Here is a 133,247-nt window from a genome sequence, read left to right on the forward strand (position 1 = left end):
ATATGCAATGCACATAGGCCTTTTGAGCTGAAAAGACTAGCAGTTCCTCTAGGGTAATGCCACTTGTCGCGTGAGCCACAATCCCGATGAGACAGGTTTTCGGTACAAGGGTTTCTATGAATACCTCTAAAAATTATTTGCATATAATCTTATATATATACAAATGGTTTTGAATTCAAATGCGATTATTTAAAAACAATATTTACTATAGTTTTAACAATGATAGATCGAGTTGATAGCTTCCAAAGAGGCCTTAATATGCCTTCGGTAAATAAGACTAAATTAATAAAGAAACGATATTAACACTCCCATATTTGATGATTGTCCTCTTCTCTTCAAACAAGCCTCACAAAGCCCAATACTCTGAAGACCATGGGAGAATTAGATTTTCGCCCATTTGTTTGAAGGTTGGTAGAGTCGCTTTGGGCGATTCTGATTCTTCCGTTTCTGCTCTTTTTTTCCCTCTAGAATTAGAATAGATTATCAAGCTATTGACATTCATCCAAAAAAGTGTTTTACAGAATGAGAAACGCAATCATAAATGAAATATTGGAAAAAAAGATAAATTGAGGATAAAAAGATAAATTGAACCAACCATATTAATTTTTTATTTAGAGGGACCTTCAATTTATGATAATCATGGCATTTTTAAAACCCGGAATGGTGTGGCTCTTTGGCGTAAAGTCATGGGTTTGCTCCCCAGTGATGAGCGTTCGAATCCCCCTTGCTCACCCGATGCGCATGGTTTCCGGGTGATTGCGCGCATCCGTAGGGAAATAGTCTTACCCCCGAAGGGGGTGGGGACACCCTTTGTTACCCAAAAATAAATAAAAAATCATGGCATTTCCCTCTAAATTGTGGACAGAAAAAATTCTCTCAAGAAAAATTTTCAATCAAAAATATTTTTCTTGCAATCCAAACAAGGCCTTAAGAAATCTTATTTGCAAATAAGAACAAATTTTGGTGGTATCTAAGAGGCCCTTAGACTTTTTCTAACAATCATGGCCCTTAAAATGTGCAAGGTGAACTCGTGGGACAGTGACAGCTGTCAATCAGAGGTGATATGATCTGATGGGAAGTGATTTGGCTCAACCAAAACTTTGTCCATCCATGGAAGAAAAAGGAGGAAGAAATGGACGATGCTAAGAGAAAGATGAGCCCTTTTTGCCATGAGCAAACTCGCCATCATCAATATCTTTCTAACTCTTAGCGGCAATAATAGATGGCACAATCTACTATTCCTGTGTATAAAAATCAGTCCCAATAGGGATCTTCAAATAAAGCATCCAAGCAGAGATTACATAGAAATGATTCATTTTACTTGGGATCAGAGTGGAATGATCCGACCTTGCACTAAACATAATGTTAGCGAACCCCTCCACTACACTGGATAAAGTGAAGTCACTAGTGCTATGTTTGGATGCTGGTAGATGTTGGGGGGATTTAGAGAAGAAGTCAAAGGCAAATCAAAAGCAAATCAAAAGGAAATCAGTCAACGGGGAGATTGTGAGCAAATCTCCCCGGTGTTGTTTGGTTAGGGGTAAGAGATGTGCAGGAGTTTTTTTACCGTATTTATTAAGATTTTTTTGGAGAATGTTATCAGCACTACTGTTTTTTTATGAGGGCACTCCTCAGTTTATAAAAAGTACGGTATGGCCCGCACCATAGGATTATCCAAACCGTCCATTAGATGGGCCAAAGCCTAAATAGGTTATGCCCCAAAATTATTTCCATTGGTTGATTCTAACCCTCCGATCTATAGAGGGTTAGGATCAGCTCTCTAACATTCATATTGGAGGGTTAGGATCATCCTATGGAAATGATTTTTGGAGCATAACCTATTTAGGCTATGGCCCATCTAATGGACCTTTTGGATCATCATATGGTGTGGGCTATACCGTACTTTTAATAAAGTGAGAGTGCCCTCATAAGAAAACAGTAGTGTTGATAACATTTCCTTTTTTTTTATAGGAATTTGCTAGCAAACTTCTCCTATGCCACTTCTCGGCAACATGTGACCATCCTTGTGCAAAGATGCGCACATAGGCAAAGGTTGTTAGCAAAAGCAAAAATAAGCAAAAAAACGTAATCATTACAAAAAAAAAGAAGTAAAATAGCATAAGTTATAAAGTTTTAACTGAAAAATTACTTGCAAATGGTTATAAAGTTTGAAAATTACGAAAAAAATACCAACAAATGTAATAAGATATGACAATTACGGAAAAAGCTACAAGCAAAAGTAGAAAGTTATGACAATTACGGTGAAAAAGAATTTCCCTGAGAAATTCTTCCATTTTCCCTTCGATTTGGAGAAATTCGTCTGGCGAATTTTGAGGGTTCCACATCACCCGACAAGCGCCTGACATAACCGGCGGTCAAAATTCCAATTTATGCTAAATCCCTACCAAACACCCCTCGGGTAATTAGGAGAATTACATTCCTTGCTATTTTACTCAAAAAAACGTAACCAAACAGAGCATAGGTGAACTCTTGGGTATGCGACATCAGTACTACACTGGATAAAGTGACAAATGCCTATGTTGGAACTTATTATAATGTCCATATGTTTTTTTGTTAATAAATATGGGCAGACAAAAGTTACATGTAATCAAAGGTTTCAATGACAAAAAAATACACATTATTGGATATTGGCCTTGTTTGGATTGTTGGAATTTTCTGAAAATGTCCAGAAAGGAATTTTTTTTCTGAATTTCTTGTTTTTAATATTGTTTGATTCCGCATTAAAACAACTAATATGAATCAGTGCGGTTCAGGTTTTAATTAGAGGGATCTTTAATTTACGATGATATATACCACTTTAAATAAGTCATAATAAGCATATCATTTACCTCTAAATCGTGGAAAGGAAAATTTTCCTAGAAAAAACTTTTCCACCAGAACTATTTTTCTTGCAATCCAAACAGGGCCTTAGTATTGCACCATTTGTGAGATTTTTGGCTGGTAGGAGATCTCAAAGCAAGCCCTATCAAATGCAAGATTCCAATCAACCACAATTCTTCACGTATCCCCCAACTTGGGCAAAATAATTAGCTCTACTTACTGCAATTTTTAAGATGATTGAAGAAGATATTACTAGCCATTCTGCACTTTCTCTATTTGTCCTATTTGATTTACTTTTACTTATTTACATATAAGACAAACTAACACGGGCGCCGTACGAATTTCAAGGGTGTATAAATACCCCCCTTTGGATTTACATGATATTGCATCATATGACCTTTGATGTGAACTATATAGAATTTAATAGGTGCATTCTACCCCCACCCCATTTTCTGTTTAAGGCTAAGCCTTTTTTTTCCTTTCCCTTTGTTCTTTTTTCTTTCTCTCAAATGATGGTTAAAGATGGCACTAATAGAGAATTAAAAGACTTTATAAAGTACTTTTCTTGATCATACTAACATCTCTACATGCAAGATATTGCTTAATAAGGAAAAAGTCTATCCAAAAATTATCCTTGGATGAATTTGGTGTTGTGGGTCCAGCCCATGTGTAGGCCCCACACCCACTACAGTCAGGAGTCCTATTGATATAGGAAATAAGAACTTTTCTATGATGAAAAGGAAATAGGAAAAAGAGTGCCGTGAGTTGTTGTGTCAGTGTGTGACGGTGGGTGTGTGAAAAAAAAAACATTAAAAAAACACAAAAAAAGGAAAGGCATGCCGTGAGTGGGGTTGTTGCCGTTTTTTGAGTGAGGAGAGAATAGAAAGAAAAAGAAAAAAGAAAGAGAGAGAGAGAAGAAGAAGAAGAAGAAGAAGAAGAAGAAGAAGAGCAAGTGTTTTTTCTTAGTGGCTCTATTGAGGTTTTGTATGGGATCAAAACCAAGGTTTTGGAGCACTCTTCTTGGAGATTTTTCACCGTGCCGTTGGATCCTCTCGTTGCACGGAGACCTCGCGAGGATTTGGATTTCTTTGACTTGAAGATCAAAGTGGGTAATTTTCGGTGAGAAAGTGGATTTTGTTGTTCGTAACGAGGTAACCCTTTATCTCTCTTGTTTCTTGTATTGACTCAAGTTTCGGGTGAAAACTTGAGAGAAAGACGTTGTATTACTTATTTGATTAGTGGATATTTCATCGGTTTCGCCCCGTAATTTTCCCTCTTTGTTAGAGGGTTTTCCACGTAAATCTTTGTGTTCTTTTGTGTGATTGCTCTCTTGTTGATTTAGTTTCTTTAATCCACATATTTATTTGCTTCGTAATTAAAGTGGGTTTTCTTTGGCGAAAAACCCAACATTGGGAACGCTTCTTCCTACAGAGATTTCGTAATACAGTTGTTGAAGAAGAAGAAGAGGACGATCATTGAAAGATCACACATAGGAAAGGGAGGAAAAGTTACTGGGCTATATATGTGGATTCCCCCTCTCCCTATGTAGACATGTTTTCCGCGGGAAAAATAAAACCGGGGAGGGCTGCGGCCCAGAACAGGACAATATCTACACGGTATGGGGCCGGGGCGTGACATAATGGTATCAGAGCCGTACCTCTTCTAGTACGATGTGCCAGCGAGGACGCTGGGCCCTTTAAGGGGGGGGTGGATTGACAGATCCCACATCAGAAAGGGACGAAAAGTTACTGGGCTATATATGTGGATTCCCCCTCTCCCTATGTAGACCCGTTTTCCGCGGGAAAACCAGAACCGGGGAGGGTTGCGTCCTAGAACCGGACAATATCTATACGGTGTGGGGCTAGGGCGTGACAATCATGATAGTGAAATTTAATTGAAGCCTTTTGACAATGTGTGGTGAGATCTAGGCCTACTTGTATGTTTTTGATTGCGTGTCATGGTGCGACACACTAGCGTGTAGTGCAAACAATGAAGGCCATATGGCTAACTGCGCCTATGGAAGATACTTAACTGGGGTAAGCCGGAGAGAATGGTTACAATTTGTGAGTTTTGGGTTAATTTAAGATTTTATATGGTGTAAGCCGGTATATTAAAAAAGTATGGTACAGCCCTCACTATAGGATCATAAAACCCGTCCATTTGATGGGCCACAATGTAAATAGGTTGTGCCCAAAAAATCATTTCAATAAGATGATCCTAGCCCTCCAATCTATAGAGGGAATATGTATTATGGAAACCTCACTAGATTGAAGAGGGGGATCATCCTATGAAAATGATTTTTTGGGCACAACCTATTTATGGTGTAGCCCATCAAATGGACGGTTTGGATCATCCTATGGCGTGGGCCGTACAGTAGTCTTTGAAAAATACTAGACTAGAAGGGCTTACACCATATAAAATCTCAATCCATACATGGTTCTTTCCTTTCTAATTCATTTTTTTTCCGTGGAAAGTTTTTATTGAATTTTTTTTTTCAAAAAATAATTTTACTGAATTTTTTATGGTGATTTCTTTTACCATTCATGCATAGAAGGCAATATAAAAAGGGAAATGTTATCAGCACAACCATATTTTTCGGGTGATTTCTTGAATTCTTCAATCGGCTTGTGAGAGCTTTTTGGGAAATGTAAATATGTAATAACCTTTAGACGGCTCTTTAAAAACTAAAAGACAAAATAGGTTAGTGAAAATATCAAATATCAAAATATGGTTGTGCTGATATCGTTTCCCTATAATAAAAACTCCAAGTCTTATTAGAATGTTAAGATGTGACGGTTCTCTACGTCATCGTACTCTGATGCCTTATGTGGGCTTTCATGTCATGCCAACTAATTCATACTTTAGTTTTAATGGGTTTTACTTGTCAAATAGGCAGCCATTAAATGAGTCTGAGGTGACTTGATGAGTGAAGATACAGAAGGCTATGAGTTTGTTTTAGCAATGACATCAAATCACGGAGTAAGGCTATTGATTCCTTCCTTCCCCCTTATTCACGTAAGAACAAAGTGTTTTGTCAACCCCTGAAAAGCACTCTCCATCTACCAGTGAGTGGGAGATGGCTACTGCAACTGTGCTATACATAGCTCGCTGGCAAGACATTGCTACACCTCAGCTTGCTTACTAAGAAACGAATCTTTCTCGTTAACCGAAGCGTACGTTGAACTCGAACCGTTGATAAAACAATAATTTATAAAATCTAATAAAAATTTCATTCCCACAACAACAAATCAGAATGCCATCTCCTGAGGTCCGAAACAGATTCAAACATTTTCCCTCTTTGATTCTGCCCCGGTGTCATTACTCATTAGGCCCCCTAATTTTGTTCATTTTTTGAATCAGATACCATAATCGGCTGAAAATTGGAATCAGATGCCAACCCCAGTGCTGATTCCGGCAATTGGAACACACCCTTAATGTGATCCTGGATAATTGATCACAAGATCACATTAAGGTTAGTAATTCATCCAGAGATGATATTAGAACTTGGCGTCTGAGGTTTGAAGATAATGGCTCGAATCCAAATCATCTGAGACATCGGGGGGAGCCAATATTTTTAGATTTCTTTAACACATATTCCCAACTTTTAGTAGTAATCTGGACCACACAAGTGACTGAGAACTCATCCAATCTAATTCGATGTACAAACGCAGCTAATGAATTAGAAAGTGACATGTGGATTGCACTAATGACGTGACATTTGGACTTAGACATTGCACACGGGACCCACTTAGGCCTAGCCGCATTTCCTTTTTTGTTAGGGCATTATTTCCTTGTGAAAATAATACAGTAACCCAAAGTCAAAAGGACCCGGCCCTTTTTGTTGAACAACATAAAATGCATTTCTCTAGCATGGCGGGGAAAATAAGTGATTTGCTAGGCAATTTCTCTAGCATAGCATTAACATAAGTGATTTGCTAGGCAATTTCGCAGAAAGCCATTTAGCGGCTCACTTTTGCAGGAGAGACGGGCCAACTTTTTAGTAAATTTTGTCTTATTCATTTAATTCATATGAGGTGGTTGTTCTCTCCTGCAAAAGTGAGACACGGAATGATTTTCCGTGAAATTGCCAAACAAATCCCTTCAAATAATGTAAAGAAGTGGCACACTTTTGTGTGTGCAACAACCCACTAATCTTAGTCTTGGCCTATTTTTTGACAAGAAAGGGTGTTAAAAAGCGCGCATTTGGTCGGCTGTATGATGGAGGCAGTAGGGGAAGCTAATCCCACGTACTCTAATTTTTCCAAGCTTTGCTTTTCAATGTGGAAGGTGATGATTGCACTTGGTGGACTTTCAAACCCTAATTTTGTCACCAAAATTCCGATGCAGCGGAAATGTTTTCATTTATAAGAAAAAGTTTCAGTTTCCATCTTGTTATCTGTTTCGATAGTGACAGAAATAGAAATATGTTAATTTTGGATAAGTATCTCAATAGAAATCCTATAAAATCATAAAACCTAAAATTATATGCAAATAATTAATATTTAAGATGAAACTTCAAGAAGTCCTAAACTATATGTACAAATACAAACTAAGGGCACGTTTGGCTACCATGATTTTTTTCCAGATAAATCGGTGTCTCCAAGTGGAGATGAGGGTAAAGTGGCTAAACAACAGGATATAAAAAATAGGAAACAAGTGTCTCTGGCGATGAGAAGTGGTAAAAAGTCAGGAAACAAAAAACTCTACTCAAAATTGAATTGACATTTTCTTGATTTTTAGCGACTTCTCATTCCCTGAGACGCTAGTTTCCTATTTTTTGTTTTCTGATTTTTAGCAACTTCACCCTCATCTCCACTTGGACACACCGATTAATCATGAAAAAAAAAATTATGGTAGCCAAACGTGCCCTAAAAATCATCAAATAAGTAAAAAATCTACCCAGTGATGTGGTGTCACGTATGTCTGATAATTTAGTACATATCATATTTCATCTGTATAGGTTCGACTTGTGTTTAGTTGGACCGAGCCTCTGTTGAAAAATGAATAGGAATCAACCCGAACCCAATGGGATTTTAACATATAACCTTAATCCAATTTTCCAAAAAATTGACCCCTCTTGCACTCCTATTCGTTTATAATTCATATAAATATTTATAAATAAAACATACAACATATAGGCTATTGATATTGGAACTACTATGCTTTGATAATTGCATAAACTCATCTTGTCCTACATTATTTAAACAATTGTTAAAAGGTATTGCATTACTGAAACAGCTCTCGGACTCCAATTAAAAAATTAAGAAGAGTTGAGTTTGTGCAATTAGTAAAATGTGGTAGCACCAATATCATATATATAACACACCGGTATATATAGTACATTACTAATATAGTTAATATATTTATGATGGTTACATACAGTATATAGCACATTACAAATATAGTTACGGTTTTGATTTCAACATACATTTGCATTCTGGTAGGCATTTCAGTGTGGCTGGAAATTAACAAAAATATTTGGATTGTGTTTCCTGTCAATTTTCGATAAAAATTTTAAACCATGTATATAAAATGTATATAAAGTAAATGCGCCCCCCCGGGGGGGCATCTTTTGTGATTTACGCAAGTAATTCAATCAATGGAAAGCTATGAACCTAGCTACCAAAAATTTTAAAGGCATATATTCATGTCTATCCGTACTTAGGGTATTTATATCCTTTGGAATTGCTAGCGTCCATCGCAAAAGGCATTTCAGGCTGGTCTGTCACATGTCAATGTCAGACTAGCCACCTCATGAATGAAGATAGATTGTCTTCATTCACGCGAGGTGGCTGGTCTCACATGCGAGAGACCCAACGCGAAATGCCTTTTGGACCTAGCAAACCCCCTTTCAAAATATGTACGCTATTTTTGGTCTTTATATACATGTATGTATGCATGCATTGGTGGACCGGCTTTTCTGCTTCCCACACCTCCTAAAAATAGAAACTTGTGATGGATTTTCGCAGAACAGCCACACACTCACTCACTCTCTCTCTCTCTCTCGGGAGAGTATTATAAATAAGACCATCAACTTGCATGAAATTCATCAAAGGATTCTAGGGAGGAGAGCTTAGTTCTCTAGTTTGTTTTGTGTGAGTATTTCTAAAGAGATACTTTCTCTAGGGAAGGGAGAGAAGAGGGGGGGAAAACAGAATTTGAAAGAAGAATCCATGTCTAATGAGGTGTCAGTTGATTGGCGTGGCAGACCTTGCAAGCACAACAAGCATGGAGGGATGAAGGCTGCAACCTTTGTATTGGGTCTCTCTCTCTCTCTCTCTCTCTCTCTCTCTCTCTCTCTCTCTGTGTTATGTTGGATGCTCTGTTTTTGAACTTCTGTTTGAAGTGCTATACTGATTTGAATAATTTCTAGAAAACTTATTCGTAGTAAATTACTGTAATTTGTGGCTTTCTTGGTGTTAATTGATGTTCCATGGATAACATTCTGGCTACTATGAATGTCTTTGGCATGCCAAAATGCATATTTTCAGAGTAATTTTCTTGTTGTTCAATTGTTTTGGCTATCATATACTTTTAGTTGCTCTTTTGTTGGCCTTCTTTTCTGGTGGTTTGAGAGGGAGAATTTCTTTAACCCTTTTAATTTGTAAATTCATTTCTACAAGGACCCAATTAAATTTTATACTGATTTTTCATCTTTCTTGGAAAGAGTAATACATTGAAATTTGGATTTTGTTTTCAGTTTGAGTGAGGATGTGATATGGGTTTTGATTATTTCTCCTTTGTATGTGTGTTTCAGGCATCCAAGCATTTGAAATCATGTCAATTGGGGCAGTTGGGAATAACCTCATAACATATGTATTCAATGAGATGCACTTTTCTCTGTCAAAATCTGCAAACATAGTGACCAACTTTATAGGGACTATCTTCCTCTTGTCTCTGTTTGGTGGGTTCCTCTCAGATTCTTATCTTGGGAGCTTTTGGACTATGTTAATATTTGGGTTTGTTGAGCTCTCAGTAAGTCTCTGATTCTGTTTTCTCTATACTACTTGTCATCACATTCCAATTAGTATAGATTATTTGAATTCTGAGGTCTAGATTGATGTCATTCTTAAAATCTTTAGAAAATCATAGAAAGAAATATAAACATAAGAGATTACCCAACAAGTTGACAGATTTTCTTCTTGAGAGAGAGAGAGAGAGAGAGAGAGAGAGAGAGAGAGAGAGAGAGAGAGAGAGAGAGAGAGAGAGAACAAATTAAAAAGACCATGTAAAGGTTTTGTGGCTTTTTTCAATTCATAAAATGAGGGTATCAGAATTTCAATCAAAACAAAACAATGGAAAAGGTTTGAAATTAACAAAGTGTATCTCTATCTAATACTTTTGTCAATTCCTAAAATGAGTGTATCAGAACTCCAACCCAAACAAAACAATGAAAAAAGTTTGAAATTAACAGTGTATCCCACATGATGCTCTATCTGATGCTTTGGTCAATTCATAAAATGAGGTATCAGGATTCCAACCCAAACAAAACAACGAAAAAAGTATGAAATTAACAAAGATTATCTCTCACATGGTGCTCAATCTTATTGTTCAGGGCTTCATACTACTCTCAGTTCAAGCCCATCTCCATCAACTAAGGCCACCAAAGTGCAACATGGCAAATGAAGGGTGGAAATGTATAGAGGCCAAGGGCTTCAAGGCCTCAATATTCTTCATAGCTCTCTACTTGGTGGCTTTGGGGAGTGGTTGTCTAAAGCCAAACATGATCTCTCATGGAGGTGACCAATTCCAAAAGGATGACCCCAAACAATCAAAGAAGCTCTCCACCTACTTCAACACTGCATACTTAAGCTTTTGCATTGGACAGCTCTTTGCCGTCACTGTTATCATTTGGGTCCAGACCAGAGTGGGAATGGATGTTGGGTTCGGACTCTCTGCAGCAACCATGGCAATGGGATTAATAAGCTTAATTTCTGGCACACTTTTATACAGGAATAAGCCTCCCCAGGGCAGCATCTTCACCCCAATTGTACAAGTAAGAGAGGCACTTCTCTTTCTCCTTACAAGTTTGATTACTTTCTTTCATTTATTTGTATGACAGAGTAGTCTTTTGGAACATTTTAAATGATGATTAAGAGTAGCTTTTGGGAACTGTTACGGACTTATTTTATTCTGATTAGAAATAGTTGTTTGGTTACTTGTATGAAAGTTATGAGAATTGTCCTTTTATATTTTATTTTATTTTAGTTTAATTTTGAAAAGTAAAATCTCAAATATTTCAATTTCTTATGTACTGTAATCATTTTCTGGGTTATAGTTATGTTGATTAGTAGTTTTGATTGGGTGTGTAAAGTGCTGATTAAGGTCAGCTTTTGTGTTTCTTGTTTGCTGATTAAAATTATATTTTTGGCAATTTTATGAAGATTGAAAAGTTCTTTTTGGCTATATTTACGCTGGTGGGCATGGTTCTTTTATCATTCTTATGAAATTAGAAAAAAGAAAAAGTGCTGATGAAGAGTAGTCCTTTCTTTGGTCAGTTGTTATGTTAATTGAGAAAGGATTATTCTATGCTGATTAGAAACAGTTTTTTGGTCTTTTTTTATAGAAATTAGGAATAATTTTCAATTATTCTGTGCTTACTTTCTCTAAGGCTCTGTTTCTTTCGACGTAAAATGGGAGTAAAATAAATTTTATGCCCATTTTTCCACATTAATATGGGCGTAAAATTTGGTTTACGACCATGTTACATTAAAAGAAGCAGAGCCTAAGCTTTTTTCCTAAATTAATTTTTATCTTGTGGTGGTTGGTGCTTTTCTGTTTTGGATATGTTTATGTTGATTTATATGCATGCATGCATACATACATACATACATACATGTATGTATTCTTTATATATATATGTATGTATTCTTTAATTATATGAGGTCTTCAGTGGCTACTGATTCATGGGCTTACAAAATGTTGATTTCTGATATATCATTGCCTTTCTTGCCCCCTTTATCTCTCCTAAAGTATAAAAGCTTTCAAATGTTTACATCACTCTTAAATTAAGCTAATGTAATGTCTAATTGGATTCAAATGTTTGCATCACTCTTAAATTCAGCTAATGTAATGTCTAACTGGATTGGATCTTTCTTTTCCTTTGGAAGGTTTTTGTAGCTGCCATTGCAAAGAGAAAGCAAGTTTGTGCATCTAATTCAGAGATGCTCCATGGAAGCCAAAACGATGTATCCAGCCACATTGTGTATCATACCGAAAAGTTTAGGTGAGTGTGCATTCCCCATGGAGAGATCATGAACACGATTTACAATTGAAAGACTGGTGGTTCTTCTCGAATTTCTCATATTTTTTTTTATGATTTCACAAACTAATTAGCCAAGGAAAATTGTGTGTACTTACCCAAGTTCTGTAAATTCGTAACCTTAACAAAATTCCAATGATTTTTGAAGATATATCAACAAAGGAAACCATGGCTTCCAAGTAAAAGTTCACTTCAAATCCAACTTATAAATGCTTTATGCACAGACCCCACACTAAAACAGATTGTGGGTTCTAATTAAAATCATTAAAACTGCCAACTAGAAAATTTAATGGATTTGGAGCTGTGTGGCCCATGTCAGAAAGGATCTTTTAAGTACCTTTTGCACATACATTTATATTAAATTTGTTATTATATCTACAGAATTTTTTTCAATATGGGTGTTTTGACATTGCCAAATCTGACTACGAAGATGTTAGTTCTTTCTACCACTTAACCTCTCTATATAATTAAATTTTAATGATATTGAGAAAATTTTCAGATTCTTGGACAAGGCCTGCATAAAAATTCAAGACGGAGGTAACATGAAGGAGTGCCCATGGAGACTATGCACTGTGGCCCAAGTTGAACAAGTGAAGATAATAATCTCTGTCATTCCGATATTCGCTTGTACCATAATCTTCAACACCATCCTAGCTCAGCTCCAAACATTCTCAGTTCAACAAGGAGATGTCATGAACAACCAACTAACTAAAAGCTTCCAAATCCCACCAGCCTCACTTCAGTCCATACCTTACTTTCTCCTCGTCTTCCTGGTCCCCCTCTACGAGGCTGTCTTCGTCCCACTCGCACGGAAGTTCACTGGAAATGAGTCAGGTAAGGGAGCTTGGGAGATACACGGCACATTTATGTTTTGGTGGAGCTCTACAAGGCCAAAGGGTTCGTGTGAGCTCCATCAAAACATAAATGTAAAGCCAAAATAAAAAGAACTTTATATATCAAAACACACAAGAAATCTCTACATTTGTTCTCCCTTGAAGCTTCTCTCTAAGCTTTCCCTTTAAGTTCTTTAAGCTTACAGTTTCTACAGCAATGACTCCATACTTATAGACTCAAGACATACCTAAATTAGCAAATACATTCAACAGATAGTTGTAGTTTCTATGAGTCCTCTAGGTATCCTAAGCAACAACGTAGGATCTCGCCATTTGACTCTTTGATAAGCTAGCTAGACATTAAGAACTCTAGAAAACACAAAAGACTCTTTACATTTTCCACACACAATAACTACCTAGAAGACCAAAATGACTTTTCAGGAAACCATACACATTAATTTTGATTTACAATTTCCAACAGGTATTTCTCCCCTCCAACGCATTGGTGTCGGCCTCTTCTTCGCGACCTTCTCAATGGTCTCAGCAGCACTAGTAGAGAACAAGAGAAGGAATTTATCCATAGACTTAAAAGAAAAAATATCGATTTTTTGGATTGCACCACAATTTCTCATATTTGGGCTCTCAGAGATGTTCACAGCTGTTGGTCTCATTGAGTTCTTCTACAAACAGTCATTAGCAGGGATGCAATCCTTCCTAACAGCCATGACGTATTGCTCATACTCATTTGGGTTTTTCTTGAGCTCTCTCCTTGTATCTCTAGTCAACAAAATCACCTCAAATTCATCCATTGGTGGGTGGCTCAGTGACAATGACCTCAACAAAGATAGACTAGACCTTTTCTATTGGATGCTTGCTGCCCTTAGCCTGGTCAATTTTTTCAACTATCTCTTTTGGTCTAAATGGTATTCTTACAAACCATCAATTTCTTATGGGGAAGACAACTCCAACTTCAGCTCTTCAAAACATATTGGAGCTGACAATATACCTTAAGAAAGATTATGTATTTAATGATGTTTCACCTTTATCTTGACTTGCATATGAATAACAAAAATAGAATGAAAATGCCCTGTCGGTGGACCCACTTTGGTGCAATGCTAAGTTGATAACCTTTATATCCTCCTTTTCTATCTGCCCCTTTCTTTAATAATTGACTGTCACAGAAGAGAGGAATTTAAGGGCCTCAAACTCTTTGATTTGATTCCTAGGACCTTACTTTATATTTTAAAAAGTCTGAAAGAATGTTAGGTCTAATCCCATCTACAATGATTCAATGCATTTGGCTAGGGTCTTGTTCTTTATAGTTTATACATTTTTTCCATGCCATGCCACTCTGTTATGTGTGAGGGTCTCATCAAACGACATTTAATGAGAGAACGGTGGATGTGGTGCATGGGTTGATAAACCTTCCATAGTTACTTAAAAGAGAAGCCTCTAAAAGCAAATCCATGTATAGTGTGATACTGTGATGTGATATATGGGAGAGATGAATTGAATGAGCCCATTTCTGAAAATTAAGAAAATAAATGGGTCCTGGTTTCCAGGCCTTCTAGGGTATATATTCCACTGTTTTCTTTCCTTTCCTCATTTCTCTTTTGGAAAAGAAAACCTTCATCATACATGTTTCATGTTGAAACTAGGCCCTCCCTTGCAAGATCCCTCACCACTGTTATCTCCCTAACACCTCTTCACTGGCAGTGTGTTTGCCATTATGAAGAAAAATGGACCCATGAGCAATATGCTTGTATGTGACATGGTGGAGTCATCTGTACTTAGACAGTTTAGTGCAGTGTTTAAAAAGTAGGGATCGGGCAAGAACCCAGACAAGGTAAAAAGGAATCCACTCAGGCAAGTCAGTGATTAATCGGGGTCAATTTTCCATTATCTCAGGCGAGTCAAAGGAGTTTTTTATTTACTTGATAGGACAAAACTCAGGCTCAGACAATAAGTCAGACTCGGACGAGAACTCGGCCAAGAGAAAACAGAATTGGTGAGAGGGAGTAATTGACCTGGAGAGTCTTAAATAGTAGTTGAGCTGAATGGTACTCAATTTTGCAACATTTGTGGTCAATGGTTTGAACCCAATTCAACTTTTTGACAAAAGTAAAAAATAAAAAAGGTTCAAACTGTTTTCTAATGCTTTTGTGGGTCTACCTTTCGTCCAAGTGAGATCTAACTCAGACTTGTTTCCTTTCTTATGTCCAATGGAATTCATCACAGCTCCGCTGTCGTTCTAACACAACTTGGAAGTTGAAAATCATGTCATTCTTCCGATGTTCTAAGTTGCATTACAGTTCCATTTGAGGGGGGTTCTGAAATAAGTAGAAAGAAAAAAAAATGAGGAATCACAAAGAGGAATCAACATAGATAGTGTTGTCAAAATTTGGAATGAAGAAACTGATTTTGAATGTTTGCAGTAATGAGAAATAAAAAGAAAGAAGAGAAAGTAGGCAAGGCAAGCAAAGGAGGGAAGACTTTTTCTAGCTTCTTCCACCACCTCCAATTTTTGTCCCGACCAATGTGGGACTAAACAAATAGAGGTTTGCTTTGTTTGCTTTTTGTAGTTTTTGTCTTCACATGTTTTTGTCTCATTAAAAAACTACTTTTTGACTTTTCTTTTTACTTTTTGTTAAAAATACACCAACAGATAGTGTCCAAAACTTGTTTCTTCAAAGGAAAACTATTTGCTTTTATGACTTGAGTTTTTATGAGCTAATCCAAAATTCAGGAAAAGATGTGATTGAATTCGGATTCTTAATGCATCTAATGTTGGTTTCTAATAAAGCTAGATTTACTCTGACTAACACCGGCCCAAATCAGCCCACTCATATTTGTGGTAGACGATTGCCTTAGTGTCTAATGGGCTTTATAAAGGATAATAAGCTTTTTATAAAGGATAATCCCAAGCTAAGTCCATGAAGCTTACTTCTGCCAATGTGAAAATAAATAAAATAAGCTTTTTATTTCAGGAAAATGCCATCCGGGAAATCATTGTTTAGATTTGATCCTAAAATCATCACTGCCACAGAAAATCGGTTGGTTTTTCCTAATAGGCGTGTACCACGATGCCATAGAGAGCCATGCTAGGCCCAAGGATGGGAGCATCGGGTAGGGTAGTTGGCCAATTGTAAGGACATTGACACCGCTTATGGGGGGCCTGAATTTGACTCCAATAATCAGTTATGGCTTCACAATCAGTTTTAAAATTCCAAAGGCCCTGTTCAATTTACATTATCACAACCGATTGTCAATCCAAACCTATTATTCTCCAGGTTTTGGACTGACAATTGGTTGTCATAATCATGGTTTTAAATTTCGGCCGAAATCCGAAATGGGACCGAAACCTTTACCAAATTTCGGTCATTTCGGTCTGAATTTCAAGAAAATGTCTTTTTTTTGTTACAAAATTTCGGTCCAAAATTTCTGTCCGAAATTTCGGAAATTTGGTTTGCAATTTCGAACTAAAGTACCAAATTTCGGCCCGAAATTTCGGATTTCGGTGGGGTCCGAAATTGATACCGAAACCGAAAATTAAAACCTTGGTCATAATCTAAAACGAACATGGCCAAAACAAATAGTGCCTTAGTTATCTGATCATGACCTACAAATGGGTAATCATCGAAATCCAATGGGCTCACATCGTATTCCTGTGGTGACCGACTGTTTGAACCCTCAAAATAAAAAATTTGAAAGATGGAGCACATGTTAATTGCAAAAGGCTCAAATTCAAATTTGAACACATGGTGATTGCAAAAGTGAGAGCAGTTAAAAAATTGTAAATTAACTACTAAGACCAAAGTTTATAAAATTGTTAATTGGTCCAAAAGCCATTTGTCGTTTGATTGTAGTTCGCACAATACTCAAATTCGAGATACATCTTTGTTAATTGCATTCGAAAACCTTCAATCGAAGGACACTATGTCTCATATATAAGTAGTGTGTAGGATTTTAGCCCCAACACCAACTAGATCAATTTTCCTAATCACCATATACTAATTAATGATGTTTAGGGTTGAGAGTGGAGTGAATTAAAAAAAAAAACTTGCATAGATAATTCGTCATCTCTCACTTGAAATGGCTTATACCTTGTAAGAACTATAAGATAATTTCTCCAGGTAGAGTGTCCATACAAGAGAGAATGACTTCCAAAGATACACATTCTCAAACCCTAGTTAGGTTTTATGGTTTTTCACCAAAAACCAGCTTTTATCTCCTTTATATCTTTTTAAAACCCATGAAAGGGCATGCAATTTTGTTCCCCTAGTAAACCATGTATTATCTATTTCATATTTTCCAATTCCCCATTGCATCTAAAGAACAACATTCCAAATAGCTCCATCCCCTTCACCACATGTGTTGTGAATGTCCTTCATCCTCTCCACAGACTTGCATACCCCACTGCACGACCAATCAAACGACGCTGCACAGACATTTCCCGCCTGCGCTCTCCATTCACAATCTACAAAAAAAAGAAAAAGAAAAAAAAAAAGAGTTGCTAGCCAAACAGGAATCCATTTTGTTAAAAAAGAAAACCGATCCAAAATCTACTTAGATCTTAACATTAATTTTTCGGAGGTGGACCATATTTCGCCCTCTGGACTCCCCTTGGGCGCAGTATTTGGCACGGCAGAGAATGTTTAAGTATAAAAGATTAAATAACTGACACTCTAAGAGCTTAAGCTTTTGGAGTAATTGGCTATTTAAGATGGTATCAAAGCAAAGGTCCCTTGATATTAAAAAACCACATGTAATGGCCAACCCAAAAGAGGGGCCACATGTGCCAACTGTATGCTGAGCCAAAAAGGCACGTGACGGGGAGTGTTAAGCATAAAAGATTAAATAGCACCATCTTCAATGGCTTAGCTTTTGGAGTAATTGGTTGTTTCACATAGAGCTTCTTGCACACATTTGTCACATATTAAGGCTGGTATCGACATTAGTATTGAATGGCATTTGTGCGAAAATTTGACCCTTTGATAAGTTTTTTTTTTTTTAACTTTCATATTCTCACTAAAATATTATCCTTTCTTCTAAGTGTTTTCCTATAAAAAATAAAAATAAAAAGGGATTGATGCATAAATTTGATCATAGGACTCAAGCTCCCATGACTAGCATGAAGATTGCCATGTTTGGAGGGCAAGAAAAACATTTCTGAAGGATTTTTTTTCAAGAAAATCTTATCTTTCCACGGTTTAGAGGAAAATGATACGATTATTGTTAATTTTGAGAGGGGTTTGCTAGGGACCATCGTAGAAGGCATTTTGGGTTGTTGCATGAATAAGACAAAATCTGAGCCAGTGCGGCTGCTCTCACATGCAACAGCCCAGGCATGAAATGCCTTCTATGATGGTCCCTAGCAAATCCCTTTTGAGAGATATCATAGTAAATTGAAGGTCCTCTAAATAAGAAATGAATAGGGTCGGTTGAAGTTATCTTTTGCCATGTGTTAAAAAAGTAAGAAATTTTAAAAATAATTTTACTTTTCGAAACATTTCCAAAAAAATTCCTACAATCCAAACAAGGCCATAAAGGTACACGTGTAGTTCGAGGGCATTACCTGGAGGGGTCCCACAACACATGGAACGATCATCTACATGTTCAACGTCCAAACCAATCAACCAGGCCCCTAGCGAAACATCCTCGTTGGCATATCGGTGTAATATGGGTCTGTAAAATAAAATAAAATAAAATAAAATTTTGATAACAATTATATACAACAACAAAAATAAATTTTTTGATGGCATTTCATTATATCTAGAAGAGGTTTGTGCTCAACTCAACTCAACTCAACTAAGTCTTTGTCCTAAACTAGTTGGGGTCGGGTAATGAATCCTTAAGAATTTTTTTATGAAGAAGGCGAAAGAATCCACCCGGCTCAAATTGACTAAGAGGTTTTTAATAATTCCAATAGTTTCTTAAGGTCCGTTCACTTGTTTTCTCGCTGCAGGAAAAGAGAATAAAGGAAAGGAATCTGACGTAAAAAATGGAAAAGAAACGGTGACAGGAAACCTGTTTTCTCGCTGTTCACTTGCTCATAAACTGAGGGAAAAGAAACTGTGACGAGAAACTTGTTTTCTCGCGACGTTAGAAAATGATTTTCCTACCTATTTGGGAGGAAAGGAATGGAAAGCATTTGCGAGAAAAGACAATTTCCACGTATTTTTTTTCTTTTCCACGTCATTAACAATACTTTCTGGGGGAACAAAGAGAACGGTGGAATTTCAGGTTTCCCGAGAAAATTTGGGGCATTTTCCTTTCTTTTCATTTCCTGAGAACGCAAGTAAACACAACTTCAGGGGATTTGCTAGAGAATTTCAGGGAAATGCATTTCATTTTATTAAATAAGAAAATAAATGTGGATGCAATACACATGTGCGTAGGAACTCACGCATTTATAGAGATGTAGGCAGCGAGGTCCTTAGAAATGGCATAGATTTGTCCAGTGGCATGCCTGAAATATTTATTTCCTTCTTCTCCGAATTTCCAAAATTCAGGCTCGTGATATTTCACTCCCCTGTAAATGAGAGCAAGCGAGATGGGTCACTCAGCACCCCGCCTTGAAAATTAATAAAATATCTGAATAAAACTATACAGGGAATGCTAAACTGAGGGACGCCCTTGCAAAAATCAGATGAAAGGGCGCCCATCAATTTAGCATTCCCCGTATAGAGGAATGCTAGACTGACCGGCGCCCTTGCAAATAAAAGGGAGAAAGGGTGCCCCTATTGGTCAGAACCCATTAACAATGGCACTGAAAATTACCATCATAATGTTGTAAATGAGTTTTGACCAATCAGGGTGCCCTTTTCCCACTTTTTTATGCAAGGGCACCTGTCAGTCTAGCATTCCTCCACATACATATAAGGGGCTGATATCTCCACCACTATACTTTGATAGTAGCATAATCACTTTTTGGTTAACACTTTTTAAACTGGCTGCCGAGAAGTTTTTGGGAATTTTATGAGGCTTTGATAGCTGGTTAAAAAGTGTAGAATAATAAGGTATTGCCACAGTAAAAACAGGCTACTGATATTACCATTGCATTGTTTTAATAATTGCGCAAATTATTCTTGTCTTTCATTATTTAAACAACTGTCAAAGTTCCCAAAAAACTCAAGCCAATTAAAAAAAAGACAAGATGAGCTTGTGGAATTATTAAAACCACGCAGTGCCAATATCATTACCCTAAAAATATGTAGTGCTAATATCAGTCCCATACGTATGAAACACCTTCTAGCTTTTATATCTGGGACTGATATCTGCACTACAATATTCTTATTAAATACCTTACATATTTATGGGAATGATATCAGCACAACAATGTTTCGGTAAATATGCACTAACTCACTCTGTCCTATGTGCTTTAACCATATATTACAATTCCCAAAAAGCTGTCAGCACTCAGCAGCATTTGACAGATGGCTAACGCATATAGGACGAGTTGATTATGTGCCTATTATCAAAACATGGTTATGCCTATATCAAAACATGGTTATAGCTTTAGTGAAGTGATATTTCCACCCCTTCTGGTTGTGTAAAATAACTCACTTGTCAGAGAGGACGGGCCCAGACTTCATGCAACCGATGTACATTCTGGGTCTCGATCGATATCGGGCAAGCGTAGTCACAAGCATACCTAAAACAAAGCCCGTCCAAATTAGATCCAACGGTGGAGAGATAGAGATATCTTGATTGTTTGTAAACAAGGTAATCGATCAAACTATTAGAGCATCCAATGGCTGTAAAATTTTGATGCGGGCCCATAGACACTGGAGCCCATCAGATTAGCAATGATGCTTAATTTACCAAATTACCCATGTCTAGTTTATATTAATTTGTCAACTGAACCTCGCCCTTCTTTCCTATGCAAATTATTTAGGCATTGTTCGGTGACTCGGAGAGGAAATAGAAATGACGTGGCAAATAGAAAGGAAATGGAAAGGAAAACCGGTGAGATTGGAGTTCTATGGAAAAGTTGTCGAGCAAAATTTACTAAAAACCCCTTGCATGATTGTCGACAATAAAAAAAATTCTTAATTTTTCCATGGAAAACAATCTTCCCAAGGGATCCTAACTGCTTTTTTGCGTAGGACTTATTTCGGGGTAAAACTTTTTTTAGGGAGGAATTATTTCAGGTAAAATTTCTAAAGTTTTATGCTGGTAATGTTTAAATGAAACAATTTTTCTCTAAAAATGCATGAATAAACTTGGAAATTTTGTTTTTAAGGGCGAACATTTTCTTAGGAAAAAATATATTTCATGCTTCGCAAACATGTCCATACCTTCAAATTTCATTTTACATAGAAAATTTTAAGTGCAGTTTCATTGTTTTAACATTATTCCTTCTTTTTTCTTCTCCTTTGATGTTAATGCTTCTACTATTGTACATATAGTGCACATGTACATGATGTAGACCGTTTATCCTATGACTCATCCATGATGGGGCCTTTAGAATCAATGGCTCAGATCAAATGCATATAAGATACATGTGTGATGTTACACCTTTAGGATTTAGAAATTTCTTCAGGTAAAATCTTTCCTAGGAAATCAATTCCAAACTCAAACAAAGCTTACCTTAAACATTTTTTCGAGAAAGAAAATTTTCAGCGGAGACAAATTAACCATTAGCCCTGTTTGGATTGTATGAATTATCTGGAAAAAGTTTGAAGAGGAAAAATATTTCTAAAATTTTAACTTTTTTGTCACAAAAAGAAAAAAGATGACATGAACCAATCCTATTCAATTTTCACTTAGGGAGGCCTTCAAATTAAGTAATATTCCTCTACATTAACCGTAAACATATTATTTCGCTCTAAATCACGGAAACAAAAAATTTCCGTCAGAAATGTTTTTCTTAGAATCCAAAGAGGGCCTTGGAAAAACATTTTTTTACATCCAAACAACAAGGGTCCTAGTCTTCTTATAGCTATGGATGATATTCTCAATTGAATGAGCAATCAGTAATCAGATAAAAATGAAAAAAAATGGGAAAATTGTGAAAGTAAGGAGAAGGGAAATCTTACCAAGATTTACATGGACATCATCATCTACCTTGACATAGAAATCAGCATCCCAAATGGAGGCAGCTGTGGAAAAGTAAGTCCTGGTCTTGGTAGAGAGCTGATGGTATCCTTCCACATGTTCAAGCCTAAGGAAGTCCTTGTGCTTCGCATCTTCTGAGTCTATGGCGCGGTCGAGTACACCCCCAGGTGTGGCACTGTGGCCGATCACAAATCGTAGAACAATTCCTTTTTCTTTTTCTAGCTTCTTCAGTTTGGATCCTGCATGTTTGGTGGAATCTAAGTCACAAATATCACTCTTGGGAATTTCTCGGCCAAGGAAAATCTCGAGATATATTATTTTTATTTTTCAGGTATATATCAGGAATAAAACGGTAAAAGGAAAATCTCGAGATATCTGCCCCATTTTTGTCCTCCACAAATGGAGGGGTTAGGATGATCCTATGGAGCTGATTTTTGGTACACCCCCTATCTATGATAAGGCCTTGCAAATGAATGGTTTGGATCACTCCCCAAAATGTGGGACCCATGTGATTGGGCAAGCTAGCTCACCATAAGTTTGGTTAAGCTCACCAACAGTTTCCTCACATATATATATATATATATATATATATATATATATATATATATATATATATATATATATCTGTGTGTGTGTGTGTATTTTAAAAACAAATAAAAAAAATATCATGATATTATCGCGATATTATTACAACAAATGAAAATATCGCTATATTTTTAAATTCTAGGGATTATTTCGGGATTTTATCATTTTATCAAAATGTCATGATAAAATTGCTATATTTTGAAAATATTGGAGATATTTGAGGTGGAAGGTAGGCTTGCTAACGGCACGGTCAGAGTCAATGAGATTTTATTCCTTGATTTTCTGTTTCTGTTTCTTAAAATAGGCATAGAACAAATTTTATGCCATTTTTTAAAATGGGCGTAAAACAAATTTTTATGCCCCACTTTTTAAAGTAGGGGTAAATTTTGTTTTACCCCCATTTTACGTAGAAAGAAATAGAGCCTGAAAAACAATTCTGCTACAGTTGGATAATTAATGCTTTTTTTCTAGGTAAATAGTGTTTCATGTAAAATTCTTCCAGCAAAAAAACCCTTTTTTTGGTATAAAAAAGCAGTTAGCAAACCTTGGGAAAATAATTTTCCAAGAAAAAACTTTCATGGTTGGTAAACAAGTATTTATCTATAATTAAGGGAATGAGTGCATGTTGATATGGTTGTTTCTCATGAATTTAGTCAAAATAAGTATAATATCAATTTCACGTTAATGAGTGAAATCAATTTCACATGAATGGTAAAAGTTTCCAATTTATCTGTTACTAAGAAAAACAAAAGTTAATTGAAAATAAGGTGATCTCGGTCTCTATTGTTCTTAAACAAGTGTACCACCTTTAGGCATCCAAGTCTGGCGGAGGGAATCACGTCGCTTTTTGCTGCTAAAGGCGGTATTGATTCCGATCACAACAAACGCCTTTTGTAGGGTATGGTTATTAGAGCCTTTGATAGAAGACAGACGATTGATTCCGCTCGTTCGGGCCACCGCTAGTTCCATTTCTACCATTGAAATTGTCTTATCAAGTGACCTATATAAAATAAATTTATAGAATAAAAACACTATAAAAACAGGCTTTTATCTTTTATCAAACAAAAATAGAAAATGGCCTTACTGAATGGCTTCATGAGTTTTTGTCACTTCTCCCATTATATCTCCTGAATTTCCTTCAACCAATTTCTAACATAGAAAATCTCACATTAGGAATAGATACAATGGATATTCTTCAAAAAACTATTAGTAAAAAAATAAATAAAAACAACACACGCACACACACAGATGGAGACATTAATTTCACGCCATTTCCCAGTATATCCACCCCGTTTTGTTTGTCTTTTTCTTGAAATGTAGGCATTTTAAGAAGAAAAAACAAACAAAAAGGTGTGCAGATACTGGAAAGGGGTGGAAACATCATTCCCGAGCCATCCCACCTCACACAGACAGACATACACATACAGGTGTGTGTTTAAGAGGGGAAAGATCATTTTTAGTTTAGGTGGATAGGAGAAACTCAATGTCATTGACTTATACTTTGAGTTCACCATCAAAATCAGAAAATGATATCCACACACCAATATTTGATAATGGCATACCTTCCTTCAATTTACACTCCCTAATCGGCTGTTAATGGCTCTTACAAAATTACCATAAGAGCTAACAGAGACCAAACAGAAAACACTTAACAAAATGAGGATTGCCATCATCAAAATATGTGAGTTCGAATATCATTTCCCCGCAAAATCCACTTGTTTTATCAAACTTGTAAGTTTGTGAACATGCACTTACAAGTTACAAGCATAGTTAGCAACGCCAAAAAAAAAAAAAAAAAATCTAATTTAATACCGTTTTGGTTAAAAAAAGGGAAATATAAAAAAATGAGTTTAAAATTTTTAAACGGGGTATTAAATGGCAAACCAATAAAACTATTTTTTTTAAATACCGTTTAAAATAGCATTTTGCTAACTAAACGTACAACATGACAACTAAGTATAAAAAATCACCCGCTTATGGTCGCATTTCCCGGAGATAAAATTCTCCTCGTGGCTCAAAATGACCGGAATTCGTTCGCCGCGATTTTCCTCCGGTGGCCCGGTCCATGTGCGGCCGTTAAAGAGAGAGCCAATAAAGAGGCAAGCCATGCAAAGTACGATCACGGCTTTCGCCGGCAATGGCCGCCCACGCATCTTCCTCGGCTCGTGTTCGAGCTGCCACAACCCTCACTTCACAATGCCTGAATCTGGCCGCACTCTTCTTCTCCAGCAGCGGTGCCACTGGGCTTTAGCTAACCACCTGAATGAAGGCACCCATCTAGAAAATTGCAAAGATGGGGTCAACAGGGAATGCAAGGATATGTATACATAAGGGTTGTGAAATGGGCATAAGAGGAAGGTTCTACTTATAACATTTGTTTTTAGTGTTGATAATGGCATTCTACTAATCGTAATTGTGAAGGGGACATTAAAGCCAGTTTCAATCGTTTACAAAATCCATTTTAATGATTATCGTAACTTCAAAATAAGGGATTTGCTGGGGACCATGCCAGAAAGGCATTTTGCGGCTGGCTGTTGCTTCCACATGCAACAGTCAGCCACGAAATGTGTTTCTGGCAATGGTCCCTAGTAAATCCCTCAAAATAATGTGCATATATAATTAGGAGAATTTATATCCTGCGAGGGCATGAAGTCCAATATTTTTTCAAAAAGTATAGTGGGGCGAACTTGGTAGGATGATCCTAACCCTCCTCTCTATAGAGGTCTCTATATGCTTGAGTCCCACCACAGAGTAGAGGTTTAGGATCATCCTAGGGAGATGTTTTACTGGGTACAACCTATTTACCAAATGAACGGTTTGGATCATTGTATGAAGTGGCCCCCACGGTACTTTGTGAAAAATACTGGATGCACACCGTATAAAAATCTTGAAAGTATCCCAAGCCTTTTAAGACACTACACATAAGTGTTGGAGGTACAAAAAATAGGGAGTGCCAATATCATTCCAAGCACCAAGAAATAGGAAATGGTCAGTTAAGGTTAGCTTTCAGGCAGCCATTAAAATTAGATATGAGCACGTGAATTCAAGCATGCCACATGATATGATATGGAATTCTCTAGTCTATGTATGTGAAAATGATTGGAATTTACTGATATAGGGTTAGAGTAGTCAGTTGCTCTTCACCTGCCAAAAATAACAGGCTTTCCTGGTAGGAATGTTCCATTGAAAACCAGGTGTGTAAAATAAGAGACCGATCACATGACCCTTCTAGGCAATAAAATGACTGTTTTACCTCTAACATCTCTTTAAAAAGCATCAATGCAATGGGTGAACGTTAACCATCCTTCACCTTCCTGGCGCATGTTAGCAGAATAACAGTCACCATAATTCATCGAATGAGATGGTAAAAAACGCCATTCTTTTAATCAACAGTAATTTCGTATAATTTTATCATTCAAAAGTGGAAAATAAAATATACGAATAGGAATTTCATATTATTTTATCGTTCAAAAAAGGAAAATAAGATTCATGAAAGGGAGTGAATTTTAATCAAAAGTAATTTTATATGATCTTATTGTTAAGAAATGGAAAATAAAATCCGTGAAAGCGAGATAGGATTTTCCAAATTTTGTTCTGAAAAGGAGATGTATACTTTTATTCATTGTTTTAAATTCTAAAGATAGGTATGAGTTTTAAAACTGCAAAGCTACCTCCTTAAGAATCATCATCTTATGGGAAAAATGGGTGAATTAGTCAACAAAATGGACTTGTGATGCTACGTACCTTCTTCCAGTAGACGGAAAGCAAACGGAGATGAGATTATTCCGATCGGAAATGATAGTAGATCTCGAACCAATAATTCTCTCTCTCTCTCTCTCTCTCTCTCTCTCTCTCTCTCTCTCTTAAAGGACAACTGCTGCTTGTTGCTTATGGGAGTTAACTCATGCAAACACTATGACTTAACAACGTTAATTATAAACGTAAATGACATTGCTCTCTCTCTCTCTCTCTCTCTCTCTCTCTCTCTCTCAACACTTGTAAGGCCATCCAAACCGTTGATCTAGTGAGCCACATGAAGTGGATGATATTCTCTATCTCTCTCTACACATGCAAGGCAATCCAAACAATTGTTCTAGTGACCCACCATGAAGATGGATGATGGATGATATATCATGTACCTAGGCATTTAGTTAGTCGTTGATGTGACATGACAATGGCATGACCTAACTAAAAATAATTGTCCAAACAAGCCGCGTGTTTTGGTTAATTAAGTTGGTTTTAGGGCAAGGGCTTTTTTGCAAGAAAATTTTAGCCATGAAAAAGTCTTGGACTAAGGAAAATGATCGATATGGGAACAGAGCGTACGACCGGCTCTACTTGTCCGTCAATCAATGCGTGCCACGTGTATAAAAATTACCTATTTTGTGATCGAGTTTCTCGTTTAAGTTAAGCCATGGGCGGTTTCCCGTCCGACCATAAATCACCTACCATAACTCTTTCATTAAATATGGCATTTACTCCGTAGATTAGGTGTAAAACATATTCAAGGAGAGCTGAACTCAGGGGCGCCCTTGCAAATATCAGCTAAAAGGGCGCCCCCATTTGTGCAACGTCACCAAGTGTATGCATTTATAATGGTTACAAGTCAAAAGATAATTAAATGTACATAGGTGGCTTTGCACCAATGAGGGCGCAAATTCCAGCTGATTTATACGAGGACGCCCTTGAGTTTAGCATACCTCAATATATTTTTTTGTTTTACGCCCAATTTATGTCAAACGAGTGATTTTATATGGCGAAAACCCTTATAAAAAATATATTTTTTCAAAAAGTCCTGTACGGAAAAGCCATAGGATGATCCAAACCGTCCATGTGATGGAACACAACGTAAAAGGTTGTGCTCCCCAAAAAATCATTGTACCTTTTGAAGAGAAATTGATGTAATTTCGGCTAAGTGAGTCGCTTAGAAATCAGTCTTTCACCTTTCTGCAAGGGGCTGAGATTAAAAACCATGTTTTAAGTGAGATTAATCTCAGCCTTTCTCGCCAAAAGCAAAAGGTGTTGAGGAATTAGGTCAAACAAGAGGTTGTTTGAAGCATTACACCCAAGGTATCTAGTTTGGAATATCAAGATTGTTGCCTCCAACCCTTTTATATAGAGATACACTAGGGTTTTAATAGGTTAATAGGCTCTAGCCTAAATAGGCCCACTACACCGGTCCATTATCTTATTGGGTTTATATTAGAACATAATATGGTTATATTATATACCCAACAATCTCCTCATATGTTCTACATATAGCACAATCCAATAGATAGTTAATGTGATGTCCAAACAAAATTATTGAATCATCCATATCACCATATCAATAAAGATCTGTAATCCAACTGAAAATAAGAATACTTTAAAGAATAACCAAGAGTTTTAGAAATAATCTAAACTCAAACATAAGCAGTTTCACATGTAAGTGAACTATTTAATCAAATAAAAAGAAAAAAATAGTTCTCACTGCTCTATAAGGATTCACTCATCAAGTAAATCATCCTCATCAAGATCCAAATTGAGTCAATCTCCTCCATTTTCGCTAATTCTTGTAAATTACCAAATATGAATTTCATTAAAAAATGAATCCAATCATTTGTGTAATTTACTAAAAGTATCTAGTTCTACCAGAAAAACTTAGTACAATTGATGTAGGTTAAGACATGTCTACATAGTCTTTAACCCCATTTCCCCCACAGTTTTGAATATTCGATCTTTGCTCAGTCCATTCGTAAGATCATCGGTCATATTATCCTTCGATCTCACATCAACCAAAGTGATAATACCTTGTTCTATAAGATAATATAGCGTGTCAAGTTTCAGCCTAACATGTCTCCTCTTACCATTAAAGAGTGAGTTTTTTCACAACCGTAATTGTAACTTGATTATCACATAACAAACTTAAAGAGTTAATCTTTAAATGGGTCAATGGAATGTCCAGAATCAGATCTCTTATCCACTCTGCTTCAAAAGGTTGATTTCTCAGCAACCCGCCTAGTGGCTCAAAAGTTGGGATTGATCCTCTAGCTCAATTGGTTAATGCTTTGCTCTTCAACTTGAGAGAGACCCGAACGTCATTGTTAATTTGTGACCAGATCTTGTGATCTGACCGGCTGTTAGGTTCTTTCCTAAAAGGGGTTTCTTGGGCTTGTTTTGCCATGTGAATGTAATTGGAACTCTGTAATCCTACCTACATCCAACAAGTCTGTCCAAATTTCGTTGTGAAAAATTTGATCGGGGATTACAAGCACTTCATTTATCAATTAAGTCTCGTCTATGGTTCCACCATGTGCTTTGTCAATTCGGCTACACATACTCTAACATTGAAGGCGATCCTTAAGGTGTGAGATTGATGACAACCAAGAGATATGGATAATCATATTGTGGAGGGAGACACCCTGAATGTTATCAGATAGCTGGATGAGAGATCACCCCACCATTGGAGATTCTCAGACTTTATTGATGAGATTTGGGATCGTGTGGAGGGCCATTTTGTCCAATTCCATCTTGTCAGGAGATCAACGAATGGAGAAGCTGGCGGTCTAGTTTGAGATGGACTGTCTAGATCGGCGTTAGAGAATTTTTTATTTCTTAGGCGCCCCTTCAGTATTCATTTCATTGTAGCATTTTTCTCTCTTCTTGTACTCTTTCTCCCCATGGCCACCTTGGTCATGGCTCTGCATCTTTAATAAAATCTCACAATTTCAAAAAAAGAAAAAAAAAATGACATCCGAATTTTCTGGTGGGAGAGTAAAATATTCGCCCATTTTTCTTCGTTGGGCAACCCGCAAGCTTGTAGCCTAAAAGGTGGTCAATAATACACTAGAGGGGGCTGGCCAGGAAAAAAAGGGGTGGACATATATATATATATATATATATATATATATATATATATCAATTCTTTTTGTGTTAAATACTTGGGAGAATCACTAACTTAAAAAAGTGAAGGCTAGCTTGGCCTTCTTCTCCACTTGAAACTCATTTTTTGGGCAATTTACCTCCATCGCTTTTCCTTGGCTTCTATCTAAATATATAAATATATATAGTTTGATTCTTTAAATGTAAAACAATTGTTAAATAAAATGGATTTACTAGGAACCATACTGCAATAGGCATTTCGCGGATGGGCGGTTGCATGAGAGAGCAGCCACATAGGCTCAGATTTTTTTCATATTCATTTAATTCATCTTTGTTATCTCATGCTACAGCCCAAGAAATGCCTTCTGCGATGGTCCCTAGCAAATCCAGTGAAAAAACTATAAAGATTGATATATGGTCACGTGTTAGTAAAAGTGATATAGATTTGGCTAATAGTGAACAGTCTCATAATTTTATAAGATTGGACTCTATGAATTACTACAATTCTTGGCGCATGCTATGCATTGGTGTAAAATAATGGGCCCTCCGTCAAAATTTGAAGTGTAAAATGGCGGGCCTCACCCTATTCATGGGTCCACGGGATGGGTAGAGATCATGGGCCTATCAAAATGGGACCCGATGAATGAGAGTGGATGCGGCCCACCCTTTCAAAACACGGTTTAAAATAGTGGCCCCACCCTATGCATGGATTTGGGTGGAAAGGGTGGCCCCACTGATCTGTGCAGATTGGTAGGCCCCACCATATGCAGGTTTGGATAGAGATGGTGGGGTCCTACCGTATCAAAACATGATGGGCAAAATGGTGGGGCCTACCCATGCCATGTATATATGGGTGTAAACTGATGGGCCGCACTTATCAAAACTTGTATTGTAAATTTGGGGTTCCACCTATATATGCTATGCATGATGTGTAAGATAAAATCTATTACACAGAGAATTCAAGTAAAAATTTATATATAAATTTTTCAATAAAAAATTTCCATGGAAAGGAAAGAAACACCCCAAAATTGGGCATGAAACCCCCACCACCAACTCTTAGCTGGTAATCCATCACAGTCCACAGAAACGTAATAAAAAGATCTTTCCTAAAAATAAAAAACATAATAATAAAGGTTTTCTCCTTCTGCACTGTATAAAAATATCAATGGAGAATATCCAGCAAGTGAGATCTCATTGGAACTCATGTGGGCTGAAAGAATGATGGGATGATCGGAATCATTCAATTAGTATGGATTTTAAACCATTAGAGATGTAAGTTAAGGCCCATTTTGAACCATTGGAAATCTCATATTTTTTCAATTGCATTGTGATCACCTTCCAAAAAGAAAATTTAAAACTTTCATTTATATCAATCTCTTTCACATATATATAACTTTTGTTGACAATCACAAATCACACACATACTAACAACATACATGCCGGAATATGACCCACCTGAAAGATACCTTTCAAACTTCTTTGGATGCGATCTTTGACTTTCACCGGAATCTGACACACCCTAACGGATCTAAATTTAAAATTACCTCACTATAATCAGTCACACAAAATAGTTCAGAGGACTATTTTGGTAATCCCACCACACTGTATCAAAATTACTGAAATACCCTTGTTCACAAGGCATCATGCCTTCAGATTTTGGGGATATTTGAGTAACTTCTGACCCGAGGTGATGCAAACTGAGACTTATTAAAACTCCGCATATCTGTAAATGTATGCTCTGAAATCCCTAAAATGCCCCTAGATAATCCAAACCTAAAATCCTTGGCTATCACATAGGAGCAGCCCCATTGTGGTCACTTAACACGGACATTTTAGTGGTTTACAGTAACTAGGTATGAAATTACAGAGATACTGTTTATACGCCTCTGGCCCTACAAGATGCAGCTCCATAGCGTCCCGCTCTGGCAACTGCCATCAATCCCGTAGACATTAAAGGAATTATCGCTATTTGAAAGGGTGTTTTGGTAATCTCCAAAGTCACACAAAAACCCATCATCTATTCTAAGAGGGCTATGTAACGGGGCATCTTTGACGTCCTCAAAGAAAGTGAGAAGCTCTTCGTCTAATTCCCAAAATGACCCCGGACCCGAATCCAAACCCGGTCCCGGCAGGCCACGATCCGGCCCAGAATCCGCCAACCCGGCAGCCTTGGCCGCGGCGGTCTGTATGTCTCTACGAGAGGCCGAGTCGGGCCGGGGCAGCGAATTTGCTGAGTCAGGGAAGTTGAGAGTGGCCGAGTTGCCGCGTAGGAAGAATGCGGCAGCATCATAGGCACGTGCGGCCTTCTCGGCGGATAGGAAGGATCCGAGCCAGATCCGAGTCTTCTTACCCGGTAACCGTATCTCCGACACGTACCGGCCCCAACTACGTCTGCGCACGCCCCGGTACGTGAAGTCCGGGCGCTTTTTTGAGTCGCTTATCGGGAATGTAACGGGCTCGTGCCGGTGCGTATTGGAGGGAGAAGAAGAATCCATGAGAGAGAGAGAGAGAGAGAGAGAGAGAGAGAGAGAGAGAGAGTGAGTGAGAGAGAGTAGAGAAGTTGGAAGATTTTAATCGAGTATGGCGATTCCCAGGCCTTTTCTTTTGTAGGAGAGTTTAGTACTTTTTCCGAAACGAAAGGGTAAGGACAGCTGGGAGATGGGTCCCACTATCTTTCTTACAAAGGACAAGTGTACTGTACGGGAGATCTCATTGTAGTCCTAAAATTACTGAAATAACCCTATTTTTTTATTTTCTTATTTTGTATTAAAGGAGTTTTTATACCGTGTATACTCTAGTATATTTTCCAAAAAAAAGTACTGTATGCCCCAACCATAGATGATCCAAAACATCCATTTGAATCTTGATGGACGTAAACTGGTTATGCCCAAAAAAATATTTTCATAGAATGCTCTAGCCCTCTTATCTATAGAGGAACTACATATTATGGAAATCTTTATCAATCGGAGGGTTGGGTTCATCCTATAGAAATGATTTATTGCACACAACCTATTTATGTTGTGGCGCATCAAATGGACGGTTTGGATCATCCGATGGTGTGGGCAATTTATAGAGGAAGTGCATATTATGGAAATCTTTATAGGGTTTCGATCATCCTATTGAAATGATTTTTTTGGGCACAATCTATTTATGATGTGGCCCATCAATTGGACGGTTTGGATCATCCTATGGTGTGATCCATACAGTAGTTTTTGAAAAGTTCTGGGCCAAAGGGGCTTACACCTTTAACGTTATTCGTTAAGGCAAAGAAAAATGTTCAAGGGGGGTGAATTTATCCTCAAGCAGTGAACCATTCTCACAGAAACCGTTGGAGGAGGAGGGGAGGCAAGGGGGGTATCATTTCCCATTGGTACTAGAGAGGGGCATAGGGCTGTGTACTTGTAATGGAGACGGAGACCGTTTCCCATTGTTCATATTTAACCCCACATTGTAATTTCCTGTGTGTTTGAATTCAGGTAAAAGAAAATTATGGAGAAAATTCCAAGGTCAAGTAGGTTTGCATTTTTCCTTGAAAATTGGGAAAAATTTTAATTCTGAGAAAAAAATCCATGAAAATGAGTTCACCAAATGCTTGAAAAATCATTGTGCATAGAAAAGATTCCATGGAAATAATATTAATATCTGATTTATTAAAATAATTAGGTTAAGGGTATTTATGAAATTTCTCCTCTTCCCTTTGTCTTGGCCTAGGAATGGATGGGGTCATGGAACGCGTTTTAGCCAGCTGTGTTGCAGAGGTGTGAGGAGGACTCAGGGAGTTTAAGGTTGAGAAAGAGGGTCAGATTCATGGATCGTGACTTACTCATTGAGGTCTATTTACTCAAAGCTGTCTTTCCTCAACAACCATATCCATATCTTGGCGGTACACACAAAAAAGAGAGAGCCTCTTTCTCTGAAGCTTCCTTCTTCTGGACCTCGTGTTAGGATAGGCCTTGTTTGGATTGTAAGAATTTTCTAGAAAAGTTTAGAAAGGAAATTTATTTCTAAAACTTCCTATTTTGTTACACAATAGAAAGTAGGGGTGCAACTGAGGTCGGGTTCAACCCAAAAAAGTCGAGTCGGGTTGGGTTGAGTTCGGGTTGAGGGGTTGGGCAACCCGACCCAAGTTCAACCCGACATTTTTTATCATATTTTTTTAGTAAGCTTAAAAGGTAGGGTTGGGTTGGGTTGAACACGGGTCGGGTCGGGTTCGAGTTGAGTGAATGGTTCGGGTTCAGGTTGGCCTTAACCCGACCCAAGTTGCACCCCTAAATAAAAAGGATAACTCCAACCAATCCCATTTAATATTTATTTAGAGAGACCCTGTATTTGTTATAATGTCCCTTTAAATTAGTCATAATAATAATATTTCCCCTGAATTGTGGAAAGAAAAAAAATTTCTCGATAAAACGTTTTCCGTCAGAAATATTTTTCTTCAATCCAAATAGAGCAAGAAAAGCAAATTATGGAAAATAAAATAGCAAAGGGTCTACCAGGGTGTGTTTGGCAAGGCTTCTCATTCTCGCGTGAGTGAGAAGAAATGATTAATGAGAATCTTCAAAAGTGACTCCGAGTTACTCTGAAGAATCCCATTGTTTAGTCTCACAAGAAAGAGAAGAGAGGGAAATGGGGTTTGCGGGTCAGGGTTGCAAGGATTTTTTGGGATTTTTTTTATTTTTCACATTCTCTGAAACTAAAAATTCCGAGAAAAATTTAGTTTGGGAAAAATTCATGGAAAAGAAACTCACCAAACGCTGGAATACTCAATCAAGAAATATATTTTCCTAAATCCAAACAGAGTAAAGGGCGATAAAAGAAGTAGCAGGGACCACAATGATCTTAGAATCATTCAATTGTTGGTCCCCACCGAAGAAGAGAGGCTAATCGGACGGCAAGAAAAAGTTGAAAGATGTGTGTACATGAAAAGGACCTTGTAAATCTCCTTTGACTAGGACTACAACTTTACTTTCTTGATCTTCTCAATTTCAATTAATTCTCTCCCACGTTTTTCACTCCCACAGTACACTTTCATTATTTGGTTTGTTATTTTCTGGACTGGACCTCTCTTTTTCTCTAGCATTTTTCAAAAATACAATGGGCCCCACTTCATAGAATGATTCAAGCTGTTCATTTGTTGGACCACAACCTAAATAAACTTTACCACATACCTCATCTCTCTATGATGATCTTAACCATCCGATCTGATCTGTTGAGAGAGTGCACAATATAGAGACGTCTATCGATCGGAGGGTTACGATCATCCTATGTAGATGTTCTATGATGTACGAATTATTTACGTTGTGGCCTAATAAATGAATGGTTTGGATCATCCTATGAAGTGGGCTCATTGTGCGTTTTGAAAAAAATATTGGATCATATAAAATCTCACCCTTTCTCTACCCCTCTCGTTTCCTAGGCTACCATGATCTTTGTTGGCCTCCTTGATACAATTGCATGATGAAGAGTTTTATATATATGCTTTTTGTTCAATCGGTTCTAAAATATTGAACGGTTTGAAGAATGCTATTCTACTAATTTTTTTCATTTTCAGCCAAGAAAAAGCGCAGAAGCATCCTAAGGGACTAAAGAATACACCATTAGGCCCTCTTCGATTTGCAAGAAATAGTATGAATATGATTAATTTAGAGGAATATCATCATGAGAAATTATATGATGCCCGACCGTCAAAATGTAAAGGGCGGAAGGAGACAAAACCTGCTTCCTTAGTTTTTGAAACAAGGAAAAGTAAAAAACGGTGCTTGCCCTGGATTAAAAATCAAGGGGGAGGGGTTTTGTCTCTCTCCGCCCTTTATTTTGACGGTCAGGCATCATATAATTTCTCTATCATCATATAGTGAAGGTCCCTCTAAATAAAAATTAAACTGGGTTGGTTCAAGTTATCTTTTCTCGTGTGTAGTAAAAATAAGAAATTCTAGAAATATTTATCCTTTCAAAACTTTTCCAGAAAATTCTAGCAATCCAAACAGGGCCTTAGTGTTTTTAATATTTACGGACTATATTAACTCTCATTAGGATAAAAAAAAAAATCAACAGTTTTTTCCCCTTTTAGAGAGAGTTACTTAAAGGGCACTCTTGTCAAACAAATTTTAGCATCTTATAATAAGTAATATTTAGAGACTTAATTTAAATATTTTTTAAAAAGTTAAATTTTTTTGGATAAGTCATTATTCTCAATGAATAGTTGGAATATATTTTGGGGAAACGTTTTCTGCGCAATACCTCAAATAAGTTATCTGGGCAAGAGCTCAAAAAAACATATGGCCCCACATTGTTTTGATGATCCAAAGCATTCATTTGGATAATCCAAAGATAGATAGAGTGTGCACAAAAAATCTGCTCCACAGAATTATCCTAACCCTTCGATTTGTGGAGGTTAAAGTGGATGGGAATAAACCTCCACAAATCTGTCCATTTTTAACCTCCAAAAATCGAAGGGTTAGGATGATCCTATGAAACTGATTTTTTGGGCACACCCTATCTATGTAAGGGCCTATCAAATGAATGCTTTGGATCATCCAAACAATGTGGGCCCACATGATTTTTTGAGCTCTTGCTCAGATAACTTATATGAGGTATCGCGCAGAAAACGTTTCCCCATATATTTTATAGATTATGAATTTATTGGTAAAATTCCTATCCTAATAAAATCTTTTACTCTTCATTTACAAGCCCTTGATCTGAAGGTTAAGATTGTCCAATCATAATGCTTCATGAGACACATGCAATCTAAGGTGGAGCCCACTGGTAGACAACCTAGACTGTACACCCGGCAAAAAGTGACCCGGACCCGCGGGTCTACTCGGCCCGTCCGGGTATTGTGGGTCCGGGTCACAAATTATCACCCGTTTTCTATTTTTTCCGGCCCGTACGGGTCGTGAAATTGTAGACCTGTAGCAGGTTGACCCATGGGCCATGGGTACCGCGGGTACCCATAAAACTTAAAACCTAAATGGGCAGTAAATACTACATATCGTGTGAGAGTGGGACAGACTCCTCATTTTCTCTCCTCAATAGAAACAGAAGTTAGAGAACATCAGAACAAATAGGCTTCAAGTTGAAACCCTAATCCACTTCTCTCCGGCCATGATTCCTGCCGTCTCCGACAGTCCGGTCCATTGCCGGTGTCCGATGGCCTTCTACAGTTCTACCTTCATCCATCTCTCTCTCTCTCTCTCTCTCTCTCTCTCTCTCTCTCTCTCTCTCATTTGTTTTAATTTTATTTTGATTTTAACAGGGTTAGGCTTAGGGGGTATGATCCTAACCCTAACTCTATGTCTCTATCACTAGATTTTTGGGGTAGGGTTTGAACTTTGGGGTTTCGATTTTTTGTTGTTTTTGTGTTTTTCCTATTTCTTTTGAGGCATGGGTTACTCATCCTTATTCCAAAATTTCTTGTATTAATGCAGTAGGGAATGAGATATATTTAACCCTTGAAGCTTAATTTGTGCTTCTTGCATCGAATGATGTTAATTTGTTTATATGACCAGTTCATCTTCATGTTTTTCTTTTCTTTTTTGTTTTTTGGTTTTCTAGATGATACAGGAATTAGCTATAAGGGGCAAACAATGATTTTTATATAAAAATAAGTACATTTTTATTTATGAGATTTTTATATTGTGTTTAAAAAAAAAATTGGTTGGCGGGTTACCCGCGGGTATACCGGGCAAGGTCCCGGTACGCCAAACAGTTACCCGTAAAATCACAGGTAATTTTTATCCGTACCTGTATCTGTGCGGGTTACCCGTTTGCCGGGTCTACTGGTCAAATGTGGATTTCACCTCCTTCGCCACAAAAACTGAAATAAAAAAGGAAAGTATCTCAACGAAAAAGGAAATATTAGACTTGTTTTTTAATGGCGAAAGGAAACATTAGATTTAGAAATGGAGGGTGATGGTAGTAATGATGGGAACAGGCCAAGATTTCTATGTGAGGGTGTGATTTTCGAGATTTTAACTCGGGTTTCATCAGAATCTCTTTGGCCATGCAGATGGGTGTGCAAAGAATGGAGAAAACTTACCTACGAATCCAATTTCAACCACCATCATTGTGAGAGAACTCAAACCCTTTCTGGGTTTTTCATTCAGGAAAGTTTCAAGTGTAATTATAGTTCGAGTTTCATATCGATTGATCACTCACCCACAATTCCCAAGCCGTCTCTCAATTTCCTACCGGAAAAAGTAAAGATTGAAGCTTCATCATCAAAGGGATTATTATGTTGTGTTAATCAGGAAGTAATACGACACCGATGTTATTATGTGTGCAAGCCTACAACACAACAATGGAGAAAAATTCCAAACCCGAAGAATCGATATTTCGCTGTGAGAATGGCAATGTTTGTTCAATCTTCCAATCCTTTGCGCTATAAGATAGTTCGATTCTCACAACCCGTAAAGATGATAAAAAATTATTTGCGTTGCGAGATCTTCGATTCATCAAACTGGGCATGGAAGCGATCGGGAGACATAGGATTGCCTCCATTGGTGGGTTTACCTCCTGGCCCAGGTGTTTTGATCAATGGTATATTTCATTGGCTTACTAGCGAAAATTTAATTTTCGCTTTTGATATCAATTATGAGACAAATAGGATGATTAGATTGCAACAAGAAGAGCCTGATTTGAACAATGATTTTCGCGTACACAAAATACTTGCGGATTGCAAAGGGCGTCTTTCAGTAATTTACATCACAGATCATCGGATGGAGCAGTGGGTGATGACCAAATACTCCAAGGAATTATGGAAGAAGAAACATAGTGTGAACTTAGAAGCCTTAAAAAGTGAGGAATGCAGTTCTGTGATGGAGGCTCTATACACTGCTGAGGTTGCACTAATGACAAGCATCAACAAGGTTATATGGTATGATATGAATCATGGCTTCCTTTGGAACTTTTTCTTAATTTTTATTTTCTGTATTTTGCTATTTTAATTTGGTCTCTTATGTTTTGATTTTTCCTTTTCTTTTTCAGGTATAACTTTCAGAAGAATAAGGCAGTGGTGGATAGGGTGAAGCATTTTTTAGCAAGTGAAAAAGCTTTCAGCTTCCAATCTGATTTAGTTCCATGCAACATGAGGACCGAATGATTATTCGTTTTTCTTTTCTTGTCATATTTATAGGTTACTATTCAATTTTGTATACATTGATTCATTTGAAAAACATCAGTGTTGAGGAATTGATAAAGTGGGTTTGATGTAATGAAAACATAACTTGGTGACATTATCTTTTATAAGTTTAATTTTTGTTGCCACCTTATTAGTTTTATGCACATGATGAATTTTTGTTAAGAGCCAGAATGTAAATGAATGGTAATTCTTTGGACCTTTTTTACGTTTCTTTGTTCATGTTGATGAGAGTACTAATAGTGTAACGCATTGGTTGATCGTAGGATCGAAACCTTGAATCTTTTTCCTTTCAAAACTATTACTTTTCAAAGTAAATAGCCTAAGATCAAGGTTAATGTGGATGCTATACAAGGAATGATAAACTGAAAGAGCCCTTGCAAAAATCAATCTACTATTGGTCCTTCTCAACAAAGTGCATTTATTGTTTCCTTTAATTTTATATTTGTCTGCACCGTTTTCATATTTTTCTATACCCATATAAATGTACTTTGTTGAGATAGACCAAAGGGTTGATCTCTTCTAGCTGGATTTTGCAAGGGCATCCTTCATTTTATCATTCTTCCCTCTCTTTTCAGTCGCCTGGATGATTGTGAGCATACCACATGATTGTCCAGTGTATAGCTTATACACCAAATTTCAGTGTATATGCTGTCACCCATCTGATTACAGAGGTAGTAGCAACACCGGCACAGCTGTTGAAGGTAGCAAATGGCTCTCCCTATGGTTGATTGTGCAGGATAGCACATAGTCCAGTGTATCGCTTCTACACCAAATTGTTTTGTTCAATAGGAATATGTGATCCCACTAAGGCTTCAAACTCACGAAAATTGATACATGGAATATTGTATGAGGGAGATTGCACATAGATTCACCACGAAAAATGTGGTACAGTAACAATATGAAAGTTATTTAAGATGTGCAGATTCTTGCTTCCCATCAGGGAAAAATTACACATACAAAAAAGAAGTTTCTTCATGCTTGAATTCAGATCATTCTGGGTTTTAATCCTGACGGCCCATCCTTCATAACCCGGGTTTTTCTGCTCTTGTCGAAGAGTGGAGAGCAAGAATGAGTAGGATCTATTCTTCAGTTTCAGAGCCTGCCCCCTTGAGATGGAGATGTTTTTCCCTCCTCTGGAATTCTGTCAATCCCTTCCCGCTGCCTGTGACGCCAACCTTCCCCCTCGGGTCATCGGGAGACTTAAAGATGCTCTCCCGCTTTCGCCCCGAGAAGAACCCAATCTGTAAAAGCATGACAGAGAGTAGTAATGAACAAAAAATCTACATAGGATAAAGCTTCCAAAAGCTGTTAAATGATACTAAATGCATATTTAGTTGTACCTATGAGTGTATAATGAAGAAACATAAATACAGGGATTTGCTAGGGATCATCGCATAAGGCATTTCGCGGACGGGCTGTTGCATGAGAAAGCAGCCACCTCATATGAATTAAATGGATGAAGGGACCATCGCATAAGGCATTTCACGGACGGGCCTGTTGCATGACAGAACAGCCACCTCATATGAACTAAATGGACAAGACAAAACTGAGCCTGTGTGGCTGCTCTCTCGTGCAACAGCCCGTCCGCAAAATGCCTTGTGCGATGGTCCCTAGCAACTCCCATAAATGCATGGGTAAAGAAGCTATAAAACTTGCAAATGGAAAAGCATACCACAGGAAACCCGACAAGGCAATACTTCACATAAACAAAACGAACAATATGCCATTAGTAGATAAATACTAAACCGAAGATTATTGAGATTAATATCCATATGTATATTATGCAGTATGTACAAAACAACAATAAATAAAGGCAAATCAAGGTTTTCTGGTATATAAAAATTGCCTGTGACTAGGTTACACCAAGAGCCAAATATTCAATGACTTGAACTGAGAGTCAAAAATTGGTCTTCAATTCCTAGGTTGACACTCAGATGAGCCAATAAAAAAACCCGCTGATCAACTCACCAGTGTTCCAAGTTAAACAGTTCTAAAATTGCCAAGGCATTAAAATTACTAGCAGATGTAAAAAATAAGGTGGCTGCAGGTGCATGCATTCGAACCAAGTGCTGGAGGGGCTCAAAGGCCATACATACACATAGCTCATATATTGATGGACCCACCGTGGATAAGCAATTGGTCCACAAATCTCATTCAACACTCTATTTCTTAAGTACATGTGAAAGCATAGTGTGCCAGAAATCACCTTCTTAGAACTGCCTTTGGTCGTTTGAAATTGCTGCCAAGCATTCTGCCGCTTATTTTGTGTTACTTCAAGTTGCTCGAACCTAACCTTTGACTTGAAAGCATGTATCTTCTTACGTTTAGCAGCTTTCTGCAAATGCAATGGTTATTAGTCAACACCTAAATTTTCCAAAGTTTCCAAAAATAAATAAGCAAGACAAGAGTCAACAATAAGAACAACATATAGATCCAACAATAAGATATTCTAAATGTAATTGCAATTTTAGAACAAAAATAATTAGTCATGCACCCCTTCATCATCTATTCCATCCAACTTGCTTTTTTAGATGAATCCAACTCTTCTTCCTCTCAGTGTTAATTGCATTGCCTTCCACCATGACTTGAGTGTATTCAACATTCCTCACAGTAGCAGACTCAAAGTCAAGTCCAGGGGCACTTTCAATCGGCCCCCAGCGCCAGAATGGTATTGAAATCCAAGACTGCAACAAAATTCCATAAAAGCAAAACCAATAGGTTTTCTTGTTCGCACTCACCACTAACTGACTGAGCCAGAAAGCTTCTGAGGCGGGCAGATAATCCTCTGTTTGCTATGGTCAACACTGCCTCTGCCTCTTGACTAGAGGACAACATTAGGAGACGAGAGTCTCTGCTCTTCTCGGTGTTCCCACTCCCTCTGGGACGTGTCCAATTTCACTCCTATCCACGTTTTCGCTCTCTTAGAAACCATCCAAGCAAGGCTAAATTCTTCAAGAATGTCAAAAATTCAAGTGCACCAGACTCCACCTTCATTTCAAAAATCTATTGGCTCTTCTAGAGACCATCTTGGATGAAAGTTCGTTATCACCTCTTCAAGTAGGCTAAGTGTTCAAGGGCACTAGATAGCTCCACCTTTATTTTCAAAACCCCATCAGACTTTGTTTTGGATACCCTCCCTTCCAATCAGCAATGTCCATCTCATGATCTTCTCCTCCTGAATCCCCAGCATGAGAATTTAAGTCCCTAACCTCTTGGGTTATGGAAATTACTTCCTTTCGACGGAGCATCAAGTCCTCCTTTTCACCCTCTGACCTCAGGCCCTTTGCCGCAAGAGTGTTCTACCTTCTTGGGAGGCTCAAACCCTCCCTTTCGAGAGACATATCTGAACTTCCCACCAATCTTCAGATCGATCCTATCCTGGAAACGTAGGTATCTTCAAGTTTCACCTTCTACAACTCCTAAACCTCAACTCAACTGAACTAAGCCTTTGTCCCAAACTAGTTGGGGTCGGCTGATGAATCCTTTAGAAATTTTTCATGAAGAATGTGAAAGAATCCCCGGCTCTAATTGACTAAGTCTAATCCTGACACTAGTTGGGTTCGTCTACATGGATCATTTTCTTCCATTCTCTCCTATCCAAGGTCATTTCTCTGTTATGTTCCTAGCCATCAAGTCTTTCTACAACTCCTAAACCTAAAATCAGTAAAACTGAATTCTCTACAAGACCAGTCACATTCAGACTATCACGATAGTCTAACTCTAAGTGTTTCCTTCGCATTATCGTATGTCATCATTCGTATCTCTGTTCATAGCATTGTTGCTTAAATCAAGCTTCTCCTTCTCTGTACTATCCCAATCTTGCCGTACTTCCATGGGACAGAGTTCTTTAGATTGCATCTCCTTCTCTGATCCTGCATGTTCTCCATAAACTCGCATGCACTTCATAACAAATGTTTGAAATTTTATCTTTACCATTTGATATGATTTATCTAGTCATATCTTATCTTTTTCCACAATTTGAGTAGTTTTATATTATCATTAATTTTATACAAATCTAAACAAGAAAAAAATTACAATTTACGATCTATTTTTTAGATTTTACAACCCAATTCAATTTTCATAATAGATGCAGAACACTGTTTATAACATGTGGCTTCAAAAGAATATGACAATCTGTCTAATTACCACGCATGAAAAAATTATGCCAACTTTTGGTTGTGGGGAGAAAGATTAACAAAATGGCCATGTAGTCTTCATATTTTTTTACCATCCTCTCATTTATTTAATAAATATTTTTACAAGATTTTACGCTTTACAAAGTGGTGAGCTTTAAATGCACAAGCACTTCTTCTTCTTCTTCTTTTTGAAAAGCAAAAATGCACAAGCCCTTGAAAGCAATATCACATGTAAATTGACATATATCACATGTAAATTGACACATACATATATTTCGATGCAATATAACATGTACATAGAATTCACGTGTATTTAGATGTAATATAACATGTATATAGCATTCCAATTACCAAAAGAAAACGACAAATTTAATTACCAAAAATTAAATAAGAATAAGCATAAAAACACCAATACAATGCTACCTACCACATCTTCAGGGTCATCAGGCTCTATACGAAGCTTTGCAGGTAAATTTCGTGATTGAAAATCTGCATTGGCTGCTTGTGCAATCTTCCTTTTAATGGCTTGTTTAGTAGCTTCTGCTTCTCTTTCAGCTTCTACCAAAGTATCAACAACACCTTGAATGGGCCTCACATTTCCAGGATCCACCTGAAAGGAGCACTCGCACAACTCATGTTGATTTATAATCTTAAGAGAAAACAAAGAAGGAAATCTAGCAAGAGCTCAGCCACATAAAGCTCCTCTTTGAACCAGCATACCAACTTTATCATTCAGTTTTTTCTTTTCTTATTTAATGGAACACTTGGATCCTTCATCATTATATAGATAAACATTATCCTACAACAATTAGGATAATGTCATGTTATATTGGGCACTTGAAATTAGTGTAATTGAAAGATTATCCTACAACATTTTCCAACACGTAACAATTCACTTGAATATGAACTGCAATTAGTGTCATGTTATATTGGCAGACACCTATGCATGACAATTGACAAGTAACGTTACAAAACATATGAACGAGGACAGATGCAATAAAATTAGCAACTAAATTGGAAAGTAACTCTATTGACATCCCCACTATTTAAAGACTCCTCGCGTCGTTCACTCACCCAAGTCGACTTCCATTCACCATCGTCAAGTTCTCGTCCAAATTTTTCTCTACCAAGTCATTTAAAACTCCTTTGATAAAAATTTGACCACACCAATCATTGACTAGCCAGAGTCGACTCCCTTTTGTTGTGGAAAAGTTCTCATCCAAATCCGAGTTTTGAAAAATTGGACATCCGTATCATATATATGTGAGAGATGAATCATGTAATTAAGGTAGAGCCATAGTGGAGCAATTGGCCATGGGCAATTGAATCCAAGGTATGTGATTACTATCACGCCTGGGAAAGGTAACAACGATGAGAACAAGACACCAAGTCTACTACCACAAAAAAAAAATGGTTGCTTCGCTAAACATTTCAAGTGAGAGGAAGTTGGACATTGTTCCCGTGAATGTCCAAGATGAAGGTTAGAGCATGATCACCTGGAATGAAGAGAAAGATGGAAAAATAAAAGAAAGGAGATTGCGATCAGCACGTGATATGTGGAAAAAGGAAGCCAGGTAATTCATAGGATCGGACACAGGGCTGATCCACCTCACGCAACGTGTCGTGTTTACATAACATGACTTAAGGATCAATCAACTGAAAACATCTCACGATACTCCAATAATTTGAATACAAGGGCAAATTTACTTCAGCTAGTGAGAATGATCCAAATCGTAGTTCCCAACTGAACCAAGAGCTGACAACGAACTTGTGAAGGAGAAAAACAAGGGCGGCCTAGTGCACGAGGCTCCCGCCATTGCAGGGTCTGGGGATGGCTAGATGTACGCAGCCTTACCCCTGCTTTGCAGAGAGGCTGTTTCCGTGACTCAACCTGTGACCACCAGGTCACAATGGCGCAACCTTACTGGTGCGCCAAGGTTCTCCCTCTTGATGAAGGAGAAAAACAAGAAGAACAAGAAAAAGAAGGCCAACCAATTTCCTACATGCTCTAGTGGTTTGAGCTGCTCTGTTGCCATGAAGTGTAGGGATCAAGACCGGTACGAGGGATTGAGGAAAGCTCTTTAAAAAAAAAAGAAGGCTAATGAGGGCTTTGTCATCCGTACTGGTGACTTCACCATGACATCACGCTAAATTCAATAGTGGACCCAATTGGGTTCTATTTGTATCCAAGCTTCTTAAGTGATATATGGACGAATTTTTTTGGTGCTGAATGTTGATACAAACACTAATTCCTGTAGAAAGTGAGTTCTCTTCAAATCAAGGGGTTAGGGAGATATGGCCCATCGCTAGTCATAAAAGAGCGTTTTATGTAGTCTTGGTATTTAAGTCTTCATCATAGTGGGTATCAAAGTATTTTCCCACCCAAATCACTTGTCACTTGAAGGATGTTTTAAATATGCCCCACACTTGTTTTACAAAAATTTTAAGTGGGAAGTGTGTTTTTATGTCATTTGACTGTATTTAAGTCATTTACCTTTTCATTCTCTTAACCCACTTAAGTGAATAACAAGAGCCCATCTTTAATTCACTTAACTCATTTAAGTGAACCCTGAGGGCCGACCTACACCTCGCAACGTTGGGTTTGGAGTTCTAGTTATAGGCCAGTGTCTTTTTAAGAGTCCTTTTAGTTTAGAGTTCATTTTTTTAGTCAGTTTTGAGTCTGTGTTTTAGTCGTTGACCAAAAGGAATCATAGTATATGTTTTGTTCTAGAGTTGAAGTAAATGTAGACTTCTACTAGCTTCCCACCCACAATCTTGTGTGGTTTTGGTTTCTCTATAAACGTAAGGCCATTGGCCATTTGGAAACACAACTGAATGAATGAAAGTTTAGTTTTCTGCAATTTTACATGCCCATGGTTCAGCCCCCCCACCCCCCCCCCCCCCCCCCCCCCAGGCCATCTGCTCAGTGTAAAGCCTTGACAGCCTGTGTGTGATTCCCAGGAACCCCTGGAGCGATTCCAAGTACTTTCTGCTCCTCTCCCCTCAATTTTATTTACTTTATTTCAGTTTTTATTTCTGGATTCCATTTCTTGAATTTCCCCCAATTTACTGTGTTAGATGCTCAAAATTCTAGCATCCAACCAGTTGATCACATTCCATCTTTTCCCAACCATTCACAACAGTCTTTTCGTACCTGCCAATCAATAGTCCCAGCACTAGATCCCGTTCTTGAATTGTTCTTGATCTGTTCACAGAATCAAGAAACAGTCCCCAAAATCCTGCCCATAACACCTATTCTCAGTCCACAGACCCCATCAATCAAAACCCTTGCTGTCATTTTTTTCCCAGAAACCTAAACCCTAGACCTATTTCATGAACAGCTCTAATCAAGAATAGTCCTAAAACCCTTCGCCAGCAGTCCATCAGCCCTATATTGTCGGCTCCACCCAACATGTTCCTATCAACCTCTCAAAACAGCCCCTAAACCTGAGATTTTCAGTCAAGTGTTTACCTCCATTCCAGCCCAAACCCACGATCAAGAACCCCTGCACTTCTGACCTTTCAGAAAAGTAATAAACTTCAGAAATTCTCTCACCCCTAAACTTCCTGGATTAGACCAAAACCTGTCCTTAAACCCCCTACCCAGTCCCTGCGGTCCTGAATTTTCAGAACTGTAAAATACAGTCCTGGATTTTTAAACGGTCAAGATCTGTTTCACAGACCCGGATTTATCATACCAGTCCCCCTTTAGATCTGTTTGACAGACCAAGATGCCTCCCTCCCTCCCTCCCTCACACACACAAACAGCCATACTTCCCACTTTAACAAGCAGCCATACCATCAGCAGTTCACCTTGAGAAATTCTGGAGGCGAATACCATCAGGTTCAGATTTGAAAAGTAAATAAATAATATAAAAGGCCTAAAAAAAGAGGATACTCCCTCCCTCCCACTCTCACTTCCCACTTTAACAAGCAGCCATACCATCAGCAGTTCACCTTGAGAAATTAGGGAGGCGAATACCATCAGGTTCAGATTTGAAAAGTAAATAAATAATATAAAAGGCCTAAAAAAAAGAGGATCCTCCCCTCCCTCAATTCCCACTTTAACAAGCAGCCATACCATCAGCAGTTCACCTTGAGAAATTCGGGAGGCGAATACCATCAGGTTCAGATTTGAAAAGTAAATAAATAATATAAAAAGCCTAAAAAAAAGAGGATTCTCCCTCCCTCCCTCCCTCACACACATACAAACAGCCATACTTCCCACTTTAACAAGCAGCCATACCATCATCAGTTCACCTTGAGAAATTCGGGAGGCAAATACCAACAGGTTCAGATTTGAAAAGTAAATAAATAATATAAAAAGCCTAAAAAAGAAGATTTTAGAAAGGTGAAATCCAGTAAAATTAAGTCCTTAGAAAATCATCAAAGTTATCAATAGCAGCCAGAGAGGAAGAAGCCTCTTAGGAGGAGAAGAAGGGAAAAAAGGGAAGAAAATTATATATGTATGGGTAGTACCAAGCAACCTGTAGATCATTGTACAGTTGTGACTCTTACAAATACCTTCTCAGTGAATTTTAGCATTGGTGAGCAGAATGATTTGTGATAGTGATCTCAAAATTTTGGATCAACAATATATCAAAATGATTTTTTTGGACCATTCAAACGATACATCTGTCATTGTTAGTTTCAAAAAATACATGTGCTATTATCCCTGAGACTCAATTTTTTGGATCCAATAAGATACACATTAGTTAGCTTTCTGTGCTACTTTGTAAGCTCTTGTCTAGTAGCCACACATGTAAAATCCACCTAAGATTGAGATAATCATAAAGAAAGATTTCACACAAAATAGCCATTAATTGATAGAGGCTTTAAGTTCAAAGTACTAAGGTATGTTGTAATAAAAAGCATACCTCTTCCTTATTCCCCCATTCATCATAAGAGACATAGTATCCATTTGGAGTAAAGGCCTCGATTGTTGCATCATACCTGAACACTCAACTAATCAAACACATACAAGGAAATGGTAAAACAAATGAAAATAAACAGAACACAAGAAACTAATAAAGCAATCCAAAGTTTCTGTACGTACCACTCCCCGTCTTCACTCCAAACAGCCTGAACTTTTGTGCCAACAGGAAACCTATCAAATGTTTCAGAGAACTTGCTTGATGCCTGAAAAAAAAGATAATATGTAAGCTCTAAAAAAGCAAATATGGACTGTAGAGCAAGAACTACAGGCAAATAGAAAGCCAATCCACAAATGAAATAACTATATAGGCAAAGGTACTCAAAAATCATAAGGAGATAGTCTTGGAAAACTGAGGAAGGAATATCAATGGAGCAAATTTACCAAAATAAAAAATAAAATAAAAAACAGGTGCAAGGGCATAGACAAGCACAAAGGCACACAAGTGATCAAGCACACACATTCACCGTGGTAATATGTAATCATCGCCAACACTGAGAATATGGACTTCAACTAATAAAAATAAATGACAAGACTGACATCACATGTTTATAATCATGATTACATATACGCTGGTGAATGAGACAAGTTGTATTTCTGTCTCAGATACAAATTTGGGCCTCTATCCAACCTTCTTATTCATTTCGGCTACAAGTACCTCAGTCTCTTATTTTTTTCCGTCATTATAAATTGACACATCAAACTAATGATGATCTGACGAGTAATTGGCATTCTTTGGAGATTTCCAAACCCGACCCTTGCAACTTTCTGAATGTGATGCAGATGTAAAAAGGAATCAAGAAAGCTTATATAATTAGACTTACTGGTTTAAACTAAGGTGACATTGCTAAACCACAACCTTACAACTTTGTGAATGTGATGCAGATGTAAAAAAGAAACAAGAATTCTTATATAAATAGATTTACCATTTTAGACTTAGGTGACCCATCAGAATGGCCCAGACCAGGAGACACATCTGCATCTGTCCCACCAATCAACTCGGAAAACTCAGTTTGTTTTGCAGTCGTTAGGAGTTCCTCTGTCAAAGCAATCACCTGCATCCCCATAAATTCAACAAATATCAGCCTAAACAACAAGAAACAAATCAACCGACTTTTTTTACTAAAAAAACCCAAACTTAGGGTGTGTTCGGCAACTATTCTTTTACGGGATTTTCCATTTTTTTAGGGGTGGAGAATGACAAAAGCCAAAAAAATCTCAAAAATCTTGTTCGGCTGCGTGACCCACTAAGGTCCGTTTCCAAAATTTCTGCTACTTTTTCTACTAAAAAGTAGGATTCCGTGAAGCGATAAATAACCATTTCTAAAATTTCTCATCACTCCGTTTCCTCCCGATTCTTTAGGCGAGAATGAGAAGTCTTGTCGAACATGCCCTTAGATTCGATCTCGAACTTAGAATCAGAGCGTGAACATCTGAAATGAGGAGAGGACAGGCAGGCAGGCCATCACGACACATAGCACCTGCACAGCAACCAAGATAGGGGTGATGGGCATCTAGATAAAGCCACGATATTTTTTTTCTTTTTTTTATCGTTAATTCTCCATATAGCTCTCATTGTCCATATATAAGAGCCATGCTGGAATGTAAGCACCCATCTCACCTTTTCAAAGTAAAAAATAAAAATGAAAATCCATGAGAATTCCTCTGCCTGTATGCAACCAAATTGTGCTGCCCTGCTCAAACAACATGTTGATGTTTTCTTTTAAAAGGGAAATATAAGACAATAGTAAATCCAGAAATTCCAACAATTATATCTACAGAGGGCTCTGCAAACTTCTCTTCACCCGAGAACAGTTCACCATTTCATCTTGTTACTAAATTAGGTGTTTGAATAAATTACATGGTGATGATATAATCAACACAGCTAGAATCAAAACAAAAAATCAAAATCAAAGAACAATTGCAGATGTTGCTCACCTCTTCAAGCTCCTTTTCCATGTCGGCATATTCGGTGTTTCCAGGGTCATCAGCCAAGAGTTTTCTAACCTAACTCATTAAAAATAAACAAATCATTCAACAGGAAATAAAATTTCTTTCTTATTTTTCTAAATAATGGCACCAGGAAGATTCTCTCAAACAGAAAAAGAGACTAAAATAAAATGAAATGCATCGTAAGAATAAATATCTTGTTTTAGGAACTATAGGTGGTGAAATGCATCCGTTCAAAGTCTCATTTTTTAATGTGGAGAAAAAAATGTTGGAATACATGAAGAGAACGTCAACATTGAAAAACAAAAGGAAAATAAGAGCAAGTTAGCATTCAAAAACATGGAAAAAAAAAGACAGAGGAAGAAAGTAACCACAAACAGAAACCATTCAAAAAAAAAAACACCACAAACAGAAGACTCTAGAAGATGAAGCCCTTAAATGAATTGAAAGCCCTAATCTTTTACCAGAAGCCAAAGTGATGAAAGAAATGTTTCGGCTGATAAGGTATCATGTTCCTTTTGAAATGTAACAGCAACTTCACTAAGAGGAAGAAATAGCAGGTTACAAGAGAGGCATAGATTGCCCCACAGATATCAACTCTCTATACACCTTCTTTGGCTAACAAACCTTTGAACTAACTAGCCTCTCCTAAGATACGATGAAAAGATATTCTTTCCTCTACAAACATCAATAATGTTATCACTGGCATAGGCCACCCCACAATGCCCCAGGCTGAAGTTAAGCGCAGAGAGATTACATTAGGCCACCTATAAGTAGAAGGATATGTTGATGCAGATTGGGTTGGTTCTCACACGAATCGTATATCCACTAGTGGCTATTGTACTTTCATCTAAGGTAATATTATTACATGGAAGAGCAAGAAACATGATGTGGTTGCTAGGTCTAGTGCAGATGCTGAGTTTAGGGTCATAGCTCATGCAACTTGTGAGCTTATGTGACTTAATATAGTTCTTGGAGAAATGGAAGTAAGAGTTTATAGCCCTATGAAACTCTATTCTGAATACGAATATGCAATATATATACTTCTGATCTAGTTTTTTCTTTGTGCAATGCATATACTTCTAATCTAAAGTCTTCATGGTTCCTTATGTTTGATCTGACAATCAAAACGAGGTATCTTTATATTTTAGTGAAAGTATGTTCTTGACCTGTTGAAGGAACATTAAAGCTAGACGCATAGAATGCCCTGTGGTACCAAGCCATAGATTAGAAGACCACCAAGGAGATTTGATAACTAATCCAGGAGGAGATGAAAGATTGGTAAGTAAGCCTATTTACCTCATGATCACTCGTTCAGATACTGCATATGGCATGAGTGTAGCTAGCAGATTCGTGCACTCACCTCGATCAATACACTTGGAAGTGGTACAAAATCCTAAAGCATTCGATGGGAACACCTAAAAGGCCATTCAATATATGCCACAGAGGTCACCTAATGGTAGAAGGATGTGTTGATGCGGATTGAACTGGATCTCACACAGATCATATATCCACTAATGGCTATCGTAATTTCGATGGAGGTAATATTGTCACGTGGAGGAGAAAAAAAACATTTTGGTTGCTAGGTCTAGCTTAGAGGTTGAGTATAGGGTTATTGCTCATGCAACTTAAGTGCTTATGTCGCTTAAAAAAATTGTTCCTGGAGAAATGGGAGTAAGAGTTGATATCCCTATGAAACTATATTGTGACAACCAAGTTGCAATACATATACTTCTAATCCAGTTTTTCATGAAAGAACCAAGCACATAGAAGTTTATTGTCACTTTGTCAGAGAGAAGGTGGACGCCAAGGTCATTACAGTTCCTTATGTTCGATCTGAAGATCAACTAGTCGACATTCTCACTAAAGTTGTTCCACATGGGCATGCACAATATCCATGCACGTGCTCGAGGGGAACTGGGGAAGGATTGGAAGAGAAGGCTTATTTTATGTTTTATAGTGTTTTAAGCCTAAAAGGGAAAATACGTAATTTTTCCTTTTTATGACAAGTGATTAATAACAGGAGGGATGAACCCAAGAAGGGGTACATACCCATTCCCTCTTCTCTCGTTCTCTCCTCTCTTCCTCCCTTTCTCTATTTTCTCTCATCCTCTAACCCTTCTTCTCTTCAATAATGATCATGGTTCCTGGGGGGAGAGAGAGCTTCCAAGTTTCCAACACCTTATTCTCTCACCCATACTCACCCTAAACCTGACCCTTCGTAAAAGCACTTCTCTCACTAAAAAATAATAAATAAATAAAGAAAGAAAGAAAAGAAAAAATGAAAAATCAATGAGCATGTTCCTAAGCCTCTCAAGTACCTAAATCCCTCCTTTCTCAGCCCCCGAACGGGCACAAAGGTGGACATGCACTTAAGATTTGCAAACCTCATCCCAATTAATAAGATGACTAATTCTTGTGTCTTCCTCTCAATAACCACTTACCTTGAAAGAGCTTTACTTACAAAATTTACCGGTACAAAGGTGGCCATGCACTTTAGAGTTTAGATTTGCAAACTTCCTCCCAATTAATAAGAACTAATTCGTGTGCCTTCCTCCTTTCCTTCCCACGAAAGATCTCCTTGAAGCTTATGAATATTCTTAGTTGCTGCCACCAGGGTTTAGAAGAGAGACAGAGAATAAGTTGGCAAGCTTGGTAAGGAAGCCTTAATGAGGGTAATCCTTTCCCCAAATGAAGAAAGTTCTTCCCCCAATGAGCCCATTTCTTCTCTATGCACTTCACCATGAGATCCCACACTGCCTTTGAAGATGTGTGCAAATCAAGAAATAAGCCAAAGTAGGTCATCCGTAAGCTCCCCGCCATGCAATCAAATACAAACGGTAACTCAGTCATCCCTCTCATTTGTTTCATTATCTCCCACTAAAATACTCTTTCCATATTCATCCTCAAACCGCACGCAAATGCAAACCATCTAAGAAACATTCCAAGCTACCTTTTTTTTCTAAAGAGGTAAGTATGATCTATAAATAGGGGCCAAAAAGCCCAGAGCAATATACGGAAAATATACAATACAATACAGAAGGGAATACAAGAGAGAATATCAAGGAGGAAGATAATCAAACGATTGCATGCTCTCCCTATCTACTCCATCCTTGGCTAACTTATCGGCTACAACATTAGCGGATCTTTTAACATGATACGCCTTAGGATGAGGGCCACCGATAATATCTTGGATTTCATCGAACCAGTGCAAATCTCCATGGGAAAGAGTGTGTTCCGCTAATCCAACTTATCAAATTCTTCGAATCTCCTTCAATTATTTGAGTCGTAAAATCCCCAAAAAACACCCAAATGTCATCTGTAAATTGGAGAAGGGTAATTGCAGGAGTGACTATATTTAAGAAGCCCACTATCAACCTTCTCATCACCATCCTACCAAGCAAGGATTCAACATTCGGTTTCGGTCTGGACTTGAATCCCCACAGAAGTAGAAGTACTTCGTGGAAGTTTATGAAAATCTTGTAAAAATCATAGAAATTTATAGAAGACCATAGAAATAGCAGAAATTTAACATGAAACTTCAAGAAATGCTAGAATTATTACAAATACTCACCTAAAAATCACCACATAAATAAGACAATCATCCATAATGGTTTAACAAGATCAAACACTTAGTGACATGCGTTATTGTGCATGTGTGGAATAGTAAGGTTCATTTTAAATATAGATATATCACATGTTTCGGAAGTTGATGATCATGTTATTTATTTTACTCTTCAACTTATGGATGGAATGGACATTAATATTTCTCTGACATATGGGGTTTCTAGTTATAAACGAAAGGAACTCCAAAGGTGTGCCACTTAACATCTAGGGTACAAACTGATACATACTTGTTTTGTGTATGTGCTGTAGTTACAAATTAGTTTTTAGATAGTTACTTATGCTAGGGTTGTGGTGTCAGTTTTCATTGAATGTGATGTTAGTGGGTAAATGGGTTGATTATGTGGCACTCTCTTTGTGCTTGTATTTAAGTAACTCTATTTCAATGAAAATGAAGAAGAAGAGAATTTTACAACAGCAAAGGAAACTTTGTTTTGAGGAGAGTCATGGTTCCTCTCGAATCGAGCAATTAGGAGTCTGGTTGCCTCAAATCAACCTCTCTCTCCCCCTCATTTCTACTTTCTTTTTGTTTATTTCCGTTACGGCCGATTAGGCACGCAACAAGTGGTCCAGAGCCGTCGATCCTGCACCATGGGTACGTATTCGGAGCTTTTGGAATCCCTACGCGATGATTTCCGGAAAATCAAAGTGCTTTTTTTTTAAATGATGGAAGAACACCTGCGATTTGTGGAATTCTTGGAAAAAATCAGCAAAGAGATCAAAGAAATGCTCAAAGACAGAGAAAAGTTAAATCTTGGAAGTGTTGTTGTTCATGTGAAGAAAAATGCCAGAATTGATGGGGACGAAGATACTTTAGTTGAACAGCATGCCAAACATCATTTTGATTTTGACCGACCACTTGATCATTCCACCATTTCGATGCGGCTTATGGAAGAATCATATTTCTTTTTAACTTTCATCACAATGCATATTGAAGGCAAGGTCCAAATGATCGTGACCATTAAGATTTGGGATCCCGGTGAGATAAAGATTTTCTCAAACAAATTCAACCTTGAGGACAAGGTTGTTTTAAGGGGGAAGGAATGATACGTACTTGTTTTGTGTATGTGTTGTAGTTACAAATTAGTTATTAGATAGTTACTTATGCTAGGGTTGTTGTGTTAGTTTTCATTGAATGTGATGTTAGTGGGTAAATGGGTTGATTATGTGGCACTCTCTTTGTGCTTGTATTTAAGTAACTCTATTTCAATGAAAATGAAGAAGAAGAGAATTTTACAACAGCAAAGGAAACTTTGTTTTGAGGAGAGTCATGGTTCCTCTCGAATCGAGCCATTAGGAGGTCAGGTTGCCTCAAATCAACCTCTCTCCCCCTCATTTCTATTTTCTTTTTGTTTATTTCCGTTACAGCCGATTAGGCACGTAACACAAACCATCATAGTATTTCAAATAGTATCTTCCATCCGCTATCCTCGACAAGTCTCCCCACATTAGGCACTTAATGCGGTTTCTACATCTCATGCATATTATTACATGGAAGTAAGTAGTCCTCTTGTCACCTTCTTTAGCCATGAGGCCTTGAATTTTGGGCACCAAATAACCTCTTCCCATCTAACCATCTCTTCAGATTCATTATTGAGAACAAACCATCTAAACGTCTACTCTTCGAAAAGACTTATTTCTTCCGCATTGTTGATCCACCCAATCTCTCCAAAAATGATTCCTTTCTTTCGAGCAAAGGATCTGAAGGATGTAAACATTCACTCCTTAATTTTTTATTAAAATCTATAAATTTTCTCACTAGTGAATTGTAAACCTTCCCATTCTATAACCTCAATCTTGCTCCACCACTTAAGTATTTTTTGAAGGCCAGAACTTCCAATCAACATTGTCCATCTCCAAGAAGATTGAAACATAATCCGATATATGTTTAGGAAGGGCTCTCTCTCTCTCTCTCTCTCTCTCTCTCTCTCTCTCTCTCTCTCTCTCTCTCTCTCTCTCTCTCTCTCTCTCTCTCTCTCCCCATGAAATCGACCCGCCCGGTCTTCAAAGACAACAAATGTATTAAACTGATCCACCACCAAACCTTCCCTATTAGAACACTTTGACACACTACCTCTATTAAATGACCCTCCCACTTGAATAAACTTTGATTCTTGGCATCCATGTTACCATATATCCTCACAACACTAAGTCTAACTTCTATTAGGAATAGAATCCGTGACTTTATATACATGGTACATATTTAAAAAAGAAAGAAAAAACAGAACCGTGATTTCTCTTGCTAAAAGAAGCCGTAATTCTCCCTCTATGGTACATGGAAAAAAAAAAAAAAAAACTCTAATTTATATAGAAAAAAAGAATATAAAAATAATTTAAGTAATGATTTGAAACAAAATGAAGCAAAGGAAAGAAAGGAAAAAGAACAAAATATAAAAGGTTATAAAGATAAGAAGAAGAAAAACCCCAACTTGCGAAATACCCAAAACCCGATAGAAAAAGAAAAGAACTAATTGCGCAGCTGAGATAACATAAAACAAATAAAGAAAGAGAAAACCCTAATTTCAAGTCAGAAACCAAAACGAAACCGCACAAATAAAAAAGCAAGGAAACCCTAATTTGAAGTCACACACAACGAAGCATAAACAAGTAAAAGGAGGGAAAAAATCAATCTTTACGTGAAGAAAAAAAAAAGCAAACCCTAACCCTAATCTCGTAGAGGAAAAAAAAAACAAGAACTCATGAATGAAATCAAATTAACAAGGAAAAATAAAACCAATCCAGAAACACATAAAATATCTAATTCAATAGAGCATAAATTTTACCATTAAAAAAGCACATAAATTCATCGAATTCAAAAAAGAAAAAGAAAAAATAGAGTACTTGATGGAGCTGATCTTTGTATGTGGAGAGATTCGAGGCGAGCTCGTCTATGCTGAGCTCTTCACTTCCTTGCATTTTTTTTTTTTTCGTGGCTGTTTTTTTGAGGGACGACGAAATTCAAACAAAAGAAAGAGCAGAAGAAGGGTTTGGGATTTTGGCGATGGGCATGGATTTTCAAGGGCAGGTAAAGTACAAGCTCGAAATGATATATTTTCCCCTTTTTCTTCCTCGCGTCACCCTCATAGAGTTATAGTGTAAAAGGAGTGTTCATAGATAGAATAGAAAGGGTGTCTTCGGAAATAAAAGGGGACAAATATGCGCTATTGTGTGGGCCGTATAGTATTTTTTTTAAATACAGGACTATACGAGGCTTACACACCATATAAAAATAAAATCTCCAGCTAAATAAAATATGGAGTGTCATTATCAAAGAAATGGGATTTCTCGTCCCGTGTATATCAAGTGATTTACTATTATGTCCTTAATCTTTTCTTTAAAAATTGGAGAGAAGAGGCGGTTTCCAAACCCAAACCCTAACCCTAACCCTAATCTCTCTATCTCTCTCTCTGCAATGGCGATTTCAGGTCCTTCAAAAGCAGAAATCCTCAATCTCTTCCGCTCTCTTTTAAGAACGGCTCGAGATTTCTCCGATTATAACATTAGAGAGTATGCCAAAAGAAGAACGATCCACGGATTCCGTCAGAATCACCGCCTTCCCGACCCTTCCTCCGCGTTTTCCGATGGAAAATCTCAACTTGAAATCGCAAAAAGACAAGTTGTTCTCTACTCATTGTACGCTCCGAGAGTGAAAAGCGTCATGGAGATTTCACAATCGATGAAACCCTAGGAACTGTTAGAAACCCATTTTGTTTAGATTATATATCCATGTTGGAAAAAAAAAGACAGGGTGAGTTAGTTCACTTATCAAAAGGTTGTTGTGCCAATATCAGTTGCCTTTTTTCATGGGTTGGTCAAATTTTCAGTGTATGTTTCATGAATTCTGGAAGATAGAAGGATTTTCATGTAAGAAAAATTGCAATCTTTTCTTAGCTTGTTTTTTTGTAATATCTTGAATGCTTAATCTAAGAGACCCATTTTGTTAAGATTCTGTATCAAGGTTGGAAAAGGTAAAAAAATCCGAGATATTGGTTACATGGGTTTGTCAAATTTTCAGTTTGTGTTTCATGAATTATGAAAGATAGAAGGATTTTCATGTTAGAAGAATTGGAATGTTTTCATGACTTGTTTTTTGTAATAATTTGGATGCACATACATTGATGGATGAAATGGAAACCTATGGTTTGTGAACCTGTAGTGTAAATTTATTGGATAATATGTAGACGAATTCTATTGATGTTGGAAAAGCTGTAAATCTGTGATTTTTTTGTCTTGTGGATTGTGAATTTGTAATGCAAGATTTCTGGGTGTGATTCCAATTTTGCAGAACCTATGAAATTATTCTGATACACACATTTTGAAAAATTGGAAATGGTTTTTGTTTTCCGCATATGTGATATTGATGTATAAGTTTATGGGTTTTAAATTTTACTTGAATGATATAATAGTTTTATGCAGGACCATGTTGCACTGCAAGTATTGAATGATAATCAAATATTTGGTGAGATTTGTTTGGATGTTGGTCTTCATTTATTCTATCAATCTGGATGTTGCTCTTCTTATGGACACAAAGTTTGAGTCTGTTTCTATGGATGAGATTCTGTGTGTTTGGGATGGGGGTATGGCGTCCGACATCCTCCTTTGTATAGGTTTAGATGGAGGAATTTGGGTTTTATGGGACCCCGCTGTTATTCAAAGTGTTCGGATCCATAGGGGTAGATATGTTCCCTGTCACTACTGTTGTATTTGGTTCATTCTCCTAGTTGAGGTCCGTATTCTATGCCCCTTGCAATGATGATAATAAGGAGCTCCATTAGGCTGAGCTTTGTAGTGTCAGCACCATATTTCGTGGGCGTTGATGTATTGCTGGAGTTCTTAATGCTTTCCCATTTTTTTGCGGGTTAGATAGATTCCTCTTAACTCCGGATTAGGTGTTATCCTAGGTCTTTCCAAAGGATTCCCCCACCCAATTTTTTTACCACGCACCACTTCTCTTTGGTACCGAGGATGAGTTGAGATTTGAAAAGGTATGGCTTTCTCATCATGATTTCAAGCCGTTCATGAATGAGCGGTGGAAGTCCTTGGATGTTAGCCATTGTGATTGGAATAGGATCCTTTTTAAAAACTTTGTTGTCAGGACCAACTTTTTTAAGAATGAAGATGTATCAAATTAGTAGGAAGGAGGAATATGCCATTAAATAAAGGGAAGGAGGAATACGATCCTTTTGAAGTCAGGGCTAAAATAGAGGAAAGTGTTCACTATTTCTGTAAATTATTCAAATCGGGATAGGATGACATGGATTTTTGGGTTAATTCCTTTTACCAAGGAGACTACTATTGTAATTGTAAATCGTAGCTTGTATGATCGGCTGCTGAGGGCCCAAGCCAGAAGGAGACTACAATGATTTACAATTAAGATACACAAAATGGGTTAATTCCTTCTACCAAGGAGTTAAAAAAGAAACGAGGGTGGGTAAATGCAATTATCAAAACATTGTTGTGCCAATATTAGTAGCCTTTTTTCATGAGTTTGTTAAATTTTCAGTGTATGTTTCATGAATTCTGGAAGATAGAAGGATTTTCTTGTAAGAAAATTTGGAATATTTCATAGCTTGTTTTTGGTACTATTTTGAATGCTTAATCTAAGAGACCTATTTTGTTAAGATTCTGTATCCAGGATGGAAAAGGTAAAAAACCCAAGATATTGGTCTCATGGGTTTGGCAAATTTTCAGTTTGGGTTTCATGAATTATGAAAGAGAGAAGGATTTTCATGTTAGAAGAATTGGAATCTTGTCATGACTTGTTTTTCGTAAGATTTTGAATGCTTAATCTAGCATTAGTAACTTGGCATTGGACCAATTGTGGTTTGAATGATTTTGATACATGCTAATGTTGAAAAGTTACTTTATGAGCATATGAATTAGTAGTGCAAGATTAAGTTTTCCATTTTCCAGAGCATGTGGAAATATTTTGATTTATTGACTAATGCCAAGGTTGAGAGAAAGGGGAGTTGTGATTTCCGTTTTATCTGTTTTTTAAAGTATATTTCTTGGTGGTCTTGTATTCTTCAGTATGTTTGTAATAATTTGGATGCACATTCATTGATGGATGAAATGGAAACCCATCGTTTGTGAACCTGTAGTGTGAATTCATTGGATAATATGTAGACGAAATGATTCTGGTTTATATTGATCTTGGAAAAGCTGTAAATCTGTGATTTTTTGTGTTGTGGTTTGTGAATTCGTAATGCAAGATTTCTGGGTGTGATAACATTTTTTATGGGATTCCAATTTTGCGAAACCTATGAAATTATTCTGATACACACATTTTGAATAATTGGAAATGGTTTTGTTTTCTGCATATGTGAATTCCTGGGTAAGATTATTTGTATTGATGTATAACTTTATTGGTTTTACATTTAACTGAATGATCTAATAGTTTTATGCAGGACCATGTTGCACTGCAAGTATTGAATGATAATCAAATATTTGGTGAGATTGGTTCCGAAGGTCAATCATCAAACACTTCATTTATTCTAAGATTCACTCTGTTTGGGATGGGGCTATGGCATCCGTCATCCTTTTAATAGGTTTAGGTGGAGGAATTTGGGTTTTATGGGACCCCTCTGTTATTCAAAGTGGTCAGATCCATAGGGGTAGATATGTTCCCTGTCACTACTGTTGTATTTGGTTCATTCTCTTAGTTGAATGATGATAATAGAGAGCTCCATTAGGCTGAGCGTTGTAGTGTCCGTACCATATTTCGTGGGCGGTGATGTTGCTAGAGTTCTTAATGTGGTTAGATGGACTGGCGAAAAGTATTGCATTTCTATTTTATCCCCCGCATTGTCCAGAGTCTTTGACGTCATTGCAAGCCATGATCTTAGCAGCCTCTTTCTTCATGGAGAGAAATTTACGAGGTCCAGTAGAGAGAGCCCCCATTTTTTTGCGGGTTAGATAGATTTCTCATAACTCCGGATTAGGTGTTACCTAGGTCTTTCCAAAGGATTCCCCCCCCCCCCCCCCCCCCCCCCCCCCCAACCCAATTTTTTACCAACTTCTCTTTGGCACCGACAATGAGTTGAGACGGCCTGCCCTGTTCAGGTTTGAAAAGGTATGGGTTACTCATTATGATTTCTAGCCGTTCATGAGTGAGTGGTGGAAGTCCTTCCATTTGGATGTGAGCCATTGGATTGGTTTGGTTTGCAAACTTATGGCTCGCAATGTCCTTCGTGATTGGAGTAGGATGCCTTTGAAAAACCTTGTTGTGAGGACAAACTTTTAAAGAATGACGATGTATCAAACTTATAGGAATGAGGAATATGCCTTAAAAAAAAGGAAGGAGGAATATGATCCTTTCATCGCCATTGATTTTATCCTTAGAGAATCCTTTAGGAACGAGTAGATTAGGATTGGTAATCAAGAAGAATTCTTTTGGCGGCAAAAATCCAGGGATCCTTTTTTAGTAAATTGATGGTGTCTGGTTAGACAATGAAGTCAGGGCTTAGATAGAGGAAAGTATTCACTATTTCTGTAAATTATTCAAATTGGGATCGGATGACTTGGGTTTTTGCTGATTTCTACTTCTCAAGAAAACTACTGTTTAGAATCTTGTTTTTCTGTGAGAAGGTGTGTTGTTTCTCCCTATGCGTTGTCCAAAAATTTTGGGAGATCATTGAGCCCGATCTTATGAAGGCGAAGGATAAATTTTTATTTTTTTCATGGCAATGCTTCTACTTTCGATGCTATGTTTATATCTTTTATTCCTAAAGTTAGGAATGTCATATTTCGATATATCCACTTGATTTGTAGTATCTACAAAATCATCTACAAGGCCTTACTGAAGCCAAATATGCATCTTTTAGTGGTAGATAATCAAAGTGGTTTCAAATCTAGCAGAAAAATCTTAGTGAAATTATCGATTTCACCAAAAAGGTCTGGTTCTAGGTGTATGCTTCTTAAACTTGACCTTGAGAAGCCCTATGACCATCTTGAAGAGACCCTTCTTTTATCAACTCAAAGAAAAATGATGTTAGAATTTAAATGGAGAAAATGGATTGAGTGTTGTGTGTCTGCCCATTCCTCCATCCTTGTTAACGGTGGGCAAGTTGGTTTCGAAAGCTCGAGAGGCCTCAGGCAATGGGATCTCTCTCCGTTTCTTTTCTCTCTGGCATCAGAGAACATTAGCTTAATTATATCTAAAGATGCAGATTTGGGTTTCTTTATGGTTTGGAGGCATACCTGTGTAGCCCTCTAATTTCTCATCCTTGGTATGTTGATGATGCCATTATTTTCTGTTAGGCATCATTATCCCAAGCTGCCCGGATTAGCGTCCTCATTTCCCTTATTGAGGAGACCACTGGCAAAAGAATCAATAGGACCAAATCTTCAGTGTGCGGTGTCAACATAGAGTGCAATAAGGTGGAATCTATTGCATTTGTCCTTGGCTTCAGTTTTGTTTCTCCCCCTGTAAAACATCTGTGTCTTCCCCTTGGTGTTCTCTCATCAATCATGATTGGGATTCGTGGTTGAGAGAATTGAGTCTTGTCTTGAGTCGTGGAAGTACCTATCTCATGTCTTACTGGGAGGATTACACTACTCAAGGCATCTCTCTCTAATATTCCCACATATTATCTTTCCTTCTATTTATGTGCTAAATAGAATTGATATGATCTTCATGAACGTTTTGTGGAATGATGATTATGTTGTCAAGAAAGTTCATCTGATTAATTGGAAGATCATCTGTTGCCCCAATAGTGGGGGTGGGTTGGCCTTTGTTTCAAGAACATAAGAACCCCACAATGATGCAAGTGAAGGAGCTTTTTAAACACTAGTTTTAACTAGTTTAATTGTCTATATTATTGCAAACAATGTAAACAATCCGACGGATCCAAAGGACCCGAACTGTAATGTACCAAATTTGAGCATAACAACTAGATCCGAACCGTGTGTATTGGATTTATATCCTCGGGCCCAGAATTATTTTGGATCATTGCCACAAAATCCAATCGAGCATCCTCGATGGAGGGCGTCAATGCATGAAAACCTCTGTATCAGAGGGTTGGGATCATCCTATAGAAATGATTTTCAGGGCAAAAAAAATGGACGGTTTGGGTCATCCTTCAAAATGGGCTGTTTAGAGTGCTTTTTGAGAAATACTGGACTATACCGCCACACTCCAAATACAAAACTCTTATTAATTACTCTGAATTATGGAGACAGGAGAGTTCTCAGCATTCTAAAATCTCGGATTTCATTTACCCTAAGCACGGCTAAATTTTATTTCATAGTTTCCCTCTGTCATGTCTGTAATGAAGTTGGAGTCGTGCTTGAATTTCATTCCCAGAAACAGAAAGAAAATGTTGCACTTTTCAAAATACAATGAGATCAAATAACTATTACTCGGTGGGTCCCATGTTTGATTCATCAGGTCCATCAAAGAAACGGTATGGGTTATTTTATTGTTACCAGTTGGCATGAGTTTTGGGCCATCAGAGATGGAGCATTGAGTCTATCAGATGAACTGTCAAGATTAGTCAAAAGCCCAGGTGGGTTCCCTCATGATGTTCTATAGGATGAACGGTCTTGATTTCATACACATGCCCAGATGGGATCCTAGAATTGAGCGACACGATTGATTCACCAAAAGATGACTGAGCATTAATTAGTTGAGCAGCTCCATTTGATTAACCTATTTTCTTAAACCATAGGTGCAAAATCATCTTTATATGGGGAAAATAGGGCCATGATTTTTTCACCCCCACCTGTAGGATAACACGCCCCCCTCTTAAGGTGATTTCACTTCAAAAAGCGTAAGTCTTCCCACAATTCAACTTACCAGGGGTGCGAAAAAATCATCACCGGAAGAATATTTTGGACAAGAATTGATTTTGGTTTTCCAATCAGCCACGTCTACTTTGATCCTTATGTTAAATCATCCTGGCAATTATATATATATATAGCTTTGGCACTGCCATGTTTTGATAATTACACAACTCCGCTTGTTTTCACCGTTTTAACCAACTTTTGAGAGCTTTTTGGAGATTTCTTTGCTGAGATTGTATAATTACCAAGACATGGCAGTGCCAATATCAGTTGCCTCATTTATTCATGGAAATTATCATCCAAATTCTGCCAATGAGGAGGGTTTGGTGGGTTTAGTCGTGAGGGATTTTGAAGGTCAAGTATACTGTCAGTGAGTCATTGGGACTTGCATTTAAAGGCACTGAAAACACTCGGGGCCTTCCATGGACTTGTCAGGAACTTACTATATTCATCAAGTTAATCCACGGATATAGCTATGGATCGGCCGAACCAGGCATATAAAGCATAGCAAATGAAACCAATTTCCCGAGTAGGATACCTGTATTTGGAGGCCATGAAAGCAGCTTCCCTTCCATGATCCTGTCCATCATCAAATTACTTTGATCTTATTGTTCGCCCGCTTTGATTAGAGCTTCTCCGTACACGTGCCAATTACTAATATTATTATTTGGAAATTTAGCATTTTGGTAATTTAATCTATATGCCAATTTACTAATGTATTTCAAATGCATACATATATAACCCTCTGCAAAGTAATATGATGCACGGTACTTTATACTGCTCACAAAATTCCCCTGCATTTCAGTATGTTCAGGTGTTGGATGTTCAATCTGTTCTACACATGGCATACTACTGGCCTTACTGTTTACACTGTTAATAAGTAGGTCCAACAAAACATAGCAAAAAGATACCTCACACCATATACATAGATCAAAACCACCTTGGAATTAAAAAAGTTTCTTTCAGCTTGTGTTTTTTAAATTCCAGTACTTCAATGAAACGGAAACGGAAACAAAACCGAGAAAATCGATAGAATTTTGATGTAATAACAGGTTTAAGAGTACAGCAATTACGACAGAAGAGAAAAGATCAATTTACAGAAATCATATCTGAAGATCTTTCCAATATAAGAGGCTCTTTTGTTCTTCTCTTTCTGTTCTTGATTTTCATTCCCATTCTCACATTGGGTGGAGGTGGGTTGTGGTTGTAAGTATAATAAAAGACCATAATGAGGACCAACCTTCATGACTGAACACCCTGATGAACTGATATTTCATTCTTCATATTTGGGTTTGTCATATAAAGGCTGGATTTTCATTGCCATTTTGATATGGAGGCTATAAACTGGAGGCAAAAATTTACAAGGGAAGAATTAAAATGCTATTTCTCTTTCTCCATGAATTCCCATGCAGCTCATGAAGACAGTAAAAATGTGTTTAAGTGCCTAAATCAGAGGGACCCTATCACTCGCACCGCACGGAAGCATACTTTTCGGAAAGCAAGGTGTTCCTCGTTATGTAGTTCATTAGCATCTTCAACTTCATACTGCAGTCGCCTCCACTGGGCACAAGACAAAAATAAAAAAATAAAAAATAAAAGACAAGGACGATAATAGTACAAAGGAGTATTAAGAAAAATCAACAAGCACTGTACTACAATGTCCTATTTAAGAATTAAGCATGGCCAAATGCCTATAAATCAACATACATTATGCGAACTTCGGTAAAGATAGAAATATCTAAATTTCTTGCTTTGATCATGAAACTTACTGGACAAAATGATGAGGTCTTTATTTGTATGTAACCCAGACACAAATGGCAGCCAAACTTGTATTTGACATTGTAAGTGTAAATACCACTAATATGTCATATATCCATGCTGTACTTATGTAACATAATCAGTATAACTTGTCCCTAGCAGGTCTTTGGTAGTGATGTCAACTCATGCCAGAATCCAAATCCATCTAATTCAAGGCACTGTTAAATAAACTTCACATAACAAAAATTTAAGAGATAATTGAAATTGGAAGTCTGTTAGGCAATGTAGGTCCCTTGGCAAATTTATCAATCATTCCTCATGAAAGAAGTGCCCATGTATAATGACAGAAGCAACTTCACACATCCACCACCCAGTCATGGGGGGATATCGGACCCCTATGGAACCACTGTCCTACCCTACAAACTTTTGAACCTAGTAAGAAAGTTCCATTGAAGGAGAAAGAACTATAAAGAAAAAAATTCTAAATTTGGAATATTAGGCATCCAAACAACACTAAATAACATTATGCAAAGCATAACAAGACTTACCTCATCTTGTCCATCAGATTTCACTTATAGAATATCATTTCTTGATGCATTTCGTCCTTCCAGAAAATATGAAAGAACAGGAGCAAGGGGAGAGGGAGCTCAGTCCAATGAAAATGAATGCACTTTGGATTGGACACAAATTTTAGGGGAGGAATGTCGTCTAAAAAGAAGGTAAAAATCCAATTTTTAAGGATCTAAAGGGGCTTCTAAAGAGGAATAGGTGTCATGGGTTTTGGCGGGAGAAAACTCCACTTATTTGTTCGTAGGTTTAGGTTGTTAGGCAGTGACAAAGAGCCCTGTATATTTGTAGTGTCTTTGGAGGATGGACTTTTATTTATGAAAAGAAAATAGAGAAGTAATTTTGGGAGAGAATTAGAAAAATTTCTCTGGCTTCCATCTTTCTGCATATATTTCAAGTGTGTAGGAATTCCATATTTGAAGATTGATGATCCGGAGTCGAACCAAAGGGCGCCGGGTGTTGTATCTCTTCAAGGAAAAGGTTCTATCCTACAGCTGTGAATCACCGAGGATAGGGTTTTCATTCCCCTTTATTTGCATATATTTTTGGGACTATACCAAGGTCAGTACATCATCAATTTTATTGCTGCAGCTTAATTTATAGAACTGATTTATTCCAAGAGGGGTGCTCCCATCGAGAAAATTTTGCATGTTTTGTTGTTTTATTTGGCTTCAAAAATTCAGTATATGTTTATATATTGTGGATTGGCTATTGTGAATGGTATCATCATAGCCTAAAAGGCCAGAAAGACTTCAGCCTCAACCCATGAGAGACACACTAGACCAGAAACCTTGAGATAAGCACCCATTCCTCATTCCTAGGACGCGAATATGCACTTCCACTAGAAAGTTCATCAACATGGGTACTAGGACAAACCTGATTTTTTTTTCCTTCTTTTACATCATTATTTATAATTATATAATACATAGTATTGATGTATAGTAATCAAATATATATATAAATATATATATATATATATATATATATATATATATATATTGAGGAAAATGATTGTGAGCTTGAAGCTCATATAGCTTATATGAGCTTGAGGGCCAAACACATGTGGGCCCACATTGTTAGGATGATCCAAAGCATTCATTTGAAAGGCCCTTACATAGATAGGGTGTGTACAAAAAATCAGCTCCATAGGATCATCCTAACCCATCCAAAAGTGGAGGGCAGAATGGACAGACACCGTTTGCCACAAATCTGCCCATTTTTGCCCTCCGCTTTTGGACGGGTTCGGATAATCCAATGGAGCTGATTTTTGGTACACACCCTATCTATGATGGGGCCTTGCAAATGAATGGTTTGGATCACCACAAAAAATGTGGGACCCATGTGTTTGGGCCCCCAAGCTCATATAAGCTATATGAGCTTCAAGCTCAAAATCATTTTCCTCATATTATATATATATATATATATATATATATATATATATATATATATATATATATAAAGGAATAAGATTGGGCGGTCGACCTCACAAAGCTTAGGTGCGGTCGAGGGCCCCAAACTCATGTGGGCCCACTTTGTTAGGATGATCCAAATCATCCATTTGAAAGGCCCTTACATAGATGGGGTATGTACAAAAAATCAGCTCCATAGGATCATCCTAACCCATCCATTTCTGGAGGTCAAAATGAACAGACACCGTTTGCCACAAATTTGTCCATTTTTGCCCACCACTTTTGGAGGGGTTGGGATGATCCAATGGACCTGATTTTTTGTACACACCCTATCCATGATGGGGTCTTGCAAATGAATGGTTTTGATCAGCACAAAAAATGTGGGACCCATGTGTTTGGGCCCTCGACTGCACCTAAGCTTAGGTGCGCTCGACCGCACACTCCTTTTCCTCATATATATATATATATATATATATATATATATATATATATATATATATATATATATATATATATATATGAGCACTGCAAGGAAAACTGGATCCCGTCTTGAGAAAAAAAAAAAAAAAACAGGCTTCAACCATTAGAGCCATGCCCACTAAATCACCATAAAAGCAATAAATACAACTTGAAAATGGTCAAATCAATGGTGATCTCACTCCCGTTTTTATCAGCCTACCCCAATAGTTTGGGACAAAGGCTTAGTGGAGTTGAGTTGAGTTAAGAATCCCGTTTTCAAAGTGTTTTCCCACACACACACACACACACACATAACTCTCTCTCTCTCTCTCTCTCTCTCTCTCTCTCTCTCTCTCTCTCTCTCTCTCTCTCTCTATATATATATATATATATATATATATATATATATATATATATATATGAGGAAAAGGAGTGTGAGGTCGACCGCATATAAGGTTATATGCGGTCGAGGGCCCAAACAGGTGGGTCCGACATTTTTTGTGGTGATCAAAACCATTCATTTGCAAGGCCCCATCATAGATAGGGTGTGGACAAAAAATCAACTCCATAGGATCATCCTAACCCATCCAAACGTGGAGGACAAAATGGACAGACTTGCAAATAAATGCTTTGGATCATCCTAACAACTTGGGCCCACATGAGTTTTGGGCCCTCGACCGCACCTAAGCTTGGTGCGGTCGAGCGCACAATCTTATTCCTCTATATATATATATATATATATATGTTTCTACACCTCATTTTCTGATGGGCGGGACCAATCAATTTACTCCCATGCATAGCATGGGCCAAGAATACTAGTACACACACACACACAGATACATATATATAGAGAGAGAGAGAGAAGAGTTTCTACACACTAGTGTAGATAAGTTATCTACACACTAGCTTAAAATACAGTGGGGGCCACATTGTTTGGGTGATCCAAGGCATTCATTTGATGGGCCCTTACATAGATAGGGTGTGCCCAAATAATCAGCTCCATAGGATCATTCCAACCCTACGATTTGTGGAGGTAAAATGGACGTATATAAACCATCATAAATCTGTCCATTTTTTGCCTCCACGGTTCGAATGGTTTTGATCACCCAAACAATGTGGCCCCCACTGTATTTTAAGCTAGTGTGTAGATAACTTATCTACACTAGTGTGTAGAAACTCTTCTCTCATATATATATATATATATATATATATATATATATATATAGAGGAAACTGTTGGTGAGCTTAAGCTTATATAGGGGAAAGTGATTGCCCAATTTTTGTTCTCCACAAATGGAGGGGTTAGGATGATCCTATGGAGCTGATTTTTGGTACACCCCCTATCTATGATAAGGCCTTGGAAATGAATGGTTTGGATCACTCCCCAAAATGTGGGACCCATGTGATTGGAAAAGCTAGCTCACCATAAGTTTGGTGAGCTTAAGCTCACCAACAGTTTCCTCATATATATATATATATATATAGATATATAGATATATATATATATATATATATATATATATATATGTGTGGGGAAAGTGATTGTGAGCGGCCCCTCATATAAGCTTATATGAGGTGACTGCTAAAAACATGGTGGGCACACATTTTTGGGGTGATCCGAGCCGGTCATTTGATAGGCCCTGACGTAGATAGGGGGTGCCCAAAAAATCAGCTCCATAGGATCATCCCAACCCTACTAACTATGGAGGTGAAAGAGGGGGAAATGGGTGGGTATAAATTTGCCCACTTACCCGTCCATTTTCCCCTCTTTCACCTTCACAGTACGAAGGGTTGGGATGATCCTATGGAGCTGATTTTTTGGGCACCCCTTATCTACGTCAGGGCCTATCAAATGACCGGTTCGGATCACCCCAAAAATGTGTGCCCACCATGTTTTTAACGGTCACCTCATATAAGCTTATATGAGGGGCCGCTCACAATCACTTTCCCCTATATATATAAGTTGGTGCACCATTTTTTTGGTGCGCTTAAGTGGTTATAACGCCTCCCATTCGTTTAAATATTTGGGTCCCGCTTAAGCAAACCAATGGGAGGCGTTATTACCACTTAGCGCACCAAAACAAATGGTGCGCTTAACACTTTTCTCATATATATATGAGAAAACGGTTTCTGCACACAAGTGTAGATAAGTTATCTACACACTAGCTTAAAATACAGTGGAGGGCATATGGTTTGAGTGATCCAAACCATTCATTTGATTGGCCCTCACATAGATAGGGTGTCCACAAAAAATCAGCTCCATAAGATCATCCCAACCCTACGATTTGTGGAGGTAAAATGGACGTTTATAAACCTTCACAAATCTGTCCATTTTTTGCCTCCATGGTTCGAAGGGTTAGGATGATCCTATGAAGCTGATTTTTTAGGCACACCCTATCTATGTGAGGTAGGGGTGTAAACGAGTCGAGCCGAGCCGAGCTTGGCCAGGCTAGGCTCAGCTCGTTAAGCTCAAAAGCTTGGCTCGGGCTCGAAATAGGCTCGGGCTCGGGCTTGGCCAGGCTCGCGAGCCTTATCGAGCTCGGGTTATATTAAGTTCACACCCCTCATCTTCCCTGGACAGCCCTATCTAGTGTAATTTGACTACTCTTTTTACACTACGGGGGGGTGGCCCAAGTAACAAATGGAGTTCCAAAAAAGAAGTGACATATTTTGCCTCCCCCTTTCACTCCCTGGACAACCCTTTTAGTGTATATATTAATATATAATATATATATTTAAATATATTAAATTCTTAACGAGCCTTAACGAGCCGAGGCGAGCCTAGCCTAGCTCGGGCTCGGCTCGTTGAAGATTTGAACCGAGCTCGAGCTCGAGCTCGAGCGAGCTTCCGAGCCCGAGCCAAAATTGACACCCTTAATGTGAGGGCCCATCAAATGAATGCTTTGGATCACCCAAACAATGTGGCCCCCACTGTATTTTAAGCTAGTGTGTAGATAACTTATCTACACTAGTGTGTAGAAACTCTTCTCTCTCATATATATATATATATAGAGAGAGAGAGAGAGAGAGAAAGAGGAGAGTGAAATCCTTAGTTGTTTTGGATTTTATTTGCTCGAATCTTCCTGAAGAGTAAAACGGTTGCTCTCTTCATCAGGATTGCATATTATGGATTTGGTTAGATCGGAGGAGGAGATGGGTTTTGCAAGGTTCTCAGAAAAGCTTCAAAGGAGGGATTGTCAGGAGTTGGGCTTCGCCTCCGGCGGGCCCTAACTGTCTCTTCTTCGTTGGGGGTTTCAATTTCCGTAGTCTCTCTGCCTTCTCCTTCCTCTCCTTCTTCCTCTTGTTCTTCTTCTTCATCTCCTCCTTCGTATATTTCGGTGGCAGCACTTTCTGATTCAGAGGTTGATTCTCCTACCGTGTATACTTCTGGTTCATCATACTCCGTTTCGGTATCTGTCGCGTTTCCATTTCGAACTCTTCTTCTCCTTCCGTTTCCTCCTCGGACGTAGGAGGAGGGAGGGGTCTGCACATTGTGTCTTAGGTCAGGTTGGGATATTTCAGCTGGTCGAATGGAGGAGTTCACGAAGAATATGCGCTCTAGTGGTTTGGAGTCGAACAGATTTCTCTCCCAATCTGATCTTGGAAATCGCAACTATGACAGCCAGGGGTCCTCAGTTGTCCGGTGGCAGATTAAAAAAAGCCGCCGAGAGGAGAGACTGCAAAGGGTTATAAAGAGAAGAAAAGCAAGTAACCTGGGGGACTGGCGATGCTCCAAGTGCAGATTCCTAAACTTCAGACGACGTCCCGAATGTTACCGATGTAGGAAGGTGTGGTCGGGTTTTGACCGTAATATCCCAGTTGGTTTCCAACGTCAGCTCCCGTCTACCTCAACCAGAACTGTAAAGAAGCTGCCTACCACGAATTTCCTGCAGAACCATTTGGAGGGGATGCAATCTAGGGGACAGATAGAGCCCGAAGGGAGTCAGCAGGAGACGGAGGTTGTTGCGGTAGGCCCGGAGGTGATGGACAATCTGTCTCAGTGCCCGGAGGAAATATGAGCTGAATCCATTGAGTTGGGATCTAGATTCGACCTTCAACAAACTTTTTGGGGTAAAACTAGAACATGATCAATGAAAGATTTTACGAAGTTAAAATGTTGGTTAGAAGAAGCTTCGGGAATTTCAGCCAAGTTCGAGATTTTTCCGATAGCCCAAGAGGAGGTTGCTATAACGTCTTCCCCGGATGCCTCGTACGTTGACTGCAGACTTCGGTGGGCTAATGCCAAGGATTGTCCTTTCGAAGAGCTACGTGAATGGAAGGATAAATTTTTCGGGAATTTCACGTCTTCATGGTGGTCGATTGTAGGGCTTCCTCCACATGCATGGGTGGTGGAAAATTTCAGGAAAATAGGCTGTCGTATTGGAAGGGTGCTAGCCACAGATGGATCATGTGATGAAGGTGATGGTTATGAGAAAGCGTTAATTTTTCTGATGACATCTTCAACCACCTCAGATTCTCTGAAATTACCGGTTTGCATCGACGAAACAGTGTACTGGGTGATGGCGTCAAGAAATGATAAACGTCCGGACGTACACAAAGTTCGACACTCAGACGAATTCAAGCGAACTTGGTCGGAAATTCTCTGTAACTCCGATAATGGGCGGTCGGAGAAGACAATGGCGCAAGATAGTAATTCTGCGGTGGTAGGTCTAACAAGCGCACCTCCCTATATTCTATTACCCTCCTACGTGTCCTATGCTGTGAGTGATAGCGTATGCAGAAATGGGAAGGGGACGGGTGTCAGGCATGTTGCGTCTGGTCTCCTATGCCAGGATGACGTGGCGATTGGAGCAAGCTCCTCCAGACGGCGGGAAACAGCCTTTACAAATTCAACTTCCCAGGTTCTCCTATCTCCATTGATTCAACTTGAGTCTCCCTATCCGTCGGATCGGCGTATAAAGAAGATGTGGGCCCCTCCAACTCAGCCTAAAGTGTTGGGCCTGTCTGAAAAATATAATATAGGGCTTTCTCCTTTTTCATCTTTTAATCGGGTTATAGCCCATATTGACAGTTCTACCGCAAAGGACAAAAGCCCATCTTCACCTCTTATCCAATTATCGGCTTTTGTTGACCACTCGCAGCTTTCAGAATCCTGTATTCTGCTTCTTGGTGATAAGGTAGCGGCTGGAAATTCTCGTCTAGTAGTCAATTTATCTGAGGCATTTACTGGAGTGTCCTATGATGAGCTTAATATTGAAGATACTCAAGAGGGTCACGGTATACAACAGGGGGGATGTTTGGATCATTACGATTCGGAATACTCATATCTAGATACTCTATCTTGTGCGACCACTGCTTTAATTCCAAACGCTGGTGCGACACTTGGGGGTTCGGTCTCCGGTAAAGAAATTTGCCATAGCCAAGTTCGGGTGGACTCTCCGGAGCGAGGCCTAATCGATTTCTGCTCTAGCCGAATGACGAACGATTTTTCTCACGCCGGTAGGAGGGAGTGTACGGTTGAGGCAGAGTATAGTGGAGGTGGTCTGGTTTCCCGAGAAGATACCGTGAAAGAAATCCTAGCGTTAGTATTATGTGTGGAGGAAAATATTAGTCCTCTTTCCTAGGTCGATCCCAAATCCGAAATTCTGGAGATTTTTGTAAATCATATAATTTCCACCAGCAGAGTTTTGGGATTGACCTACTCCGGGCCGGAAGATCAATTGCGTTCCATGTTCAGAGTTGCGGAGCTTCGAGAAATGGATCATAGGACCTTTGAAGATCCTTCCAGTGTTGAAGGTGTCAGGAAGATGTTACGGGAGCTAACCAAACTGAAATCAGATGTAAATTATGAAAAATCTCCCGCTAGTAAGAAAGTGGTTCATAATTCGCGAATGAACAGTAGAAATTGCCCCAGGGGAAGTGCACAGCGGTCGTCCGGTTGTAAATGAAGATTTTATCTTGGAATGTAAATGGGTTGGGGTCCTTGGAAAAAAAGGCACAGGTCAAAGACATAGTAAAAAGTACTAAGCCGGTTATAGTTTGTATTCAAGAAACAAAAATAGGGGTAGCAAACAGAGCTCTGATCATAAGTTTAGGTGGCAATTCCAATTGGGATTGGCTCTCGCTGGCATCTGAAGGAGTTGCAGGAGGTATTTTAGTTATGTGGGATCAATCTAAATGGGAGATCCAAGATTCTTGTGTAGGTCAGTTTTCCATCTCAATAGTTCTCGGTCAGGTGGGAAACAAAGATGTGGTTACTTTTTCAGGCATCTATGGCCCTACAGATAGGTCGGCGAAGTGCCAGATGTGGGAGGAACTTACCATGATTAGGAGCAAATGGGGAAATCTGTGGTGCTTAGGGGGAGATTTCAATGAAATCAGAAGGGTCGAAGAAAGATTGGGGTGTAGCAGAACTTCCCAGAATACGATTGAGTTTTCAGATTTCATTGCTGAAAATGAACTAATTGATATTCCGCTGATGGGGGCTAAATTTTCTTGGTCCAGAAACTCAAGGAAAAGTCGGTTAGATCGCTTTTTGTTCTGCCCTGGTTGGAATTCTATGTTCCCGGAAGTGTGTCAGAAGGCGATTGTGCATTCCGTTTCTGATCATTGCCCGCTGTTGTTGGATCCAAGATTGGATTCATGGGGTCCCTCACCTTTCAGATTCGAGATAGCGTGGTTAGAAATTCCTAACATGGTTGAGAGGCTGGGGGGGTGGAGGGAATCACATACAGTGGAGGGTGCAGCTGACTGGATCATAGGGGCGAAACTCTGTTTTGTTAAAAAAAAGCTCAAAGAGTGGAATTCTCTCAGATTAGAGGCTCTCCATGAGCGTCAATTATGGCTAAAAAATCGAATTCGGGACATATCTTTGGCCGATGAGGAAAGGTTAGCTTCAGAGGATGATTTGAATGAACTGGGAAAAATAAAGGAGGAACATAGAGGCAGCCTCCTGCAGGCAGAAATCTCATGGAGGCAGAAGTCCCGAGTTAGTTGGTTAAAGGAAGGAGATAAAAATACTGCTTACTTTCATAACATGGCCAGTGCAAGGCGTCGGAATAATAGAATCGAGGTATTGGAAGTGCAGGGATCCTTATCTTGTAGCAAAGAGGCGATTACCATGGAAATTCTTGACTACTATCGGAAGTTATATTCAGCGGAAGGTATTGTTCGGCCCAGGCTGGATGAGGTGATCTTTAAATCTCTCGATGCTATTAGCATCTCGGGACTGGAAAGCCCTTTTTTGGAGGAGGAGGTGGAGAAAGGGGTATTCTCGATGAATCTTGATAAAGCTCCGGGGCCAGACGGTTTCTGCCTTGCTTTCTTTCAGGCTTGTTGGGCGTATGTAAAGGGAGATATTATGGCCTTTTTTCGAGCATTTCACGATGGGTTGGAGTTGGATCGAGGAACAGGAGCCACTTTTATTGCTCTCATTCCAAAAGTTAAAGGAGCAGTGAAAGTATCTGACTTTCGGCCTATTAGCTTGGTAGGTTGTCTATATAAGATCTTGTCCAAAGTTTTGGCGGACCGGCTAAAGAGGGTACTTCCAACTATCATTTTTGAGAATCAGAGTGCTTTTGTTGGCCAGCGACAAATCTTGGATTGCTCGTTGGTGGCTAATGAAATGGTGGATTGGATGGCAAAATCAGGTGAGCAAGGTGTTATTTGTAAGCTGGACATGGAAAAAGCGTATGACAGAGTGGATTGGCAATGTTTGGACTACTTTTTACAAAGAATGGGTTTCGGTGGGAAGTGGCGAGGGTGGATCAGAAGTTGCTTATCTTCAGCTTATTTTTCCATTCTTATTAATGGCTCTGCAAAAGGTTTCTTTAAATCGTCTCGAGGCTTGCGTCAAGGGGATCCTCTATCTCCCTTTTTATTTGTTATTGTTGCGGAAGCCCTCAGCGTGCTGTTGATGAAAGGCCGATTGGAGAGTCTGATTTCAGGGGTTAAATGTAGCGAATCTGGGATTGAAGTCTCGCACTTGCAATTTGCGGATGACACCCTTCTCTTTTCCTCTCCCCAGGCCTCAAAGATTCTCAATCTTAAGGCAATTCTCAGGTGTTATGAATTAGTAACAGGGCTTCGATCAAATTTCTCAAAATCCAGACGTTACGCTGTTAATATAGACGAGGAAGGAGCTTCTAGTCTAGCCAATATTATGGGGTGTTCGCTGGAGAGTCTGCCTGCATCTTATTTGGGATTGCCCTTGGGAAGAGGGCGACCACATAAAAGTGCATGGGATCCCATTGTGGAACGAATCGAACGACGACTTGATACATGGAAGAGGAACTTGGTATCTAAAGGAGGCAGATTAACCTTGATTAAGGCCGTATTGGCCAATATACCGATATACCAGTTATCATTATTTAAATGCCCTGTGTCTGTTGTCCAGCGTATTGAACAGATTCAAAGAAGATTTTTGTGGGGGGGATCTGAGCAGAAGCGGGTTATGGCCTTAGTGAATTGGGAATTGGTTTGCAAGCCAATTCAAGGAGGAGGCCTCGGAATTCGAAGAATCAAGCACTGATGGGAAAATGGCTGTGGAGGTTTGGTGAAGAAAAATCAAGACTATGGACTAAAGTAATATCAGGGAAATATGGTGCTGCTCAAGGTGATTGGGTTACTATGAATAGCTTTAGCAAACCTGGGGTGACAATATGGAGGGATATCCTGTGCCTAACTCCTCTATTTGATCGAGGAGTTAGGTATAGAGTGTATTTCGGCGACAGGGTCTCTTTCTGGTCCATGAGGTGGTGTTCGAGCTCCCCTTTAAAAGTTTTATTCCCTGACCTCTTTTTAGTTGCCGTTGATAAATCAGTTTTAGTGAAAGATTGCTATGAGCGACTCGCTGGTAAAGTTATCTGGAATCCTCTCTTTCGTCGGAATTTTTTTGATCGAGAATTGCCCTCGGTGACAAATCTATTTCAGACTCTTGATCAGATCTATATAAGTTCTTCAGGGGAAGACAGAAGGTTGTGGGTATTAAACTCTTCTTGATGTTTTTCGGTCAAGTCTTTCTATAATAGTCTGTTGCCTTATGAGGAAAATGCTCTGGTAGCAAGGGTATGGAAAATAAAGGCTCCTCCTAGAGTATGTTTCTTTGGATGGTCAGCGTTAAGAAATAGAATCTCAACGGTGGACTTTCTGAGAAAGAGAAATATGCTGATTATTGATCAATGTGCTATGTGTATTGAATCAGGGGAGTCGGTAGACCATATTTTCATCCACTGTAGAGTAGCTCGGGAGGTCTGGGCGAGGATTTTAGAAAGGTTTGGCATTAATTGGGTGTTTCCATCCTCTCTTCCAGACTTGTTCGCAGGCTAGTCATGTACACCATGGGGCAAAAAAGGTAAGCGATTGTGGTGGCTTTCTCTAATGGCCTTCTTATGGGTTATATGGATCGAAAGGAACTCTCGAATCTTTGAAGGGAAAGCTAAATCTCCTTACTTTCTATTTATTAAGGTCATTGCTCTTACTATTTCTTGGGCTTGAGCTCTTCCGTTATTCCGATTCGTTTCGGCCTTCGAATTGTGGGAAGGGTGGGGAGTTGTTTGCAATAGCCAGGAGAATATTAATGTTTCCATCCAGCACTGGTGCCCTTCTTCTGAAGGGATAGTCAAATTAAATTTCGATGGCTCAAGCTTGGGTAACCCTGGCCCAGCAGGGATTGGTGGAGTATTAAGAGATAGTGATGGTGGGGTCTTTAAGGCTTTTTGTGGTCCAATCGGCATAGCAGATTCGAACGAGGCGGAGGTAAGAGCAGCGCATCAAGGTATCCTGTGCTTGGCAAGGGGCCGATTAGAAAGTTGTATTGCGGAGGGTGATTCGCTGAATGTTATCAGATGGCTTAGGGGCCCTAGGTGTTCTCCGTGGCGTTTTCTTCATTTCTTTGACGAAATTAAAGATATCTTACAAGGGCTTCCAGGTACCTTTCCAGCATGTGAGAAGATCTGCTAATGATGTGGCCGATAAGTTGGCGAAAGATGGAGTTTCGAAGCAGGATTTCGATCTTTATGATTTTCTTCCTCCCTAAATGTATCTCCCGGGATAGTTTAAGTTCCTTGGGTGTGGTTTGTTTTTCTTGCATTGTTTGGGGAACTTCCTCAGTCTTCTTTTAATATATTCTGCTACCATTCAAAAAAAAGAGAGAGAGAAAGAGGAATATGTTGGTGCGCTTAAGTGCACCATTTTTTTGGTGCGCTTAAGTGGTTATAACGCCTCCCATTCGTTTAAATATTTGGGTCCCGCTTAAGCAAACCAATGGGAGGCGTTATAGCCACTTAAGCGCACCAAAAACAAATGGTGCGCTTAACACTTTTCTCATATATATATGAGAAAACAGTTTCTGCACACAAGTGTAGATAAGTTATCTACACACTAGCTTAAAATACAGTGGAGGGCATATGGTTTGAGTGATCCAAACCATTCATTTGATTGGCCCTCACATAGATAGGGTGTCCACAAAAAATCAGCTCCATAAGATCATCCCAACCCTACGATTTGTGGAGGCAAAATGGACGTTTATAAACCTTCACAAATCTGTCCATTTTTTTCCTCCATGGTTCGAAGGGTTAGGATGATCCTATGAAGCTGATTTTTTGGGCACACCCTATCTATGGGAGGTAGGGGTGTAAACGAGTCGAGCCGAGCCGAGCTTGGCCTGGCTAGGCTCGGCTCGTTAAGCTCAAAAGCTTGGCTCGGGCTCGAAATAGGCTCGGGCTCGGGCTTGGCCAGGCTCGCGAGCCTTATCGAGCTCGGGTTATATTAAGTTCACACCCCTCATTTTCCCTGGACAGCCCTATCTAGTGTAATTTGACTACTCTTTTTACACTACGGGGGGTGGCCCAAGTAACAAATGGGGTTCCAAAAAAGAAGTGAAATATTTTCCCTCCCCCTTTCACTCCCTGGACAACCCTTTGTGTATATATTAATATATAATATATATATTTAAATATATTAAATTCTTAACGAGCCTTAACGAGCCGAGCCTGATCTAGCTCGGGCTCGTTAAGGATTTGAACCGAGCTCGAGCGAGCTTCCGAGCCCGAGCGAAAATTGACACCCTTAATGTGAGGGCCCATCAAATGAATGCTTTGGATCACCCAAACAATGTGACCCCCCCCCCCCCCACCCCCACTGTAATTTAAGGTAGTGTGTAGAAAACTAATCTACACTTGCGTGTAGAAAACCGTTTTCTCATATATATATATATATATATATAAAGCAGGTTGGAAAAGTCAGACATCAGACATTTTTTTTGTAAAATCTATTACATTGACGAGTGGACTTTCGCTGTGTTTCTCTCGAATTAAACCTCATTAATTTCCGAGCTTTACGTGTTTTACTTTAAATGGTTATGAATAAAATTCCATCCCGTGGGTCCCACTTCTCTGATGACGTCCCTTGCCTGTATATGGGCATCTCTCTCTCTCTCTCTCTCTCTCTCTCTCTCTCTCTCTCTCTCTCTCTCTCTCTCTCTCTCTCTCTCATAAAAGAAGGGGCGAGAATCCACAAGTACGCAACTCTCTCTCTCTCCACCGCCAGAGCTCCATCTACCTCCACCATAATTTCGCCAGACCTCGAACGTCCTGTTACTTGCGTTACAGATCTTGGCTTTGAAGTCTCCACCATGCTTCCGCCAAACCAGCTTCCAGTCTAGTTGCGTTACAGGTTTAGGGGCTGTTTGGATACGCGGATTTTTTAATCCAGGTTTTTAGTTTGAAAACAGTGTAAAAGATGGTTCATGATCAAGCTGCTACATGCTGTCCTGGCAGCGTTTCTTGGATTTTAAGTGAGAAATTCAGGTTTTAAAAATCTCTCCTGCATCCTGAGATTTCTAAAACCTGGAAATATGGGAGGATCTGCTACTCTCTTGCTGATAGAAAGAAGGGCGAGAAGTCAAAAACGACAGCTGGTCCGCTTCTTCTATTGTCTCTAAGCTACAATTTTGAAGAAATCCTGGATTCTAAAATCAGAGTATCCAAACGGCCCCTTATGCTCTGTTTGGTTGCCGGGTTTTTTTTGTGCCTGGGAGTTTTGTGGGAGAGTAAGTTAAATTTTGGTCCCATCCCATGTTTGGTTGCCTTTTAGCACTAGGTTTATTTTAATCCCACTCTTGTAATGATTACTTGTGGGGTGAATTTTTTAATCCCACTTTTGTAATGATTGCCTTTTCATCCCATCCCAAGATAACCCCTGGAACCAAAATAAACTCAGGAACCAAAAATAAGCTTGAGAAGAATTTTTTTCTACCCAACAGTTCAAGCAACCAAACAAAGGTTTTTTTTTCTCCCACCATATCTCCCAGGGTATTTTTTTCTCCCACATAACCAAACATGGGATTTTTATTTTACCAGGATACTTCCAGGACTTCTTTTTTTCCCACCTATCTCCCAGGGTATTTTTTTCTCCCACATAACTCCCGGGAACAAAAAAAACCCGGCAACCAAACAGAGCATTAGGGTTTCAATTCCAGTGTTTTGGCACTTTCAGATCTCCACGTTTGAGTAGAAATGATTTTCATTTCTCATACTCTCTGCTCTGATACTTCATATAAAACCAGTGATTTTTTTAATAGCTACCTATGAGAAGCCTGCTATGATGTAAAACCTGTGATTTTTCCCTTCCGGAATCTAGGGTTTTGAAATTTATGTTTATGGGTGTGCATCGTAAATCCCAATCCATCACTACCTCAGTACTTCAGGAATTTTTTTCTCACAAGCTGCAAGACAAAAGTGATAATAAATCAACACTTTGCCATGCATTATTTCTGATTTTATTTAGTCATGACTCTAATTTTCATTATAAACACTACATTTAATTGATTTAAGGTTTCTGATACTTTAATTCCTGGTTTTCTTCGGACATTTCCTGATGTTTGTCACTTTCGTGATATTATCCCAATAATTTTACAAGTATTACATTTCTCTATATTGCCTGTTGTGTTATCCTAAGGAAAACCTCCAGATTGACCAGAAAAAATCCTAAGAAAAGGAACTGTCACCATGCTTTTATTGCCTATTATTTTCAGAACCTTCATTTAAAGCATAAAACTGGAACTCTGTTTCTTGAGAATAAGTTAACCTATGCTGCCTGCTATCGTTATTTTTTGTTCTGAGCTGAAGACCTCAGGGTTATTTTCCAGGATATTCCAAATTAATAAAAAAATCTATTCTTTTGTAGCCTTCATAGTTTCCTGGGCCTTGGTTCTTTTTCATTATTTTTCTTCTTTTGTTAGAAGAAAAGTTACAAGATCTTTTTATGTTTTCTGTTTTCCCTTTTTATCTTCTTACTCTTTGGGGGCATTGAAATTCTAATCTCTTTATACAGTTGTGTGACCATGGGATTTTGTGGGTCATGTTTCTGAAGTTGTTTGCTTCTTATGTATAGTCCCTACTTTGGGATTTTTTTGGAACCCAATAAAATATTTTTGGGCTTTGTTCTAATTCAGTTAAATTGGTTGCGTAATCGACCGTCCATCCGATAGCGCTCTCATCCCGTGCCCTCTTCTCTGTTTCTAAGAGATAAAAGCCAGCTACCTACTATTATTTTCTGAGGTAATTAATCCATCTAAGCCTTATATATACTTTGTGATAGTCTTGATTCCCCAACATTGCTCTACATTGAATGACCTTTAGGTCTTAAAATGTAGTCACAATTAAATGATTGATCAATGATCCACAATCAATATGAGTATGCTCATTTTGAACAGTTAGAATTGTCTTACTGTTTTGAGTTCTGTTGGACACACCAATTCCCATTTACTTTCAGAGGAATGACTAAGGTAGTTTATTTGATTAATGGAAAATGAAAATATTTTCTTCATTTTTCACTTATTTAATTAGTTGCTTGAGGCTGTAGTTGATAGAAAGCCTTAGTGACAGGCTGACAGCCCATCCTATGAGCCTAAGACAATACCTGGATTAAATAGAATGTATTTCTTTTCAGTTTAAAACAGTTTTAATGCACTCTTTTATAAAACATTTATTTTTTCTCTTCCCCTGCATCGCAGGGGGTTCATCTCTCTCTCTCTCTCTCTCTCTCTCTCTCTCTCTCTCTCTCTCTCTCTCTATATATATATATATATATATATATATATATATATATAATGAATGCTTTGGATCACCCCAAAAAATGTGGGACCCATGTGATTTGGCACTCTAGCTCGTATAGGGACAAACAATTTTCCCATATATATATATATATATATATATATATATATATATATATATATATATAGAGAGAGAGAGAGAGAGGAAAAAGATTGTACGCGAGTGTACCAACCTTATGGTACGCTCGAGTGCCCAATCACATGTGGGCCCACATTTTTAGGATGATCCAAAGCATTCATTTGAAAGGCCCTTATATAGATGGGGTGTGTACTAAAAATCAGCTCCATAGGATCATCCTAACCCATCCATTTGTGGAGGTCAAAATGGACAGACACTGTTTGTCCACAAATCTGCCCATTTTTGCCCTCCACTTTGGAGGGCTTAGGATGATTCAATGGAGCTGATTTTTTGGTACACACCCTATCTATGAGGGTCTTGCAAATGAATGCTTTGGATCACCACAAAAAAATGTGGGACCCATGTGATTGGGCACTCGAGCGTACCATAAGGTTGGTACGCTCGAGCTTACAATCCTTTTCCTCATATATATATATATATATATATATATATAGAGAGAGAGAGAGAGAGAGAAAAGTGAGTCTGGTCGGCAGACCAGAAAACCCCATTCTGCTCCTTCCACTCTTTAAGCCGTTAGATCATAAGTAATAAATCCTGGCCATTGTTTGTTTTGAGAAAAAAACGAATGAAGCAAAAACCCATTCGTTTTCTACAAAGTGGTTTTGAAATGGGTCTTTAGGAGAAGAAGGGTACGGTTTTTTGAAAGATCTCTACAGATCTTTCCGGAAAAACAAAACCCTCCCATTCAATCGATTGCTTCAAAATTGAAAAAAAAACGAAGAGAAGAGAGTGAGAGAGAAAGTACCTGTTATATATATGGAGGTGGGTTTGCTTCGTCGTGGGTTTGCTTCGTCGTGGGTTTGCAAATGGAGGTCTGCAACTTTGTAGAGATGAATGGGTTTTTGCTTCGTCGTGGGTTTGCAAATGAACCTCTGCAACTTTGCAATCGATTGAATAGGTTTTTGCTTCGTCGTTTTTTTCTAACGAACCTCTGCAACTGAGTAGAGAAGAATGGGTTTTTGATTTTTTATACAAACCCACCTCTGCAACTTTGTAGAAAACGAATGGGTTTTTGCTTCATTCGTTTTTTTCTCAAAACAAACAATGGCCAGGATTTATTACTTATGATCTAACTGCTTAAAGAGTGGAAGGAGCAGAATGGGGTTTTCTGGTCTGCCGACCAGACTCACTTTTCTCTCTCTCTCTCTCTCTCTCTCTCTCTCTCTCTCTCTCTCTCTCTCTCTCTCTCTCTCTCTCTATATATATATATATATATATATATATATATATATATATATTCAAAGTTCGGTTCTTCGGTTCCGGAACCGAACCGAGAACATTAGACCCGGAACCGAACCGAATAAGTTCGGTTCTTCATCAGTGGAACCGAACCGGACCAAAAATAGTTTTTTACAGTTCGGTTCCTGTTCGGTTCTTCGGTTCTGGTTCGGTTCTGGCCACCCCTAGTTAGGATGATCTTATAGATCTGAGTTTTGGTACACACCCAATATATATATATATATATATATATATATATATATATATATATATATGAGAAAAGTGAGTCTGGTCGGCAGACCAGAAAACCCCATTCTGCTCCTTCCACTCTTTAAGCCGTTAGATCATAAGTAATAAATTCTGGCCATTGTTTGTTTTGAGAAAAAAACGAATGAAGCAAAAACCCATTCGTTTTCTACAAAGTTGCAGAGGTGGGTTTGTATAAAAAATCAAAAACCCATTCTTCTCTACTCAGTTGCAGAGGTTCGTTAGAAAAAAACAACGAAGCAAAAACCCATTCAATCGATTGCAAAGTTGCAGAGGTTCATTTGCAAACCCACGACGAAGCAAAAACCCATTCATCTCTACAAAGTTGCAGACCTCCATTTGCAAACCCACGACGAAGCAAACCCACCTCCATATATATAACAGGTACTTTCTCTCTCACTCTCTTCTCATCGTTTTTTTTTCAATTTTGAAGCAATCGATTGAATGGGAGGGTTTTGTTTTTCCGGAAAGATCTGTAAGAGATCTTTCAAAAAACCGTACCCTTCTTCTCCTAAAGACCCATTTCAAAACCCACTTTGTAGAAAACGAATGGGTTTTTGCTTCATTCGTTTTTTTCTCAAAACAAACAATGGCCAGGATTTATTACTTATGATCTAACGGCTTAAAGAGTGGAAGGAGCAGAATGGGGTTTTCTGGTCTGCCGACCAGACTAACTTTTCTCATACTTTTATTATATATCTTAAAATATTATATCACTGTATAAACATGGGAAGTGCTAGTCTATCTGCTCCTGCACATATAATACCAACATATGTCCATGTCTAACTTGTTTGAACTGGAATCGAGTAGCTTCAAAGCCAATTCCAGCTAAACTAAGCCACACGGCTGATGATAGCAAGAAAACTCAAGAGGGGTGTAAGAAGTTATTATTTCAATGTACAACTATTTACAGTTCCATTATTTATATCTTATGCCCTTGGAAGAAGAACTAATTTCCCCAATGCCACCAAAAAGAAAAAAATAAAAGAAAATATGAACTTCCACTAGAAATATAGATCCTTTCAAGGAAAATTAGAAGATCCACAGGTCATCAAGGAATAGGGCCCATTATGTAATCATCAGCTCAGACTATAGTACTATACTAATTTAGCATGTGCAATTTCATGATGGGCTGCATTTATCTGATCCGTTGGCCATAAACACAGTGGACCCACATCGTTTGGGTGATCCAAACCATTCATTTGATGGACCCTGACATAGATAGGGTGTGCTGAAAAATCAGCTCTATAGGATCATCCTAACCCTTCGATTTGTGGAGGTTAAAAACATACAGATCTGTGGAGATTTATACCCATCCATTTTAACCTCCATAACTCGAAGCGTTAGGATGATCCTATGGAGCTGATTTTTTGGGTACACCCTATCCATGTCAGGTCCATCAAATGAATGGTTAGCATCACCCAAAACAACGTGGGTCCAACTCTGTTTCTGGTCGACGAACTTATCTTGTCGATCGACCAGAAACACTTCCCTTTTATGATAACCAGTCAACCAGACATAACTACAATACACTATCATGAGCCAAACCTTATGCGGTTCAAGGAGGCAATCGCTCGCAGAGCACTCCGGATCATGTCTTCATTACGATCCACTTCTTGCTTCACAGCATCTTGCTTTGGCTTGAAAATGATAGTCTTTTCAAGAGGATCAACCAAAGAGTCCACAACTGTGTAGTAAAAAATGGTTAAGACCCTGAGACTCGGTCCGCAAGATATACAAAGGTTGATCCTTTCTCGTATCAATGGAAACACAAAGCAATAAAAATCACTTAATCATTACACTTACCTGCAAGGACAGCAGCAGGACACTTGTCGGCAAGTTTTGAGAGGATAAGATGGCATGGCATTTTAACATCATAATGATCTGGAAAGAAAGGAAAGGTCATGATTAAATAATCATTAACGTCTATGCTTCAAAGAACAACATAGCCAACAAGGATTATACCAACTCAAAGTCCTGTTTTTTTTTTCCTTTATTACCCAAAGATTGTTACATAAACAGGGGATAAGATGTCCCCGATGAGTGTAACTCCCAGCCAAAAGGCTACATCTGATAAAAAAACGTGTAAGATGGATTTAAGCAAAAGCAACACCAATCCCCTCGCCATGGAGGAAAATGAGACTGACATTGAGTCCAAGAAGACACCAGCCTTTGCCAGCTGATCCGCCATTTCGTTAACTGATCACAGAGTCTTGTTTTCTCCTCTCTTCCTAGTCACAAAGGTCCAATTCTTCCATTTTTTTCACCTTTCTATAATTTCAAAATTAGAAACATACTCCAAACTCCAAAGTACAAACACATGCAAAGTTTTGTACACATGTACATGCAAGAGTGGGTTTTTAGAAACCCTTCTGAATGTAGCCCAGAAATCAATTGAAAATTCCCAAAGTTGATAAATAAAAAACAACCACTATTTCCTTCTCTCTTTACTGTTTATTATCGGATCCGAAAGATGCAGGGCCACTAGATAATGTCAGCACACCATCAAGATGAAAAGATGATGTCATGTTTTTTTTAATGGCAGCTAATTTCATTAAAAAGGACCAAGATGGACAAATACGGAAAGAATAGAGGCGAAAAAACAGCAATAAAAACAAAAATGAGAAAACCAAGGCGGTAAAAAATTAAAAAACTCCAAATCTTCCTACTCCACCCCTTGTCTAGCAAGCCCATCTGCCACCCCATTAGTGGAACAACGAACATGCTTAAAGACAATTGGTGAGGTCCCCACCCACTCTTGAATCTTGACAAAAGATGACGTCATGTTGACATCACCATATCTGGAAAAATATCAGCTCTGCTGTGAATCTTTTTATCACTTGTTTTTGGTTGTGAAGGCTTGAATTATAGACCTAATGGGGCAAAGTTGAGCACATAATTTCTTCGCAAAGTATTGCACATACTACTAAAACCCACGCAAAGCTCTGTACACATGTTTTGTTGATGGCATCTAGATGTTACTGAGCCAGGTTTGCTGGGTTCTCCATTTCAGAGCCTACACTTGAACATTTTCAGAGTTTCTTGTCTTATGTTACACATTCCAAAATAACTTATTACGGCACAAAATTATTTAGGCATCTGTAGAACCATTTCAAATCATAACCCTTCCATGCTTACAACAAAAACATAACAGCAAGGAGGCATGAATCAATAAAACACATTAATCATAGAATGTAAAAGGTTAAAACAGAAGAGCGGAATACTAACCATCCAAACCGGATTTAAGATAAGGAACAATGAACGATGATGGGTTCACTTGATCAAGACAACTGTCCAGCAATGTGTCTACACATTCAAAAGCTGCTTTTCTAAGCTCAAGACCATCATCTACAACATGCTTAAAAGGACCAAGATCAACAGTCCTTATCAATTCTTGCTGCATTGCAAACGGTAAGTTAATAAAAGTTACCATCATAAACATATCATTGAAAAAAATGTTGGAGGGTGTCAATGGGCAAGATCTGAGATCAGTTAGACTCATCCATTACCAAACCCCAAAATCAATTTAGCCCTTTAATATCTCAGCCCAAAACTGGCCAAATAAAATCTAGATTATCTCCAACTACACCTGACACAACCAACACTTCTGGTGGACTTGAGAACTGAGGCCCACCACAGTTGTGTCCAAAGTGTAAACACTTAGACCCTTTTGTATCCCTCATTAACTATGTCTTACCCATTAAAAAGTGCAAAGTATTGCATACCTTAACAACAGTCTGGTCATATAGAAGTGGCAAAAGTTCTGGAAGTAGACCCTTAATAAGATTTGGCTTATTGTGAGCTGCAGTACTCAGAGCTAGGACAGCCGCACGTCTAACATGCTGCAAAACCATTTAAAGAACATATGATGATATTACACTCCAGCAACATAGATCTATTTTATTCTAATAATGTTTTTTTGAATGGTAAAATTGAATCTTTTTTCTTCAAATAATCCCAAAATGATGTTACTTACGCGGTCACCATCTCTAATTAGCATCAAGAATGAAGAGATCTCAGGGTATATAATATCATCTATTTTTTCTGGTCGCTCAACAATAGAATATTTTACAGCAATCACAACCGTGGCTCTTGTGAAAGCCGTTGGACTAGCGATTCTCACCTGTAAAAAGTATATGGGATTAACAAAGAACTTTGCATAACAAAACTAAAATAAATTCAAAACTCCGCAGTGCTACACAACCAAAATACCCATTATCTCGGACAAAAACACAAAGTTAAAAATAGTAATCAGATATACGTACTTTTCGGTGGCGATTCAATATTTAGGAAATGTCGTTTGAGTAAACCTTTGATTTTATTGGAGTTTATACCTTAAGCGCAGGGACGAGCTTTTTGGGTTCAATAAGTGCAATTTTGCCAAGACATTCGGCTACAACATTGCGCACTCCCTCTTCCTCACTTTCACAGTGGTTAAAAAGCAATTTCAATATCTTCTCGACATCTGTATCCTGAAACTCAGTCTGACCAGCTTTATCAATAGAGTGTCTTACAATAACCTGCAAGATGGGAGAAGAATATTTAAAAAGATTGAAACAACACGTTAGGACATGTAACTTTAGTACATAAAAGCAAGGTTTGAAATTTCGGTGCCAATTTCGGTTTCGGTGAAAATCTTATAATTTCAGCTGAAAAAAACGAAACCGGCCGAAATTTAAAACGATGCCTAAAAGAATTCAAAAACCAAGTAAACACACCTCTTTCAAGGAATGAAGCAAAAGGTACTGCTTCTTCTGCTGGTTATCAATTTGATCCAAGATAAAAGGTAAGTATTTGGACAGATCCCCAACAGCTATATTTCCAAGGGCATAAGACGCTGCTGATTTTATTTCTTCAAAAGGAGATTGGAAAGACTCAATAACAATATTCTCAATATGTGCATGTGGGCTTAAATCTTTCCTTCTCCCGATTTCTCCTAGACATAGCAAGGCCAGATGTTGTTTAGCCTGAAAAACAGGTGAGGAGCAATCACTCAGAAATGAAAGCAGAGAAAGGAACATGATTTCGAATGTTATCAACAACGAACGGAAAAATAAGTAATAAGACCGGGAAAAACTGCTATCATGGCAAAAGGCTGTGAACTTGTGATGTTTAGATATCAGCACTGTCATGTTCTGATATTTCCGTGCTTTTAGTATTTAAAGGGCTGTCAAAAGGTTATTACAGTTCCCAAAAAGCTCTGGCAAGTGGCAACCCAATTAAAGAACAAAAGAAAAGCTAGGACTGCAGAAATATCAAAACATGACAAGTGCTGATATCATTTCCCTATCATATAATGTACCCATAGTCCCTTACAAACAAACTAGAATTGGTGAATAAGTATTTTCGCAATCACGTATTACAAATACTATATCATGCAGTGTATAATACGTTACGATATGTGCATCATGTATTATGTGGAACACATGATAAAGTAAAATTTCCACTATCTATATGATATAGTAAAATTTCCACTATCTATGAGCGCGTGCGTGCGTGCGTGTTTGTGTGTGATTTTCAAAATATATATATGATATGCATATACAGGAAGGGAGGAGGGAGGAGGGAGGAGGGAGAAGGGAGAAGGGGGGATGGAGTGTTGTGAACTTGTGATGTCATTGCAGCCACAAAAATTAGTCATCCCACCTCCCAACCGTTCCCTTTGTTTCCTAAAATGGGTAAGACAGTTGTGGTTTCCTCAGCCAATAACCCAAGTTTTATTAGGAAAACGGGGGAAAACGAAAACAAAGGGGCTGTGCTGAAGAGGATGTAGTAAATCTGACTGGACATGAGGTACCTAAGAGGGATATCTTTCGCTATCTTGGTTCAATCCTACATAAGGAATGAGAGATTGAAGAGGATGTTAACCACAAAATAAGAGCAGGTTGGTTGAAGTGGAAGCATGCTTCAGGAGTTTAGTGCGACCGTAAAATACCTACCAAGTTGAAGGGAAAGTTTTATAAGACAGCTGTGAGGCCAGTCATGTTGTACGGTTCATAATGTTGGGCAACCAAGAAGCAGCATGTGCATAAGATGAGTACAGCGGAGATGCAAATACTTAGATGGATGTGCGGCCACACAAGATTATATAGAATTAAAAATATAGACATCCGTAAAAAGGTGGGGGTGGCACCAATTGAGGAGAAGATGAGAGCACCACTTAAGATGGTTTGGGCATATCCAATGTAGGCCTTTGGATGCTCCAGTGAGAAGAAGTGACTCGTGCCAAGTTGATGGAGTAAAAAGAGGTAGGGGAAGACCGAAAACAACTAGGGTAGAAACAGTGAGAAAAGATTGGATGGCTAGGAACATAATAGAGAACATGACCTTGGATAGGAGAGAATGGAAGAAAATGATCCATGTAGACGAACCCAACTAGTGTCAGGATTAGACATAGTCAATTTGAGTCGGGTAGATTCTTCCACCTTCTTCATGAAATTTTTTTAAAGGATTCATTAGCCAAGCAGGGTACCTAATCCCAAGAACAACTTATCCAAGGATTTCTTTCACCGTGGAGAACAGCCTAAAAAGTACATGCTCCCTACATATATGAACAATAACGTACAAACATGCAAGGTTTTAAATTTCGGTTTCGGTTTCTGTTTCGGTCGTCATGGAAACGGAAACATTAAATTCATGGAAACATATGCAAATAATGAAAGTTTTTATTCTTTCAAAAAAAAAACATGTCCAAATGATGAAATTTTAAGATGAAACTCTGGGAAATGCTAGAATAAGCACAAACACATACTTAGAAACCATCACATAAGCAACAAAACCTCCATAACAACTTAATCACATCCAACACCAAGTGGCATGCATTGTTGGCTATCACACGTGTCTAGAACAAGTCATAAAAGAAGTACAATGTAAAGAAGTATAAGAAAGTACAATGGCCAGTTTCACCTCTAAGGACCTCGACTCTATGACAATACCACATAGAGTTACGAGGTATTATTGGTCCCATGCTGATCTGAGTCATCTGACATCCCATGCATAAGATACGGTTACTTTGCCGTGCAGTTCAATGATGTTACCTAACAACTATCATTCTTTGTATTAATGAAATGAAATGAAAGCAAATGATAACACCTTTCCATATTTTTTGTCATTCTGACCATTTCGGTCAAATTTTGGGAATTTCGGTCCAATTTCGGGAATTTCAGTCAAAATTTCAGGGAAATAATGACATGAAAGGAAATCATGTAAATTTCATTCGGTGGAGATGGAAATGGAAACATTTCAGTCATTTCAATGAAACTGGGTATAGACATTCTTCATATTTGTATCAAAGCACCTTCAATGAAAACCCAGTATAGACAGTTGCTTGATATTTTAGTGTAGTCAAATCCAACATGCAAAAGATTTTTCTGAAGAAAACCTTACAGAATTAGTAGTGCTACTGTCTTTGAGTATGTTTATAAGCATTTCTACGGTAGAAGCACATCTCTGATCACCGGCAGCAAGGCAAAGAACAGCGACACATCGAGCAACTGAATAGAGAGCTTGCTTTGTAAGCCCACCATACTGGGGAGATGGTTTAGCACTTGAAAGTAGATAATCTAGTAGTACATCAAAGCTTATATTCGATGAATGGACTAGTAGAGCAGCAAAAAAAATTTGCAGCGCCTGCAGTATTGAAACAAGATGGATTTTAGTGAACGCAAGAAGCATGTTGAAGCAACAGCAAACTGTCACAAATATCATTCTCGGGAATCTCTCGGCAAGGTAAAATCTAGGGATATATTAATTTTTTTTATTTTTTCGGGTTTATATTCTAGAAAAATGATAAAAATAAAAGTATTTAATATATAAAATTTTAAGAAAAATATAAAATAAAAAAATCGTAAAAAAATCAAGATAATATCGTGGTATTATCGCGATATTTTATGATAAAAATGAAAATACCGCTATATTTTCAAAATCTCGGGATTATTCTGGGATTTTTTCGTTTTATCAAAATGTCGGGATAAAAGAGAGATGTTTTGAAAATATCAAAGATATTTGTGACATAGGCAGCAAATACCAGTATGAAGTTCTGTTCATACTTGAAGGGCTTGACCCTGCAACAAAGAGCTTCTTATTAATATGAGTGCTTGGGGAAGAACTTTATATCTAACAGTCAAACCAATATTTTGGTTTGACTTCCTGTCAGCCATCAAAGTGCAGCAAAGTTCCAAAGCCAGAGCTGTCATATGCAAGTCCAAATCACTGCACACAGAAATGCATAAGATTGTGAGAATAAGGCTTCACGGCAATATGCCATATAATCCAGTTCATACCTTTAAAAAGGGTCATTATGATGGACCTAGAGCATAGCTTAGTCATACCTTATCAGAGTTGAAAGTTCCACAATTATAACTTCATATGCAGATGAACCAATTCTGTCACCGTACGCAACAACAAGGGAATTCAGTGTCCCCAGTGTTGCCTGCCTCAATGCCCGATTAGCCTATTTTGAAAGAAAATTATGCCAGAGTGTAACATTTTCAGTTATTAGACAATCTACAACAAACTAGTGGAAGTAAGAATTATAAGAGGAATTCTAAACTCAGGGGCACTCTTGCAAAAATGGGCTGAAAGGGCGTCCCCATTGGCTGCAAGCTAAGTTATAAATTCCATTTAGTTCGCCGTTTCGTTTTGGCTACCAGAACGGAACGTTTCGGTGTTTCGTCCGTTTCGTTCAAAACTTTTCGTTCCGCTATGACGAGAGAAAAAAAAAATTAATAGTTAAAAATATGAAGAAAAAAAATCAAAAAAAATAAGAAATTGTGAGAAAAATAGAAGAAACAATTAATTGAACAAAATATGTAGAAGATCCAACATTTACTTAAAGGAAAATCACTATCAGCTGAAATGCATGTGTTGACCAGTGCCTAACAAGATGAAAAAAATTTAGGGACCAAATTATGAGACTTTTTTACAAGACTTCTGGGATTTAATAATGTTTGGACATGATAGATTTTATGAAATTTTAAAATTAGAAAAATACCCCATCGTTTGGAAGTTAGGATTTTAACCCGACCCATTTTTCTCGAATTTTGTACTAGAACTGGAATGTTCACTTTTTATTCTTTTAGATTTGGGTTTTGAAACTATTTTTAATAGATCCAAATGGAGGTATTCCCTTATTTACATGTAAATTTTAAGTAAATGGACGATAAAAATAGTAAAGACATTTAAAATAGGAAGAAGAGAGAACCAGGAAGAAGAAAGAGGAAGAGATGAAAAAAAAACAAGATTTGGGGAATTCCAGACGAAACAACACATTCTGCCTGTTTCGTCCGGAATTCCGGATTCCGATGGAATTCCGGCCGGAACAACCGGAATTCTGACCAGAACGGAATATATGGGCGTTCCGTTCCGGATTCCGGCCCGGAACAGGAATTATGTTCCATTCCAGCCCGGAACAAGAATTCCGGTCCATTCCGGCGGGAACGGAACGGAATTTATAACTTAGGCTGCAAGTCACCATCATGCATTTATGATGGCTGCAAGTTAGAGCATTAAATGCGTGATTGTGACTGATGGCCAATGGGGGCCTATTTCAGCCCATTTTTGCAAGGACACCCTTCAGTTTAGCATACCTCTAATTATAAAAGAAGACACTGATTCATTCAATCATGCAGTAACAAATGCTATATATTTACTATTAAAAAAACAAATGCTATATATCTACCTTCCGCAGGAATGTTGTTAACTCTGCAACAACTGGTTGCAAAACACAGGATAGATCAATCTTCAGCGGCGAACTAGCAATTACAGCAAATGCCTGGACAAGCCAATTTCAAAGTTAACGGAATGAAAGAAAAACAGAAAGCACTAGAAAGTGAGAAACAAAGGCACTAAAAGGGATAAATAAAACAAGTACAAGGACCTGGATGTATTGATAGTGTTAGCTGGCATTAAAGCAGACCAGTTTATAATGGGCATTTTATTCAAAGGTTGCAGTAATTGAAGAGAGATGAAAATTCTTAAACCTTTGAACGAAGAACAGAACCATCACAAGAAAATTAGGGGCTGAGGTGGGGGGGTGTGGTGATCCCAAAAGGGGGGAAAAGAAGCTACTAAGATAACGAAATAAATCAAAACATATTGTAATTATACTTACGTAATTGGGGGGCTGGTAGAGTTGAGTGGGATAATTACAACCATTTGTTCATTCAAAATTTGTTTTCATAAAAATATTGGAGCTTTGTTAGGCGGAGAGCTCTAGAAATTTCAACAATAGCAGTGATACTTATTTTTCTGAAACCGTTCGACATGAGGTTTTTGCTTACAAACAGAAAATTCAAAGAAAACAAGATTCAGACAAAGATCAGAGTTCATTTGTTGATGAGTAGCATGCAAGGTTGCAATACTGTTCGTGAAATTTCCATAGTTATATGGTGTCATTTGTGGAATTTGACTACGCTTCAATCAGAAACCCATCTCAGATCATAGATTTGTGTAAGGTTTTGAATTTCAATTTCGGAAACAGAAACATTTTTGGCTTTGGTTGGAAAATTAGATGGAAATTCTGAAAAATCACCAAAACATATGCAAATGATAGAATTTTAAGATGAAACTTCAGGAAATACTAGAATTAAGTACAAATACACACTTAGAAAACATCACATAAGCAATATAGTTATTCATAGTGGTTTAATAACATCGAACACCAAGTGAAATGTGTTGTCGTACATATCTGATAATTCAGTACATCACATTTCACATATTATACATATAAATATATATACATAATACATACACCACATTTCACATGCAATTCATATAACTATAGTTTACTACTAATGTACTTACATTTTTTGTTTCGATATGCTATTCGGTTTCGGTATCGTTTCGGCAGGGATAAAAATGGAAACATTTCGGTCAGTTTGTGTCAGTTTCAGTGAAAATTTAAAACAATGTGGGGTTCTCTCTCAATCCTAAGACTCTTCCAATGTCGAACAAGGGGTTCAAACTTTATTCTCATAAAGAAATGAATATGATTATGTTTTTCTAAGCCGAAAAACAGGCAAGCTGATCGGAACCAGATATAAAGTTAGAAGGCCCTCTCACAACTTCCCAGAGTCCAGACGGCTAGACGAGTTGTTTCTCATATTAACCTGCCTCTTCTGAAATTTAGCCATGAAATAAAAATGTGAACAAGAGGTAGGTTTTGAGCCAAACGAAACAATAATAGAGATACAAATAGTCCTTACGTCTTTACCCTCATTTTTTTCACCAAACATTTGGATGAACGAGAATTTATAAATTACTATTTCCTTAACCTAGATCTAATGTATTCCTGCCAAGCCTAACATATTGTGTGGTTCTAATGGTTGACCACTTTAGTATGTATTGTCCATAGATGATTTTTATCACTTGATATGAACTATAATAGCTCTGCCAAACCGGAATATCTTATGTTTGTTAAAAAAATTATGTTCCCTTCATGGAAAACCAATTTAAAACTAACACAGTATGAGGATTCAGAAGCCTAATGCAGCTAGAAGGCGCTTGAGGCATGAGCAATGAGCAATGAGGCAAGGCATAGCCAAAACACTTCGAGGCATATGCTTCAAGGTGTACAATCTCCATTGAGGCATACACCTCGAACCTAGGGATGCAAACGAGCCACATTTAGATCCGTTCGACCCATGCCTATGTCACGATCCACTCAGATTCTACCATCTGTGTTTGAATCCAACTTCATTCAGAGTCAGTCTGCTGGACCATCAAAGATCCAACAATGAAATAAAAAACTATTCTACTACCATTAAAAAAATTATGCAATGCATGTTAGTATCTAGTTCAATGAGTGAATATTTACATGTTGATTATGAAAATACTAAAATAGCCTTAAAATTTATATTACACCATGTATAATAAAATTACTAAAATACCCTCATATTCTGTACTAACCCATACAAAACATGTGAGAATAGTTGTCATTCGTCGGACCCTATTTAGATTTGGAAGAAGCCCACGGATTTTGAAAATGGGTCCATAAATTTTCGGACCCTGGTTGGATCCTATGGATCCTTCAAGGATTTTTCGAATCAAAATTTGGGTCCAAGATCCATTTTAATTGAATTGGATGATGAGGATTCATCCAACCGTCTGGGGTACAACACGCTATTTTACAATGCAACCATTAATAGAATTTGAAATCTAACACCTCCGAGTGAGTCTTTCAAAAGGATCTATTGTTTGAACGTGAAGTTTTTGAAAAATAAGCACACACTGCAACAGTGAGTAGAACTCCCTCCCCAATTTTCTCATATTTTTCCTTTTATACATTCTACATTTTCAATAAAACTTGATTGTTTATTATGCAATAAATTTATTAAGTTTATGATCACCAATCTCATATTTTTAATGAAAACTTAGTCAACCGCATCCAGGATAATGAGCAGTACTACCCATTACGTGTATGATGCTATTAAAGGCTCCAAGTAGCCAACGAGAGACAAGTGGATTAGAAATAGAGGCAATAAGACCACAAACCAAACCTATGTACACAATTGGAAATGAAGAAGACATTGGGAACTGTGCCGGTCATTGAATATCAGCACAACAATCACTGACTTCCAGGACTCTAAAAGAATTCCGAAAAACAGATTTAGTTTATTATTTTGGGAACATGAAGCATTTATATGAAAAAAACAAAGGAATATGGGTAACTTAATACTTTTCCACTAGTATAAATAATATTACAACTTTAAAAAAAAGATAACCAAATAAAAGTACTGGCGCCAGTACATGTCCATGCATATATTGGTAAAGGAACCAACAAAACTACCTCAAATTGCAGTAATGCACACATGGAGAGGAAAGATAGGTCAACATTTTCTAGTTGGTAAAAAAACAACACCCTGAAACAGATCCTTGAGAACTATTCCTTTTTGGAAGCATTATTAAAACAAAAATTGAAGAACCTACAAAAAATATCCACTCTACACAAAGTCATTGTTATTTTCTGGAAAAAATTACCTTTACTGCTGTAAGTCGCGTTATCTCATTCCCCATACGATCAACAAGGACTGGAAGGCAAGCAGGTAACTCCGTTTGGAGGTTATCACCAAAAGTTGAAATGACCAGACCCATGCAAGAAATAGCGCACTCCTTAACCTCCTGAAGAAAAATATGTTTCTCTAAGAAAATAAAGAAAGAGTACATAAAACAATTGCGATCCGAAGTTTGACCAACCTGATCTTGATCTTGATTAGCCAGACGTGTCATGATGGCATTATAGATTGGATGAACATAAGGTTTGAAATCAAAAGCACAAGCCTTCAACACATAACAACTAGTGTTAGCAATAGAATTTTAACATTTCCAAGCCAAAGAATTATCACCTGAAAATTTGGGCGTACGACATGGACAAGCTCTCCACAGACTCTTAAACCCTCAGCAGTGACCTTGTAATAGCGCTCACTAACAGCTGATAAAACAGGAGTCGAAAGGGCCTGGAATAACATTGATTGTACATCTTCATTAAAGGACCAAGCAATGAAATCCATCTCACAATTTTTAAGACAGTCATATGTTAGGATGAAATACAATTCAAGCATATTTCCTCCAGATTTTATAAAATTCTATGAGGTCTAGGGCAAAATTGCACTTAAACTAGAAAGGGGAACTTAGAATACTCATTAGAATTATCCTTTACTCCATGATACAGAAAGTAATGTTTTATAATTAACAACACTCCTAAATATAAAATTATTGGAAATCTAGTAGTCACACTGTCTATTTTCAAGAACCGAGCCTAATTTGCAGAGGTTACTCTCTTTAACACAAATGACATGGTTAACTGAACAAGAAGAGAAAGCCCCCTGAGCAACTCATAAACAATGCATAGAAAGGAAAGGGAAAGCTCATCCCATAACTATGTATACCCCCAGCCTGTAGACAGGGCAGACAAAAGAAAAGAGAAAGCTCCTGAGCAAAAAATACCAAAGCACAAAAAATGCCAGGTATGGGCAATGAGAAAAACAGAAAGAAATGAATAAAAGACTGATATCCCAAGTGATCATTCGAAAAGGTATGCATAAGCTGCCAAAAAAAAATCTCACCTCAATCCCTACTGATTATTAGAAGGCATGGGTGAGTCAGGAGGATTCTACGCCATGCAGAAAGGAAAAATAAAGTCGGTAGAGAGAGTGGAATGAAGGCTTCTACCCAGTGCAATCTAAGAAAGAGATACCCCTTTCTCGGAATAAAGGACCGATTATTAGAAGGGGTGGTTGAGTCAAAAGGATTCCACCCCATGAAGAAAGTAGGAACAAAGGTGGCGGAGAGAGAATACTGAAACAACCTCCGATGGAATTTATTCTTGTCAGTTCCCAGTAACAATCTGACAAAGAGGTACCCCTTTTCTAGAAATTTGCTTCTATATGGATGGTGCAAACTCTGAGGTTTACGGGTTATTACGGAGAACCTTAGGAGCTCAATGAAGTAATTTCCGATTAAAATAGCCCAAATCAATCCCACATTCATATTAAGCATTCAGAATTAATCAACCCGCCTAGGATGCTTACTTTATGCTAGCCGATAAGATAATTCAATCAATGAACTTAAGATCAATCTCAAGCATGCAATGACCATAACAATTCTCATCCAAGGGAGACAAAAATATATCAATAGTTGCAATAAACAAAGGGAAATGATTTCACCACAAACATGTTTTGATACATGACGCTCATGTTGCTTGTCTTTTATATCTAAAGAGCTGTAAAAGGGTTTTTACGGTCCCCAAAAAGCACTTACATGACAGTTAAATGCTCAAAGACAAGATACATGAGTGCATGTATCAAAACATAGTTGTGCTGAAATCATTTCTCTAAACAAAAGGCTCTGAATTATTCAAACTGATAAGGAGAAAATAAATCTAGGGCCCAAAATAACCACCTATGAAGGAAATAAAGGTCTCAAGAATAATGGTAGGAGTCTAAAGGGTGGAGGTAGGTCAAATAATGTCTAAAATAATTAATATGGAAGTACGAAGGATCTCACCAGAACCATTGGAAAAAAAAAGGGGATCTCACCCTAGTAGAGCAACCCATCAACCTAGAATCTCATGCATCGGAGGCCCAAGAAAGAAGTGGAGGAGCACGGAAGGTCCTAACAGTCCCAATGTGGCGGCGATCAGCGGTATGATGTGTCCGGAGCAGAGAATATGATGTAGATATGGAAGTGTGCAACCCTAGGCAGCAAGAACCTAGAAGGAATGAAAATACGAAGTAATGTACTCGGAGTGGAAATCAACAAGAAACTATCCCGGACAGCAAGCTATGGAGCACAGTCAGTGGACGAACAAGAAGAGCAAAAAAAAGGGGACAAGAGGTGATTGTTTTAGGATGAACAACCCCCCATAAAACAGTTCCAAAAGTCCTAAGGATGTATGAGACTAGGAAACAGAGAAGATAGCAAAAGTGAGAAAGTGGAGAAAGGTGGAAAGGAAGAGGTAGGAGGTGAAAGAGATAGGGAAAATAGTGATTGTTGCAATCAAGATTGCTAGAAACAGTCAAGGGACTGCTTTAGAGGGGTGGACCATAGAGATTTGAGGTAAAAGTAGGAAGGAGAAAGAAACGAAGAAAGAAGAAAGACGAAGAAGAGGCGAAGAAAAAAAGAAGAAATAGAGTAGAAAATGGAGGAAGGATACCTTACGCATAGGATGAGAGATTTTTCTCCTTTTTCGCATCAAAAGGGGTGGAGAAACTCCACTTGCGACTGCTCTTTGGGGGCTGCGCAAAAATCACTTGAAAAATTAGGATTTTCCACCTCCTTAGGTCTGCTTTTAGAATGTTTTAAGTGATAGGTTGAGGGACCATCCCTACTAGCCAATAGGATATAACATAAGTGAGTGGGTCTACCGTATAGAGTATGGACCATAGGATATAAGATAACTTAAGTCAATGGTGAATGATTTATATGCTCCTACTTAATAAACAAAGGAATAAACACACTTACCGCTAATAAGGTATGAGATAAGATGATGTGGGCCCTAGGAGATGTGGACAATCCCCACATCTAGTCTCCAAAAAATAGCAATAACTAAAATAGAGTGTGCATAGAAATAAAAACTAACTTAAATAACCATGATGGAAACTAATCAAAACAGAAAGCCTCTAAAAGTAGTTGTTGATCTAAGATGGATCACAACAATGGATGTAGAGCCAATAAAAGACTACAACTTCCACATAGATATCCTCATTTCTCCATGGAGAAGCAATTCCCAACTTGCACACTTAATACTAACATCATAGGCGAAGCACATAATGTGCTTTCCAAGAAGATTATTGTTGAACAAAGATGGGAGCAAAAGATAGGCGTAGATTACTGCCACACCTATTAGTGGTAAAGGTTCGAGTTCTTGGCAATTTGTGTGCAATAAGGTATAATTTCCTCTCGCCTGAAGGAAAGCATAGTCAGACAATTAGGTAAAAAAGTAGTTTGGAACTAGGTTTTATGATAACATTAAATGATGGGGAGGCAAATTAACTTGGAGTACGTTGGAAGAGAGATTACATTCCTAGGTTTTGGAAGAGAGACAATTAGGCAAATTAACATTAAATGATGCGATTCACCAAGCTAAGTTCTCATCCAGGTCCTTCCCTATGCTCACTCTTTGGTTGGGGAAACCCATTTCCACAAGTCAAGTTGCAAGTAGTTCCTATTCGACATGTTATCGATTGAAAAATTATAAAAATTATGTTATCCAATGGATACTTTCTCGCTTTTGAATAATGATCTTCGAGGCCAAAGAAAAAATCAATATGCCCTTATATAATGCAAAAATTAATCTGCTCAAGTACCAAACAATGCAGAAATTAATGCAGTCTGATAGCAAATTGATGTAGGGAAAGATATTCCAGCACATCAAAATTACAAACTAGATTGAGCTTTAAATCTCAGCAACTTAAATGCAAACAAAAATTAAAAAAATTTCAATCCCAATCAAAATAAATAACATCCAAAATCAATCAACAATGAATTAACCATAGTTGCCAGGATGGGAAGTGAATGAGAGAAGCAATTTTGGAAGCAAGGGGTCTAAAAAAGAGAAAATGGGAGAAGTGACGAGCACTACAAAAGCAATGAGGAATGTGTGGGAAGCGTCATGGGAAGTGAACATGAAGCATGTGTTAAGCCTCATTAGAAGCGAATGAAACGCTTCATACATGCTGGGATTATCAGTAGTTAAAAGAACTTCATGGCTGATTATAGTTACAATTCCCGGGACTTGTAGTTTTACTACATGCTTGATGTTTTATTCATTTGGATAACGTCAATTTTTTTAATGGTGTATCTAACGTCAATATTTAAAAAAAAAAATCATGAAAGTTTTATTTGAAACTCAAGATAAGTTTTTTAAGTTTTAAATACACTCATTTGATAATACTAAAATGAGATGCACTTTTCGGAAAAAATAATCACCTACAAAGGAAGCGTACCCTTAATTAAGTTTCCAAAGTGAGCTTTTGACCTGATTAGGTAGCTTATGGTAACCGCAGAATTAACAAATAGAAAATGTACAAAATAATCAAAAGCTTGAAATTCCAAGCAAATCTCTGTAAAACAGCCAGTATGAATCATTCTGAAATGAATCTCCCAATATTTAATTAATTGAAATTGCAGAAACAGAAAACGTACTTACAGATTACATAAAGGTTTAAAAAAATAAAACATACGTAGAGATTACATAACGGTTAGAATCACCCCACGTAGAACATAAAACCTTGATGGCCTACAAAAAACAGCTTACAACAACCGAATTGAAATTTCCATAATGTCTACACTAACGCCCTACATATCTTTCCAATAGAGACCTCTTAAGCTCCCAAATGATATTCAAGTTTCACATTGATGGCCCACAAAAACAGTGTAAAACAACTTAATTGAAATTTCCATAATACAAACAATAGCCCACATCTAAAACTATGTTAAAACCTTGAGCTAACAAGAGACGGTCCACCACAGAGCTTGCTACTTTAAATAAGACATCAAAAAAGCAAAAGAATCAAATACCATAGAAACCCCCTTTATTCTTGGTGGATGCCCATGCCATGAACACCCTTGTCTTAATGACAAATTGACCGTCTAACCCCTTTTATTTTAATTATCATGTTCTTTTTCCTTTTTTTCTGAAAGAGAAAGGGAGACATAGCAAAGAAACTTCATTATAGTAGGAAAAAACACAATATAGATGGGACAAGATGACTCCTCCCAAATAAAATGTCACAGCCCGTTAGAAAACCCTGTAGACAAAGTCCTTTATAAACACCTCAAGACAGAGAATCCGCCATGGATTTAAATTTCGGTTTCGATTTTGCCCTTAGCCGAAACCAAAATTTCGGCTCGAAATTTCGGCCAAAATCCGGTAATAAAAAAAAGTTTTATTTTATAATTTCTAAATTTCGGCCGAAATTTGGGAAAAATAATATTTTAGAAAATTCAATTTTTCAAATTCGCAAAATTTTGGATTTTGGCCAAATTTCGGATTTCGGACGAAATTAAAACCATGGAATCCGCCACATCATCCACGCTCCAAGGGAGGAGAACAGAATTGGGTGATAGCATCCTACCCAAATTAATATCTCCACTATTACATTTGATAACTACCAAGGTCCCAAACTAACTCTCAACACCCGATCTATGCATTTGAAGATTCTCCCTCAACTAAATGACTTCGTAGCAGTCCAACTAAAAATTACAAAGGCCAAGAAGAAGCACCTGAACGTAGAACCAATGAAGCCGACGAGTAAACCTTGATGACCTCGCCCAATCCATCCCAAAAGACACCGAGAGCTACTGTTGAAATTACAGAGTTTACAGTACACTCTCCCTCACGCCCTCTTGAGGTAAGCATAACATAACTATATCTAAGATAACCAAAGATTTTTGCAAAACATAATACTTATCCACAATGATTTTGCACCAAAGGGCTTATCATTCCTCCCACACCCTCCAAAGTAATTTCCCCATAAGCGCCTTATCCCCCATCTTAATATATCTAATAGCAAGACCTCCATTCTCCTTAATTTTACATACATCATTCATACAATTAGGTGTCTGATTTCCTTTTACAATTTAATTCCCTTCTCCATTCTTGTTTGATCTGGCCCTAACTCTGTTAACTTACTTTCCAACCTTTAAAGTTAAACTGTTCAATGCCGCTGGAAGTTTCAAACATTGCATCGGAAAAAGTTAACCAAACCCTCATTGTTCAAGTACTCCAGAAAATCACAGAATGCACATGCACAAGAAAATTAAATTGCAGCAGCAAACACCTTCTTAGGAGAGCAACAACATTGAAAAGATATGAGATCAAGGTTTGCTCATTACCTTGATGAAAGGGTGGAAAACAGAAGGTGAGTGTGACACCATGACTAATCTAGTACAAATGAGAGCCTCAATCTTCAAATTTGAGGTGGAAGATTTGTCCTGGAAGAGAAAAAGGAGGTGAACTGGAAGTATCATATGTGCATCATATGAGCACACATAGAAGTGAAACCAGCCATCAATCATTTCTCACACATACAGGTTTAACTTACACTCAATGCTTTTTCAATTCCAAAAACCAGTGATCCAATATGGTCAGCGAGGCAGTCTGGTAAGACAACAACAAGTTCTTTTAACACAGAAAATGCACCAATCTGCACACAAATTAAAAAGCAAATCAGAATTGTCCCACAATGAGTCATCAAATACTACAACACTTTCCCTACCTTCGTTTTGATGGACTTTTCTCGCAGCTGTCTGTTTATAGATTTAACAATTTTAGATACTTCTTGTTTCAGCAACCATAACGGACTGCAACAGATAAAAATTAGCATCAGCTGCTACCAAGGTGTAGCTCATTTCCAATAGACACAAAATGTAAATAACAAATTGAAATGAAATGCGATAGTACAAACTGCAAACCGCATTTAATCAACATTGAAATTACTTTACGAAGTACAACACACCAGTGTTCCACAAAACGAAAATGTTACAAAGATCATTTTTATTCGTCATCTAATGTCTTGTAAAACTTCCCACAAATTTGAATCAAGTATGCATTGGTTGTTTAGATTAGTGTTTCAAAACTTGAACTCAAATGAGAACTCAGGCTAGATAAAAGGGAATTGACTCAAACTAGTTAATGAGCGAAGTGGTCAATTTTTCATTAACTGAAGCGAGTAAAAGGGAGCCCTCCCCTTAAGTTATTAGATGGGCAAAGGTGATGACTTTGTTGGGATCAGAAAATTGGATGGAAAAGATGTTTGACATGTGGAAAGCCTAAGAGAAACCATGTTGTAAGGATCATCATACACAAACAATATGGACGATGTGCTTGCCGATGATTAATACCCGAAGAAATGATCGGTCTTGACCCTTAAAGAAGAGCAAGCACCTCTGCCTCAGCAATCTTTAACTCTAATAGGACCAGATAAGCAAACCTAACTATACTTCCACGATCATTATTACTCCCCAAATACCCACTGGATTGAGAATGGAAGAAAGAGCCATCAAAATCACCGTTTAAAACATTAAATTTCCACAAAACCGACAAAATGAAAAAAAAAAAATTTCGGATTTAATCTCTAATGAAACACATACCGAAACTGAAATGCATACTGTATTAGCGGTATACTATACCAGCATGTGTTACATATTTATACTAATATGAAATGCGTATGAAATGTTATGTATGTCATTTATCTTGAAAAACTTTTCTATTGCACACTTTCCATACCATCCCCCAAGTAGGCAACAACTCAACAAGCAAATCCTCCACAAGATTCACCCTTTTCAGGGAGAGAAAATCAGTAGACCAAACCTCAACAATAGCTTCAATAGTCCTAGGCGTACACCAACTCACATCAAATAGCGGAAAATGAAGGTCCCAGCTTAGTCGAGAAGGAACACAGAATAAGTGGGTAACAGTCTCCTCAATAGGTCTGGCACATGATGCATCTAATCAAGATACACCAATCTCGATGTATGAGGCGGGCAATTGTCAGAATCTTATTAAGACCCGAAACCCAATAGAAATTAACAAACTTGGGAGGACCTAGGAGAGACCGCAACCTATTTGCGTGTCGTCAGAACTCGGAAGTCGTACTTGTTGATCCACTCCAATTCTCACATTGAGTGTTTAGTCCAAAGAAATTGTCATTTTCCATTGATATAAGCAATCAGAATGAGTAGGTATGAAGAATAAATTGAGAAAAAAATCCTAGGAGAGGATATTTTTCTTCTTTATAATCAATTTAATGAGGAAATTTTCAAAATGCACATGAAACATCTGAATGTGAAAGTCCATTGGTATCTCCTTAAGAAGGGTGAGGATAACCTTCCTCCACATGAATTCAAACCCACGTGAAGTTATAGACAAAACAATAATAATAACAGTAATGGTGATAGTTACAATAAATAAACGGAAGAATTAAGACGGATGGGTTGAATTTTTTCCAACGCGGGGAGAAAAAACTAGGGCGTCGACTCGCGGCTCCCTCCTTAGGGCGACGAAAACCCTAGGGAGGGGAGCTGGTCCTCTCTCTCTCTCTCTCTCTCTCTCTCTCTCTCTCTCTCTCTCTCTCTCTCAGAATGGATTCGGGGGGAGGGGCCGGGAGGAAGGCCGTCGGCTGGCCAAATCTGGCCGGAGAGGCCGGGTTTTTGCGCCTCTCTCTCTCTCTCTCTCTCTCTCTCTCTCTCTCTCTCTCAATTGAAGGCTCCCAGTCATGATGTGCTGGTGCCATGGAAGGCTGCGGCTCTTCCATGGAGGCCGGATCTGGAGCTGTGGAGGCTGGATCTGGAGTGTAGTTCTGCAGCGGAGGCCGGATTTGGGGCTGTGGAGGCCTAATCTGATGTCGTGGAAGGCCGCAGCCCCTCCGTGGAGGCCGGATCTGGAGTTGTGGAGGCTGGATCTGGAGTGTGGTTCTGCCGCGGAGGCCGGATCTGGGGATGTGGAGGCCTAATCTGGTGTCGTGGAAGGCTGTGGGGGCCGTGGAGGTCATGGAAGGCCCGTGGGTTGTCGGATCTAGAACTGTGTAGGTTGTGGGAGGCCATAGAGGCCGAGGGTTGCCGGATCTGTAGGCCGTGGAGGCTGTGGGAGGCTGTGGGTTGCCAGTTTTGGCAATGGAGTCGCCGGATCTGGTTGTCGAAAGCCGTGGGTTTCGGATTCGAGGTCGTGGGAGGTGGCGTGAGGCCGGATTCTGATTTTTGGGGTTAGTGGAAGTAGGCAATGGCGTGGATGGCGGAAGATAGACCAGATTTAATGGGACTCACCTGAGCTTTGTGGTGGTGCGAGGCGGAGGCCACCGGAGATCGGGGTTTTCGAGCGGGATTTTTGAAATTTAAATTCACCAGTTGGAATGAGGTGGAGTCGTCTGTCTGGCATGGCGGACACGTATCCTGACTCAATGGAGCCCACAAATTTGGCACTTTTTGTTCGATTCGATTCAAGTTAGGCTCTTGGGTAATGTAATGGGGATGGGTAAAATAGAACGGATATGTAAGCTAACTCTACTATATGTAAGGGGTACTGTTTTAGCCTGTTAGGGGACAGCTTGTGCCGTATTTGGCTCTTTCTTGGAATAATAAATGTCAATTTTAAAATATAAAAAAAAGGAATATAGTGATGATGATGTGAAATGATAAGCACTGTTCAATCACAATCAAAGAGAATAGCGTAATAAATAAAAAGTACTTCAAATTACCAATAAGAAAATGTTTAAAACATTGCCATCTAAAGCAAACCTTTAATGGCCTGTTCAGTTGCGCCTGGGAAACGAAAACGGAAAAGAAAATAGAAAGCACTAAGAAACATTACACTTACGTGGAATCCGACTATTCCGACGTGGAGGGATCATTTCCGTGGAATAGAATCCGTCTGTAACCCTCGGATTTTTATCATTTTCCTCGACTAACGCCTCTCACACGCTTCGTTCGAAGAACTCGTGAGAGAAAAAAAAGAAAAAAATAAACCCTAGCGGCTCTTCTTCAACCTCGCGATCGGACTTGCAGGCCCTCTCCTCCACGCATCTTCCTTCCCAAAATAGGTACGCCTCCTCTCTTTGTTCGTTTCCCATTTTCCCCTTCGTTTATTCTGCCCTCTTTTACCAGACGTTGTTTCCACTTCTCCTCTCTTTTACCAAATTTCTTCGATTTCTCAAACCCTAGGTCGTTTTTCGGTTCTCTAATTTCTGTAATTTTTACTGAGTTCTTCTCGGATTTTGAAATTTCCCCAATATTTTTCAACTTCTCAAACCCTAGCTCCTTTTATGTTCTGTTGGTTATAGTGAACATGTCTTTTGCTCAAGCTAAGCATTATATACTTCTTGAAAGGAAAAAGAAGAATACTAATATGGAAACCCCCTTGATTTGATGGATGCACCCTCTTTAACTCTAAATTGTTCTTGTTCACCATTACAATTCCCAACAAGCTACAATGAGAAAGTTGAGAGAAAGCTGTTTTTTTTTTAATATCTAGACCAATGAAAAATGAGTGATTTTTTATGGCTGAAATGGTAATAATTCACTGAAATGGCTTGGATCATTTTTGGGCGGATGTCTCTTTTTTCGTTTTTTTGGGCTGATCTGTGTTTATCCATTTTGGATTTTGGAATAAAAATTATTTTTCCGATTTGGAACTGTGATATGAGTTTTTTCATTTCCGATTTGGTATTTAATTCTGATTGAATCATTTGTTGTGAACTCTTATTATTGTGTGTGGGGTTAACCACAATGGTTTATCTATTAATTGCTTCATAATCAGCTATGCTTATCATTTGTAGAGCTTTTTATTAGTCTGTGATACCAAAATTATCTTGTTGTTGATCTTTTTTGTGTGTGATTACATGTCTAAGCTACTAGCTGTACGGTTGACATGGAGGTGTTAATGTGATTTTTTATGGCTGAAATGGTAATAATTCACTGAAATGGCTTGGATCATTTTTGGGCGGATGTCTCTTTTTTCGTTTTTTTGGGCTGATCTGTGTTTATCCATTTTGGATTTTGGAATAAAAATTATTTTTCCGATTTGGAACTGTGATATGAGTTTTTTCATTTCCGATTTGGTATTTAATTCTGATTGAATCATTTGTTGTGAACTCTTATTATTGTGTGTGGGGTTAACCACAATGGTTTATCTATTAATTGCTTCATAATCAGCTATGCTTATCATTTGTAGAGCTTTTTATTAGTCTGTGATACCAAAATTATCTTGTTGTTGATCTTTTTTGTGTGTGATTACATGTCTAAGCTACTAGCTGTACGGTTGACATGGAGGTGTTAATGTGGGTTTGTTTGTGGTGGTGTTAATGGGGGGTTTGCTATGTTGGATTTGATGGGGATCCATCTTATTATGTTTTATTGGTGGTTTTGTTTGGAGAATATGGTAGTGTTAATGGTGGTATTTGTGGTGGGTTTTTTTTTGGAGAATTTGGTGGTGTTTATGGGGGTAATAATGTTTATAGATGGATGGTATATGGAGTTGTTGTGTATGGATGGATGGTTGGTGGAGGGATTGTATATGCATGGTTGGAAGGTTTATAGAGTGGTTGTGTATGGATGGATGGTTTGTGGAGGGATGGTATATGCATGGTTGGATGGCTTATGGAGGGAGTGTGTATGGGTTGATTGATGGTTTATGGATGGATGGTTTATGGAGGAAGTGTTTATTCTAATTGTGTTGTTTCTGATTGTGTTGATTATCTTATTTTTTTATTGTGTTTAAGATGCCTTATTTGTGATTGTGTTGTATTTTCCATTGAGTTATTGACTTCTTATTTAGAGTAAGATGCCTCGTCGTCCTACAAGGAAAAGAAAGCTGTTATGCGAAGAGCTGAGTTGAAGCGTATGAATGAGCTAGTTGGGCAAGCAGTCGCACTACTAATGGCTGGTGTTGCTGCTATGTTAGTACTTTGGAAAGAGTACTACAAAAAGTATCTTCATAGAGCTCCCTATGAAAGCAATTACTTAACGCGTCGTACGTTCATTTCTTTTGTCACGATTCAGATGAACATTGTCAGAACTTGTTACGGATGAATGTCAGCTGCTTTCGTCAATTTGTTGAAATATTTAAACGGGCGAGAACCCTAGAAGATACAATCCATTGTAAGGTGGAGGAGCAAGTTGCCATCTTCTTGCATAATGTGGCACATAATCAGAGGGTTGAGACTATTAGAGCATGTGCGCGTTCAGGGGCAACTGTTCCGACGTATTTCAACAAAGTACTAAAGGCAATTTTGGGTATGCAAGATTTCTTCATCAAACCACCGACAGGTGAGACACCATCGCAGATTGAGAGGAATCCAAGGTGGATGCCATATTTCAAGGATTGTATCAGCACAATAGACGGGACATACATACGTGCTAAAGTACGTATTGAAGACAAACCTGCCTACTTTTGTCGTAAGCATTTTATAGCTCAAAATGTTTTGGCGGCCTGTGACTTTGACTTAAAATTCACGTATATCCTAGCCGGATGGGAGGGTTCGGCTTCCGACTCGAGAGTGTTAGTGAATGCATTAACAAGAGCTGACAAGATTCCACTTATTCCAGGTACATTGTATATGACATAGTTACATTCTAGTAAACAAGTTCTCACTTATTACTAGTTGCTGATATAGAATCTTTTTTTATTTGTAGGAAAGTTTTACAGTACCCTCTCTTACGACATTTCATTACCCCGCATCGTAAGACCGCATACCACCTAAGTGAGTGGAGTGGGCGGCGCCCACGGACTAGTAATGAGTTGTTCAATCATAGACACTCGTCCTGTCGAAATGTCATTGAGCGCACATTTGGCGTCTTGAAAAAACGTTTCAATATTCTTAATGAATAACCAATGTACAATATCGAGAAGCAGATTGACATCTTCTTAGCATGTTGTTGCATCCATAATCATATTCGGCGTTTCATGCCTAATGATTCAATACTAGAAGATGTGGACAACTTTCTAGCTAAACAACTCTTGCTACAAACTGTGGAAGATGAGGACATACCACGAGTTCCTCCTCAATCAAGGATGATGACAAACGAGCAGGAGAGGAAATTATAAACACGCTTACCACACAGATGTGGAATGATTTCAGTAGACGTCGTTGACGTTAGGGGATTATAGTTTCACTCCATATATAGTTGGAGTAAATTTGTTATGTTTTCATGGTTATATGACTCTTTTACTGTTTCAAGTGTGATGGATTAAAATTTTGAAGGAAGATAGTAGCTAGTTGTTTTGGATGATGTATGCTGTATCTTTTGATGGTTGTATGTGTATTTATTCAAGTTATACATCTCAGGTTGTTATATGGATGTATGACTCCTAACGAACATATATGTGTATATTGAATCAAAATGACAACTGCGCCACAAACCTCGCAGAAGAGGGGGAAGAATGTCATTTGGAATGACCAAATGGACAAGGTGCTCGTAGATACCCTTCTAGTTCAAATCGCAGAGGGGTACAAAATCCCAAATGGTTTTAAGGGTCATGCTTATGTAGCTGCGGCCACTGCAATGAATGCCTTTTTCAACCTCCAACTCAATAAGGAGCACATAAAAAACCGCATCAAGACTATGAAAGAAACATACAAGAGTGTTTGCATCATCCTCAGTAGAAGCGGTTTTGGTTGGGACAATGACACCAAAATGGTCACCTGCGAGAAAGAGGTCTACGATGACTACTTCGCTGTAAGAAACACTCGATGACTACGTCGTTGTAAGAAACACTTCCTCTCAAGATACAATCTTCTTATAGTAATATCATATCCAATATCTTCTTATTTTTTACGCTCCTTCTCACATGCTCATCCAAAACATAAGAAACACTTCACTACCCATCATGTTTTGCATGACGATATGTGCAAAATCTTTGGAGATGAGTTCGCGAAAGGGGCCGGGTCTAGGACGCGTGAGAATCCAAGCACAGCAAGTTCGCAGCCAGTCAGTCTTGATGACATTGGGGATGACTTTGCAGATGACCATACCCCCATGTCTCACCACCCACCATCTCCAGAAGCAAATCCTACTAATGGTGGTAGTGAGACATCTCCCTTAAGACGCGATGGTACCAGACGACAGAGGACTCGCCAGGGTGGGGCACATTTGGATAGTATGTCGCGTCTCTCAACAAGCATGGACAAGGTTGTCGATGCCCTCACAGGTGATCGTGCCCCTGCTTACCTTGCACAGCTTCGCGAAGCTGTTAGAGGGGTTGGGGGTTTTTCGCAGGATATCTTGTTGAGGACCACGGAGTACCTCACAATAAATCCATCTCAGGCGCATCTTTTCATCATGTACGAGGAGGATGAGAGGAGGTCATACATCCGAAGGAAGATGGCTCGTTTCATCAGGCAACAGATGGATGATTGAGGGTGGTTATGGTGGTAGTTATTGTTATATGAACAATGCTTTTATGACACTTTTTGGGTGATGGTTATGGTGGTAGTTACTGTTATATGAACTTTACAGTCTTTGTTTTATTTTGGATGGTGGTTATTTATTTTGGATGTTGGTAGCTATGGTGGTAGCTTTTATTTTGGATGTCAGTAGTTATGGCGGTAGTTATTTTTATCTGTATGGGATCTTTGACATTTGGATGGCGGTTAATAGCAGACGGTGCATATTTTCTATTTTAACATTTGGATGATGCTTTGATATCTTTTCATCGAAAATATGTTGTCTTTTTGTTAGGTGAGTATGAGGAAGCAGAAGTACTATGCTGTCTTTAAGGGCAGGAGGCCTGGGATTTACTACACTTGGCCAGAGTGCCATGAGCAAGTTGACAAATTTAGCGGAGCATGCTACCGCTCATTCGGGACGTTGGCGGAGGCTCAGTCACAACTAGACGTATATTTGGAGAGAGCCAGGTATCGGAGCAGCGAGAGGGTTGAGGAGGTAGAGGAGTTGCGAAATGAAAGGGGAGAGGTGGTGCCACAGAGGGTGTTACCTTGGGTTTCCCTCTTTCTTGTTGGTTCCATTATATTGCTTTTAAAATCTGCTTCTTAAGTTTTTTTGAGTATTTTTTTGTATTAGTGGACTATTTGGTAGGCTTAGGGGGCATAACTTGCTTTATATGTGGTAAAGAACATATTCTGTGATGTTTCTTTTCCGTTTCCCTGGCAACTGAATGCACATTCCTGTTGTTTCTATACTGTTTCTATTCCGTTTCCTGGCAACTGAATGCGCACTCTTACTGCTTTCTTAGTAGTTTCTTTTCCTTTTCGTTTCCTTCTGCCACGTCATTTCCTTTTCCTTTCCGTTTCCTGCACGCAACTGAACAGGCCCTAAGTGAAAAAAACCAGTGACGATGAGGAATTCAAACGAAAATTTTAACCAGCATTTATTTAAGACTTCTAAGTGGGATCATGCGATCAATATACTCATTCAAGAACAAGTCTGTCTACAATATGCCATTTCATTTATCCAAGGCAAAATCCAAAGAAGTTAAAGAGACTGTCTAATGAAAGATTTTGTTAGCAAATTGATGCTAGAGCACATAAATGATTAATCCCATGATATAAGGACACAAAGGATTTGAAACATTACTACAAGTTGGAATAAATCAAAGATGTCATTTCTTCGTTCAAGCGGTAATGAGTCAGTCTGGGAATGCAGCCCCAAAATTACATTTGGCTGGGAATGCAAGATCATAACAAGATCTAAGTGCTGAAATTTTCTAGAAACATCTGTCCGTATATTCACAAAACCATCTAAGTTTGGTCAAGATTATTAAAAGAATGGGCAGTGACAATCAGAAAATTTGTATTTTGAAGCTTCGATTTAATTTGAATTTCTCAGTGTGTATTATGAACACATACATACACAACACAACAACTAAGAACATCCCCTCATGCATAAGAAACGGTAATACGGTATCCACTTGCCTCAATTCAGTCATGTCAGTCTGTCCCCTGGTAACATTTCCAGTTTGGCGTAGCAACTCAATGAATGTATTAAACGCATCCATCTACAACGCAAAAATATCAGATAATCAACCACATGAGAAGCAAAATAATTATGAGAGTGTATATAAGAAAAACTTTGCATTTTCTATCAGATAATCAACCACATGAGAAGCAAAATAATTACGAGAGCATACATAAGAATACCTTGACATTTTCTTCCCTTTCTTTAAATCTTTCTATCAACTTAGGGCAAGCCTGCACAGTAAGGAAAAGATATTATCCTCAAATACTAAGATGTCAATAGAACCAAAAAAACATTTTAACAGGAAACTGTTAAAAACTGTTCCACTCAAAACAAAATAACTAAATAGTAAAACAGCACTGTAGCAGTCCTAAAAGTAGAATCGAATGTTTAATTATTTCCTCCAAACCCCACTACCCAATCATTTTAGACAATGCAAATCATTCTAGAAGATTTTATTCTGATGAAAGCAACAGCAACAAACAGAGAGATGACTATTATTCCATAATTCTAATAAGAAATGGAAATAAATTTTTTTATCTGTTCTCTGTTAGGAAAATAGCAGACTTCAAGGTGTGTTTGTCTAATACATACCTCCCTGTACAGCTTCGAGAGCATTTCTGGGCGAGAAACAATTATAGCGGCTAAGCACTTTGCTGCTGCTCTTCGAACCTTCCAACTTGCATCTTCATCATCGCTATATTCATCTGCGCTCTCGCTACAACAATGAAAGAACAGCAAAGTCCCAAGAAAATTCAGTTATATGAAGCAAAGTCCCCAGAAAATTAAAGTTTATTACGTAAATAATCACTAACATACTCATCTTCCTCCTCCTCATGTCTCTCATCATCAGTATCCTCCTCCATGTCATCAGTGAAGTTTGGATCATAACTTAAAAATTCCAGAGTAAGATGTAAAATGTCATCACAAAATGAAGATATATCCCGGGGACATCTAAGTAAAAAACTCTCCAAAGCCTGCAAGCAAAATAAATAGGACCGTGCAGCAGGTATGAAGCAACAATTCCCCGAAGAAAAACAAGTTTGAAACAAGAAAAGAATGGACATATTAGATAGTTTTTACAAAATCTTGAGACACAAAATACCTGTAAACTGTACTCACGAAGTTCTTCATCGACTTCGGATGCACTGGTGCAATAATCAATCAGCAAGGGGACTGTCTCACTAAGATGGGGTCCAAAGCGATATCCAACAGCACGACTAAAACATTACAATGATAAAAAAATTCAGAATACCAAATCAAATTATAGATTGAAGTTTTAATTCAACATATTCGGGATTGTGTGAAAAAACAAGATTTCCAAAGGAGAAAATGGTAGGCAAAAACAATGAATCATAGATATCAAGAAATGATCCCATGCATAATATTTGTAACGAATAGTCTAACGTAGAAGCTGACTACATTAACAAAAAGTTAGCACCCAAAAAATATATAAATCGGAAAACAAAAGGAAAAGGATAAATTGTTAGTCCTTCAAAAAAACAGTGCATCAATGTCAACCCTTTGGTTTTTATTTGTCGTTTGAATGGTAACACAATTCAATAAAGAGATAATGATAATTGTGACAGTGCTGTCACAAAAGCGTATGAATGCAGCCCATTGGTTTTGACAACTGAGTCAATAAGGACCAAGGTGTCCCAAAAAAAGGTCATTTCCAAAACATATGTCAAAACCATGATTAATATGTGTGTGTGCATGTATATGCACGCATGTATTTGTATGTACTGTGTATGTGCAAGTGTATAGGAAATAAATATATTTTAATCATGCTCCGTTAATTATGAATTCCAACTACGCAAATAATCAAACACTAAGAAGCACAAAGATCAGCTAATCACATGAAGCCCTTTTTTTATAATTACCTTAAAGCTCCAATCATCTGTATATTTGATCGGGTCATTTCAGGTTTTGAGCCCTTATTTTTCAAGAGATGAACAACTTCTACAGTTGCCTTGGCCAGCAGATCATCTGAAAGGCTAGAGGCAAGGGATGCTATAAAAAAAAGGGCACAGTTAATCACATCTACTAATTGGACCGAAAGGTTAGTTGTAGATATAGATCATACAAAAGTATTTTCATGAAAATAGTATCCTATAAGTAAACACTAAGAAGGTATCACAATGCCTCTAATTTATTTCAACTCACCAATACAGGAAATAGACTTCTTTCTGACACTGGCTTGACTGGAACTCAATTGGGATAACAAAGAACTAAGAAGTAGCGCATGATCTGCTGTCATCAGATTGCCAAATCTATGCAGAACATCACATAAGATATCAAGACACTCACACTTAATCTCTGTGCTTGATTCCTGGCAAACAAGAATCAATAACAGAGTATAAGAGACTCATAAATGGAGATCAAAGTTAGTGAAGTATCAACACCAATTTTATTTTATCTCGATAGCTAATGCTTTGCATTTCTCTAAGCGACAAATGATATTGTGCTTTAGTTTTTAAATTGAGATCTCATCAACCTACATGCACTAAATCAATGTTTTGAAAATCAGAATCGATTCGTAAATCTTAATAGGGCTTGAATCGTATTGTAGTGTAAATCGTAAGATTCATTCAGAGATAGAGGGCACATATCATGACACGTGCCCAAAAAACAAAAAACAGAGAGAGAGAGAGAAGGAGGGGCACGTAACCCCACAAATTCACAAAAACTCGTGAAAGTGGCCAGATTGGCCTTTTCCTCCCCTTCTTTATTTTCAGTACGGGATTCCATTTTAGAAGTATTATCCTTCTTTTAAAATGCATCACAATAGGTTACTACTTCTGGTTATTATATAGAGATAGGCTCAATTTTCTATGTGGACAATGAACGAAATTTGTGGCTCTTCGTTTTTAAAAAACGCTGATTCTTTTGAAAACAAATTGTGTAACATGTATCACAATAGGTTAGTAACTGCTGGTAAGTTATCTAAAGATTCGTTCAGTTTTCCACCCAAACTCGACAATTCTATGCATCTTAAGCAAATAAGATAATTTATATAGGAACTTACAGCACTTGGTATGCCCATCGTTAGTTTGGGAGTAAGAGATACAAGAATACACTGTGCAACGGCAGTGGTAGTGACCACCGAAACAATTGTCTTCAGGGCTATGCTTGCAATATCACGATGCTTGTCCTTTCCATTTACCAATTTAAGACACAGAGTGGTCGTCATATCCAAAACCCTATCCTCGCTGACCTTCTTCACCAACAGTGCCAAGCTACATTAGAAAGAAAAACAAGGGAAAGCCTTCAGTCAGTTCTGACAGAAAGATTCTAAAGAAACAAGAATGTGAAGATTTGATACCAATATTCATTAGTTCTTCATATCATTTGATGACAAATAAAGTGTTTCAACGGTGACTCTCTAAGTACCATTTCTTGGCTAAAAGGCAAGCTTACTTCTCCATATCATTTGATGACAAGTAAAGTGTTTTCAGGATGACTTTTAGTACCATTTCTTGGCACAAAGACGAGTCGTGGCCTCCTTAGTGATTCCCATGACTCTGTTGAAAAATGGAGGCTATTTGCTCAATTTTTGAGGAGTGGACTTGCACCCATATCCACAAGAAGGAAACTCAAAGCGGATAAATTAGCTAATTCATGGTGCGGTGTGAAGATGTTCTTGTTTGGGCAGAAATGCCAAATTCTGTAGCTTGTCTTGTCTGGATATCCGTGTTGCTTGCTTGGTTAGCTCTTTAGATTTTTGCCTGAGCTTTGGTTTCCTTGTTTTCTCTCTTTTTCTTTCTTTTCTCATTTTTTCTCCCTCGGCTATCCTTGCTTTGTATATTTTCCTTTTTTGATGAATTACATGTTCAAAAGAAGAAAAAAGTTGTAAATGAAAAGCGAATTCTAAATGGACTAACCAATTCATGTGCTAGATTCCGCCAATATGCATTTAGGAGTGATACAGACTTTTTTCAGCATTTCCAAAATGTAAAAAACATTAAATTAAAATTGACGATAGGTTTTAAGTTCTATAAGGATTGTGTATGAAAGATAAACACTGCATTTAGATAAGTTTAAGTTATTACGCCCCCCATTGAAACCTTAAATTTCATAAAATATCAAAATTTATAACTAAATCATCTTGGGCTTGGATGTTGGGTGGAATCAAGTGGAAAGTGATGAAATGCCACCCAGCAACAACACTAATTGAAGACATAATAAAATCAACATGCAAAAACTAAGTAACCATGTCATAACAAACTTAATGCAGCATCCAAACAGTACATAAAATCATTCACATGAGGCCAAGACTACACATCCAATACTTTTGTCAAGTGCAACACTAAGTACCCGTGTCGGTTACCAAAACACAGACCTGTTCCTGTGCGAAATTGGACAGGAGTCTAGCAATTTCACCCTAAGAAGAAAGCAAAAGGTTGAAGAAAGAGAGGAGGAAGAGGAGATAGAGAGAGAGAGAGATAAACTTCCATAGAACCAATGCGAATGAAGTCGCAAAACACAGACCATTTCACAGCCAACCCTGAAACGTCGCCCGCTGCGTCATCAAGTTGCTGGAGGACAGTCTGTGACAATTTGATCTCCAGGTCAGTATCTGCTTTGAATCCTTCCTTGCTTAATTCATTGAGCAAATCTGAGGTTGCCATATATCTGAAATCTTTATCTTTACCCGTCATCTACAAAACAAACGAGAAGAATTAGTACAGGCCTACTAAAACATGTTAGGGGCGAAGTGAAACGAAATCATTCCGAAAGTATAGAACAGCGTGTAAAATAAAGTACAAGTAAAACAATCCATTTTAATCAAAACCACACCTTCTCCAATATACTATTTATTGTAAAATTTGCCATGTTCAAAATGATTTCTTAATGCACGGTGAATGGTCTCCCAGATATTATCTGCAAATCCAGCCAGAAAAAAAAAATCAGTAGTCAAAGAGAGGAATCCAGAACAATAGAAGCCTGAAAATACACATTTATCAAATTTATTTATCCATTTACACATACAAACAAAAAAGGAAATCAAATGGTCCGCTCATGCTGAAATGCAGCAATAAATAAATCATGAACTATTACAAAAATTGATGTGCTGCATAATAAGTACATGTGATTCCTATTTCTTGATCAAAGGTACTTTAATTCAAAAGACATAAGAAAAAAAGGCATCAAAAACAAGATTTTATCATTCAATGGTAAACCTACTTTAACAATTTTTTATGAGTGGATCATTATAACATACTTCACCGAGGGAAAGTTACTGATGGGGACCATCATAGTGCCCATTTTCTAATCTGTATGTGTCATTAAGGTGTCATTTAAGTCACTTAAATTATAAGAGGGGTAATTCGGTCATTCCCCACCAATATCACTCGGTTTCTTTGAGTTATGAGTGTTTTATATAAGTCCCTTAAGTTACTGGTCAAGGATGTTATAAATGAAGCTGGAGTGTGAAAACTTTCCCAGGTGGAGCGTAATATTTCGCAAAGCATTGTTAATGGCATTAAAGCATCTATGGTCAGGATAATTGATAATGAAGATGTATTAGTTTGGAGTTTGGACTCCTAATAAATCAGACAACTGCACTAATAAATCAACATGGAATATGGTACAAACTAAATTTCCAAAGAGAAGATGGTCTATATTCATTTTGAAGGAATTTCGGCGAAACTTGGATGCTTCATTTGGAAAAAATTTATGAATGCAGTCCCTGTTAATAGCCGGTCAAGGAATATTCATTACACTTCCTTCCAAGTATGTGTTGTGTAATGCCTAAAGAGTATGAGATATATCATGTATTCATTGACAATGATGTGGCGAGAACTATATGGTATCATTTTTCTTTCTATCTTGGGGTGCCTCTTCTTGATTATTTAGGTTGTTTCAGTGGTTTGAGCTACCCAAAAAGAAAAGTAAGTCAAATTTCGATTTTACTCTGAAGGGCATTCCTCACTTATAACCTGAGACATATGATGGGAGAGATGCAATATGCGCATGGAGGGTTCTTCTAAGCCAATTAGTTCGTTAATTAAAGTTGTGACTACTTGGGGGGGAAACGCTTGTCAATTCATTCTCTCCATCTTCAAATTGCTCTTGGGAAGAGATGGCTCTTGGCAGCATTGAGATATTTCCTGAACTATCAAAAAGCCTTAAGAGGTACTCATGTTGCTGGGAAGGGCACGAGCTAGGTGAGCTAAAATTAAATACTGACAAGGCGTCCAAGGATAATCTTCGCTTATCTGGACGTGGTGGGATCATTAGAAATCAAGATGGTAGGATTATCTTTGCATTCTCTCATTATTATGGAATTGAAAGCAATATCCAGGCAGAAGCTAGAAGCATTCTAGATGGCCTTAGATATTATAAAACCTTTGAATTCTTGAATGTTTGGTTGGAATCAGATAGCAAGGTCTTAATTGACATGATAGTTTCAAAAAAGGATCGTCCTTGGCCGATTAAATACGATTGGCATGAGCTTCAGCCTCTTGTCCTTGACTTGAAGCCTAAAAATGATACATCAGCTCAGAGCATATTAAGACACAGCATCATGTTAGGGATATAAAGAGACTGACAGATTAAAAGGGAAATCTACTACTGCCCGCACAAAGCAAACTCCACTCAAGAATGAAAGAAGTAAACCCTACATTTATAATCTTTCCAGAAGAGTGAAAACGAGAATCCTGACCTATTGTAATCTCGATAAAAAACAACGGATTTTACCACATTCATCCATCTCCACATCACCTCTCTCCTCTCATTTATTCAAGTTAGCCAAATTGTGTGGTTTCGATTCACAACCCTATGCTCTTCTTTCTTGAAACAAACCCACACAAAACCTCTAAAAAACAAAATCTATTACTGCTCGCACAAAGCAAACTCCACAAAGATCAAGAATGAAAGAAATAAACCCTACAATAGGATCTGTCCACCAGAATGAACACAAGACTCCTAACCTATTGTAATCTCGATTGAAAACAACAGGTTTTACCACATTCTTCCATCTCCACATAACCTGTCTCCTCTCATTTACTCGAGTTAGCCAAATTGCGTGGTTCTGATTCACAACCCTGCGCTCTTCTTTCTTGAAACAAACTCACACAAAAGTCCTAAAAATAATCTTTAAAGCCAAAACAATACGCCATGAGAAAATTCTGTATCCCAGAATCAGTATGACAATAGATTAAAAATCAGTAAATACATGAACACGTTTCTGCATCACAGACCCTAATACATTAATTTTTTATTCAAAGCGTACGTCACTCATACCGTGATTTATGCAGAAATTTGCAGAGAAAATTCAAGTGGGTAAAGGAAGAACGATGGGAGGCGAAAAAAAATCAGAGAAAGATGGAGTTGAGGGGGAGGACTTACGAGTTTTAGCTCTGGAGTGCGAAAAACGGAAACCCTAGCTTTTCCGCTTTGAGCTGTAAAGACTAAAGAGAACGGTGATTAGAAATGAGAGACGAGACGAAGAGTGCCAAAGAGGGTACTTGCCTTTTGCCTTTTACAAATGGGTTTAAGATTACTAAGAATCTATTTACTGGTTAAGGACGGGAGTCGGGAAGTACCAGTAATACAGAGATTTTATATGATGTGTGGCCGTATAAATCCGTATTTTTTTAAAAAGTACCGTGTAGGGTGATCCAAACCGTTCATTTGTTAGGCCACAACGTAAATAGTTTGTGCCCAAAAATCATTTCCATAATAATCCTCCGTCTATAGATGTTTCCAACTTTCCATAATGTGCAGACCCTCTATAGATAGGAGGGGCAGATAGGAGGGTTAGGGTCACCCTATGGAAATGATTTTTGGGGCACACCCTATTTACGTTGTGGTCCAACAAATGGACGATTTGGATCATCCTATGGAGTGGGCCGTTCCCTAATTTTTGAAAAATACAGGTTTATACCGCCACACATCATATAAAATCTCTATACTAATAATTGCACAAATTCAGCTTCTCTTCTCTTTTTTAATTGGCTTTGGAGAGCTTTTTGGGAACCATAATTAGGGGTTAGCATTATTTGGTTATAACCGAAGAACCGAACCGAATTGGTCGGTTTGATTTGGTTTTTTTCCATTTCGGTTAGTTTTTTTGGAAATTCGGTTATTCGGTTTCGGTTGTCTTAAAAAAAAATCGGTTAAAACATAAATTATGATAAAAACCTTATTTTTTCCAAAAAAACAGTGCTATATGTGCACTCTGTAGGTTCATCAAAACCGTCAATTTGATTGATCACAACTTAATTAGCACTCCGCAGGATCATCAAAATCATTTCGATCGGATGATCTAGCCCTCCGATCCAAACCAGGATTTTGCTTTTTTCCCTCTCTTTCTCCCACAATTCGGTTATTCGGTTATAACTGAATAACCGAATCTTTTTTCGGTTCGGTTTCGGTTACCAAATTTCGGTTATTTCTGTTCAGTTATAACAGAATAACCACCCCTGACCATAATAACCTTTTCATAGCTGTTTAAATAATAAGGGGGGGGTTAGTCGTGCTGGATTTTAAATCACTCGTGAACTTCGTGAAATCGTCCATGACTCTATGGGGATTTGGACTTTGAATGTGCGGATACTTGGGACTCTTGAGAGTACATGGACTTTAATGGCAACTTTTTAGAGTCACACGAACACTAAAATTGCATGTTAGCCATCAACAGGGTTAATATTCAATTTTTACTACTACCCTTTGGGTTTGTGGGCTGGATTAATGGATTTAAATACTAGTGTGCATTTGTGAGCCCCACTAATGCCCCTAAATAAAGAAAGATTTTAGGCCTAAGTAGCGGGTAAAACTTATTGGAATCCTCGGAAACCCAAGTTAAAATTGTTAAGTAGCACTACCATATTTTAATAATTGCACAAACTCAGCTTGTCTTCTGTTTTTAATTGGCTTTTGAGAACTTAGGGACTGTAATAACCTTTTGACAGCAGTTTAAATACTAAAAAGACATAATGAGTTAGTGTGATTATCAAAACATGGTAGTGCCAATATCAGCAGCCTTGTAAAACTGGCTGATATTGGTCGCTAGGAACTTTGGACTCGGACGAGTAGCCATGATGACTCGGCGAGTTTTATGAAAAAAAAATTCCGTGCAAAAACAAACATATAAAGAGGTATTTAATGACTAAAGATAAAATTATGTGTACAGTGTTCAATAGCTATGATGAAATTCTTTTATAAAGTATTTTCTTTTTTTATGTTTCTGAAATAATTAAAAATGACCAAGTACCTAAACTTTGTTATATACTGTGTTGCTTGAGTCATAGTAATTACACTAATCCATTTCTTAAACTTTAGTCTGAGTGGTTCGGACACAAGGCCCGCACCACTAAATCCATTGGTTTGAACTTAAGTGCAAAGCTAGAGAAAATGGATTGTAATTTGTTGTAAGTTAGTTCTTTCATCTGTTTGCTGTTTTATGGCACATATGGCAGCCAAGATTTTTTTTTTTTACCATTAACAGGTGTCTCCAAGTGGTGAGAGAGGGGTAGGGCAGGTGAAGTGGCTAAAAATTAGTAAGCTAATGTCGATGTAGAAAATCAGTAAACAAAAAACTCTACTCAAAATAGGATCGGTTCCTGATTTTTAGTAGTTTCCTGAAACTCAATTGGGTGCAAAGGTAGCACTTCTTTCACCACCCCTTCTAAATAACGCAATCGGGGATTATAGAGACTCTTGTAAAATGTATCCTTCCCCACCACTGCGTCTAATTCCTCTTGCACTTTCTTAATTATCTCTGGTTTCGCCATCATCTCCTACATGGCGCACCACATAGTCTCGGTCCCACCCACGGCTAAGTCCAATAACAGGGCCTTGACGTTGGACATGGTCAATTGGGCTTTGGGATCAAAACCATTATGCAATTGCAAAAGGATATCGAGGAAATCCTTGGTCTCTTTCGACCCACCCTCCTGTTTCTTTATTAATTGCTATCAGTTGATCGACTACTAAAGATCCGATCGAACCATAACGAGAGGCTCTTCATTTTGCGCTCACACCTTGTACATCAAACGGGGCTATAATAGGAAAAAGATCAGAAATGTTGGGTGTTCCCAACATATCTACAATTTGCACCAGGTCCACCTGAAACTCGATGAAATATTAATCCCTCAGTGTACTTTCTTCACCACACAATAAACATTACAACAACACACACAGCAATAATAATGCTCAGTCCATGGAATCTCATTTGCTATTTCTCAAGATAGTCTATCCAATGGCTAGTAAAAAGATGAAATCTAGTAATGAACATCAATATCGGACTCCAAGCATGAATTAGTATATCCAGACAAAATTTGGATCACCATGAAAAAAAACCAAGCGATAGTGGCTAGTTCTCTTGTGATAGTCATAGTATCATCTTATCGTTATATCTAAACAATTTGAGACCAAGAACATAAAATGCTTTTCCTAAATCCTACAATGCTAAGTGACTCGTGAACCAAGTCTTGTTATTTGACAGGATCCGTACATCATTCAGAATGAGTGGTATCATCGGCATACAAGAAAAGGAAGGTCATAATGCTCCCACTAATCCTTTTGCAAACATACACCGCTACCTAGTTTTGTGAGGAGACACTCTTTAGATGCATCATCAAAAACATAAGTTCCAACTGCGAAAATCCCTCTTTAATCCACATATGGACTTGAGCAACTCACACACCTTTGGAGTACTCTTCTAGGAGGTTCAAAACCCTTGTGTTGGAGCATATAGATATCCTCTTGAATTTTTTCATGCAAGAAGGCGATTTTAACATTCTTCTATGAGATTTCGTAATCACAGTGTGCAACTATAGCTAATGCAATCTTGATAGACTTTACTATGTACAATGGTGAAAATTAAGTCACCCTATAGTCAATACCATCGCTGTGACCATAACATTTTGTTGTCACTAACCTCGCTTTATAGGTCGCTACCTTTCTATCGGGGCCTTTATTGATTTTGTAAATCTATTTACATTAGATGGGCTTAAACGCCTCTAGTTAATCTTCTAGAGTCCAAACTCTATTGGAATAAAGCTAGTAAATTTTTCATTTCATTGCCTCTAGTCCTCTGCTCGCATTGATGTCTAACACCGCTTCTTGTAAATCTATTTACGTTCAATGGGCTTAAACGCCTCTATTGAATCTACTAGAGTCCAAACTCTATTAGAATTATTTCATTGCCTCTAGTCATCTACTTGCATTGAAGTCATGACAGAGGGATATCACCTTAGGAATTGTACGCTCTAGTTCATTCCTTCCGCTGAAGTTATGAGTCATGTGTTCCCATAATACTCTTCTCAAGATAACCCTACCCCCTTGTTAGCACTGGGGAAGATTTCCTCTTCAATATGTGTGATATTTCTGCTAACAAAATAATTTTGCTAGTTTAGGATATAAAAGCAATGGCCCTTTATTTCCTATAGATATTGAATGAATATGCATATCGCAATCCTTATCTCGAACTTTTTAGTATGTAATTTGTTAACATAGGATAGACAACCGCCGGTCCTCATTTAATTGAGTCGAGGTTTCTTGCTCTCCTATATCTCATATGTGGTTTAAAAAGCTGACGTGTTGGAACATGATTGAGAATGTATACCACAAGATCTCAAAGATACAACCATAGAAGAAATTAGGCACATTACAGAAGCTTATCAATGATCGAACCGTGTCTAATAAAGTTTTATTTATATTCTATGCCACACTATCTAACTAGGGAAATACAGGTGGAGCCCACTAAGTTATAAAAGTATTATCTTCAAGATAATCTTCCTAATTCTTCTAAAAGGTACTTACCTTCTCTAGAAGAGTGTAGAACCTTAAATTTTCATATCTATCTGATTCTTTATTTCACTTAGGGCCCGTTTGGATGCTAAGAAGATTTTGATTTGGATTTCTCACATTTGTAGCCCTCGTTGTGTTGTGATTTGGATCCGGATCAAATCAATTTGATTTCCAAATCAGTGACTGATAGTTAAGAGAACCAGATTTCCAAATATGTTGTAGAAATAAGTAATTGGAAATCCACAAATCTAGTAGTTTGCTTCACGCTCTTTGCTCCTCAACCTCTCCTCTCCAGTAGGAAGTACCCCCTTCCCTCTCTGTCTCCCTCAACATGAGCGGGCAGATCTACTCATTTTGTATTCATAACTCAATTCCAAATCCAAATACAAAAGATGAGGTATCTAAACGGGCCCTTAATGAATTCTTTGATCCTTTCAAATGATTCCATCCTGCAGGCTTTTAACCATACCTGGAAAAATCTCACCGGTGAAATAGAAAAACTCACCTATGTAAGGATGAATAAGGAAATCCTAAAAACAATTTGAACCAGTTCTAATAATTTGTGGCTTAACCCTGTATAACAATGTTCTAGCTATCAATTGCTTAACCCTTCAAGAGTTTTATTTTGCATGAGTTTGGACACTTAATATATTTCACAAATTAGAGAAATATGACGATTTCTTACGTCACTTTGACCCATGGAATGGGGTGTTTACACGTACACATGGTAACTTCACAATGAAGGGAGGAGAGGCAAGGCATGCATGTGTTATTAATGAAATGGAGATGCGCTAGCCAACTCTAGAAGAGTAGGGTTATGAGATTGCGTAGAACATCTCCATTGACCCTGCTGGTAACATGCATCCGTATCATTACCTCGAAGAAGCCTCGAAACTCACTTATACTTGCTTTGATATCAGTGACATATGTTTCAGCATTGAACGTCCTCGTCCAACGAGCCACGTGACGTTGTGACCTCACATCTTCGTGAGAGAGGTAAACTGCCAACATCAAAACGGTTGGAACTTGCCTAAAAGCAAATCAATGGGCTATATAGGCTATATTATTGTTAATGAGTTATTTGATCACAAAGTATCATTAAAAAGTGAGAGCAATGAGAGAATATGGGTGATTTGAGTAACTGATAAAAATAAGAGAGCCCAATCATCAGCTTAATGCAAGTTCCAACCGTTTTAATTTTGGCATTTTACATCTCTCTTTCTATCACACTCCTTTTAATGTTCTGGCTACGCACTTGGGTCGTGTTTGGCAACCATGAATTTTCTTTTGCCACGAATATAAGATTATAAGTTGTGGGAGGGGGGGTAAGGAGAGTTGGGTGGGGAGAAAATATAGATGATGCCAACAGGTAGGAAAGTAAGGAAATATTCTATCTCCTTCCATCCTCTCTATCTCGCCACTTGGTAATCTAATATTCCATGAAAAAAAATCTTGCAAACATGAAAAAAAATCAAGGTTGCCAAAGATTTAGTTATTTTATTTTCTCAAAAATAATATCTCTATAAAATTTCTTTTCTATGTTTTGGTTATCTCATTTAATGAGGGGTGCCGTCTGTTGAATCCTAAAAAGTCCAAGGCAAAAGAAACTTGAGGCCGAAGAAATAACCGGCCACTAACGCTTTTTTTTTAATAATCATGACAGCGGATGTGACAAAGCCAGATTTAATTAAGCACTCTATTAGAAATACAGGAATTATAGAATGCTAAGTTCCATGTTCAAGACCGTGTGGAGGGGCATTCGGTGCGGTTTCAACATGTCCGTTGCTCCGCTAATAGTGAGGATGATCGGCTTGCCAGAGAGCCAGGATGAACCAGAGGTCTAGAGATTTTTTATTATCTTCTTCTTGATGTATTGTTTTACATTTCATTTGATGGCTTTTTCTTTGTACATTTGACCTCCTTGTTACTGGAGCTCATCCCTCTTCCCTAATACAACTTGCAATAGTTCAAGAAAAAGTGCCCTATTTACTTGGTGGGCACACTAGGCTGTGCTAATGGCTGGTTTACTGAGGCACGCCCACTACAATATAGCAGATTAATATGAACCGTCCATTTTATGGGATTCGGGTTTGGATCACATATGCCCCAAAATCTGTTTATCATGTAACCCTAATGTCCAATAATATTTTTTGTCGTCACCTACATTTATTTTTTGACCTTTCATGTTCAAGGACAAAAAATACACATCATTGGACATTAGTACTGCATGATTTGTGTAATTTTTCTGCCATAAAGGATCCGAACCGAGGCCTTTAAAATGGATGGTTCGGATCAACCCATTGATTGATCACTATAATTGTAGCATAGAAACAAATAGAATTAACCTTTTTCAATTTAAGAATTTTCAGTGAAATTTTTTCCCGTGAAAAAAATCATAGCTAGAGCATAGGTTTTCTTATCATATTTTTTTATGAATTTTTTTTAATTACCTCACATCAAAGGAACATTTACCTTAAATAGTGTCTCACCAAATCTCATAAAAATAGTTTTCCATGGAAAAAATTCAAAAAAATTTCCTCCTTGTGTACCCAAAGATGCCCATATAGTTATTCAAATGTCAAAATATGTCTAGCCAAATGAATGTTGACATAGGTATTGTCTTCTGTAAATGAACTTTCGGTATATAATTTATACAGAAAATCACTCCTATTTTATTCTAACATTCTCTCTCCACCTGATATGCATCAAAGTCATCCCCTATCACCATTTATTTTCAATAAAAATTTACACCTTTTTGCATGACCTTCCCACGCCCGTATATTTTTTTATGTAAAAAGAAATATAATCACAATATCATAGAATTTAGAAAACGTGTATCCTAATCAAGTAAAATATCATAATTTTTTTTAAGTCGTCCCCACATGCCTAAGCTCGGCCTATGGCCGCTAATTCTCAAGCTCTGTATATATTTAGGCCTTTTTTTATTTATTTCAATTAAATTCCGAATATTGTTAATTTATTTTATGGATTTTCAGCCGTCCGAAGGCGAAAATCCCAAGACAGAGCCTTGCTGTTAGCCCGGGACTTGCTTTGAGAACAATTCAAAAATCCCAAAATAATGTGATTTTTTTATTTTCTCGGGATCGTTTTCGGATTATAAAAATTCAAAGAAAACCACCCAAATTTCTCCGAGGCACCGCTGAATCGAACTTTGAGTTTAATGAAACGTGATATTTTGGAAAAGGAGGTTTTATTGGTTGACATGATATGTATATGTTGAGCCGTTGAGGATTGTCATTCCATGCCAGGATTATAATAGGGCCCACTAGATGAACGGTCAGAATTGTCCCAAGAATGTGATGTTGTTTATTTTAAAGTGGGGCCCCACTAGATGAACCGCTATGTTCTACCTGTGCCCAAAGACGAAACACACCCTGCAATTAGAGTTTGCTGTGATTGTCCATGTGTAGCATTCCTCTTTTATTTTATTATTTTTTTTTAGTGTTGAATTTTTTAGGACTTAAACTTACGGACAGTACGTCCCTTCGGCATGGGATAACGGTCACTCGTGATTTCTACGATCAACGGTCTGCATCATACACTCATGTTCTACGTGGGACCCAATAAGAATCATTGGGATCCAATCCTAATGATATACTCGGCATTGTGGGATTTTAAAAGAGAATTTTGATATAGCGTATCCATGTAAGTGCACGTATTTTTTTCATTTGTTGGGGCCCAACTTATATAGGATGTGCCCCGGTATCATCTTCATAGGATGATCTGAACCCTCTGATTGGCAAAGGTTTCTATTAAGTACTGTTCTACAGATCGAATGGGTTGGATTATCCTACCAATATTCGGGGTACAATCTATCAATGTTGGGTCCACCAAAAGAATGGTTTCGATCTTCAAATACCTATTGAAACCTATCTCCAATGGATGTGAAAAAATAAAAGAACGGTTTAAATAATTCATTTTTGTGGGTCCCACAAATAATAACTAAAAAAACCTTCATGGGTGCGAGTCTCCTTTAGTTTAAACATTTGAGGGCTGATATGAATAATTTTAAGCCGCCGAGTTATAGACAGTATCGGTAAGAAGAGTTTTGGTCACTAAAACGCGTTTCTTTCTTCTTGAAGAGCGAGTTTTAGTGCACAATTAATATTTAATTAGAGAGTATAGACTTCTTAGTCTTTATACCTTGACTTGCTTTCTACGATATCTTTATCCAAGTCCTCCGGCGTAGCCACCGGCGTCAACTCTTTGACACGGAGGGAGGTATATAAGTGTGCGTGACACCCCACGTAGAGGTGTTTATACAGTAAAAGAAAATTAAGGGTCCTTAACTGTAAAAGAAAGGGCCCTTAGCCGGAAAATGGCATCGTCGAATGCCGGAGTTCCGCCGGGGTTTCGATTCCATCCCACGGATGAAGAGCTTCTGCATTATTATCTGAGGAAGAAGATTTCTTTCCAAAAGTTTGATTTGGATGTTATTAAGGAGGTGGACTTGAACAAAATGGAGCCATGGGACTTGCAAGGTCAGTGAATTTGATTTAGTTACATGGGTTGAGCTCTTGTGCATATATGGAATTTAACTATGGGTTCCAACTTAAGGACCTGCTTGGCAACCATAAAAAATTATTCCATGGAATATTTCTCGGCCCAATAACGAAGGATGAGTTGAGAATTAGGGTAGGGAGACGCTTGAGACGACACATATGAAGAGAGCATGGAGAGATTGTTAGAAATCCCTGAAAACAGCGGAAAAAATATATCTTCTTCGATCATGGAGTTTTTTTTTCTCAGTTTTCAAGGGTTTTTCATGCTCCCCTCACTTCTACCGTTTCAAGTCTCTCCCCCAGCCCATGTCTCATAACTGGACCCACTCATATTCCATGGAATAATTGTACATGGTTGCCAAACATGCCCTGAGTCTTTAGCTAGAGAAAATGGATAGTAATTTGCTGTAATTTTGTCCTTTCTTTTTAATTATTTAGTGTTAATTTTTCCAAATCTTTTGTGTTTTTTGATGTTTTACAAATAAATTAAAAAATAAAATACCCAAGTGAGTAAATTTTGTTCCAGCGTCGCTTGAGTCATATTAGTTACATTAATCCATTTTATACACCACCTGTTTAGTTAAATTTTCTTCTTTCGTTTAGATTGTTTAGTAATTAATTTGGATAAAATCACATTAATAAAGTGCCTCTTATCTTTACTTGTGTACTTGGCTTGAGCAAAATTAATTAATTACATTAATCCATTTTATGAACCTCTTATTTAGTTAAATTTACTTCTTTCTTTTTTATTATTTATTAAATTTGCATGAAGTCACAATAAAGTTACTCTTATCTTTACATATTTAATCATCTCTCAATCATTTTTTTCCCATTGAGATTACCCAATTACCCATTTCATTCATATCATTTTCCTTTCAAAAGCAACACTTTAAAAATCTGCAATTTAATTTTCATGGGGACCATAGAAATTTAACTTTCTCTTTCACAAAATAATTTGTTCTCGGATTAGTTGTGGCAAGCATTTAGCCATTCCTATTGGTGATTCGATGGGATCAGGTGGTTTCGAAATAAGAGGCGAATTCCAGCCACCTGATTCCATCAATGCAAATGCGAAAAAAATTCCAGAATCTGTTTTCCGGCGGTATTATGATTCCGTCCCTCTCGAAATGATCATTGTTTGGAATTTTTAATTTTAATTTGTTTACATTCTATTTATATTAGAGTCAGAATAGTAATCGGATATTGATTCGGGCAACCCACACAAATCCTTCTAGCCATCTTTGGCTACCATGAAAAATTATTCCATGGAATATTTGTTTTTCCAACCCGTAAATAGTAGTGAAAAGAAGATACCTATCTAGAATTGGTTTTGGGAAATGATATGGTTTTGGGAAATGATATCGCCCCCCCCACCCCCCCCCCCCCCCCCCCCCCCCCGCCCATCTCTCACATCTAGTCCCACAAATATTCCATGAAATATTTTTCATGCATGGTAGCCAAACATAGCCTTTAGTCTTAACTCCAAACACTTGATGCTAGTAGTAGGCAACTTATTGGAAACTGATATTTCCATCCTCTTGTTTTGGTATCTACCACCTCTTTTTGTAGACCATTATTATCTGAATTCAATATAAATAATATGTTTGGTGGTTTGTTGTACTCAGAGAGGTGTAAGATAGGATCTACACCGCAGAATGAGTGGTATTTCTTCAGTCACAAAGACAGGAAGTATCCGACGGGGTCGAGAACGAATAGGGCGACAAATGCAGGGTTTTGGAAGGCGACGGGGAGAGATAAGTGCATAAGGAACAGCTACAAGAAGATCGGGATGAGAAAGACACTGGTGTTTTACAGAGGGAGAGCACCACATGGCCAGAAAACTGATTGGATCATGCACGAGTATCGGCTAGAGGAGAACGACGACATGCAAGCAAGTGCTACTGTCACTCTCTCTTTCTCACTCTCAATCCTCTCACTCTCTCACTCTCTCCCCCTCTGGTCCAATGGTCTAAAATTCGCATAAATTATAGTCCTAATATACAATATTCCACTGGGAATTAATGTCTGCACTGCCTTTTTTTAATAATGGAGGCACTCCTATTTTCAACAAAGCCTTAACAAGGTCAGCTAAAGGTTCAACCCTAGAAGTTAAAAGCTGTTAACATTTCCACAATCCATAGCCAATAAGAAAGTTGTTCTATAAAATAAGGGCTCAATTACTGGACTCAAATTTACGTTTAATTTTGAGTCCAATAATTGGTTTTGGACTCGGATTGTGACAAGCGATTGTTAGCTCCATCTGATTATGGGACCCAAAATTGAACGTAATTTTGAGCCAATAATGGGATAAGGGGCTGACAATCAGCTATCACAATATGAAACAAACAGGGCCTTAGAGTTGTGGTGTTAATTACTCATTTATGCTTCACCCCCCCACCCCCCCCCCCCCTCTAAAGGGGTGTGAACTATCCTGCAGTCCTTTACACTTCAACACCCACTCACGTGTGGCCCCCATTTTGGGTTGGTCGTGGAATTTTCATAACAAGAAGTTGTTGGGCTTTGAACCCAAGACTGCCTTGAGGCAATGACTCGATATCATGTGAAACAACCAAAAGCTTAAGCTGTTAGAGTTGGTGTTATTTAATCATTTATACTTTGAACACTCAGATGTAGTATTTCCGACTGCAAATTTATACGTTTGCACTTGCAGGAAGATGGCTGGGTAGTGTGTCGTGTCTTCAAGAAGAAGAATTTCTTTAAAGTCGGAAACGAAGGCAGCACGAGTGTCAACAATGAGCGCCAAATCAACAACATGTCGACAAACGATCAATCTCGCATCCTTGCCCTCAATGACATGCACTATGATCCCCGCCCCCACAACCAAGACACGCTCCAGACATTCGATCTCTACAAGCAAGATCTCCCTCTCCACTACTCCCCCATTCCAATTCCTCCTTATTCACACATCCAAGCTCAAACCCAAACCCAATTCCAAAACCACTTCACTAATCTCCCTAGTGACTCCCCCGCCATGGTCAAGCAATTTCTTTCGGGCCAGAGTGCTGGGGAGAATGGCGAGAGCCTAGCCAGGCAGGTGCAATATCAAGCGTGCGAAGCAGGAATTGAGGTTGGATCGAGCGAGCCGAGTCAACAATTGGTTGAAGGGAGAGACGAGAGCTTGAATGATTGGACGATGCTCGATAGGTTAGTGACTAGTCATCTTGGCCAAGAGGACCCGTCCAAAGGGGTGAGGTTTGGGGATTCGAACTCATCGGTGCACCAAATAAACCAACTTTCGCTGCGGGGAGAGATGGATCTATGGGGCTATGGGAAATAGTCGCGCTCTGGGTGAAGGCAAATTGTTAAAATTAAGGGGTTGTTTCGCAAAAATGAAGTTTTTTTTTTCATGGAATATTAGTTTATCCGGCGTGGGATAGGGGCAAGAAGGGGGTGAGAAGTTGCTGACAAATAGGGAAAAGAAAAACTCTACCCAAAATAGATTTTTTCCCTATTTTTCATCCACTTCTCACCATGTCCTCGCTCTTGCCCTCTCAATTCTCTTCCTCTCTCACTCTCCCTGCCCCTCTGTCATCACTTGGTGAACTAATATTCCATGAAAAAAGTTCATGGTTGCCAAAGCATGGCCTAAGTGAATGGATTAGAGATTTAGAACTAATCCATGTTTGTCACTAAAAATCAATCATAAACCATATATTTATATCATTTTATTTGTAATTGTAATTACTAAACTGATTTGTTCTTGGGCTGAAGTAAGATGGGGTTCTTGACTTCTTTGCCCGATTGATTGGCTGTTTGCTGTTATTGTCTTTGATTTTATTTTTCGTTTTCATCATATAATAATGTACTGTATTGATTTGTATGGAAAATGCATGCCTTAGTGATCTCTCTCTCTCTCTCTCAAATAGTCCAAAAAAATGTGTCAATCACACACACGAGGGAAATGATACTCCCGTCCAAAAATGTAGAAAAGATATCCCCACACCTTGGGTTAGTTATGGCACTAGGCCTTTTACACTTTATTAATTGGCTTTTAAAAGTTTTTAAAATTCCCAAAATACTCTCAACAAGAAAAGTGTAAATAATCGGGTGTCATTGTTATTGAGACAATGGGAGCGGGTATATTATTTCTTATCACACAATATTCCTAATACCCTATAAGAGCAATGCTAAACTGAAGGGTGCCCTTGCAAAAAATCAGCCTGCAAGGGCGCCCTCATTGGATCAACGTCATCAAAGTGCATTTAGTACTCTTTTATGTTTGCGTATTTCATCGCTACTATCATAAATGCACTTTGATCAACAAGGTTCCCAATGATCGGTTGACAAATTCGGTTTGCCCGTCCATCTATGGATGATGATAAATACTAAAGTGCAACCTGGTATACATCATTGGCCGGTGAGTACGCCAAAAATAAAGAACAAATTTTGAATCTTGATCATAAGTAATGGTCTTGTGAATACCATGTAACTTCACAGTCTTGCAAAAAATACAGTTCGACCATATGCCTTAAATCCACAGTATTGATACAAGCCAAAATTATCTTTGGGAGAGAAGGTCGATTGTGCAGAATCTTGTTCGGGTTGTGCCAGGGACCTTCCTAAATTATCTTTATTCCATATTTACGAGTTTCCAAAATAAAAGCGTACTAATGTAATTGCTTGATTCATGGAATAATTATACTTTTTTTTTTTAATGGTAGGAATAATCATATGTTGTAATTGCCTGATTTAGGGAGTTGAATTAAGAAGTTAATTATAGTATAATTAAGATAAAGAAGAGCTTGATTGTAAGAGAAAGACGACAGACAATTATCAATATCAGTACTCAGTAGGTTTGGGTTTATCCTCAAATTAAGTGTCTTCTACTTATATTCTTCTACTATTTTTACTTTTATTTTTAGGGATTTCCTAGGGAATTTCACATAAAGGCATTTTTCGTCTGACTTTGCACCAGAGAGCAGCCACCTTAAATGAAATAAATAAATTGAGGAATGCTAAACTCCGGGGCGCCCTTGCAGAGATGGGAGGAAAGGACCCTTGGATAGAGGAATTTTCCTCCTATTTCTGCAAGGGCGCCCCCGTGTTTAGCATCCCATACATAAATTAGGCAAGCAAAAGTCATCCATAGAATGCATAGCAGATCCCTTATTTTTATTCTACCGAGCGCTGCTTTATTT

The 133,247-nt window shown here is 38.1% G+C and overlaps 7 protein-coding genes across 9 annotated transcripts; 4 read left to right on the plus strand and 3 right to left on the minus strand.

The window, feature by feature from the left end:
* Positions 1-8,906: 8,906 nt before the first annotated feature.
* On the plus strand, positions 8,907-14,066 carry LOC143864796 (protein NRT1/ PTR FAMILY 4.4-like). Its single transcript, XM_077375629.1, has 6 exons — positions 8,907-9,102; positions 9,599-9,816; positions 10,397-10,837; positions 11,952-12,067; positions 12,603-12,937; positions 13,418-14,066. Exons 1-6 carry the CDS (start codon positions 9,015-9,017, stop codon positions 13,945-13,947), a joined length of 1,728 nt encoding a protein of 575 aa, XP_077231744.1. The 5' UTR covers positions 8,907-9,014; the 3' UTR covers positions 13,948-14,066.
* A 2,912-nt stretch (positions 14,067-16,978) lies between these two features.
* LOC143864850 (putative beta-1,3-galactosyltransferase 8) lies at positions 16,979-26,488 on the minus strand. 2 transcript variants are annotated; one of them, XM_077375713.1, is made up of 10 exons: positions 26,326-26,439; positions 25,835-25,895; positions 24,552-24,858; positions 23,666-23,730; positions 23,388-23,581; positions 21,978-22,235; positions 20,503-20,590; positions 19,343-19,468; positions 18,512-18,621; positions 16,979-17,413 (listed from the first exon to the last, which is right to left on the minus strand). In XM_077375713.1, exons 3-10 carry the CDS (start codon positions 24,732-24,734, stop codon positions 17,265-17,267), a joined length of 1,173 nt encoding a protein of 390 aa, XP_077231828.1. In that variant the 5' UTR covers positions 24,735-24,858; positions 25,835-25,895; positions 26,326-26,439; the 3' UTR covers positions 16,979-17,264. The 2 variants fall into 2 exon arrangements, with proteins under 2 accessions (XP_077231828.1, XP_077231827.1); XM_077375712.1 differs by lacking the exon at positions 25,835-25,895 and having other exon boundaries at positions 26,326-26,488.
* Positions 26,489-37,253: 10,765 nt separating this feature from the next.
* Positions 37,254-38,706, plus strand: LOC143864881 (F-box protein At5g49610-like). Its single transcript, XM_077375748.1, has 2 exons — positions 37,254-38,317; positions 38,428-38,706. Exons 1-2 carry the CDS (start codon positions 37,344-37,346, stop codon positions 38,540-38,542), a joined length of 1,089 nt encoding a protein of 362 aa, XP_077231863.1. The 5' UTR covers positions 37,254-37,343; the 3' UTR covers positions 38,543-38,706.
* Positions 38,707-39,399: 693 nt separating this feature from the next.
* On the minus strand, positions 39,400-56,297 carry LOC143864686 (nucleic acid binding/RNA binding protein). 2 transcript variants are annotated; one of them, XM_077375440.1, is made up of 8 exons: positions 56,066-56,297; positions 49,589-49,657; positions 48,577-48,705; positions 47,774-47,856; positions 47,595-47,670; positions 43,145-43,327; positions 40,788-40,916; positions 39,400-39,822 (listed from the first exon to the last, which is right to left on the minus strand). In XM_077375440.1, exons 1-8 carry the CDS (start codon positions 56,138-56,140, stop codon positions 39,661-39,663), a joined length of 906 nt encoding a protein of 301 aa, XP_077231555.1. In that variant the 5' UTR covers positions 56,141-56,297; the 3' UTR covers positions 39,400-39,660. The 2 variants fall into 2 exon arrangements, with proteins under 2 accessions (XP_077231555.1, XP_077231556.1); XM_077375441.1 differs by lacking the exons at positions 49,589-49,657; positions 56,066-56,297 and adding an exon at positions 48,969-49,105.
* A 193-nt stretch (positions 56,298-56,490) lies between these two features.
* Positions 56,491-57,217, plus strand: LOC143864687 (LYR family of Fe/S cluster biogenesis protein). The gene has a single exon (XM_077375442.1). It carries the CDS (start codon positions 56,541-56,543, stop codon positions 56,910-56,912), a length of 372 nt encoding a protein of 123 aa, XP_077231557.1. The 5' UTR covers positions 56,491-56,540; the 3' UTR covers positions 56,913-57,217.
* A 6,716-nt stretch (positions 57,218-63,933) lies between these two features.
* Positions 63,934-119,313, minus strand: LOC143864689 (cullin-associated NEDD8-dissociated protein 1-like). Its single transcript, XM_077375443.1, has 29 exons — positions 119,159-119,313; positions 116,606-116,689; positions 116,297-116,466; positions 114,834-115,044; positions 113,972-114,137; positions 113,689-113,818; positions 112,911-113,025; positions 112,625-112,782; positions 112,400-112,523; positions 111,988-112,038; positions 111,763-111,845; positions 102,616-102,700; positions 102,442-102,543; positions 102,233-102,331; positions 96,241-96,351; positions 96,092-96,175; positions 95,876-96,016; positions 92,577-92,669; positions 91,228-91,349; positions 90,946-91,108; positions 90,284-90,526; positions 87,616-87,864; positions 87,232-87,417; positions 86,874-87,020; positions 86,623-86,739; positions 86,126-86,294; positions 84,704-84,781; positions 84,446-84,584; positions 63,934-64,567 (listed from the first exon to the last, which is right to left on the minus strand). Exons 2-29 carry the CDS (start codon positions 116,639-116,641, stop codon positions 64,471-64,473), a joined length of 3,669 nt encoding a protein of 1,222 aa, XP_077231558.1. The 5' UTR covers positions 116,642-116,689; positions 119,159-119,313; the 3' UTR covers positions 63,934-64,470.
* Positions 119,314-127,904: 8,591 nt separating this feature from the next.
* On the plus strand, positions 127,905-131,604 carry NAC070 (NAC domain containing protein 70). The gene is made up of 3 exons (XM_077375757.1): positions 127,905-128,067; positions 129,714-129,991; positions 130,760-131,604. Exons 1-3 carry the CDS (start codon positions 127,905-127,907, stop codon positions 131,384-131,386), a joined length of 1,068 nt encoding a protein of 355 aa, XP_077231872.1. The 3' UTR covers positions 131,387-131,604.
* The last annotated feature ends 1,643 nt before the right edge of the window (positions 131,605-133,247 follow it).

This window comes from Tasmannia lanceolata, unplaced genomic scaffold (genome assembly GCF_043159265.1).
Source record: "Tasmannia lanceolata isolate RefF3 unplaced genomic scaffold, GAP_Taslan_0.1 ptg000054l, whole genome shotgun sequence".
Lineage (NCBI taxonomy): Eukaryota > Viridiplantae > Streptophyta > Magnoliopsida > Canellales > Winteraceae > Tasmannia > Tasmannia lanceolata.

Excerpts from the sequence above, each read along its gene's own strand:
- NAC070 (XM_077375757.1), top strand. The coding sequence starts at position 127,905 with ATGGCATCGTCGAATGCCGGAGTTCCGCCGGGGTTTCGATTCCATCCC. Across the intron at positions 128,068-129,713 it reads GGAGCCATGGGACTTGCAAG|AGAGGTGTAAGATAGGATCT; the intron begins GTCAGTGAATTT and ends TGTTGTACTCAG. Across the intron at positions 129,992-130,759 it reads ACATGCAAGCAAGTGCTACT|GAAGATGGCTGGGTAGTGTG; the intron begins GTCACTCTCTCT and ends TTGCACTTGCAG.
- LOC143864687 (XM_077375442.1), top strand. The coding sequence starts at position 56,541 with ATGTCCTTAATCTTTTCTTTAAAAATTGGAGAGAAGAGGCGGTTTCCA.
- LOC143864686 (XM_077375440.1), bottom strand. The coding sequence starts at position 56,140 with ATGCAAGGAAGTGAAGAGCTCAGCATAGACGAGCTCGCCTCGAATCTC. Across the intron at positions 48,706-49,588 it reads TGGAAAAGGAGCTTGAAGAG|GTGATTGCTTTGACAGAGGA; the intron begins GTGAGCAACATC and ends ATGGGGATGCAG. Across the intron at positions 47,671-47,773 it reads TGGAGTGAAGACGGGGAGTG|GTATGATGCAACAATCGAGG; the intron begins GTACGTACAGAA and ends TTGAGTGTTCAG.
- LOC143864689 (XM_077375443.1), bottom strand. The coding sequence starts at position 116,641 with ATGGCAAATTTTACAATAAATAGTATATTGGAGAAG. Across the intron at positions 115,045-116,296 it reads TCAGGGTTGGCTGTGAAATG|CTTGGCACTGTTGGTGAAGA; the intron begins GTCTGTGTTTTG and ends TTTCTAATGTAG. Across the intron at positions 96,017-96,091 it reads CTAATCAAGATCAAGATCAG|GAGGTTAAGGAGTGCGCTAT; the intron begins GTTGGTCAAACT and ends ATTTTTCTTCAG.
- LOC143864881 (XM_077375748.1), top strand. The coding sequence starts at position 37,344 with ATGGAGGGTGATGGTAGTAATGATGGGAACAGGCCAAGATTTCTATGT. Across the intron at positions 38,318-38,427 it reads AGCATCAACAAGGTTATATG|GTATAACTTTCAGAAGAATA; the intron begins GTATGATATGAA and ends TTTCTTTTTCAG.
- LOC143864796 (XM_077375629.1), top strand. The coding sequence starts at position 9,015 with ATGTCTAATGAGGTGTCAGTTGATTGGCGTGGCAGACCTTGCAAGCAC. Across the intron at positions 10,838-11,951 it reads TCTTCACCCCAATTGTACAA|GTTTTTGTAGCTGCCATTGC; the intron begins GTAAGAGAGGCA and ends TTCCTTTGGAAG. Across the intron at positions 12,938-13,417 it reads GTTCACTGGAAATGAGTCAG|GTATTTCTCCCCTCCAACGC; the intron begins GTAAGGGAGCTT and ends AATTTCCAACAG.
- LOC143864850 (XM_077375712.1), bottom strand. The coding sequence starts at position 24,734 with ATGCGTGGGCGGCCATTGCCGGCGAAAGCCGTGATCGTACTTTGCATG. Across the intron at positions 23,582-23,665 it reads AAAACTCATGAAGCCATTCA|GTCACTTGATAAGACAATTT; the intron begins GTAAGGCCATTT and ends TATTTTATATAG. Across the intron at positions 19,469-20,502 it reads GGGCCCGTCCTCTCTGACAA|GGGAGTGAAATATCACGAGC; the intron begins GTGAGTTATTTT and ends TCTCATTTACAG.